This window comes from Schistocerca gregaria, chromosome 1 (assembly GCF_023897955.1).
Source record: "Schistocerca gregaria isolate iqSchGreg1 chromosome 1, iqSchGreg1.2, whole genome shotgun sequence".
Classification (NCBI taxonomy): Eukaryota; Metazoa; Arthropoda; class Insecta; order Orthoptera; family Acrididae; genus Schistocerca; species Schistocerca gregaria.
The window spans coordinates 644,548,426-644,692,604 of NC_064920.1; the positions used below are offsets into that span (position 1 = coordinate 644,548,426).

General features: G+C 42.1%; 1 protein-coding gene across 2 annotated transcripts; it reads right to left on the reverse strand.

Moving 5' to 3' along the window:
- Positions 1 to 10,066: 10,066 nt before the first annotated feature.
- LOC126360804 (uncharacterized) lies at positions 10,067 to 76,085 on the reverse strand. Of its 2 annotated transcripts, XM_050007739.1 has the most exons (7): positions 75,900 to 76,085; positions 75,061 to 75,254; positions 68,066 to 68,294; positions 49,813 to 50,011; positions 35,044 to 35,256; positions 33,222 to 33,344; positions 10,067 to 10,356 (listed from the first exon to the last, which is right to left on the reverse strand). In XM_050007739.1, exons 1-7 carry the CDS (start codon positions 75,973 to 75,975, stop codon positions 10,191 to 10,193), a joined length of 1,200 nt encoding a protein of 399 aa, XP_049863696.1. In that variant the 5' UTR covers positions 75,976 to 76,085; the 3' UTR covers positions 10,067 to 10,190. The 2 variants fall into 2 exon arrangements, with proteins under 2 accessions (XP_049863696.1, XP_049863697.1); XM_050007740.1 differs by lacking the exon at positions 33,222 to 33,344 and having other exon boundaries at positions 75,900 to 76,068.
- Positions 76,086 to 144,179: the final 68,094 nt, after the last annotated feature.

Here is a 144,179-nt window from a genome sequence, read left to right on the forward strand (position 1 = left end):
ATCTGACAACATCCTATTCATGGGCCAGAGGAATTCTTCGAAGTTTTGCCACATCTGTCCACTTACAGAAGGGCAGTACCACAGCATCTTCCCGACCCTAATACTGCTACACCTCCCTCTCCCCAACCCATGCCTCTACTGTACCACCACTACCCACCATATTTGCAATCACTGTCACCACAGACAGGCCTCAACACTCAAGAGACAAAAATGTGTGTGTGTGTGTGTGTGTTTTTCTGCCACAGTTTAATCAGATACCTACTGCAACCAGTGAACAACATACATATACCAAACAGGAAATGGTGCTTACGTAAAATTTCTGATAGGACAAGCAGCATTTTAAAGACATAGGGTTTATCTATGGTTTTCTATGTTCCACAGACTTCACACGAAGGTTTCTTCAATTCAAATGATACACAACCTGCCATTAACCAAAAGTGGGATTTACAAGACCATCTGCCAAGGCTGTCAGTCCTAATATAGAGAACATTCTAGGCAGTCAATCTGTATTAGGCTCAGAGAGCACCACAGAAGCAGGAGAGTAAAGAAGTCAGATTTCTTCTTTGCTGAATAGTGCATAACCCAGATCACAAACTGCAATATATGTTGAAGTCCTGCCCATAGAGGGAAATGATGCAAGTGCACTCAATTATAAACACTGGAAATTAAAAACTTGTGTATCCCCACATTTACTATTGAACGGACAGACTCAGTTCAATTATTCTACCCTTTTAGATAATATTGCAACTTCTACATAACAGAGAAACCTTGTTGCCTTATTCATAAATAAATAATCAAACAGGTACCCATTCCCATGCACATGGCTCTACTCCAGAATATATTGATTCACAGTTGAAGGAAATGCTGTCCTAATGAACATCATAAGGTTGTACAATACAAATGTAATGGTGTCAAAACAGTAAATAGAGATAAGTTTTATAGTTTAAGCAGAGAACTGAGAGATTAACAAGTTGAGATGAGTTTATCTTTGCTTGGTTACCATTTTTGGAATTTGTTGTGTACTGGAAAATGTGTTTATAATCAGAAACATACAGCATACAAAATCAATAAACTTATATGAAACTAAGTAAGAAATATTTTGATTGATTGGTATAGGTAGATTCTAAAACAGAAGAGAACCGGAAAAAAGAAGAGGGTATCTATTTTGACATTTTCTTATTTCATTTCAGTCTTCTCAGTTTTTAGCTTTTATTTTTGACCTATCCACTGTCTCCAGTTTTTTACAGTAGCCTGTATTAGAACTCCATTGCTACAAATCATTTGTGGCTTATGACCTTTCTCTCATGTGATTCACATTCTGAGAAGATGTGCTTCCCTCTTTTACTTACGTGTATTTTGTAAAGTAGCAACTACATTACATAGTATTATGTACATGTCTCCCCCCTCCTTTCTCCTTGTTTCTTTTAGATGCAAGTCACAATTAATAACTCCAGTTAATTACAAAAAGAATTCACGGCTTCACCTAGATTTAAGGAAATTGAATAACATCATCCAAAAAGTGACGTAATTAAACATTTTATTTCTTTGTTAGCTTTCAGTATTGAAGTATGAGAAAGCATAGGAACCAACACTGCACAGGTATACAAAAAACATTATGTTAAGAATGCAATCACTAAGGGGTGGCACAGCTTTTCTAGCACACATGGCTGGAAATGGTGTCAGTATTTGATGCATGGGAAAACAGTTTTCATCAAGATTGTTCTATAATATTCTTCGCATATGTAAACTGCCCATATCATGAAAGCTGTACGGAATGACTGTCGAAGAGGAATACCCATAGAAGGTCTTCTGTGTGATATCACTGATGTTATGAAATAGTTCCAGTAATTTATTAACCCTTCAAGTTATAGCTAATCAACTTAATAACAAGCAGCAGTCATGTGATGATTTGCAATTTCAAATAAACATCACAAAAAATTACACCTCAGTAGTATGTTGCTGGCTGATGAGTCGTTTTGTATAATGTTGTGGATGTTGGGGTTGCACTTTAGTTGATTGGCAATGGCAACCAGTTGTGAGCCCAGGAAAAGTAGGCCTTACATGAATTACATGTATGTGACAAGGTGCATCTGAAGATGGGGTTGGCAGTCCCAAAATCGATTATGTATTAAAGATATTATAAACCATCCTTGCAATCAAAGTCTAGTTTATTTACAAATTCAAATAAATACATTGAGATTGTCTGAAGAAACTCACTGTGTGGAAGTGTCCAGAAAGTAGAGCAAGCCATGAGCTCAAGTATTAGAGAGCTTACTACCGCGACTCACAATCCGACCTCATCTGAGTGAGGTTGTGGTACGTGAACAATCTGCTAAAATATTAATCGCATCACTGACTACCTGGGGGAAATAGTAACACTTTTCAGTCACTGTTGCCAAGTGTGCAAGATAGCTTCAGGGTAGAGTCAGACTATTTAGTTAGCTAAGTTATAAAAAAGTAATGTGTCCTGTAGGCAGTGAACTTGTGATTTTGTGTAGAAGTACTATTTTTGATTGTGAAGACAATTGGAATGACAGTGAAGTCTGTGTTCAATTCCTACTGCTGTCACATTGAGATATGTAAATGATTCTAGCATTGACTTTGTACTTGGAAGATTTTTCATGTAGCTTTGGTTTTTACTCTCATGAAGGCTGACAGGTTGCGTGTTAAAGCATTAACTCCTCATTTAAAAGCAAAGATTAAAGATCCTTGTGACAGTGCAGTTTTATATTTGTTATTTTCAGACCTCTTGTACACAGCTGTGGCAAAGCAAAAAATGCAACATCCTTGAGGACTGTTTAATGGCAGCAGCATATAATATGTGCATACTGATGTGTTGCAGTGTTAGCGATTCCATGGTCATCAGTAATCACATGACAATCAAGAGGCCTTTCTGTGCGCCCTCTGTTTTGACGCTGCAGACAATAACTGTTGTGACTTTAGGGTTGAACAGTATTTGCAACATTCATTCCACGATAAAACTGTTCTCCACTAACGAGTATCTGGGTCTGTGGGGAGCTGGATTGATGAATCAACAAATTGCTGCACATGTTGGGCACAATGTATAGAAGATGTGTCACTACTTTCAGCAGTGGTCTTTGGAGTACTGTTACAGCCGTAGATCAGGTTCTGGACATTTACATAATGCAGACATATGTCATGAACAACACATTTTGCAAGTAGTTGTGGCCGAGTATCACATGTGATGTGACACCAAGGACCATTGGAAGCTGTCTGCTTGTAGCAGGACTTAAAGTCACATGTGCTTCTTGCCAGGCTACCAATGACACCACTACTCTAGTGTCATGAAATACTGGAGGGTGAAATGGCACTCTTAACATCTTAACTGATGAGAGTAGTGTCTGTCTGTATGTAAGTGCTGTCTATATGTATATGTATGTATACAACATAGACCTGGTGAGCGGCCTATTCTGGAGTGCATTCCCTCACAATACACAGGTCGTCCCACCTCATACTTCATGGCGAGGGGGGCACCAATTACAACTCACAGTAACATTGGTGTTTTTGCAGGGTAAAGCAACCAATGATGCTACATTGCATAGGTGCTACTGCCATTTCTTCAACAGGAAGATGATGTGCATTTTCAGCATGACAGTGCAAATCCACAAATGACTGCTGTGACCTAATGTGCTCTCCATGATGTACAAGTACCTTGGCCTGCAAGGTCATTAGATTCCTCACCAATTGGACATGATGAAACAGGAACTTTACTCATTCTCCAGTGTATTTCATTTGGTCTGAATTTGTTACGAACTACCTGTCACATCACTTGTCACTAAACTGACCTTGTACTTGAAGGTGTTGCGCTTTGTCTCTGGCAGAGTATTAGGTTACTTGCACTCAACAGCTGCCAACATGTGGTAAGTTCTTTACTAGTATCAGACACTCAATTATTTCAACTGTAAGCACAATTGTCAGATATCTTCTGAGCAGTGTGTAAAGGAAAGACGAGAGATCAATGCCTTTCGTGTACTCTACCAAAATCCTAGGTGTCAACTGCGATTGTAATTACTCATCCCTTGCTTGTATGTAAGTCAGGTCAGGGGTGGATAAGGAACCATTCTATTAAACTGCTTGTTCATTATAATTCTGGCTATAATATCTGTGAGTAACCATGTACTTCCCCAGCCACCTCCTCATTAATTTAATAACAGAGCAATTACAGCATGTAAAATTAGGCGGGAATGGAGCAGCAGGACTGTTCTTGGGTGTAAAGCTATGAGAAGCATTACTATGTTGGTATTTAAAGTGTTCACTGATACTATGATGTGTGGCGATCCTGTTGGCATGCTGGCTCCACTGACTAACGAGTAACAAGGCACCTTCAGCACTCTAATAAGATGCTGACATTAAGCAGATACACAGTCTCATTCCTTCAAGTTTTATTTTATTTTAGAAAGAGCATTGATAGTTATCAAGATAGTAAGGTGGAATTATATTGTAACATCCCATCAATCCAACTGGATTCCAATTCCTTAAATGATCTCTTTTCCTCTCAATGAATAAGCTGTCTCAATCTTGAAAACTTGGAATTAATTGATTTACAGTTTCCTTCTCCTTGTCGTCAATAGTGCAAAGAAAAAGAAACTGAAGCAAAATGCAAAGTTGTAGACAATATTTGGGATGAGAAATGAAAGACTAATGTAATCTTAAGTTAGTTTGCATGTTTATATGAATAAACTGCATAGAGAGCTGTGCAATCACACCCCTACAATATTGCACCAGAATGGGTAACATTATATAGTATTCAATGAGCAATCTATCCAAGAGTTGTGTTGTTACCGTCGCTGTATGCAGTAGCATCATCTTAGATTCATTTTTAACAAGGAAGGAAGGTTAGAGTTCAAATCCCATACCTGTTTAAGCTATTAAGGGTGAAACACAAGCTAGGATTAGGTGGGGATGTAGAAGGAAATCAACAATGCCTCCATTTGTAGTATTATCCCAATATTTGCCTCAAGCGATTTAATCCCCCCTCTATGTCTTAAACAATGAACTACCTTGTTTGGGAAATTTACTTTGAGAAGAGCTTCCATTAAAGTTTGAAACTAACATATGTAACATGCATTACATAATTGCCATTAATTCATGGATTTGGCATGTAATTGATGATAATATATATGAGGGGTGTTCAATAAATAATGAAACACCTCCCCCCCCCCAAACAACAGGTTGTTTTTGTTCAGGATTCCAATACACCATATTATTCCACGCTTTTGGCCGCAAAACTCTATTTTGCAGCATCATCTCCATTCAGTGCAATTGCCTTATGGAACCTTACTGGGAGGGCCTGTATGCCTGCATTGTACTTATGGTCATTGTCTGAGCCAATAACCTCAACCATCATCCACGTACTGCTTCCCAAGGAATGCATTCTTCATTGGGCCAAACAAATGCAAGCTGGAAGTTGTGAGATGTGGTTGAAAGTGATGGACCAATGTTTCATTACCTGTGATGATAATCAACAAAAAATTGTCACAATGAGCCTTGTAACACACACGCAATTCCGCACAAATGTTCCTTCATCGCTCTTCATGGTCTTCTGTTAGATGGTGAGGAACCCAGCGGGCACGCCTTTGAGTATCCCAACTGGTGGACGAGTGTGTTGCAATGACCAACAGAGTCACCCAATTGTGCAGTGAGGTGTTTTATTGTGATTGTCGAACGCCTCAAATGAGAGTGTCTGCATGTTCCAACATTGCAGGAGTCACAGCTGTGTGTGTGTGTGTGTGTGTGTGTGTGTGTGTGTGTGTGTGTGTGTGTTCTAATCACAAGAACACACAGACAGTGATGGATACAACACTATTATATCTAGAAACAACTTGTTACAAGAAGGCACTTGCCATGGAGTGGCTGTACTACTACTTTGATAATAGTAGTCAGAATGTCAACATGTAACTGATAGTGAGGCTGGCTGGGCCTGGATCTATAAGCCATCAGCTGGCCATTAGAGTGTACTGAAGAGAGTAGCCAGTGGGTCCACTGAACATAACACTGTTCCCAGACTCCTGTCCCTGGCAGAAAACTCAGTAAGACAGACCATGAGGGGATTTGAGATCCCATATGGAAGAGGTGGAGCAGTGTCCTCTGCTGGCACCTACGGAGACGCTAGGCAGGGCTACAGGAACCAAAACGAGTAGTCCGGTAAGCTATCAGAAAAAACTGTAATGCCTCTTCAATGGGGGAGTCCTGCAGATAATTTTAATGTGGGTCTTAAAGCTGTGAACCATGTGCTCGGTTTCACCATTATATTGGGGGTGACAGGTAGGGGAGTGAACGTGGTGAATGCCTGAGTGCACACAGAAATCACAAAATACCTGCAACAGGAACTGAGGTCCATTGTCAGAAATGAGAGCAACCAGGAGACATTCCACTGAAAAATATTTTGAAAGAGCCTGAATAATGACTTTGGTAGTGGCTGTGGAGTGCTGGACCACATATGGAAGACACATCAATGACAATAAGGCAAAACACATTTAGAAATGGACCTGCAAAATCCACATGGATGCATTCCCAGGACTGGGTTGTTGGAGGGCATGGGAAGAATGAAGCCTTGGGAGCCACCTGTTGACTAGCACACTGGGTAAACACAGCAACTAAATGCCCTAGTTCCTGGTCAATACCGAGCCAGTACACATGTCTGCAAGTCAAGGCTTTGGTGCAGGAAACAACCCAGTGACCCCCTTCGTAACAGCTGTAAAACCTCACACGGCAACTCCCAGCAATAATCACCAAGGGAACTGCATCTTCTGTGGAGAGGAAGAGGACACCATCTAAGACCAAAAGGTGATGGCACAGGACAAAGTTGTTACAAGACGGATCAAAAGCGCACCCAGACAAGAAGACCAACCCTGCTGGATGAGGTGGACTACTTGTTTGAGGATGAGGTTGGACGCTGTTGCCTTGGCAACTCTGGCACTAGTGATTGGAAATCTGTCAACCTCTTGGCAGAAGGAGATATCCAAATGAAAACACATGAGCTCCCCGCAATCAAATTCAGGGTCCAGGAAAATGGACATCTGGGATAATGTGTCCGAATTGGCATGGTGCCCAGTGGGGTGAAATGAATTTCATAGTTGTATTTGGAGAGGGACAAGTCCCACTTTTGCAACCTATGGGCGGCCTTATCGAGAACCTGTGCAGACAGATTAAATAATGGCATTAATGGCTTGTGGTCCATAATTAGTTGAAAATTGGTGTCATACAAGAAAACGTGAAATATGGTGATCACTTACACAATGATCACAGCCTCCTCCTTAACCTGAGAGTAGAGGACCCGCGCTGGACTAAGAGTTTTGGATGTAGGCACCAGTGGCTGCTCCGAGCTGTCTGCATTCTGGTAGGTGACAACTGCCACCAAGCCATACTGCAAGGTGTCTGTAGTCAAAACTAATGGAGTGTTGGGATCAGAAATCAGAAGTAGCTAGACACTGTGCTGACCAGAGGCATTCCTTCAGTATGGTGAAGGCCAGTTGCATGACAGAGGCCAGACAAAGGAAGCACCATTGCGGCAGAGGAGGAGGGGGTGGAAAGGGTGTGTAATGGTGGATGCCCTGGGTATGAACCAGTGGTAGTAGGCAATTTTATCCACAAAAGCCTGCAGTTCCTGCAACAACGAGGGACACAACAGGTCTGTAATGGCCCTGACAAACTCTCCATAGTTCGGATGCCCTGTTTTGACATGATGTGGCCCAGATATTCAAGAGACAGTTGGAAAAATCTGGACTTCTGCAGATTGCATTGCAGACTTATGGTCCAAAGTTTTTGGAAAAGGACTCTGAGATTGTGCAAGTGGTCACTCGAAGTATGTATGGCAATGACGATATCATCCACGCAGTTAAAACAGTGCAAAATAGATAGCACTGAAAAATTACGAGGGCACTTGCCACCCCAAACATCAACTGTTGGTACTGACATAAGCCAAAAGGTGTATTAAGAACCACAATATACTTCGACTCCTCAACCAGCGTTAAATGGCGATATTCTTGGAAACATTAAGTTTGGAGAAGAATTGACCTGCTGCAAAGGAAGTGAACAGTTTATCTGGATGTGGCAATGGGTATGCATCTACCATGGACTGTGAATTCACAGTGACCTTAAAATTTCCACAAAGTCGCAATTTACCAGAGGCTTTCTTCAAGATAAAAAGGAGTGTGGCTCATCCACTAGAGGAAATCAGAATGATAGCCCTGACAGTGGCGAGCCTGTCCACCTTCACCGTGACTTGGGGAAGTAGGGCTATAGGGATCTGCCTAGCATGAAAAAATCTAGTATGAGCTGATTGCTTCAAGGTTATATGGGCTTGAAAGTCTGTGGTGCACCCTAGGCCTTCCACAAGGATATCCTGAAATTCTGAGCATTGGGATTCCAGTGTTTGATACGGGACTTTGGCATTTATTAACTGGATGGAGCTTATGACTGAAAAGACAAAGGCCTGAAAGGCATCAAACCCAAAAAAGATTGCTGAACCAGCACCATGGACGACTATGAAGGTAATAAGCTGAGTCACTGATTTATAGATAACTTCAGCTGTGACTGGGCCAAGCAAGGGGACTTGGTGTTTGCCATTTCCCTGGAGATATCTGTTTACCAGCAACAGCGACAGAGAGCCAAACTCTGAATATCTTTGGGCATTAAGCAGGGAAACTGCCACACTGCTGCCCATCTGCAGGTGAAGCTGTTGCTAAAGAACTAAAAACCTCAATAAAAAGCTTGTTGGAATCATGGGAAATGGTTCTGATGATGATACTTCCTGAGTATCCATACCCATGTTCTCTGATGCTGCATTCTCTGCAGTTGAGTGGCTGACTACCTCATTGTGACCTTTTTTTTTCTGACACTTATGACAGGCGGGGGGAGATATAGATCTGTCACAATGGGAGTAACAAGATGCACATGACAGCTACAGGGAGCAGCAGTTGGAATGCTGTTTACACACTGCACTGAAGCCACCGGATCAATTGTCTTGCACCACCATGATATCATCCTCCCTGGATACAGATGGGTCAGCTGTATGGCCACGACATTGCACAAGGCATGCAGCTGCTGACCAATGGCTTGTGAGACCTCAAATGACTAGGCAATTGATAAAAACTTTTCAAGGGCGGGGTTCTCTAACTGGAGGGTCTGTTGCTGGCCTTCCTTATCCAGGTCAGACTGGATGATAACTTCGCAAACCATGAAGTCTACATATGAATCTTTCGACTTGGTCACGACAAAATGAGACTTATGACTAAGACCATGGAGTGTCGCAGCCAGATACGATAAGACTGCTGGGGCTGCTTCTTGCATTCAACATCATCTTTGCCACTGCACTTCCGCCCCGACTGACATCTCTGCCCAAACTCTTTGCCTTTAAATATGTCTGCTTGTGTGTGTGTGTGTGTGTGTGTGTGTGTGTGTGTGTGCGCGCGCGCGCGCATGGTAGTATATACCTATCCTTTTTTCCCCCTAAGGCAAGTCTTTCTGCTCCCGGGATTGGAATGACTTCTTACCCTCTCCCTTAAAACCCACATCCTTTCATATTTCCTTCTCCTTCCCTCTTTCCTGACGAAGCAACTGCCGGTTGCGAAAGCTCGAAATTTTGTGTGTGTGTTTGTGTGTTTTTTTATTGTGCCTCTCTACTGGTGCTTTCCCGCTTGGTAAGTCTTGGAATCTTTGTTTTTAATATATATATATATATATTTCTTTTGCACTGCCAAGTCTCCACAGACATTCTGCAAGTGCCTATGAAAATCTGTGGGGTCTAGTTTTTCACCAAAAGGAACTCAATGACGGCTCTGCTTGGAATGCACCTGGTTTTCATGAAACTACAAGGGCTGAAATGGGAATAGTTAACTATATCCCGGAACAAATTCAGCACTTTTTCAACAAAATATGGCTGAGAAAAAAATGTATTGGATTTCTTATTGAGTGCCCCTCATACACAAAAAGAATTTGGGGGCAGGAGGAGTTGTATTATATTTAAAAATATATTGAGACGTAAAACAAGTTTTTTTGACATCAAATAAAGGATAAATACAATGTTGAAATCATCAACCAAAGATACTTATCTGAACTTTAATCAGATATTAATTTACAATATATGAAAAATATTCAGAGAGAATATAACAACAGAGATAACATTTTACTTTTCTTGCAGCACAAAATAAAAATTTGCACTTGGCTTGCTACTGCTGACGTCCTCCTCTTCCTGTGCGACGATTTCTGCCAGCACCACCACCACCACCACCACCACCAACAGATGTTAATGGAGGTAATGGTGCCTTCAAAACTACAATATTTTTATTTGACACACTTGGCACTGCTCCTATTGCACGACACAATTGCTGCAATCTGAAGAGGAAAAAAAAAATTGTTTTCAAATGTGCATAGAGCTCAAGAAACAAGTCTAACAATATTTTACATGAAACAAGAAGCAGTTACTCACTACCTCATAACAGAGACAGATGCTACTCTACACCACTGAAAAGATGTACATCCACAGTCTAATTCCCCGATATGAGTAGCCACATTTTGTCATCTACCTCAATTTCCTTCCAGAATGCTCCTCTGATATCTTTGTAATATTCCAAATAAACTAAGATGCAGAGGTAGCAATAAATACAGGTTCTTCAGTGCACAATTTTTCACGTAATTGTGATGACAAAACCTTGGTATTTATGACCTACAGTTTGAAGCAATTTCACAAGCATTATATTTTAGTCTACATGCTAATTTATTCTTTAATCACTTCTAAAGGCTTTTTAAGTGATATTCAAACATGGAATTTACTAATCTCATTATAAAGTAAGAAGCCATCTTGATTCTTAACTGGCAGTTCACATTTCCAAACATCATGTTGGTACCTATAAACGGTGCAAATATCTATATGGTACTTGCAGCCTCCAACGTTTATCACTTACCTCTCACTGCAGCTGTTAATATCAATGCAGATTTGAGTGATTTATTCAGACACTATCACTACACCACGTGATCATCACAACACAACAACAAGACCCACAATTCTACTAATTCTATTTGCTTTCACATTTCTTCCAGGTTATCAAATTTTATATGAAATAAGCTTAATCTCATAATGCTGTTATAAGAATTACAACAACCACGTCTCCTTAATACCCTGTCTAGAATTCATTATTCATTGGGTTTGTCTGTATGGCGACATATTTGGAAACAAAATATATTTTTCCTTGTGGAGTGTTTATACAATCTTTTCACTCTAAAGGCATTATGTCATCAATCAATTTATACCACGTGTTTCCTCACAAACCTTGGTTCTTCCCACAGTAGGATGGCTTGCATGCCTCACTGATACAGGTAGCCATAATTTAGATTTTGAGACAACACAGAAAGGGTTATGAAGTGGCCAAACTAACAATGATCCTTGAAGAGGAGTATCAGTCTTTTCAGTAGTTGCAGAGGTGAAACAGTCTGGATGATTCACTGACCTGGCCATGTAATATTATCCAACAAAGCCTTCCTACACTGACAGGGATGCCAAGTTTTGAAAGCAGTTATTAGTAATGGGACAAGAGAACTGGGGAGTAGGGTCTGGGAGCCCTTCCCCATTGTTCTTTTTAGAAATTGACAGTAAAAATCTCGAGTTGAAGCCTTGTTGTAACGCTTGACAAGTAAAACCTTATGCCTTTAACCCCTAGTAAGAAAGACAAGAAAGGGTGCTGGAAATTTAAAAATAAGATCTCAAAGTTAGGTTTTCCAAAATATAACACACAAATGTTATTTTAAAGTAAAATGTTAGTCGAGCATGAAATAAGACCAATTTTCAAAGGGCAAAACAGTTAAAAACAATGAATAAATGGTAAGCACAGTGAAAGAAGTTTTCGAAGAAGTAAAAACGGAACTGAAATCACAACTCTTGCATTAATCAAACATACCTTCAGAACTGTTAATTACACAAAGAATTTCTAAGCCATGTTTAAAAAAAAGTGTAATAGGCAAAGCAAACAAAAATATACAGTGACACTTCAAACACAATTACACACAACAATTGCAACACAAAGAATACTTAATGTAGAGTAACGAAATCTCGGGAATATATTTGTCTAGGTAACATATTTAAGTGGTTAACATTGCAAGACCGCATGTTAATGTAAGTGTGAGACAAGCCATTGCAAATATGAAATGCTGGTACATTAATAACCAGATTAACCACCAGAGTGTTGAATTGCAAGCATGCAAATGTGCAGGCATTGTGTTGTGCAGGTGCCAGACATCAGTTTGTGGGATGGAGTTGCTTTGCCTGTTGCACTTAGTCACTCAGTACAGGGATGGTTAAGGCTGTTTGCAGTTGACGCTGGAGTTGTATTCCGATGATGTCCAATTTGTACTCAATTGGAGACAGATCTGGTGATCCAGCAGGCTAAGGCAACATGTCAACATGCTGAAGAGCATGTTGCATTACAATAGTGGTATGTGGGGGAATGCTACCCTATTGGACAACACGCCCTGGATTGCTGTTCATGAATACCAGCACAACAGGTTCAATCATCAGACTGGCATACAATTTTGCAGTCAGGGTGCATGGGATAAGCACGAAAGAGCTCCTGCTGTTATATGAAATTGCACCCCAGACCACAACTCCAGGCATAGGTCCAGTGCATCTAGCATGCAGACAGGTTGATTGTAGGCCTTCAACTGATCAACACACGGCCATCATTTGCACATAACCAGAACTAAATTTCATCATAAAACACAACAAACCTCCATCCTCCCCTCCAATGAGCTCTAGCTTGACACCACTGAAGTCGCAAACGGCATTGGTTTGGGGGTTAGTGGAATGCACATTACAGGGCATCTGGCTCGGAGTGTCCTTGAATTATCTAATTTTTAACAGTTTGCTGTGTCACTGTGGTGCCTAGTGCTGCTCAAATTGCTGCTGCACACGCAGTATGATGTGCCAGTGCCATAAACCAAACACGATGGCCTTCTCTCTCGGCAATGCCACCTGGCCATCCGGAGTCCAGCCTTCTTGCGACTGTAAATTCTCGTGACCACTGCTGCCAGCTCCATGTCCAGTGGCCACATTCCTGCCAAGTCTTTCTGCAATATCACAGAAGGAACATCCAGCTTCTTGTAGCCCTATTACATGACGTCACTGAAACTCAGTGAGGTGCTGACAATGGCGTCTTGGTTCTTAATGGTATTCTTGACCAACATCAACTCACCATGTCCAACCTCAAAGGTAACTGACACTCATGACCATTACAGTGTGTATTTAAAGAAAACCTGATTTCGGATCCGCACAGTGGAGTTACTAGCACCATTCTTATGCAACTGGCATGAAATTTGAATAGTCATCACGTTTCAGACATAGAAACACACCTACCACCTTTCGTTTATGTTGCGTCTCCTTAACACCTTGGTGCTGCGATTTTTTTCTGTCGGTCTTATGAGACAGCACTGCAGTTCTTCCAAGGAATATCCTTTTCTCTTAATTCTGTATTTAAAATATTAAAAATACCTTCACTGTAGACTCTTTTACAGATAGTATCACTAAGCGTATTTTGTTAATTTCCACAGTGAAATAAGACACAACTGGATAGAGTTTTGTTTCATTCATTCTGGTACTATCAGTGTTCAAAGCAAATGGGATATTTTTGACAACACCTGCAATTTCACTTTGTACTGATGCAGCTAAGCATCGCAGTATTGCATCAATTTTCATTCTGGAGCATTATTTCTTTGATACTGCTGAACATGAACACACTTTACAAAAGAGAGGGCCTGCATGATCAGAACATGCTAGTGGTTGATTATTTTCTATCAGAAATATGGTAAAGAGTTACTCAGCATTACTTATGCAGTTTTCACTGTTCAAAGATCTTACAAATATTTTTATGGAAGTCTTAACTTTGCTGACATTTTTCATTGTTTATATGAAGCTGGCTATTTATATGATACAGACAGTCACTAGACCCACGTGTGAAATAATAATATTGTGTGATCAAGTACCATTCACACACTACTTGTATTGTACAATATTGTAGGGGAAAAAATGTTGACTGTAAATGAGAGATGATCAAATTTCCAGAGAGGTTTCTAAATAGCTTTAATACTCTTAAAGAAAAGTGTTGCATGGATGCAGAACTTAGTCGAATGAGCTGTTGATTATGGTGGGAATTGGGGGGGGGGGGGGGGGGGGGGGGTAAGTGGAAATATGATCTGAATAAACAAGGGCTCTAGTTTGTGTGTGTGTGTGTGTGTGTGCACGTACAACCACATTTTGCATCACAACAATGGCAGCGAAGCTTTCCTTTACGGGAAGTGTTATTCTGTGATCTCTCCAGGGAACTGATCATTTCTCACTTTCAGTTAACCAAAAGTTATAATTAAATAAGTAAATGGTTGGAGAAAATATGGTGTATCTTGAAATGAATTTAAATTTCCAGGTGCAATACATCACTATCAGCTCCCCATACCATCCTTTCATGGTCCTTGGATCTTGCCACATTAGAGATGTTTATGTTCCTCAACAATACAGACATCTTAAGCATAGGTGCAACAATGTTGGAAGGATATCTCTGGAACAGCCAAACTAACATTTGCTTGTTCAAGAGCACAGGACTTTTTCATAGCTTTTTTTTTATGTCGAGACGGGGAATAGCCAGGTGTGCATATTAGAAGGAAAAACAAATCTGCCATTTTATAGGGCAGGGCATGGAAAGTTAGAGCCCTTAATTGTGTTGGTTATGTTATAGAAGTGGAAAAGAGAAATGGATAGGTTAAAGTTCAATATATAGGGAAAGAGAGACTGATACATATGGCAAAATAAATTATTCAGTTCATTCAAACAGATGAAAATTTAACTGTGATGGGAGACAGGAACTGAAAAGTGAGAGAAGGAACAAAAGAATGGTAGAAAAACATGGACAAAGGGTTGGGACAGGGGGCGGGAGATTAAACAGGCAGCTACTTGGTAGAATTTTGATAGACCACTATTTAATCACGAATAATAAAAGAAAGCCGTACTTGTGGAATAGATAATGGAAGATTTCACATAGATTATATCATGGTAAATACTTTAAGGAGGGAAGGTAACAACTCACTGAATAGTGGAGGCACATCTACATCTACATCCATACTCCGCAAGCCACCCGACGGTGCATGATACCTTGAGTACCTCTACCGGTTCTCCCTTCTATTCCAGTCTCGTATTGTTCGTGGAAAGAAGGATTGTCGGTATGCTTCTGTGTGGGCTCATGGTCTCTTCGCGAGATATACGTAGGAGGGAGCAATATACTGCTTGACTCTTGGGTGAAGGTATGTTCTAGAAACTTCAACAAAAGCCCGTACTGAGCTACTGAGCGTCTCTCCTGCAGTCTTCCACTGGAGTTTATCTATCATCTTCGTAAAGCTTTCACGATTACTAAATGATCCTGTAACGAAGCGTGCTGCTCTCCGTTGGATCTTCTCTATCTCTTGTATCAAACCTATCTGGTACGGATCCCACACTGCTGAGCAGTATTCAAGCAGTGGGCGAACAAGCGTACTGTAACCTACTTCCTTTGTTTTCGGATTGCATTTCCTTAGGATTCTTCCAATGAATCTCAGTCTGGCATCTGCTAGATCGACGATCAACTTTATATGATCATTCCATTTTAAATCACTCCTAATGCGTACTCCCATATAATTTATGGAATTAACTGCTTCCAGTTGCTGACCTGCTATTTTGTAGCTAAATGATAAGGAATCTATCTTTCTATGTATTCGCAGCACATTACACTTGTCTACATTGAGATTCAATTGCTATTCCCTGCACCATGCGTCAATTCGCTGCAGATCCTCCTGCATTTCAGTACAATTTTCCATTGTTACAACCTCTCAATATACCACAGCATCATCCGCAAAAAGCCTCAGTGAACTTCCGATGTCATCCACAATGTCATTTATGTATATTGTGAATAGCAATGGTCCTACGACACTCCCCTTCGGCACACCTGAAATCACTCTTTACTTCGGAAGACATCTCTCCATTGAGAATGACATGCTGCGTTCTGTTATCTAAGAACTCGTCAATCCAATCACACAATTGGTCTGATAATCCATATGCTCTTACTTTGTTCATTAAACGACTGTGGGGAACTGTATCAAACGCCTTGCGGAAGTCAAGAAACACGGCATCTACTTGGGAACCCGTGTCTATGGCCCTCTGAGTCTCGTGGACGAATAGCGCAAGCTGAGATTCACACGACCGTCTTTTTCTAAACCCATGCTGATTCCTACAGAGTAGATTTCTAGTCTCCAGAAAAGTGATTATACTCTAACAAAATCGTGATCCAAAATTCTACAACTGATCGACGTTAGAGATATAGGTCTATAAGTTGTTAATAGGCAGATAAACAAGTCTGAACACTTTGCTAGCATTCAGAAGAATCCTCCTTCAGAGCTATAGAGCATACACATGTGCATGCGCAGCAGGTGCAATAACCCCCTCCCTCCCCCCCTTCCTACACAATACACACACACACACACACACACACACACACACACACACACACACACACACTTGTAGAGCATATTATCCAAGCTGACTACATTCTGCCAGCACTCCAACTTGACTGGTGTTGTGTCAGGAGGAGTGGGTGAGGTGAAAAAGGAGGCAGGAGGAAGTGTTTGGGAAGGGTGGCTGACAGCTGGGAAGAATGGGCACCAGGTGCCAAGGATAGAAATATGGGACCTGTACACTCATTTTGGTTGCAGGCAGAGGGAGTTGTGTGTAGCATATGATGATGCAGTGGAGTGCATTAGGAGGGAGAGGTAGAACAAGGGGAAGACAAAGAGGGAAACTATAGAGAAAATGATGTGACTGTAGGATGAATGAAGGGTCATGGGGCAGAGTCTACCAGAGATGGGGCAGGGTCTACCAGAGATGGGGCAGGGTCTACCAGTGATAGAGGCCAGAAGTATTACAAGGTCGAAGAATGTGTTGCAAGGACAACTCCATGTACATTATTCAGAGAATCTGGTGTTGGTGGGGGAGGAGAAAATGTATGGAGGACCCAGATGACAAGGGTTGTGAAGCAGAAATTTAGGTTGAGCAAGATGTGGTAAACAACATTATCTGCTAGTGGGTTGTCAACTCCATTCTCACCCACAGTTTGGTGATGGCAGTGCATTTAGCTGGTTGATCGCCATGCCCATGTAACATGTGTTGTTGAAATTACAGCAGAGCTGCTACATGGCTTGCCTTTTCACAGGTGACTCTGCCTCTAATAGTTTAGGATACACCTGTGGCAGGACTGGAGTAGGATGTGCAAGGTGGATGTATTGGACAGGTAATTCATCTGGGTCTTCTACAGGGGTATGATTCATATGACAAGTGGTTGGAGTTGGTGTGACATAAAAATAGAACAGGGTACTGCACATACAAGGTGGGTGATGGAATACCATTTTGGAAGTTGCAGGTAGGATGCTCCTCATTTCCAGGCAAGGTGATAAGAATCTGAAGCCCAGTCATTATTGTGTGCTACACATAACTCCCATTGCCTGCAGCTGAAATAAGCTTGCCTGTATCACATTCCTGTCCTATGCATCTGCTGCCTCTCTCCCCCAGCCATCTGTCACCCTTTTCAACCCAAACTCCTATTCCCACCTCATTTCTCCCCTCACCCACTCCTCCCAATAGAACACAAAAACTGCAGCCAAGCTGCAGTGCCAGCCAGTGCTGGCATTGCGTGGACCTAAGAGCTCTCAAGAAGGATTCATAAGAGTACTAGTAAAGTTCTCAGTTTTATTCATGCAACTATTGATGAGTTAGTGATTTCATTATTCATTGAGTTTTTACCCTTACAACTCAACAAATTGAAGAAAGGGAGATGGGTCTTCGATAAGGATGCCCCATTGTGGCTGATTACTGTGACCTCACTAAGACAATCTCTGCTCTTGTGGACCAAAGTCTTCAGCCTATGACCTGTAATCTACCCTCCTATATAAAAGACACCAACCATTTCCCTCAGCAACTCTCCACTGTTCCTGTTCCTTTACCGCATGGTGACCTGCTCACTACTGCTGATGCCATCTTTCTCTACATAAACATTCCAAATGCCCACAGTCTTGCCATTATTGAACTCTACCTTTCCCAATGCCCAACTGATTCCTAAACTATGACCTTCCTCCTGGTCACCATGATCAATTATATCCTCACCCACAATTATTTCTCCTTTGAAGTTATCACCTACAAACAAATCCATGGTACAGCAATGGGCACTTGCATCGCACAATCCTATGCAACTTATTCACAGGCTATCTAGAGGCATTCTTCCTAACCACCCATACTCCGATACCCCTAGACTGGTTCTGATTCACTGAAGACACCTTCATGATCTGGACTGAGGGTGAGGACATCCTATCCATGTTTCTCAAGAATCTCAACACTTTTTCTCCCATTTGCTTCACATGGTACTCCTCAACCGAACAAGCCACCTTCCTTGGCGTTGACTTCCACCTCAAGGACGGCTACATCAGTGCTGCTGCCCACATCAAATCTACTGGCCACAAGCAAAACCTCCAATTTGACAGCTGCCCATCATTCCATACCCAGAAGTCCTTTCCATACAGCCTAGCCATTCATGATCATTGCATCTGCAGTGACAAGCAGTCTCTCTTCAAATATACTAAGGGTCTCACCTATGCCTTCACAGACTGAAATACCCTGCCAACTTTGTACATACGCAGATCTCCAAACCTTTTCTGACCAGTCACCTACCATCTCCCACATACCCACCATTCAGCCACATCCAGGACTCGAGCAAGTGAATCACATTCTCTGCCAGGGTTTCGACTATCTCTCGTCATACCCTGAAATGAAGAATATCCTACCCCCTATCCTTCCCACCTCTCCTTCAGTGGTATTCTGCCACCCACCAAGAGGTACCCTTGTCCATCCTTATTCCACCTCTGCCACCAACCCCTTGTCACATGACTCATATCTTTCCAACAAGACCTCTCCCATACGTCCACTCCAGACCGATCACAAGCATCACCTATCTCATCAGAGGCAAGGCTACCTGTAAATGCAGTCATGTGATATACACACTAACCTGGAACCACCGTCCTGCTTCCTACATGGGCATGACAATCATTGAGCTGGCTGTCTGCATGAATGGCCACCAACAAACTGTCCTAAGAGACAGCTGGACCACCCAGTTGCTGCCCAACACAATGTACTTCACTTCAATGACTGCTTCACAGCCTGCACCACCTGGATTCTTCTTACCAACATCAGCTTTTCTCGATGGCGCAGGTAGGAACTCCCACTGCAGCACATTGTTTGTTCCTCTAACTTCCCGTGGCCTCAACCTTCGATAGTTCCTGTCTTCCACCCCTTCCCTGCTCTCCCACTCCAGCACTATCCGCACCTTCTGTTCCACCAACACACCCACTGGTCCATTTCTTCTTCTGTATTTCCCTCCTCCCCTCCCCCCCCCCCTCCTGAAAAAACCTCCAAACTACCCTTCCCCCATCATGTCAATGCACACTCACAAAAGCAGCACAATACCCCCCCCCCCCCCCCCCCCCACCTCTCCACATCATGCCTTCTTCTCACAACCAGCACCGGATTTTTGTTACAATCAGGCACAGTTATGACTCAGTTTGGTCCCAATGACCATAGATAGTGGTTATGTGTGTGTGAGTTGTTATTGTGTGTGTGTGTGTATGTGTGTTCTCTACTCCAAAAGAAGGCCTTTCAGCCAAAAACTAAAATGTATAGCACTCTTTTTGTTGTGCCTGTCTGCAACTCAACCTCTCCTCTATAAGTTGAGCAGCAATCTATCTTTTTTCATATTGTTGAAATATATAGAGACTGTTAAAGAGTTTCAAGGGAGCATGAGGCATGAAACAGTGACTGCAAGAGAGAAAAAACTAGGCAAAAAGAAAAGGCTCTTGTAAAAATTCTTGGATAACGCATGATAAATTACGTTTGAATAGATTGCTCCTCACCACACAGAGGTGGTGATGAGTGATGGACAGGCACCTTTAAAAGTAGATTGTTGGCTATGAAAGTCATCCATCAGATGTAGAAACACACACACACAAATTCACACAAATGCCACTCATCCACACATGGTCAGTATAGTCCATTTTCTCAAATTCTGCTGAACATTTGTCTCTAATTCTTAATAATACTCTGCATTTGTTTCCTTTAAGTATCTCTTTAACATTTTCGTATTATTTAAAATGAAAATGTATCACACCTATTTTTTTTAATTACAATTATTCATCAAATTACAATCTGTTGGCCAAAGGGAACTCTTGGTTCCAAAACTATTAAGATTCCAAATAATATTTATACTTCACATACAAGAATATCATGTTCAGGGAAACACTGCATTGTAACTCAAATACGGTTGATTCAGCACAAAACAGGTAACTCTCATAATTCCCTATTTACTGTTATGTCATACTTTCTCCAGTTTGGCAGAAAACTTGTTTCAAATAAAACATTTGCCCTTTAATAAATTTCCTTCACTCTACAGCATTTCTAGGTATAGCTAATCTTTCCCCATAGTACAGAAGCTTGATGTGGTGTCCACCCCTAACCTTCTTCTCCCATCATCCTAAAAAATGTGGTTGGTTCATCCCTCCTTCGGGTCCTCCCTAACCTGATGTAGGTTCCGATCTGTGGGGTAACGTACCCTATAAACCTTCCTTCTTTCTCTCTTCACAATGTGCATCACATCACACAACTACCAATATGAGTGTAGACACATTCAGAGTATCAGGAAGAAGGACTGGTGGTGCACATAAACATGTTCAAAGCGCACAGGGACAGGTACAAAGGTGTGCACGTTGACATGTCCAGAGCAGTTAAAGGGTTAAGAGTGGTGCCTCTACCAATGCTAAGTTAATATTATTGAATGCTTCTGACTGCTCTCCACTCCAAAGCCAGTTTAACTTTTGTTTGACAAGTATTTGTAGCATTGGATCATTCACAGGTTGCCCCTGTATAAAATCCTACTAAGCCTAGAAACAATCTTAACTGTTTCACATTCCTTGGTTTGAGACAATCTTTGATATCCTTTGACGTCATTTAGAAAGTTTAATTGTAATACCTTTAACATAAAACCTTTCCAAAGTTCTTGTTAATAGATTAGAATGTTCTTCCCAAGTTTTTGATATTAGTAATACATCATTTACATAAATAATTAACTTTTTTAGTAGGTTCTTACCTAATTCTGCATCCAAAGCTCTAATGAACATGGACACTGAAATATTCAAACCAAATGGTAAATTTTCTCAAATTTTCATCAGTTATAACCTGCTAACCCTCCAAGGTCAAATGCATGGAGCTAAAATAATGTGCTTGTTCAAATTTTACCAGTAATTCGTCAATACAGACTAGTCTACCTTATGCCATTTCTACATGTTCATACACCGGATGTGTCCTGCACCACTGGTTGCATACCCAGTAGTATGGGAAAAGATTTACAAAAAAAAAAAAAAATTGGTATCTTCTTTTATCTTAAGGCTACATATATAATCTCCAAGTACTGCTGGTGTATCTGAGAACATCTTTCAAACTGTAACAATGTTTGGTATAAGTCCTCTTTTTGTTGTCCTGTTAACAAAACTGATTCAAATGCTTTTAGCGTTATTTGCAAGTGTAAAAATTCTTGCCGATCACTAGGTTTCTCAGCACTCAATGTGCTTCATGTAGCCTCTAGCCTTATCCCATATTTTATGTTACTTATTACTCCCCTATTCTTAAATGCTGTCACATAATACTGATTGTTGTAATTACATGTCAATTCTCAGGCAGCAAAATCTGAAGTTACTTTATTTGCAATATTCAAATCAATGCCGAGCAATAACTGCACACTGAAATGGGGCACTACTAAAAGTGTTTGCATACACATATAATTCCCCAGCATTAAATGTAATCTTACTTCTCGTTTTATTTCTATACCAACAATGTATACTCCTGTCACTGGACATGTAGGTGTACGTCTTTGGGTCTTAAATTATTATTAATAATAATGACTCTAAAAGAAGCAAGGTTTCACTTCCTGATTCGACATACTTATGTATCTTCTGATGGTTTATTCCCCCCGCTCTACTGATTTAAAATTATTCTCAGTGTCTTCCAATTGTTGTTCTTCTAAAATCCATTCTTTCACTGGTATAGTTTGCATGAAAGAACAATCAATATGTCCTGGATCATAGTCCTGGTTCTGGGAAGCTGTATGTTTTCCATCACTATCATTGGCTGCATTGGAATAATTGAATTGTTCTGTAAATTATATTTGTTACAGAATTTGGAACCGGCATGTGCAAGTTTGAGTTTTTTGATAGGTGCTATGTTTGATGGCCCTTTCGGATTATTTCAGGCTATTCAACAAAAATTTACATTTCTTTCCTTTTGAAGTCTGCTGTTATTAGTACTGGCTCCATTTGTGTCACCATTTTGATATTCATTTCTATCTCCATGACTAAAGTCACAACGTTCTTTGCTCACTGCATTTAGACTTTCCAAAAACATCAACAAATCATCCAATGTGGGCCCCCTGTACAAAATCTCCTTTCGTATATGAGGTAACCTCCCTAACAAAACCTTTGTGTGATGAATTTCCTCTACCAGATTATCTACATATTTTGATCATGTTAAATGCCATTCAATGTTAACTTTGCCTGAATTTCCTGAGCCAGAATTTTTTTCTTAAATCTTTTCTGAAAATCAACTCAGGATGCAAACTCCTCAGAAAGGATTGCACTCCATTCTACTGCATCACCTACAAAATAACTTAGTGCAAAATTTATCATTTTTGTGTCTTCCCATTTTTGCGTCAAAGATCTTGAAAATACTCCCAGGAAGTGTGTTGGGTGCGCATCCCCATCTTGCTTGAACTCAGGTAAACCTTAGACAAGTTAATGGCACTCCCTAACTGCAACTCTTCAAATAGATTTAGATTTGGGGTTCTGTTCCCTTGTTCTCCCAATTTTATTGCCTGTCGGGTTTTAGCAATTTTGTCCTATAACTTTTTAAATTCCACCTTTTGTCTGTAGTATTATCCCCACACAAGTTAATACTACTTGAATTTTTGGTCTTTTCTTAAAACTTCTGGTCTACTAAAGCCTCTATCTTTTCCTCCAAACTAGTTGTAGATACATTTGACACAAAAGTGTAATTGGACTCACTATAATGTTCCAACATCTCAATATGTGTACATGCATCTGAGATTGGTTCATTTACATTTTTACATTCATGTTCTGCAAACTCTCTGATCTCCACATTTCTATGACACTCTTTAACATATTCATCTACTTCCTTCTGCACTAACAAGGGGAGGCCACAATGTTTGGAATGCAGATTTACTGCAAACTTCGTATACTTGTAGGACTCCATTAGGACAACAAAATGTTTTAGCAGTAGCGCGTACTTCTCAAGCGTTATTGAGAAAATCGCAAAATAATTTCAGTTGTCAAATATACACCTGTGCACGGCCATTTCTACCATGAAGCAACGACAGTCCGAGTGGTTAGTGTTCAAGCCTCGTAATCGCGGGATCGAGTCCTGTTTGTCATTTTTTTTTTATTTCTAGCACATTTTCTTTACTATTTATGTTACAATTGATATAATGGGAAAAATATGATTAATCAGATGAACTTTTATTAAATTTACAATGTTATTTGGCAGTCTACATATTTTTATTATCACAAATAATGTATATTTATAACTATCGACTAGTAAACGACCAAACACATAAAGTGATACTGCTTCACGTCTGCTGTGCAGCTGTTAATTTAAGTATTAACTGTATTTTTATTACTTGTCACTTCTTCTTCCGTGTGTTTTTGCTTTTAGGAAGCTTTAATTGTCGAGTGCTGTTAATAATGTTCCATAGATCTCGTGTTTGTTTTGAGTACAGTCAGAGAGAGTCCCTTTAGTCAGCCATAGTGCCAGTAGTGCTAGTGTTTGTTTTCAATACAGTCCAGAGACAGGTAGTGCTATTTTCATTGTTTTCTACAAGAAGTGGTTAGCAATCACAGTTTAGTCAATAATCAGCCGCCTTTAGTGAATTAGCAGTCTAGTTAAAAGTTGATTAAGTCTCTTCAGTAAATTGATTCCTTAGGATGGATAGGATGTGTGACTGCTGTGTATGGATGCAGGAGGAGCTGGCCACTCTTTGCGAACAGCTGAGCGTGTTGATGGCCGCGGTCAGCCGTCTTCAGGCTGCTGCCTCGGAGTGTAGTGGCAGTGGGGAGTCTGGTGCGTCGCAAGGTACACCCCAGGTGTTACATGCTTCACCCACTGTCCCTGCTGTTGAGACATCTTCGCGGGTACCGGGCGCAATTGGGCAACCCTCTCCCTAAGGGGAGTGGTGGGTTCAGCAGCGTTCGCGGCGCACGAGGCGGAGGGTAAATGTGGAGGCTGGCCGTGTGGCATCGCCCGCTCTGCCTGTGAGTGGACATGTGGCTGCTCCTTCAGCGAGGTCTGAGCAGGCACACGGGGGGAGGGGTTTATTAGTTATTGGGGCTCCAACGTTAGGCGGGTGATGGAGCCCCTTAGGGAAATAGCGGAATGGTCAGGGAAGAAGGCCAGTGTTCACTCTGTCTGCTTGCTGGGGGGTCTCATCCGAGATGTGGAGAAGGCTCTACCAGCGGCGATAGAGAGCACTGGGTGCACCCGACTGCAAATTGTTGCTCATGTCGGCACCAATGACTCCTGCCATCTGGTTTCAGAGGTCATCCTCAGTTCGTACAGGCAGTTGGCGGAATTGGTGAAGGTGGAAAGCCTCGCTCACGGGGTGGAATCAGAGCTAACTATTTGTAGTATCGTTCCCAGAACCGATCATAGTCCTCTGGTTTGGAGCCGAGTGGAAGGCTTAAACCAGAGGCTCAGACGATTCTGCGGAGATCTGGGATGCAAATCTCTCGACCTCCGCTATCAGGTGGAGAAATGTAAGGTCCCCCTGAATAGGTCAGGCATGCACTACACGCCGGAAGCGGCTACAAGGGCAGCAGAGTACGTGTGGAGTGCACATGGGGGTTATTTAGGTTAGAGAATTCCCTCCCTAGGCCCGACAAGACGCCTCCTGAGACGCGGCAAGGTAGGAGTAGGCAAAATGCAACAGGGAATAACAATATTAATGTGCTAATAGTAAACTGCAGGAGCGTCTATAGAAAGGTCCCACAACTGCTCTCATTAATAAACGGTCACAACGCCCACATACTACTAGGGACAGAAAGTTGGCTGAAACCAGACGTAAACAGTAATGAAATCCTAAACTCAGATTGGAATGTATACCGCAGAGACAGGCTGGACAGTGAAGGGGGAGGCGTGTTTATAGCAATAAGAAGTGCAATAATATCTAAGGAAATTGTCGGAGATCGGAATTGTGAAATGATTTGGGTGAAGGTCACGGTTACAGCAGGCTCAGACATGGTAATTGGATGTCTCCACGGGCCCCCGGGCTCAGCAGCTGTTGTGGCTTGCACCTGAAGAATAATTTGAAAAATATTTCGAGTAGATTTCCCACCATGTTATAGTTCTGGGTGGAGATTTTACTTTGCTGGATATAGACTGGGAGACTCAAACGTTCATAATAGGTGGCAGGGACAAAGAATCCCGTGAAATTTTTTTAAGTGCTTTATCTGAAAACTACCTTGAGCAGTTAAACAGAGAACTGACTCGTGGCGATAACATATTAGACCTTCTGGTGACAAACAGACCCGAACTATTTGAATCAGTTAATGCAGAACAGGGAATCAGCTATCATAAAGCGGTTACTGCATCGATGATTTCTGCCGTAAATAGAAATATTAAAAAAGGTAGGAAGATTTTTCTGTTTAGCAAAAGTGACAAAAAGCAGATTACAGAGTACCTGACGGCTCAACATAAAAGTTTTGTCTCAAGTACAGATAGTGTTGAGTATCAGTGGACAAAGTTCAAAACCATCATACAATATGCGTTAGATCAGTATGTGCCAAGCAAGATCGTAAGAGATGGAAAAGAGCCACCGTGGTACAACAACCGAGTTAGAAAACTGCTGCGGAAGCAAAGGGAACTTCACAGCAAACATAAACATAGCCAAAGCCTTGCAGACAAACAAAAATTACACGAAGCGAAATGTAGTGTGCGGAGGGCTATGCGAGAGGCGTTCAATGAATTCGAAAGTAAAGTTCTATGTACTGACTTGGCAGAAAATCCTAAAAAATTTTGGTCCTATGTCAAAGCGGTAGGTGGATCAAAGCAAAATGTCCAGACACTCTGTGACCAAAATGGTACTGAAACAGAGGATGACAGACTAAAGGACGAAATACTAAATGTCTTCTTCCAAAGGTGTTTCACAGAGGAAGACTGCACTGTAGTTCCTTCTCTAGATTGTCGCACAGATGACAAAATGGTAGATACAGAAATAGACGACACAGGGATAGAGAAACAATTAAAATTGCTCAAAAGAGGAAAGGCCACTGGACCCGATGGGATACCAGTTCGATTTTACACAGAGTATGCGAAGGAACTTGCCCCCCTTCTTGCAGCGGTGTACCATAGGCCTCTAGAAGAGCGAAGTGTTCCAAAGCATTGGAAAAGGGCACAGGTCATCCCCGTTTTCAAGAAGGGAGGTTGAACAGATGTGCAGAAATATAGACCTATATCTCTAACGTCGATCAGTTGTAGAATTTTGGAACACGTATTATGTTCGAGTATAATGTCTGTTCTGGAGACTAGAAATCTACTCTGTAGGAATCAGCATGAGTTTCGAAAAAGACGGTCGTGTGAAACCCAGATCGCGCTATTCGTCCACGAGACTCAGAGGGCCTTAGACATGGGTTCACAGGTAGATGCTGTGTTTCTCGACTTCCGCAAGGCGTTTGACACAGTTCCCCACAGTCGATTAATGAACAAAGTAAGAGCATACGGACTATCAGACCAATTGTGTGATTGGATTGAAGAGTTCCTAGATAACAGAAAGCAGCATGTCATTCTCAATGGAGCGAAGTCTTCCGAAGTAAGAGTGATTTGAGGTGTGCCGCAGGGGAGCGTCATAGGACCTTTGCTATTCACAATATACATAAATGACCTGGTGGATGACATCGGAAGTTCACTGAGGTTTTTTGCGGATGATGCTGTAGTGTATCGAGAGATTGCAACAATGGAAAATTGTACTGAAATGCAGGAGGATCTGCAGCGAATTGACGCATGGTGCAGGGAATGGCAATTGAATCTCAATGTAGACAAGTGTAATGTGCTGCGAATACATAGAAAGATAGATCCCTTATCATTTAGCTACAAAATAGCAGGTCAGCAACTGGAAGCAGTTAATTCCATAAATTATCTGGGAGTACGCATTAGAGGTGATTTAAAATGGAATGATCATGTAAAGTTGATCTTCGATATAGCAGATGACAGACTGAGATTCATTAAAGGAATCCTAAGGAAATGCAATCCGAAAAAAAAGGAAGTAGGTTACAGTACGCTTGTTCGCCCACTGCTTGAATACTGCTCAGCAGTGTGGGATCCGTACCAGATAGGTTTGATACAAGAGATAGAGAAGATCCAACGGAGAGCAGCGCACTTCGTTACAGGATCATTTAGTAATCCCGAAAGCGTTACAGAGATGATAGATAAACTCCAGTGGAAGACTCTGCAGGAGAGACGCTCAGTAGCTTGGTACGGGCTGTTGTTAAAGTTTCGAGAACATACCGTCACCGAAGAGTCAAGCAGTATATTGCTCCCTCCTACATACATCTCGCGGAGAGACCATGAGGATAAAATCAGAGAGATTAGAGCCCACACAGAAGCATACCGACAATCCTTCTTTCCACGAACAATACAAGACTGGAATAGAAAGGAGAACCGATAGAGGTACTCAGGGTACCCTCCGCCACACACCGGCAGGTGGCTTGCGGAGTATGGATGTAGATGTAGAAAATGTATGCTTGTCTGTGTCTTCAAAATTGTTTGTATTTAATCGAAAGAGAATGAGAAATTGCTTCTCCTGAAGACGCTATTAAAATACACTCGATACTGCATGACCAATTATCAGCGCTGATATTTAAGGAAATGCTGCATTATGCATGGTTTGCTTCCAAATTATCAGCTGCAAGAGAGGTTTTTGAAAATGTTAACGAGGTTTGTTTTTCCTCAGAAAACCTCAAAAGACCTTGCGTATGCGGAAACATAGCATTTATTCAATGCAGCTGGTGCACTTTCACTTTATGTTTTCCACATTTTAACGAAAAATACCATCCTACAACTTGTACTCATAATGTCGAAAGCGACAATTAATTGAACATCGTTTGAAAACCGTCTGTGCTGGTCCAAACTTGGAGGTAACAAGTCGTTTCGGGCTCCTTCTAGGTATAAGGGATTTCTCAAATGGCCACGCACAAGTATATATTTGACGGCCGAAATTATCTTGCAATTTTCGTAATAATGTTTTAGAATCACATGCTACTGCTTACACATTTTGTTGTCCTTATGGAGTACTACGAGTGGATGAAGTTTGCAATAAACATCGTGGCCTCCTTTTTTAAGCCGAACTATGATGAAGTCTCTCTATGTATTTCTTAAGAAATGCCTTGCTCCTCCATGACTTTGGTCACCTCTTCTTATGTAGACTACAACTTTTACGTAAGGATTTTCTCACTTAGCTCAGTTTTTACATTTTCATTATTTCTTTTCATTTCTTCGATGATACTTTGGAAGTGTTGTGACAGATTTTCATCCCTTTTTCTAGCCTCTTCCTTATCTCTCATCCTAGCCTATTTGTCTCTCCTTCTAGCCTCTCCCCGAAAGGTGCAGAACCACTCAGGAATTTCAGATGCCATTTTCCTCCTAATCGTAGGCATACACTACGTCACCCGTTCAATAACAACTCGAATGCTTTTATGACATCTTTTACAAAATGAATTCTTAAACAGTACTGTGCTCCACAAAGATATGCCATTCCAAACAAAAGCCAGTATGAAAACTGCTCACCCAGAGTGGTGAGAGGAAGCCACGTTGCAGTGTAAATGACCCACGTCCAGGATCTGTAGGTTGAACAGCATGGTGCAGGCAGTGGCATTATAGTAGCTTCTCGTGTCAGCATTCGCTACACCCAAGCTTGACTCGATGCGGACAGCATCAACGTCCGTGTCCCTCATAATTGAGCATGCTGTCTTTCTGCACAGCCTTCTAATACTTGCAGCCACCACTCTTCTCCATAATTTTACAAGTCAAAAACACCTTAACTCTCACTTCTGCGAGTGACTTCTTATTTGGTAAGCAAAAACTACTGTTTATGATTTGCTAGCCTCTTGTTATTTCATAACTACTATAAGTTGACAATGTCATCTCTCTTCAAATCTTCCACTTAAAACCATTTAAATTCCTCAAAATTCCCCTCTTCTGTTCTCATTCACATACTGCTCTCTGTCCTGGCCATAACAGTCAACATATGCAGTGTTTATAATTTTCCATAGTGCTGCTGTGGTTCACCATACTTGCCACCAAGTGTAATTGTGCCTTCTCTTTAGCTGGCTGAATGTACAATGTGTTAACACAAGACTGATGGTCACCTTTAATATTAGTTAAGAGCTGGACCTGCTAGTCACTTACAACTTGACTTCTTGGTGTGATCAGTGACTTTATCTGAAGTGCGAGTGCTTCACTAAAAGAGAGAAGGGTTTCACCTATCTTTAGTTACGTAAATCATTTTTGACAGTGACTTTACTTTAAATATCATATTTCCTTCCATAAACTTACACAATTACCACATAACAATACTTTTTAATCTGGAATTTCATCCAAAATCAACCAGTCTCTTTCATGTCTTTATTAGTGTTAACATTCTTGGAATAGTCTGCTCACATATTCTGTGGTGGCCCCTCCAAAGCACCTTTAACTGTTGACAGCATGGAATAGTGCACTCCATCAGCAAGTTAGACATCTGCTCACCCCTCAGGCCGCACACACGTGTACTGCCTTATCTTGCTTGACTCTGTACAAAGAGACTCCTCTTGTTGGTATACTATTTTTACAAAGTTCATCTAAGCTATATTTATTTTTTGTATTTTATTCATGCAGCTATCTTCCATACTTTGGAGATCGTAACGGTGTTGCATGGCCTTTCCCATGGAAATGATATGAGACACCACAAAGGGAAAAGAGAAGAATATTGTGAAAGGAAATTTGAACTGTCAGTAGGGAGGGCTACACTGACCAACTACCATAATATGGCGTATGGAGAAAGACAACACACACACAATGGAAACAACTAGTGCCACTGCACACCTAGCGGTGGTCAGCGTCACCTAGGATTATCAGCGTCATGATTTACTGATGCTGAATATTATATACCTACAAGTGAGCAAGTAACATTAACTCTGTCCCTCCATAATTTGACTCAGGAGAGAGGTGGAGTCCAAACTGAATTTAAGCAAAAGCTTCCATCTCTGTCACTTGCTAATTTAATCTCAACTGCTTCCTTAGTAGTACTGTCCCAATAGCTGGGAGTGCATGGAACAAAGTCTGTGTTGTTATTCTCCACACAGTAACAAGTACTAAGACAATTTCCTGCAACAGCAGATTTGCTTGGTTGTTGTAAGCTAGCTGGCCTGGCCATTGTGTGACATGCCACAAGTGCATGGGATAGAGTGGTTACCCACTTTCCACAAAGTGGTCAGAAAGCACACTTCACACAGTGTTTCTGCAGATTGCAGTCAATCCTTTTGGAAATGCTACCTGGTAAGATGGAATGGCCTTATACAGACATAGACTCATACGATTTTTATCTGTTCCTAAAAATAACAACTTTACAGAGCTATTATTCTACAGGCACAGATGAGATTAAAAACCCACCAGAGAGAACTAAAAGCTGGACTGGAAAAAGTGTTGGTTCAATGGAGACTACTTTGAAGGGGATAACATTGATGTGGACAAATAAACAAATTTCTTAAAAAAAAAAAATCGCATCATCTTCTGAAATGGAAATGAGCGTTTGGCATAATTGGCCGGGAGGCCCTTACGGGGCAGGTTAAGCCACCTTGGTGCAGGTCTTATTATATTTGATGCCACATTGGGTGACCATCGAACCCGGGCCCGAAGGACGGCAATCAGTCACACCGACCACTCAGCTATCGGGGTGGACACATCATCTTCTGAACACATGCCATTGATAGGTGGAAGAAAGGCTAACCTACATACACTGAATTTAGAGATTTTAGATAAAGTTCTTGACAATACTGAGTGGAAAACGTTCACTGATATCCCAAAGTTATCATAGATGAAATACAGAGAGCATACAGTTATCTGCTGGCCAGTGTGGCCGAGCGGTTCTAGGTGCTTCAGTCTGGAACCGCGCCACCACTACGGTCGCAGGTTTGAGTCCTGCCTCGGGCATGGATGTGTGTGATGTTCGGTTTAAGTAGTTCTAAGTTCTAGAGGACTGATGACCTCAGATGTTAAGCCTCATAGTGCTCAGAGCCATACAGTTATCTACTGCTTGTAAAGGACCCAGACAACAGTTTTAGGAGTTAAGGAAGACGAAGGTGAGACAGTAGTTGAGAAGATTGTGCGACAGGATTGTAGCCTATACCTCATGTAATCTGATCAATATGTAGAGAAAGCAGCACTGGAAACAAAGGCAAAATTTTGAAAGCATATTAAAGTTCAGGAAGAAGAAGTAAGAACTTACCGATGACATTGTAGCTGTATTTGAAATGACACAGGATTAGGAAGATTAGGTTAGCAGATCTTGAGAGGATGCTGTACTACAAACACCAATGAAAGTAAAAAAAAAAAAGGAAATTAAAAGCAGTAGTTGCAGTTTTATATGTGGGTATAAAATGACTGATGAAATAAATATGAGTAAAATTCAAACGGGCACTAGCAAGAGAAGTGTTTTCAGAAAGATGAATTTGTTAACACTGCACATACATTTCAGAGGGAGCGTTTTCTGAAAACACCCTGGTGTGAAAAACTGAAGGATGAAAGTACCTTTTGCAGAAAAAGTGTTATGCCAAGAAACATAGCTCAATAATAGGGAGACATGCTACAGTATTGTAGAGAAGGTAACTAAAAGAAATCACAATGACACTTTTATTCCATGACAAAAATTGCACTGAAGTCACTGTGATTTATAATGGTGCCATGGATATAACAAAAGGTAGGACATGGTTCCTAATAGCATTTGTGTTCACTATGGACAGCAATACATGCTCTGCAATGTGCTCCCACACTGGCCACAAGGTTGGTAAGGAGTTCTTATGGTTGGGCGTTCCACTCCTGAATCAGCACAGTTGTCAACTGCTGGGTAGTCTTTGGTGCATGTGGACATCTTACAATAAGCCTCACTACACAAGCCATACATTCTCAATGGTATTTATGTCAAGGAAATGGGTACTCCCATTCCATTCACTGAATATTCTCTCTTTCTAAAAGCTCCTCCAACTGCACTGTTCAGTGCAGTCATGCACTGTCTTCCATAACAATAAATTTGGGCCAAATCCATCCTTGAAAAGATGGCCACTGGGAAGGATGTAACAATAACATAGACTGGCAAGTGTACCACATTCAAAGATTTGGAGGGCAGTATGCCTATGCAACATTATGCTGTCCAACACCATAACACCTAAAGCGACAAAATGATACATGTTCGACAATGTTCCTGAGTGCACCACATGTTCCAACCTCTTTCATGTGTGGGTATGTCCAGAATCATTACTCAGACTGAATCTGCTCTAATCCGAGAAGAGTACATGAACCCACTCCTCATTCGTCAGGTCATTACGCCCTTGGAATCATCGCAAACTGTGCTGCAATTGGGCGGGTCAACAGAACACAATGGGTCATAGGGCAGAGAGACCATTCCCAGGCAGTTTTGATTCCATGTGAGACTGCATGACTTGCAGTTCCGTTTAATGTGATTGCAATTGCACCACTGTTTGACGTGGATTCCTTCCTGCCTACTGCACGATATTTTGTGTTAACTGTGTTCATGTCAAACCATTTTTACTGTATGTGAATTCACCTTCACCACCACCATCACCACCACCACCACCACCACCTTCCATTCCTGCAAAATAGGTTGGTTGTAGATAAGCCACCTGCTCCAGTTACACAAAATCAGACTGCTCTTTTTACTCACTTGCCTTTTCATCCAATTTTTTCTTTGTGTCAGATGATTATCAGCATTTGATACATACCTGAAGTATCACAATCTACAGATAGAGAAAAAGAAGTCTAGAAATCATACCTAGTAGCTCCAATCTTGATAGATGCAAGTAAAGGTTCAACATTCAACTTGAATTTATTGGCCAATAATCCAAGTACTATGACATGACAAATTGCCTTATCTCTCACATGCAGTGGCCTTGTCCTGAAATGAGGGGAAAAAAAGGTATTCTAAGCACAAGTGTCTGGAAGCTATAAGAGGAAACTTCAGTGACAACGAATGTTTGAGCCAGTCCTGGAGGAATGCTGAGATAGCCTAATGGCTAAGGCAGCTACTTGCAACAGGCAGGAAATTCCAATTCAAGTCCCAGTCTGGCACAAATTTTCAATTGTCACTGCATATTCCTTTCATGTAGGTTTAGCATACCAGAATGGCAGCACTGGTAACATTTAATACTTTTCATATTATGAATAACATAACCTCAATGAAAATTATTCCTGGTTTCATCCACACTGGCGGTTGTACTTCAGTGCTGCTTGAAGTTGTGTTACATAAAATGTTAATTTCCTTGGTATGTGGATCCAAAAATACTCTCAAATTAGCACTATGTGAAGCCTGACTATTGGTTGCAGTATCCAATAATGATGGCTTAAGCATATCTTCAGTGCTACATGTTTTCCAGTATTAAGGTTGGCAAGAAAATACTTACTCCAGTATTAGGTCATGATCAATTAGTCCTAAAGGGTTGCACCTGGCATGGTCCCTCAAAGTGTTAAATCGTAGAGGCAACTGCTGGCATCAATTTCAAACATAGGGAAATACAAGTTATTGTACAAAATGAGTAATTTATGTTCTTTACACAATCATGACTTTTCACAGATAGCAACTTCTCTGCCCCAAGAAAACAATGGCCCATTTTTAGAAGTCAAATTTATAAACACATTGGCAACTTTGCATGGTTCTTACTTGTAAGAAATCAAATCTAGCTAATGAAGTCTCTTCCAGTAGTTATTCTATTCGTATGTCAAGTTTGTCACACATATACTTAAGACATTTGATAGTTTTCAAGTTTTACTGTTATTGGTTTGTAGTGGCAAACACTACAGTCAAGTTTTGAACAGATACAAGCAATGAAAATAAAGAATACCCATATTTAGCCACAGAAAGAAGAAACAGTTGCCATCATCTGATTTAAACAATGGCGTAAAACATTTATGTCTTGATGATTCTGAGTCAGATGAAACATGTTAGCTTCAGTAACAAACCCATGCAAAAGACTATTGCCAACACATTCATCACGAGAAAATTCAACAACAGTGTTGATACATTTTAAAAAATACTTTTTTTTCTGTCTCAGTTCCACATCATTTACAGTATGAGTAATTTTTATCACACTTGCCATACTGTAAAAAGATGTGCAACTGAGAAAGAAAAATAAACAATATTAAAAATTTCAAACAAAGTAAAAGAGTTACAAGAATGAAAATTCTTGTTGTGCAATATAGCTAAAAGTCATATAACATGACCATAACAGACCTACACTATAGCGTTGGTGTTAAGTATTTTACATAAATAAGCAGAAGTAAAGCCTGGACTATATGCAAAGATAAAGACTCAGAAGTAATGTCATCCACAAAAACTAAAGTCTTGTGTGCTTCATATATTAATTAAAGTAGCCCACGGAACTATAAACTTTCTCTCTCTCGCCTTTTTTCATGGAAATACAGCAATGACATGGATTGAAAAATAGTCATGAGCTTAGAGAAACTGAGAAACTAAAAGACAGTGATAAAGAATCTCTATAAAGATCACAAACAGCAAAATATGCTCAATCAAGTTTTAAAAAAAACAAAGTTCAGAAAAGAATCCATACAGAAAAGACATTGCAGAGTGATTAACTAACCTTCCACTGTCAGAAGCAACGGTGAAGTTATTAAGTATCCGGGTACTGATACTTTCCGACTGGGGGCACACACTTACATTCTTCGCTCTTAGATCCTTGTATGTCAAAGAGACAAAACGTATAAGGCATTCTGCATACAGGAGAATCTTTATGCTTTGTACTCGTGTTTCTGCTGGAACCTCTTTAAGGCAACTGTTGAAGAATGGTGAATAACTGTAACAAAATAAAGAACCTTAAGGATTCAATACAGTCGAAGAAATTTGGCACTCAAAATAAAATTTTGAAATTGGAAAAGTCAAATGGTTAAATGCTTTACCAATATTTTTACCGATTAAAATAGAAAATCTTCACAAAATAATGAAATATTCTAACTAGATGGAACTTAATTGAGGAAACAGAATACAAAACTAGTTCTAAGTGAAAGAAATCTGAAAATGAGATATCTACATGATATCATGAACTCTCAGAGGTTCAGTTATGCTAGACAGAAAATTTAAAGAAAGAAAAATATGCCATGATGCTTAAGGCAAATATAATGTTAATGGATTCATTGGTGCATCTTAGAACAACTTCCTATTTATACCAGAAAAGCACAAACACATGAATGACCTACAAAATTAATTTAGTTAGTTTTGGCTTACAAGGCCAAGGAGATGAGAGAGGTAAGGTGACAAGAGTGGGGGGAGGGGCAGGGGAACCAAGAGGGGCAAGGACCCAATGGGGAGTGAAACAAGAGGAGGGACCCAAGGATAGAAGGGGAACAAAGGGAGGAGAGCCACCAAGGAAAGAAAGTGGTACCAAGGGGTAATAATGGCACCAAGGGGGGGAAAGGGTGCCAAGGAAAAAAAGGGACATCAAGGGAAGAAAGGCGCACGAAAGAAAAGAAGATGACCCAAGGGGGGAAAAGGGTACCGAAAGGGAGGGAAAAGGTATCACGAGGGGGAAGGCGCACCAAGGAGGAAAAATCATGCCAATGTGGGAGGGGGCCATGGGGAGAAAGGGAGCCACGGGGGAGAAAGGGAGCCAAGAGGTAGAAAGAGAGCCAAAGGGGAGTAAGGGAGCCAGGGGGGAGAAAGGGAGCCAAGGGGGGAGGGGGGCATAGGGAGAAAAGGGAGCCACAGGGAAGAATGGAGCCAAGGGCAGAAGGAAGACAAGGGGGAAGGAGAGCCAAGGGCAGAAGGAAGACAAGGGGGAAGGAGAGCCAAGGGGGGAAGGTAGCTAAGGGGGGGAGAGGTAGCTAAGGGGGGAATGTAGCTAAGGGGGGGAGGTAGCTAAGGGGGGAAGGTAGCTAAGGGGGGGGAGGTAGCTAAGGGGGGAAGGTCGCTAAGGGGGAAAGGTAGCTAAGGGGGAAAGGTAGCTAAGGGGGAAAGGTAGCTAAGGGGGAAAGGTAGCTAAGGGGGAAAGGTAGCTAAGGGGGAAAGGGAACAAAGCGGTGAAGTGGCGACCATGAGGGAGAGCAGCAGATTAAGGGGATGGGTGGATAGGGCCAAGGGAGCAAAGGAGGTACGAGGAAAGAAGTTCTAGGGTGAAAGGAAGGTCAGGGGGGAGGTGGGTGAGGAAAAGGGGTGCAGAGGGGGAGGTAGGCCATGCAGGGAGGCAGGTCAGGTGGAAACGAGAGCCAGGAAAAAAGAGGGCCAGGAGGGAAGTAGGCCAGGTGGAAAGTGGGGGCAGCTAGAAAGGGGGGCAGCTAGAAAGGGGGGGCAGCTAGAAAGGGGGGCAGCTAGAAAGGGGGGCAGCTAGAAAGGGGGGACAGCTAGAAAGGGGGGGCAGCTAGAAAGGGGGGACAGCTAGAAAGGGGGGGCAGCTAGAAAGGGGGGACAGCTAGAAAGGGGGGGCAGCTAGAAAGGGGGGACAGCTAGAAAGGGGGGGCAGCTAGAAAGGGGGGGCAGCTAGAAAGGGGGGGCAGCTAGAAAGGGGAGGCAGCTAGAAAGGGGAGGCAGCTAGAAAGGGGAGGCAGCTAGAAAGGGGAGGCAGCTAGAAAGGGGAGGCAGCTAGAAAGGGGGGGCAGCTAGAAAGGGGGGGCAGCTAGAAAGGGGGGGCAGCTAGAAAGGGGGGGCAGCTGGAAAGGGGGGGGCAGCTGGAAAGGGGGGGCAGCTGGAAAGGGGGGGCAGCTGGAAAGGGGGGGCAGCTGGAAAGGGGGGGCAGCTGGAAAGGGGGGGCAGCTGGAAAGGGGGGGCAGCTGGAAAGGGGGGGCAGCTGGAAAGGGGGGGCAGCTGGAAAGGGGGGGCAGCTGGAAAGGGGGGGGCAGCTGGAAAGGGGGGGCAGCTGGAAAGGGGGGGCAGCTGGAAAGGGGAGGGCAGCTGGAAAGGGGAGGGCAGCTGGAAAGGGGAGGGCAGCTAGAAAGGGGAGGGCAGCTAGAAAGGGGAGGGCAGCTAGAAAGGGGGGCAGCTAGAAAGGGGGGCAGCTAGAAAGGGGGGCAGCTAGAAAGGGGGGCAGCTAGAAAGTGGGTCAGGTGGAAATGGGGGTCAGGTGGAAAGGGGGGGCAGGTGGAAAGGGGGGGCAAGCAGAAAGGGGGCCACGAGGAAAAGAGGGTCCGCGAGGCCACAGGGAATGGATCGGTGGGAGAAAGGTGTCCAGGAGGAAAAGTTGAGCCCAGGAGAAAGTGGGGCCACAGGGCAAAGGAGAGGGGGGGAAAGGGGGCCAGGGGGGAAAGGGGACAGAGGAGGAAGGGGGGCGCAGGAGAACAAGAGGTAAAGGAGACTGGGGGATAGGAGTCATGGGGGAAGGGACTGGGGGGACAGGTTGAGGGGTGAAACGCTCAAGGGGGAAGGGGATGAGTGGGTGAGATGGGGGAAAGGGATGTGGGAGGCAGGGGGCATAAGGATGCCGCAGGGGCGGGGGGACACAAGGGGGCAGGGTTGTCAAACGGCACAGGGCAGTGAGGGACAGCGAGGGCAGAGGGCTACAAGGGGGCAACAGGACAGGGGATAGTAAGAGGCTGGAGGGCAGTGAGGCGACAAGGAGAGTGGTAAGGCGGCTGGGGTGGCGAGGGGCAGGGCTGTGACAAGGGGCCACTGCGGTGTGGGGGGGGGGGGGGGGGGCAAGGGGCATAGGTGGGACAAGGGTGTATGGTGGGTGAGGAACAGTGAGCGGAGGGGGAAGGGGGCAGAGGGGGAAGGGGGCAGAGGGAGAAGGGGGCAGAGGGAGAAGGGGGCAGAGGGAGAAGGGGGCAGAGGGAGAAGGGGGCAGAGGGAGAAGGGGGCAGAGGGAGAAGGGGGCAGAGGGAGAAGGGGGCAGAGGGAGAAGGGGGCAGAGGGAGAAGGGGGCAGAGGGGTCAAGCAGCAGATGGAGGTCAGGAGGTCAGGAGGCCAGGGGGGAGAAGGGGTAGATGGGGGACAAGGTAGAGGGGGACAAGGCATATGGGGGTAGGGCAGAGGGGGACGAGGCATATGGGGGACAGGGCAGAGGGGGGTAAGGTATATGGGGGACAGGGCAGAGGGGGGTGGGACAGAGGCAGAACGTTGGAAGGGGGCAGATGGTTGTGAGACCAGAGGTTTGGCGAGGGCAGAGGGCTGGCGAGGGCGCACAGGGCTGGCGAGTGGGCAGAGGGCTGGTGAGGAGGTAGAAGGGTGACAATGAGGGGAAAGTGGCTAGAGAGCAAAAGGTTGACAATTGGCGAGGGTGGGAAAGGTGGTGAAGGCAGGAATGGGGGTGAAGGTGGGAAAACGGGTGAGGGTAGGAAAGGGGGTGAGGGTAGGAAATGGGGTGAGGGTGGGAAAGGTGGCGAGGGCGGGAACGGGGGTGAGAGCCGGAAAGGGGCGAGGGTGGGAAAGGGGGAGAAGGGTGGGAAGGGGCGAGAGTGGGAAATGAGGCAAGGGGTGGGATTGGGCAACGGATGGGAGGTTGCAATCTGTGAGATGGTGCAAGAGATGGGAAGGGGCTGAGAGGGTGACAGGTCAAGAGGGGAAGGGTCCAGGGAGGGTGGGATCAAGAGGGGAAGGGTGCTGATGGGGATGGGGGGAAAAGTTGGGTGGGGAGAAATATGGTGTGGGTAAGGAAGGGAATAGGAGGAAAGAGGGAGAGCACAAGAGAGTGTTGCTCAATATGAGATTCTGTAGCTTTAAAATATTATTACTGAAGGAAATAAAAACTTCCCAAGATTTTTGAACATGACAGAAGAGGGGTACATATTCTGCAGTTTCTCACACCATGTGAATGTTTAACGCACATGTTTGAAAGACAATTACAGTATTTTGATTTTACATGGATTATCTATAACACACACTAAATGTAATCTATATTGGTATGTATTACTTACTGTTACATTGGATATTTTGCTTTTCTACTACACTCTTAGTGATTAGAACGTAAGTTTATGGTTGGTGTGGACTATCATTTCTGTCAGTACACAATCAGAAATAAAGTGCACAAGCAAACAATCGCAAATACACAAACTTTCATGTTAGTAAAAAATTTTCATTTCTGATCACACCACTTTCAGACTGTGGGGTATGTACTGCTTGCAAACAGATCACAATTGGCTAATAGCAGTACTATCACATTAAAGGAAAACCACAGTCTGATTAGTTATGCAATGAAGTTTTACTTTTGAAACATTTTTCACAGCTGATCAATGTGTGACTGTCAAATAAAAAGCACTTTATAAGAGGTTGCTTAGATTCAGAGGCAAAACTGTAAGCAAATTCTGAAAGCTGTCTCTAGATGCTGGTGGAAGAAGTCATTTTGCCACAGAAGCCATTGTGTTGGTGTTTTGAAAACTGAATGTTATCATGGGGGAAATTCAAATTAAATATCTCTCAGCTATGAATATAGCAATTTTCAAATATTTGTAGGAATAAAAATAAATCTCTTTACATACTCACCATCAAAATGAACATTTTTAAGATACCTGCAGAAGCTGGCATGCATGGTAAGTATTTCTAAAGCTCCAGCTCTATGTGGAAGTTGTTGGCACACATCAATGTACATCAAGTCCTTCTCAATGTTGCCAGTATTCACAATGTAATAATTATAAGTGTTTCACTGTCATTACATAGTCACGAGTACAAATAAGTTCCATATCTGAACCTGAGCATCTTTATTAATTAGCTTTTATGAAACTTTTTTTTTTTACTTCCATGAGAGATTTCTACCTTAGCACATGATCAATACAAATCATATGTTACCTATGCTGCACGTAATGTGTGAAACTATCCCACTGCACCCTATTCCTTCCTCTAACTTCATTTGTGTTTCTTCCCCTGACTCCTTGGTCAAAGAGAGCAGTGCCTGCTACAATGTTTGAAGACAGTACATTCAGATTTCACCCTTTGTTTCTGTCTATTTTAGTACTTTTGTGAAGGGCCAGGTTTTAGTCTACCAAGATGAAGCATGTCCACTGCACTGTGAAGATGAAGAGAGAAGTGATTTCTCTCACTGGGGAAACATGAAATTGTGCTGCAGGTCAGCAATCAGGGATAAACAAGAGTAACATGAGCTAGTGGAGACAACAAAAGGAACAACTTCTAACTTGTTCCAGCAACATATTTTTTTTGTTGTTGAGATTTTCTCTTCATAGACACACTTCAAATGCACACAAGCTGCCAGAAAACTATGAGGAAAAACTCACTGAATTTCAGCATTTCATAATCAGACAGCACACCAAACATAGTTGTCTTCTTGGTCGGATGGGTAAAGTGGACCAAACTCCATTGTATTTTGGTACGCCAACAAACTATATGATCAAATCAAAAGGGAACAAAGATGAAAGGTACTGTCTGCAAGAGGCGAAAAGCAGTGCACCTCTGTCATATTTGCTTGTACAGTTATAGGCCGTGAACTGCCACCGTTCATTGCTTTTGATGGCAAGAAGTTACCTGCATTAGAGATACATCCAAAAAGTATTATTTTACTTGCTAATTAAAGTGACTGGTTTGAAGAGGACATGGTATTAGAATGGATTAAACTGGTATGACAACACTGTCCTGGTATCTTGCTAGGTTTGCCAAACTTGCTCGTACTGAATTTATATCAAGTCATTATACACTGGCTACAAAGAGAAAAGTAGTAGAAGGCAGAATGGGATTGGATGTAATTCCAGGAGGGATGACATCAATTCTAATCCATTATATGTTTGTTTCAACAAACCATTTAAAGACAAACTCAAAAATATGTATATGCGCATGTAACCTTGTCTCAAGTGAGTGGGCTTACCAATACTGGAAATGTAAACTGAATAAAACTGTCCATGATGCATTTAAAAAATGCTGTGTTTTAAAAGCACTTGATGGCACAGAGGATGACACTCTCTACAGAGAGACTGCAAACAAGGAATCAAGTGATGATGAATTAGAATCATCTGAGTAATGACTAAAAACAGTATGTACACATTATGGTAGTTCAATAAAATTTCTGGTTTGTACTTTCATCTTCATTTACAATTCAGTTTCTTTGTGGTTATGCAATGATATTCAGGCAGTTGGTGAGCCTAAGCTATCATTAATGAGAAGACATGATGTGTGCTTCTTCTGTGCATGTTAATGTTATAATTATTTGCATCTTTTTGTTCTATTATGTGTTGTACATTTGTATTTTTGTTTGCCACATTACTGGGGTTTTTGCTCTAGCACAGGTCTCTTTGGTCTACATTAAGTCTCTGTGAGGTTCTTCTTCCTGTGCCTCCTAGATGGTGAAAGAGATTGGTGTCCTCAGGAGGCCTTATACCAATATTTAACTGACCATATGGTCATGAAAAATTCCAATTGTGTTCAGGTATGCAGTGCAGCAAGACCTGGCTGTGGTGTCACCATTCACAGCCCGCTTGCATGTAGCTCCTAATCATGGCCACCTGTATTCTATATGGCCGTGCCGTAAGTTACCTGTCAAAAGACACTGACAGACATAGGAGATGCTGCATGACAACTATTTCCCACACTGTTGACAATACTTACAGTTCGCACTTTGTATGGATCACTTGTGCTGCAAATGATCCTGTGTAGTCAAATTATATTGTTTAGAATGTTAAGAAAGTAATCTAATAAGGTACCCTGTCTAACCTTTATCGTGGATGATACAAATCACCTTTACAAGAGACAATACAAATCAGTGACTTTAATAGACAGATTGCTCTTCACAAAATTTATATCCTTTAAATCAAGGGTGATACTCTGTAAAGCCAAAATGTTATTTTCTTGGATGAAAATACCATATTTCAATGTGAGGAAAAAATACTTCAGGTGACATTCATATGATATGTAAAGATTGATGTAAGGCTCAAACACAAGCTGCAGTACAGTCTGTAAAAATCTTAGTGGCCCCATCTGCTCAAGTTCTCCACACAATATTTAGGTAGATATAATGTGATGTAAAAGTAATTTTAAGTGTCCAACAGGCTAAATTTAATTCCATATGAATTACTATAGGTTAGTCCTACTCCCCACAAATCCCAGAGAGGCAGGGTCACTTTACACCTTATCCACAATATGACGAGCCATATTTTTTATTTATTTTTTATTTTAAGTTTGGCTTGGAAAGAGAGAATTCTCCTCTCCCTCTCAAGTCTTTGTTTCTGGGGTGTGTCTTGCTTTCAAGGTTGGCTTAAATTTCGATAAATACGGTAATCACCACATCCCCTGTCAATGTCACAGGTCAGCTACTGCCAAATTTGCCAAGTACTTTGAAGAAAAGTGTTGTAACCTGTTGTGACCACAAAGTGCGGTCCATGAACAAACAAACAAATGGAAAGGATGGTCACGAAACAACAGTGGACGATGGAGAGAGACCTTACGACGACAACACGCAAGAAGCAACAGAGTGACAGAGACAACCAAATGAATCCAAGGCATCCACTAGTAATGAAAACAAAGAACGATAAACACGCTGTCTGTTGGCGAGGCGATGTGTCGAGACTCACGCAATGATTAGACTCGCAGGCTGAGTGAGAGACAGGCGCTTAAATACTGTATCGGGGGCACCACTATTGGCTGCTGGAACCATGTGTTCCACTGTGGCACCTTCACACTAAATGTGGGCCAGGACGCATGTGCCGCCACAGCTTACAGTGCAATGGTACAGAGACCTCTACGGGTCTTCAACGTTGATGACGTCTGGCAGGGATTCAAATTCCGTGGCGCACGGTACCAGAAAAAGGATGTAAACACTATCCCAAATTAATACTGTGAGTTGCGAAATACTACATACTATTGTGGTCTATAATAAATGACCTTTTAAGTGTAAATGTGATTTTAACTATACATAATCACAGACCACAATTATCATTTACTATTCATTTTTATTGCCTTCAAGTACAGGAATTATTTGCATCACACTGTTTATAATGAAAGGAGTAAATAAATTAATAAATCAGTTTCAGGTAGTAAAACAATGAATTTAAAAATAGGAGATGTAGGCAATATTACATTGTCCAGTAACATTAATATGAGCAATGCCTACGTTCAATGTTAACATGTTATAGCCTCTCATAGACAGAAGGTGGCAGCACTAGCAGAGGACTGTATATAAAGCGTGCCCAGGGAACATATAAAACAGTGCAGTAGTTGTCGTAATGTGGAAACAGAGCGATTTATCTGACATCCAAATGGGCTTGGTCATTGATTTTCGGGCCAAGAGTGGAAGCATTTGCAAAACGACAAAGCTTGTAAACTGTCTGTGTGTCACAATGGTTAAAGTCTACTCTGCATGGCAAAATAGTCAATCCAAAACCTGTGCCGACGTAACTATGGTGCACCCTGTGCCATAGATGACAGGGGTGAACAATGGCTGCAGAGATGCGTACAGGCAAACACACGTGCAACTGTTGAGCAACTGAGTGCCCAAATAAAGCAAGAGGCTATTAAGAGTGTCTCCTCAAAGACCGTTCAGTGAATGTTGCTGGTTATGGGCCTCTGCAGCAAGCACCTGGTTCATGTACCCATGCTGATTGCTGTTCACCAGTGAAGAAGGCTGGAATTTGCACATCAATACCCATAGCTGGATGTCCACTGAGTGGAGACAGGTGGCCTCTTCATATGAATTATGTTTTATGCTCCATCAGACAGATGGCCATTAGCGTTTACAGCAGGAACCATCTGAAAGCAAATATCTGCAACAATCGTCAGAAGGTTCCAGCCTGGAGGAGGGAGCGTTATGGTCTGGGTAATGTTTTTGTGGCATTCCCTGACTGATCTTGTCATTCTGAAAGATAAAATAATTCAACATGTGAGTGGATCTATCCTTGGGGACCATGTCCACCCCTACATGCTGTTTGTGTTTCCTCAGCACCAACAGGATAATGCAACAAATCACACAGCTCATAGTGTACGTGTGTGGTTTGAAGAGCACCGCGGTGAGTTTACTGTACTCCCCTGGCCACTCAGGTCCCTGGATTTAAACCCAATTGTGGGACAACTCAATAGGGCTCCTTGCACCTTGGGTCCTCAATCAAATAACCCAGCACACCCAACTGGCCATGGCACTGGTGTCAGCGTGGCTCCATATCCCTGGCAGTACCTTCCAGAATCTCACTGACATTATTCCAGTATGTCTTGCAGGCTTTTGACATGTAGTCGCTGGACTGTGTAATTATGGCTTATTGTTCTGCAACTAAATAATCATAGGTATTTCTCTGTAATTACTAAAAACCTATGAATCAGAGGACAATGTGCAGCACAGAGATGGTGAGAGTGTGCAGGAATTTTGATGCTTAAAAACCTGAAATACCTACAGATGTGCTCCCTTGATGACATATATGAATCAGTAAGCATGTAGATTTATAGCATTCTTTCTGGTTTTGATTCATGTTATATGATGCTATTCTGTGAACTACTGTTTCACTTATGTATTGAAGGTATTTGTCTCTCTTTAGTTTTAAGCATCCTCTGTATGAGGTATTTGTAGGGCTACAGGCAGTGTCGGGGCACAGAAGCCACTGTTACGACATCAATGCAAGTGCAAAGAGACTTCATCAGCAATTGCAACTCCAAGGACTACACCAGACAGAAGATTCCTTGAACCCTAATGAACAATGCTGATGAAGAGAACACTGAGCCTTGGTGTAAATTATAGCAGTTTCTTGTCTGAAGTCTCTAGATGTACCTCCCTTATGAAAGCATCACAAGAGACATTATTAAATAATGGTTTGAGAACTGTATGGGAGTACTGCTTGATCGTCACAGTCACAGTTTAATGTAGTATCACTAACAAATGTGTCCGTCATCCCTGCAACAGGCCAAAAAAGAGTTAATCCCATCTCAGCTAATGGAAGGAGAGACTTCACAGTGCAGTCTCTGATACTACTAACCATAACCTGTCACTTTTTTCCAGATGACCTTCTCTCAACAATAGTAGGCTGATTCAGTACCCAACCTGAATAATGATTTGGAGCAAAAGTCAGAGATACACTTCGCAGCACAACTGCAGCTTGTTTTCAAGGAGGGTGCTGCCAAAGCAAGCACGACCCATGGGCCAGCCCACTGATGTGAGAGTACCAACAAATACTGTGGCCCTGCACTTGGTCCTCCAATTGCTCACTATTCTATAAAGCCTTCAGTACACACCACTGGCAGAGCAACTTATCCTGCCTGTCTTTATGTTTTCAATTCAGATCACTCCCTGGACTGTTTTGCACATGCTTATGATGAGTTTTCTATTTCCAACTACCTCAGGTGTCTGCCTGGGTCATGTCGTAAGGTCTCCATGATATTACAGCAAACTGACTTGTTGCCATCTTCAGATGGCTCTGTGACAGAGGCTCAGTTTGGGTCAGCATCCTATTTACACTGACTGTTACCTCATCCATCACTCTGCTCCTAGCACAGTGCCATATGGATGTAAAAGCTTAGATGAATTTCTTCAGCACCTCAACTTGCATCACTTATACAGTGTCCTCCCATTTCTTGAGGTCCTAATGAAACACAAACCAAAAGGCAAACTGTGACACAGTGTGTACAGAAAATCTACGCACACAGATCTATATCTACACATCTCCAGTAGTCACCACAACTTCCAGTGTGAAGTTGTTTTATGCACATTTGTTCACAGTGCACAGTGCATCTGGAATCAGGACAGCCTTCCAACTGAGATGAACCACCTGGAGAAAACATTCTGAAGGAATAGGTACACCAACAAGCAGAGACGGTGTGTGTTCAGACACGTTCCACATAGGCAACAGCAAGAAGAAAATGAGGAGTGCAAATCACAAGCATGCATCCAGCTTTTCAGCAATACCTCCAGAAAAGTCAGCAGAATGTTGGTGTGACACAATATCAAATGTTTATTTTGCCAACCCCCTATGACCTTGACACTATTAAGTTCAATAAAGGATGATCTGGAACTTTGAAAACCAGGCATCTGCAAAATCCCATGCCAATGCAGAATGGCATACGTTAGGGAAACTGTACACAAGATAGAAGAGAGGTGCCGTGAAAATAGATGCCACACTGAATTATGTCAGACCACGGAAACACCATGTTTGAACACAAAATAAAATCTAGCCATAGTGTACATTACAAAAAAATCAAATAGATCTAGGCAATCTTCCTCCTCCTGGATGGCACAATTAAAGAAGCCACTGAAATTCGCATAAAATATGGTCTACTTAACAGAGACAAAGTTACCCAAAGAATCCTACACTAATCCAAGAAAAAGCAAAGTGTTCCCTTACGTTAGGTTCGTACCCAGCGGCAATAACATGGAGACTGGGGGCTATAGTTAACTGTCCAGCACCGCCAACCTCCACTGCAGCGGCTGCAGAATCTCTCCCTGGAGTCCGTCTCTCTTACTCACCCCTACCACTCCTATTTTCTACATGCTTTGTAAAGTCCATAAACCTAACCACATTGGACACCCCATTGTGGCTGGTTACTATGCCCCCACAGAGAGAATCTCTGCTCTTGTAGACCAACACCTTCAACCTGTTACCCGGAACCTAACCTCCTATACAAAAGATACCAACCATTTCCTCCACCGGCTCTCCTGTCCCTTTACCATACGGTGCCCTGCTCGTCACTATTGATGCCACCTCCCTGTACACTAACATTCCTAATGCCCATGGCCTTACCCCTATTGAACACTACCTTTTCCAAAGTCCAACGGATTCCAAACCAAAAACCTCCTTCCTAATCATCATGACCAATTATATCCTCACCCAGAATTACTTCTCCTTTGAAGGCATTGCCTACAAACAAATCCAAGGTTCATCTATGGGCACCCAAATGGCATCATCCAATGCCAATCTATTCATGGGCCATCTATAGGAATCCTTCCTAAGCTCCAGAATCCTAAATCTCTCACCTGGTTCAGATTCAACGACATCTTTGCTATCTGGTTCAAAGGTGAAGACATCCTATCCATATTCCTCCAAAACCTCAACAACTTCTCCGCCATTTGCTTCGTCTGGTCCTACTCAACCCAACAAGCCACCTTCCTATATGTTGACCTCCCTCTCAAAGATGGCTACATCAGTACCTCTGTCCATATCAAACCCACAAACAACCACAAATACCTCCACTTCGACAGATGCCACTAGTTCCATGCCAAGATGTCCCTTCCGTACAGCCTAGCCACCTGTGATCATCACATCTGCAGTGACGAGCAGTCACTCATGAAATATACAGAGGGTCTCACTGAAGCCTTCACTGACCATAATTATCCTTCCAAACTTGTACAAAAACAAATTTGTTGTGCCTTATCTTTCCAGTCTCCCACCACCTCCAAAAGTCCCACTGTCTGGCCACAGAGGAGCATTCCCCTTGTAACTCAGTACCACCTAGGACTGGAGCTACTAAATTACATTCTCCGCCAGGGTTTTGATTACCTCTCGTCATGCCTGAAATGAGAAATGTCCTAACCACTATCCTTCCCAACCCTCCCACAGTGGTATTCCACTGTCTACTGAACCTACACAACACACTCGTCCATCCTTACACAACCCCTGCACCCAATCCGTTACCTCATGGCTCATACCCCTGTAATAGACCTTGATGCAAGACCTGTGCTAAACATCATCCCACCACCAACTACTCCAGTCTGCCAGAATGAGATTTTCACTCTGCAGCGGAGTGTGTGCTGATATGAAACTTCCTGGCAGATTAAAACTGTGTGCCTGACCGAGACTCAAAAGGCAAAGGTCTCGAGTTCGAGTCTCGGTCGGGCACACAGTTTTAACCTGCCAGGAAGTTTCATACTCCAGTCTGGTCACTAACATCACCTATACCATCAAATGGAGGGCTACCTGTGAAACCAGTCATGTAGTCTACAAGCTAAGCTGTGACTACTGTGCTGCATTCAAGCATTCAATGTAGGCATGACACCCACTAACGTGTCTGTCCATATGAATTGCCACCAACAAACGATGGCCAAGAAACAAGTGGACCACTCTGTTGCTGAACATGCTGCCAAACAATATATCCTAATGGTGAGCCAAGAGGCAATCTACTATATATTATCTAAGCTGGACGTTTGTTAGTGATTGCTCTTCTGTGAGTGTAAATTTACAATTGGTGGTGTCCTAATATACAAACTGTTCTGTTTATACATATGTGATTTTTTTTTTTTTTAATCGTGTTGTTTCTGTAATTTTTACTGTGATGTTATGAGCATTACACTACATAAATAAATAATAATAAATATCCTTCATTTCAATGACTGCTTCACAGCCTGTGCCTTATGGATCCTTCAAACCAACACCAGCTTTTCTGAATTGCGCAAATGGGAACTTTTCCTGCAACACATCCTACATTCCCATAGCCCTCCTGGTCTCAGCCTTCGTTAGTCACTGTCCTCACCCATCCAGCCCCTTCCCTGTTCCCATTCCAGCACTTCACAGCTGTCATTCCACCACCACACCCAGTCTTTTTATTTCTTTCCTTTTCCCACTAGTACCCCCCCCCCCCCTCCACCGTCCAGTCCCCACCTCTCCTCTCCCTCAGTCTAACCTACAGCACTTCACTGTCTACACTTCACTGTCTACATGCTACATCATTACATAGATGATTTTGATGCTTCTTTACAGCACCAACCAGCAGCAACCTTTGAAGGATGAAACATACTTTACAATTTGTGCCCTCTTACTGGCATCTGCCACCTGCTATTAACTTACATTTTATTCCTGCCTGCTTCTATTTCTCTTACGCAGTTCTCTTCAATGGTCCAACATTCAGGTCAAGCTCCATCAAATTTATTTATGTTAATTGTGCACCTCTTGTTTAATTTTCAGCTCTGGTCTCTTTTGCTACTATTTTTTCTTCTTCCCTTTACACTCATTTTCAGATTTTCATATAATCTCTCTTGCTGTTACATATTAATTTTGCTAATCTTTGGAAAGTCATTTCCTGCACTCTCTTCCTCCCTTTTGCTAGATAACCTTTGTTCTAAAAGTTAATCTCATTAATTCTTTAACAATAAAATTATCATCAGTTGTCTTTTTATGTTTATTTATCTCATTGCAAATGCTTCCACTAGGCTCATAGCACAATAACTTTACCTTTTCTGTCCCACTTTTGAGTATGTTGGCCAATCAACTGCTGATCTCAAATCTGATTCCTAGTCAATTTTAATAAAGCCTTTGTTGCTCTCTAGTCTTATAATTTTTATAACTTTTTCTAGCCTAATCCCTCCTTCCTTCCTAACTACACAAAAAAAGTATCTCTTGTACTAAAAGCACAAAAATAAACATTTTATACATCATTCAACACAACACAGATCATTTGTGTTATGGCCTTTTTGATGATGCAGCATAGCTTGTAAAAGTGAAAATACTTTACCGAATGTAGCTGTTACGAAAAATAAAAGTTACTACACAATGAATGAAAGAAGAAGAGATAGAAATCATACCTCACAGAAGATGCACCTCCAGAAATAAGTGTCTCAGCTTCCTCCGAAAAACTGTTTAGTTCATCTTCACTGACCAGATCATGAAGATCATAAATTTTATCAGGCGTTGTAGCTGTTCGGTCACAAGGAACCACTTCATCGCCAACTGTGGCAGGTGATGAAACATTTTGGGTTTCCTCAGGCAATGGAGAAGCAGTTGCTGAAATTGAACCAAAAACCCGTGCTCTTTCAAGAAAATACTAGTGGATTATTAATATGATACGTGGAAGGAGTAAATGTAACTGCTCACAGTATAATTGAGGCAATGAGCAGTTGAAAGGTACTTAAAAACAAGATTGGAAACTACTGAAGTTTGGACAATGATAAAGAGTAGCACTGATTAACACCCCCACCCCCCTCAAACACACACTCTGCTCTGTCATATGGATTGGGTGAGAGGAGCAAGGGTGGGAGGGAAGGGGTGGAGAGGGTAGGGGTTGGGAAGAGGAAGGAAGCGGATGAGTGAAGAGCAGAGCAGAGCAGAGCAGAGGGGAGGGGAGAGGGACAAGGGCAGGACAGAAAGTAACAAGGGAACTGGATAGAGATGTGGTACAGATAATCCTACCCTACTGCAGATGGGGAATTTTCCTGTGGCAAACGAAAGGGGTGGGGTACGTTGGAGTGGGGTGGGAGACCATAAGAGGCTACAGAGAGAAAGGTAAGGGTGTGTGTGGGGGGGGGGGGGGGGGCACGCGTGCGTGTATATGCGTGTGGATGTGCGCACGCAAGGGAGCATGCATTTACATGTGTGTGTGTGTGTGTTTGTTTAGATTAATCAAGTAAGGTAGATGAATAGAAGCTAACATAGAATGACTCCTGGAAGATTGTAGGATTAAAAGATGTTATAAAGGCAACTCCCTATTATGTAATTCAGAGAAGCTGTTATTTGGGAGGGGCAGTTCCGGGTGGGACAATTTGTGAAGCAACCATGAAGTGAAGCTTTTGCTCAGTATACATTCTTCCATTAGATGGTTAGCTCTCTTCTAGGCAGAGGGGGAAAAAAGTAGGTGCACAGAGGGAGCAGGAGCAGATGGACAGAGAAAGGGTAGATCAGCAGATGGACAGAGAAAGGGTAGATCAGCAGGTGGACAGAGAGAGGCACGAGGAGCAGGTAGACAGTAAAAAGTTGGAGGAGCTGATGGACAGACAGACAGAGGAGGAGCAGTTAGACAGATAGGGGGGCAGGGGGGGGGGGGGAGGCAGGAGAAGGACCAGATGGACAGGGAGTGGACACTGGAGAAAGTGATAAATGACAGCTAGCTCTAGATGTAGAAAAAAGTAAGTCAATGCGGATGAATTGGAGCATAATGTTCAGATACAGCATTAGTAGTGTCCTGCTTGACACAGTCACATCATTTAAATATCTGGACATAATGTAGCAACGTGAAGGACTGTGGTACAGGAGGAGAATGGTTGATTTCAGTTTATTGGGAGAATTTTGGGAAAAGAGTGGTTCATCTGCAAAGGAGATCACATATCGGATGCTCATGTGATCTATTCTTGAGTATTGCTCGAGTGTTTGGGATTTGTACTAGGTCTGATTTAGGCCAGTATTACACTATCAAATTTTTTTGTCAAATATCTTTATCCAATATCTTTGACAAAGATATTTGATGATGTAATAGGGAACTTTGTCAAATGTCGTCCAATATTTGATCAAATCTAGGGCCTCGCTGTAGATTTGATCAAAGAAGTTGCTTGTCTTCTGTTCACTGCAATGTGACGTATTACAATGTGACGTATTAATGACGTATTACCACATGGAGCGCTAGCATCGCAGCAGCATTCTGTCTGTAGTGTTTTTATAAACATTGCCAGTAAATACAATTGGTGTGTGCTGACAACTACAAAATTAATAGAGATGTATGAAGCTGATGAGGCGCTTTTCAACATGAGACACGCTGAATACAAAAATAGATTAAAAAGATTGGAGATCTGACGAGACCTGACCTGACCTGACCTGACCCTCTCATGTAGCAAAGAATCTGAGTGTTACAGTGAGCCTGTCTTCTGCAAATGTAGCAGTTCTTAAGTGAATATTGTGCTTTGTGATATGAAGATACACTTCATTGAGCACATACAGAAATGTATTCTCATCCATTCTTAAGTAATTGATGTACGACTTGACGTCCTCCACTATAAGCTCACGTAACAAGTTTTGTAGAATGCTTTTATCATGTCGTCGTAAAACTCACAGCTGCACCCAGGTATGTTTCCGTTTTTTACCCCCGCTTCTCTTCTGCAGTCTAGTTTGCAAAAAGAGAAGAATATGTTGAACGATCAGGTAACCGTTTAACCGTTGAATGGTGATTGCATAGATACACAAAACTTGGTACCATCAGAACAGCGAGGGAGGATCCCTGCTTCAGCAAAGAGGCTGTCTACGAGACTAGTCCTGCAGGCACCAACAGCTGATTGAACATCACAATGATGAACTGGATCTAATAATTTCAAATCTGAAGATGCTGCCAAGCCATAAATCTGGCAATCATAGTCCAACAGGGACTAAACCAGAGCCTGCAAATACAAATGAGAGCAGTCTGATCTGCATCCAAGAAGAGTGGGCGAGGAACCAGAGTGTTTTAAACTTTTGCATGCAGTTGGTTTTTAGTTGGCGAAAATGGGGCAGCCAAATCAGCTGCTTGTCACAGAGGAGTCCCAAAAAGCAGGACTGTGAAACTATGTGCTTTTTTGCAGGAGTGAATTGGAAACTGTAGGAAAGAGTCCAAACAGTGGCCAGCAAGAGGGCACTTTGGTGCTAGCATTTAGCCAAAGCTACACTGTGGAAGCTCTACCAAAGGCAAAAGTTGTCAACATACAGGGCAGGGGTGACCAGTGGCCTGACAGAGATCTACATCTACATCCATACTCCGCAAGCCACCTCCCGGTGTGTGGTGGAGGGAACTTTGAGTGCCTCTATTGGTTCTCCCTTCTATTCCAGTCTTGTATTGTTCGTGGAAAGAAAGATTGTCAGTATGCCTCTGTGTGGGCTCAAATCTCTATGATTTTATACTCATGGTCTCTTTGCGAGATATACATATGAGGGAGCAATATACTGCTTGACTCCTCAGTGAAGGTATGTTCTCGAAACTTCAACAAAAGCCCGTGATGAGCTATTGAGCGTCTCTCTTGCAGAGTCTTCAACTGGAGTTTATCTATCATCTCCATAACGCTTTCATGATTACTAAATGATCCTATAATGAAGCGTGCTGCTGCTCTCTGTTGGATCTTCTCTATCTCTTCTATCAACCCTATCGGGTACAGATCCCCACTGCTGAACAGTATTCAAGCAATGGGTGAACAAGTGTACTGTAACCTACTTCCTTTGTTGTCAGATTGCATTTCCTTAGGATTCTTCCAATGAATCTCAGTCTGGCATCTGCAATACCAACGATTAATTTTATATGGTCCTTTCATTTTAAATCACTCCTAATGCCTACTCCCAGATGATTTATGGAATTCACTGCTTCCAGTAGCTGACCTGCTGTATTGTAGCTAAATGATAAAAGGTCTTTCTTTCTACGTATTTGTAGCACATTACACTTGTCTACATTGAGATTCAATTGCCATTCTCTGTACCATGCATCAATTCGTTGCAGATCCTCCTGCATTTCAGTACAATTTTCCACTGTTACGACCTCTCGGTAAACCACAACATCATCCGCAAAAAGCCTCAGTGAACTTCCAATGTCATCCACAAGGTTATTTATGTATATTGTGAATAGCAACGATTCAACAACACTCCCCTGCGGCACAACTGAAATCACTCTTACTTCGGAAGACTTCTCTCCATTGAGAATGACATGCTGCGTTCTGTTATCTAGGAACTATTCAATCCAATCACACAATTGATCTGATAGTCCATATGCTCTTACTTTGTTCATTAAACGACCATGGGGAACTGTATCAAACGGCCTTGCGGAAGTCAAGAAACACTGCATCTACCTGGGAACTCGTGTCTATGGCTGTCAGAGTCTCGTGGATGAATAGCGTGAACTGGGTTTCACACTATTGTCTTTTTTGAAACCCATGCTAATTACTACAGAGCAGATTTCTAGTCTCCAGAAAAGTCATTATACTCGAACATAATACACATTCCAAAATTCTACAACTGATTGACGTTAGAGATATAGGTCTATAGTTCTGCACATCTGTTCGACGTCCGTTCTTGAAAATGGGGATGACCTGTGCCCTTTTCAAATCCTTTGGAACACCAGGCTCTTCTAGAGACCTACAGTACAATGCAGCAAGAAGTGGGGCAAGTTCCTTTGCGTACTCTGTATAAAATCGAACTGGTATCCCATCAGGTCCAGCGGTCTTTCCTCTTTTGAGTGATTTTAATTGTTTTTCTATCCGTCTGTCCTCTATTTCGATACCTACCATTTTGTCATCTGAGTGACAATCTATAGAAGAAACTACAGTGCAGTCCTCCTCTGTGAAACAGCTTTGGGAAAAAACATTTATTATTTCGACCTTTAGCCTGTCATCCTCTTTTTCAGTACCATTTTGGTCACAGAGCGTCTGGACATTTTTGTTTTGATCCACCTACCGCTTTGATATAAGATCGCTAGTCCACTGACACCAATGAAGTGTGTGACACTTAGAATGGGGCCTGGGGAGTGCTATTCTCTCAAACCTTTGGAGAGCTGAGTGAAATACTATTTCTGTCATGAAACACCAATGCGATAAAAACTAATGAACAAAAATTGGTGGGGAGTCTTGAAAGCCATAGTTGTGGGGGGTAAGTAAAATGTGATGGCACAAAGTGGTGTTTTGTACCTTATGTAGGTCAAAATAGACTGCGATGAGATGGTATTTAAGAAAAGCTTGAAGGATTGCCATTTCCACCCTAAGCAGATGGCAATCACCCTCCTGAAAACCACACTGAAAGTGAGACAAAAGGCCCTGAGATTCAAGAACCTGTGGGCAAGCAACCTTCCAAGCAATTTGCAGAGCTTGTTGGTGAGGCTACCTGTTTGGTAGCTATCCACAGCATTCAGATGTTGGAGAATCTAATTATGAATTGAATCACACCTGGGGCCACATGGTGAGACAAGACAAGAGCCTGATGCAGTTCACGGTCACTGAGAGATTTATACATAATTAGACTTTGGGGGGAGGGGGGGTGAGAAACATTGGGTGATATGTTCATCTAGAAACATAGCCAGGCATGAAGATGATGTCAACACTGTCGCAAAGTGGTACACAAGATGTTCAGCAAGAACCAATACATTGATACACAGGCCATCCTGAAGGTTGAGATCAGCAGCAGTTGTTGATCTGCGGCAGCCCAAAGACTAAGGATCTTGAACCACACTTGGGAGGAATAGGTATCTGTTCCCAAGGAGGAGACATAGTGCTCTCAAAATTAGATTGAGAGCCACAGTGTGGAGTCCCTTAAAAATGAGGATGTTGCTTGATACACAGAAAAGCCCTACAATGATCCTGAAAAGCTGTTGCCATTTCTCTGGCCCCCTTGGAATTGGCTGGAGGCACAGTGTGCCTGTAGAAAGACGAATAATGCTTCTAATGGCACAAGTGATTGTGTCAGATATTCCTCCCACAATCTCGCTGATGCAATCTGAAGGTGATGGGGTGAAGGTTACAGAAGTACATAACTGGCAGTTGGCTCTTAGAAGAGCCCATGACGATGATTGGTCCATCAGGTGGTGACAAAAAAAGTGACAGTGTCACTGGGAAATGGTAGCTGTCACAAAGATCATTATTGCGAGATTAGTGTAGTGGAGCCACGAAATTATGGGAAGACATTGTAAGGACAACAGTCAAAATGGTGCCATGATCAGCACTCAAGTGAGTAGGAGAACTGTCATTGAGGAGACTCAAATCAGCATTGGAAAAAAGCTGGTCAATCATAACACTCCTACCAGATGAAGAGTTACTTCCCCACAGAGGGTGGTGGTGGTTGTGGTTGTTATTGCTGTTGTTGTCTTCATCAGTCCCAAGACTGGTTTGATGCAGCTCTCTACACTACTCTATCCTGCATAAGTCTCTTCATCTCCAATTGACTATGGCAACTTATGGTCTTTTGAATCTGATTACTGCATTCATCACTTGGTTTCCCTCTATGATCCCCATCCTACAGTACTCAACTGGTGATCTCTTGGTGTCTCAGAATCAACTGATCCATTCTTTTAGTCAAGTTGTGCCACAAATTTCTTATCTCCCCAATTCTATTTAGCATCTCCTCATTAGCATGTTCTCTACCCATCTAACCTTCAACATTCTTCTGTAGCACCGCATTTCAAAAGCCTCTATTCTCTTCTTGTCTACACTGTTTGTCATCTACATTTCATTTCCACACGACTACACTTCAGACAAATACCTTCAGTAAAGACTTTCTAACTGTTAATCAGTATTCAATGTTAACAAATTTATCTTCTTCAAAAGTGCTTTTCTTTTCATTGTTAGAGTATGTTTGACATCCTTTCTACTTCAGTCATCACCAGTTATTTTGATACCCAAATAGCAGAACCCGTCTACAACTTTCAGTATCTTGTTTCCTGACCTAACTCCCTCAGCAGTTGCTGATTTAAAGTGATTACATTCCATTACCCTTGCTTTGATTTTGCTTATGTTCGTTGCATATCCTCCTTTCAAGATGCTGCAGAATCTGTTCAATTGCTCTTCGGAGGCCTTTGCTGTCTCTGACAGGATTAAGATGTCCCTGGCAAACTTCAACTGTTTTATTTCTTCTGCTTCTCTCTCTCTCTCTTTCTTTCCTCCCCCCCCCCCCCCCCACCCTCCCTTCATGCTTGTCCAATGTACAGATTGAATAACATAGGGGCGTAGGTTACAACCCTGTCTCACTCCGTTTTGAACTGCTGCAACCCTTTCATGCACTTTGACTCTTATAACTGCCATGTGGTTAGCAGTGTACAAGTTGTAAAGAGCCTTTCACTTCCAGTATTTTACCGATGTTACCTTCAGAATTTTGCGGAGAATATTCCAGTTAAAACTTCCAAAAACTTCCTCCAAGTCTACAAATACAGTGGAACCTCACTTAACAAACACCTCCCACAACGTGCAATTCGCATAACAAGCAAAACCAATTGTGAAAACATCACTTGCTTAATGTGTGACATTTTACATAATGGGTGACAATGAGTTTAGTGACATCACCAGCCATTTGTACGCAGCAAGAGAAACATTCAATAATAGGAACAGCTTTCATTGTAGGCAGTGGAATAAGAACAATTTCTTTAGTATGTACTAAAGTTGGGGTTTAGCGTTCTTTCTGCTATTCTCTTAGTACTGCTTGTGATCACACTTTTTTTTAACCTTGTGTTCACACAGTGTTTTGTGTGTGTGTGTGTGTGTGTGTGTGTGTGTGTGTGTTTTGTGTATGTGTGTGTGTGTGTAAATTTATTGACCTTCATAGAAATGTCCCAAAAGATAAAGCCACATGGTGACAACCATAACAGAAAGAAATGACTTTAGAAATGAAATGCAGACTCACTGAAAAATGTGAACATGGTGTGAGCGTTGCTGATTTAGCACACACGTACAAGGACAAGATTAAGGAAAAAGATGATTCAAAGGGAATGACAAGAGTATCTAAACAATATTTTCGTATTCTGGATGATGTTGAAAGGTTGCTTCTTATATGGATAAATAAAAAGCAATCGTAAAGTGACACTATTAATGAAAACATCATTTGTGAGAAGATGAGAATGATTTTTGCCAACCTCGTTAAGAGGACGCCAGGATAGTCAGCAGCCAAAGGAGTGTTTAACGGAAGCTGTGGGTGGTTCGGGAAGTTTAAGAGAAGAACCAGCATCCAGAGTGTTGTGAGGCATAGCAAAGCACCAGGCTCCGACACAAAGCCAGCAGAGAACTTCATCAGCAACTTCAAGATGCTCACAGATTCTGAGGGTTATCCGCCACAACAGGTTTTTAATTGTGGCAAGATGGATCTACTCTGGAAAAAGATGGTAAAGTGTACCTTTATAACAGCAGAGGAGAATGAAGTGCCTGGTCACAAGCCAATGGAAGACCATCTCACACTGCTATTCTGTGCCAATGCAAGCAGTGATTTGAAAATTAAACTGCTGTCTGTTTACCATTCAGAAATTCCACAAGCTTTCAAGAAGTGTAGAGTTCAGAAGAGCAAGTTCAATGTCATGTGGAGGCCCAACAACAAGGCTTGAATGACACACACTCTTTTTTGTTATTGGATCAATGAAGAGATTGGTCCTTCAGTGAAAAAAATATTTGCTCGAGATGAATCTGCCACTCCATGTCTTGCAAGTTATGGACAACACTCCTCCCATTCTTCAGATCTACAAGACCACCTCCTTGAAGAATTTCAGTTCCTCAAGACCTAATTTCTGCCTCCCAACACCACACTGTTACTCCAGCCTATGTACCAGCATATTATTTCTAACTTTTACAATGTCTATATTAAAGCACTCCTTAAGCATTCCTTTGAGTTGATCGAAGCTACTTATCTCATTCCTGGAGAGTTTTAAAAAGAACACATCAACATTGTTGCCTGCATCAAGATGACCGAAAAAGCATGGGAAGGAGTTACCAAGAGAACTCCCAATTCTGCTTGTTTGAAGCACTGGCTGGAGTGCGTTGCTGAATGTGACGCTGAGGCATTTCAGTCAGTACCTGTGGAGCCTGTAGTCAATGATATTGTGGTTTTGGTCACGAACATGGGACTAGAAGTGGATAACAATGATATTGATGAGCCTGTGCAAGATAACAGCCAAGAAATGATCACCGGAGAGCTTGTGGAGTTGCAGTGTGTTTCACAGCAGGAAGTTGTGGAGAAGAGTTCTTCGAAAGAGGAGTAGTAGGAGGAGGAGGAGGAGGAGGTGCAGGAGGCATTAACAGCAAAGCAGCAATCTTCTGGTGCAAAATGAGAAATACTGAAAGCATGGGAATTGGTTGCATCGTACACTGAAAATCATCACTTCGATAAAGCAGTCACTATGTGCACTACAAATTTATTTGATGATAACGTTGTGTCACATTTTCGCCAAGCGTTGCAGCTTCAGCAAAAACAAATGACTCTAGATAGCTTCCTAGTCAAAAAGAAATAGTTATGTATCATGAATAATAAATATGTCATACTGTATGTATAATTTTCTTTGAATAAATGGCATAAATAAGATAAAACTTTTAGTATTTCTTTCTGCATGGAATGTATTATCGTATCTAACATTAATTTATATGGGAAAAATTGTTTTGTTTAATGAGTGCTTTACACTGCGAGTAAGATTCTGGAATGAATTATGCTCACTATGCGATGTTCCACTGTACCATAAATGTAGGCCTGCCTTTCCTTAATCTATCTCCTAAGAGAAGTTGTAGGACCAGTATTGCCCTGTGCATTCCTACATTTCTTTGGAAAACAAACTGATCTTCTTTGAGGTCAGCTTCTGCCAGTTTTTCCTTTCTTCTGTAAGAAATTTGTGTTTGTATTTTGCAACCTTGACTTATTAAACTGATAGTTCTGTAATGTTCACATTCGTCAAGCACCTGCTTTCTCAGGAATTATTACACTGGAATTATTACATTCCTTGTGAAGTCTGAGGGTATGTTGCCTGTCTCACACATCTTGTGCACCAAACAGAAGAGTTTTGTCATGGCTGGCTCTCCCAAGGCTATCAATAGTTCTGACGGAATGTTATCTACTCTCGTGCCCTTGTTTTGACATACATTTTTGTGGTCTGACAAATATTTTTCTCACAGCATTATATCTTCCTTCACATCTTCATCTCCTTTCTCTTCCCTTTCTATAATATTGGTTTCAAGTTCATTTCGTTAGTATAGCCCTTCTGTATACACTTTCAACTTTCTAGATTTCCCTTCTTGCTTAATGCTGGTTTTCCATATGAGCTCTTTATATTGGTTTTCCATATGAGCTCTTTATATTCATGCAGCTGCTTCTCCCCCCCCCCCCCCCCCCAATGGTCTCTTTAATTTTCCTATAAGTGGTATATATTTTCCCCGAATTATAACCACATGCTTCCACAGACTTGCATTCCCGCTTAGCCATTTCGCAATTCTGTCAATCTCATTTTTTGACGTTTGTATTCCCTTTCACCTGCTTCATTTCTGTATTTTATACTTTCATCAATTGAATTCAATATCTCCTGTGATACACAGGAGTATCTACTAGGCCTTGTCTTTTTACCTGTTCAGTCCTCTAATGCCTTCAATATTTAATCTCTCAAAGCTAGCCATTCGTCTTCTATAGCATTTCTTCTCCTGTTCTAGACATTTGTTGCCTAGAAAGGTCACACTGCAACTGTATAACTCTCGGTTGGCTTCTACTGTGCTTCTCACATCTCAGTCGTGTTGTTGACCACGCACGTGAAGATATTGCATCTGTTTCTAACAAACTGTTCATCAATGCATGTATTAATGGGATCCCTGTGCATCTTCAAGTGGATACGGGCACAGCAGCCTGGCTTCTGAATTCTGATACTTATTGACATCTTCATTCTCTCTCTGTTGTTGGTTACATCATGCCCTCTTGTCAATTACAACAGCAGATTCCAATACTCGGCCAGTTTATAGCATAAACAGGATAACAGCTTACAAGGCGATGATTTGGCCAGTGAGATTTCTGGTAGTGGACAGTGTGTTTACAAAAATTTGTTCTGTTTGGACACTTTCTGAGTGTTTGAATTTATGGTCCCCAAGTCCATTCATTGAGATTCACATCTTGTGTCTTATCAAGAGTTGGATGATTTGTGCAATTAATATTTTGTCCTTTTTCATCAGGACTCAGCAAAGCTAGTGATTACAGGGTGTTACAAAAGGTACGGCCAAACTTTCAGGAAACATTCCTCACACACAAAGAAAGAAAATATGTTATGTGGACATGTGTCCGGAAACGCTTACTTTCCATGTAAGAGCTCATTTTATTACTTCTCTTCAAATCACATTAATCATGGAATGGAAACACACAGCAACAGAACATACCAGCATGACTTCAAACACTTTGTTACAGGAAATGTTCAAAATGTCCTCCATTAGCGAGAATACATGCATCCAACCTCTGTCGCATGGAATCCCTGATGCGCTGATGCAGCCTTGGAGAATGGCGTATTGTATCACAGACGTCCACAATACGAGCACGAAGAGTCTCTTCATTTGGTACCGGGGTTGCGTAGACAAGAGCTTTCAAATGCCCCCATAAATGAAAGTCAAGAGGGTTAGGTCAGGAGAGCGTGGAGGTCATGGAATTGGTCCACCTTTACCAATCCATCGGTCACTGAATCTGTTGTTGAGAAGTGTACGAACACTTCGACTGAAATGTGCAGGAGCTCCATCATGCATGAACCACATGTTGTGTCGTACTTGTTCTAGCAGCACAGGTAGAGTATCCTGTATGAAATCATAACGTGTTGATGAAACTAAAATGAGCTCTAACATAGAAATTAAGCGTTTCCGGACACATGGCCACATAACATCTTTTCTTTATTTGTGTGTGAGGAATGTTTCCTGAAAGTTAGGCCGTACGTTTTTGTAACACCCTGTATATAGAGAATACCACTCTCAAACCTGCAGCACAACCGCATTTTTTCCATAGTTGGCCTGTATCGCTCGCACTTTGTGCTCAACTGAAGGAAGAATTACACAGATTGACAGCTTTATGTGTCATGGAGCCCATCTCATCCAGTCAATGGGCAACATTGTTAGTCATTATCAAGAAGCCAAAGGAAAAAACCCCTCTCTGTGGTGGACTGTTAGTCCATGGTCGATATATGCCCCATCCCTCGCCTGGATGAACTTATGATGAAACTGGCGGGTGGACAATATTCTCCGAAACTAGATTTGTCAAAAGGACATTTTCAGCTGCCACTTGATGAAGAATCACATTAGCTTCTTGTTGTTAATATGCCGTATGCCCTCCACAGGTACAACCGAATGATTTTTGCCATGGCCATTTTCCAACATTATTTGGGGCAATTTATCCAATGTATGCCTTGTTGTATCAATTACCTAATTGACACTGTTATTATGGGTCAAATCACCGACGATCTTTTGTTTCAGTTCTTGTGTGTTGGGGATCTCTGGTGCAATTTGGAAAAGTCATATGTCTTCCAACTCTCTATATTAAGGATGGGACATGTTATTTCTCATTGGATCATTCAGCAAACTGACAGTCATATAGCAGCTACTGCAGCCCTTCCACTTCCTATGAATGTGAAGGAGTATCAAGCATTATTAGGCAAAGTCGCGTACTACCACAATTCCTTCTGCAGGCTGCTTCAGTTTCCTATCCTCTAAATCAACTCCTAAGAAATGTGCAGCATTTGAGTGGATGCTTGCTTGTGACTATGCATTCAAGGCAGTGAAAGATGGCTTGCGTTCCACCCTGTGCTTGGGCGCCTATCAGCCAGGGCTCCAGCATGTGGTTGCAACAGACGCACCACAGTTTGGTGTGGGGGCAATGTTGTCTCAACATCAAGCAGATGGTTCAGAACAGCCCATTGCTTACCTATCAACCTTCAAAAACAAAAAAATCACAAGATCAAGTTTTAAATATTGGGAGGAACAAATGACCTGTTTTCTACCTCGTGCCTGCATGCACCATGCACCAGTCTGCTACAGGCAAGTGGCTGCCCCTCCCTTATTTCATGTAACCAAATAGATGATGTAAATAAGCATTCTGCATTGATCACCCCACCACTTTCACTTTTAACACTAAATTCCAGCTTTATTGGTATTTACACACACAACATTTTTCTTGGTCTTTTTTTGTTTTCAAGTTTTGAAACTTTTTTAATTCCCCCCCACCATGTGCCATTCAAATGTCAAATCGGCAAAGTGTACAACATGCAGACAAAAAATCTTGCCTAGACTTGATAATGCACAGAAACTGTTCCAAATATTGCTTCAAGGAAACAGTGCTATACTTTTTTGCTGTGATGATAAACAAAACACCAAATCAAATGATGAATAAGATACATTTGAAATAACAGCTTACACAAAAATAAAGCCTTTCAGGGATTCAGGAAACCAAATAACACTATTACTCATCCATTGATGTACACTGATTAGAAAACATTGAATTCTGAAATTATCAAGTAGGAGAGAAGAGGGAGAGAACTGATGGATTAATGTGGTCATCTCAAGGGAAGTAAGTGTCCTGCACAAAGGTAAATAAATGTTACAAATGGTCGTTATTGCAGTGGTCTGCACTCACACTGCTACTACTTCCAATGTGGTTTGGAGGGGAATCCACTCACTGATGACGTCTGTATGAACCAATGTACTGATCCCTCCAAATGCTCTCCTGCAACCATTATGATTCACACAGAATGCATGGTAATCATGAAACATTGGGGAATGGTCATCAGTGAAGTGAATTTCTTGGAGGGCGATACAGACTGCAGAATAAGAGGAAATTAGTTCCATCATGTGACAGTAGTGTTTATTACATCTGCTCTGGATCATCATGCTGAGGGATAAGAATTAGAATGCATAAGGGGATCAGGTACCTTCAAGGGTCACCCGAGTAGCCTTCTCCCTATTCTCCTTCTTTTCCTCTTTTGCAGTTCCTGGTCACAGAGATTCTTGCGAGGGCTTATCCGCTGTCTGCGTGAGGATCGATCATGAGTGAGCAATCTTGGGACACACAGACTATGGCTCTTTCAGCCTCTGGCTGGAGCCGGGCCTCCGATATGGGGGTTTCTAGGGAGAAGAGTCCCAAGAGGAAGTCCTATCACTGGTAGACTCTGGACGGAGAAGCTCCTTCTCTAGGTGGGAACAGTTTCTGGAGGTGCTCTCACAATAAACATGAAAGTGGAGGGGTTGGTAGATCTGGTAGGATGACGTTCAGTACCAATGACGTGCAAAACCAGTTGTTCACAAGGACAGCCTTTCTGGAGTAATTGTCAGCCATTTGTGCATTTTAGGTCTGCCATCCAGTGGGATGACATTAGTAAAGCATAAACATCAGAAACTCCTCATGGGCAGTGGAACATAAGGTTTCAATTTACATAACTATAACTTCTTTGAAGAGGATGTTTTCTTTGAAGGCTAATACGAAACTGCCTGTATCTGTTTGGTTATCCTTGTGACATTTTTTTAAGTGCTGGACAAAAGGTAAGCCTTGCTATTCAGCATTAGCTCATAGCTTCTTGTCTGTTTGGTGTGTAAGGTAACTCCTTATATCATATTCAAAATTTTATAAAAGGCAATAGTCACTGGTATGTCACCCAGCCATTCACATGACTGAAGAGCTTGAGACTGTGCAGAAAGGGAGGCTTTAATTAATAGCGATCTATTGCTCATTTTTTCTGCGTGTTAAAAAAAAGAAAAGAAAAAAAGGTTTTTGTTGCTGTAAAAGTATCTCCATTTGTTCTAGCAGGTACTGAATAATTGTTTTGGTCTCAGTCTCAGTCACCTGACTTGTCCCTCTTCCAATGGGGTATCAGGGTACAGAAAGCAGGAGAATTGTAACTGTTGAGACTGAAATACATAAATCTGTATCTTGAGATGGCTGAATCAGATTGGTCATTGTGTTGGTTCAATCTGATAAGTATTATGTACAAAACTTCTACTCTAATGGCACCTATTCTGATGAAGGGCAGCAGTAAAGGTCATCTGGCACAACAGCCATTGCCAGGTTTCCTAAAACCCCAGTAAGTTGGGCTTCTACTCCTTCACATACGTGGGGAGCTAGCAGCTCAGTCATTGGAAGTGTGATACCAGTCCTGTCAGGGGGCTTTACGAAATGCTGCATGACCCCAACATATTGGATTGTCAATCACATTAGCTTTTAAGAGCATGTAAGAGTCTATGTAGTTATTGTGCACAGAGAGTCATCAACAGTCCAGGCAGTAGGTGCTACTTACGGTGTTTTTCAACAGTTGGTTCATATTACAGAAGAAATTGGAAAATGGAGGTCAAACCAAGCAGGGGATCAAATTTACTCCAGCCAAAAAGTGCTGCAAGGAAAATGAATGAAGATATTGACAAAAGATAAGAAATAGCCAGGTCAACATCAAAGGCTATCACCACAAGAAAGGGAAAAAGAAGATAGTTGGGGATGGAAGGTCGAGCACAAGAAAGGAAGTAGGGGCTGCACTGGCTTCGGACACCCATGCTCACAACAGACACACACACACACACACACACACACACACACACACACACACACACACACACACGAAAGAGTCATGAGCGCCTTGAGGGGAACTAAGAGGGTATTACATAGCACATATTACTAACATGAACATTAATATTGAAAATAATCAATTATTGTCAATATAATGTAAATGGATAGATAAAAAAATCCATTCATCATGTGGCAGCAGGAAAACACACACACAAAGAAGGGTTTAACTTTTACAAGCTTTCGGAGCCAGTGGATCCTTCTTCTGGCAGAAGAGTTGAAAGGGAAGGAAGAGGGGTGAAGGATAAGGAATGGAGAGGTTTAGAGAAAGGGGTACAGCTCCGAAAAGTCACTCAGATCCCCGGTAAGGGGAGACTTACCGGACGGGGTGAGAAGTAAAGACTGATTGTTGAGCACTGCACCAGACAGTTTGCGAAATTTGAGAACTTAAAGGTGCAAGATAGAGTAATATGAGAGACAGAGATTACTATTAAAACATTGTGCACAAGTTAATAGGAGTGAAAAAGCTAAGTGCATTGTATGAAACAGAGGTGGGAGGGAGGATGGCGAAAAACAGAAAGGTCAGAAAATGAAAGATGTAGAAAACTAAAATGGAATGAAGAAAGGACTAGTTATGTGAAGAAATGCCAAGACACAAGAAATTAATTAAATTAAGGTCAGATGGGTGGCGAGAACCAAGGACATCTTGTAGTGCTAGTTCCCACCAGCGGAGTTCAGAGAAGCTGGTGTCTGGGGGATTGGTTGGTTGGTTGGTTGCTTGGTTGATTTGGGGGAGAGGACCAAACAGTGAGGTCACTGGTCACATCAGATTAGGGAAGGATGGAGGAGGAAGTTGGCCATGCCCTTTCAAAGGAACTATCCCAGGAATTGCACGAAGCGATTTAGGGAAACCACGAAAAACCTAAATCAAGATGGCTGGACGCAGGTTTGAACTGTCGTCCTCCCAAATGCGAGTCACATGTGCTAACCACTGCGCCATATCCCTTGTTGTGTCTGGGGGAAGACTCCAGATGGCATGTGTAGTGAAACAGGCACCAAGGTCATGACTGTCACATTTTAGAGCCTGCTCTGCAATAGGGTATCGCGTGTTGCCTGTATACGCCCTCTATCTATGCCCCTTCATCCTGACTGATAACTGGGTGTTGGACATGCCGATGTATAGGACTGAACAGTTTTTACATAACAGCTGATATATGGCATGTGTACCAGGTTTGGATGTGAAACCCGGGAAATCTGTATCCGAACAAGGCTGTTGGGACAGTTATGGCCAGTGAAGGCTGAGGTGAGAGTGGCGGTGGTGTTTCACAGACAGCTCTCCCTTTGATAGCATTTGTTTTGCCCATTACAGGGGTGGAATAGGTGGTGGTAGGAGGTTGCATAGAGCAAGTCTTGCAGAGGAGATAGTCACGGAGTAGGAACCATAGGGTAGGGAGATGGGTGCAGAAGTCTGACAAGCATATTAGGGAGATTGGGAGGGTGACGAAAAGCTATTCCAGCTGTGGTGTGCAAAATCTCAGGCAGAATGGATCTCATTTCAGGACCTGACTTAAGGAAGTCATGGCCTTGTCGAAGTAGCTGGCCAGGATAACACTGTGTGACAAGTGGTGTGCTCCGAAGTTGTTTTTTTGGATAGATCAGCAGTACCAGGTTTGGATGTGAGACCCGGGAAATCTGCTTCTGAACTAGGCTGTTGGGACTGTTATGGCCAGTGAAGGCTGAGGTGAGAGTGGTGGTGTATTGCTGTAAAGAGTCTGCATCTGAACACACACATTTGCCTCAAATGCCAAGATTGTATGGGTGGGAACGTTTGACATGGAAAGGATGGCAACTTTCAAAAAGTAAGTACTGTTGTTTGTTAATAGGTTTAGGTTTAATGTGGACGGAAGGGTGTAGCTGGCCTTCGGTAAGGATCAGATCCACTTCAAGAAAAGTGGCATGGCATTTGGACAAGGACAATGTGAAATTTAATTGAGAGAAGGTATTTAGAGATTACAGGAATTTTTAAAAGGTTACCCTCATAATGAGTACATATAGCAAATATGCCATCAATATATCCAAACCAAACCAGGGGCTGAAGGCTTATGGATCCCAGAAAAGCCCCCTCCAAGCGACCCTTGAAATGGTCGGCATAGTAAGGAGACGTCCTGGTTCCCATGGCCGTACCCCTGATCTGTTTGTATGTCTGCCCCTCAAATGTGAAGTAATTGTTGGTAAGTATAAAGTTGATTAAGGAGCAAGGAGGATGTCATAGGTCTGGGATCAGTTGGGTGTGACTGAGGAAATGTTCAGCAGCAGGTGTGGAGGATGTTGGTATAGAGGGAGATGGCATCAATGGTGACAAGTAAGGTGTGTGGTGGGAGTGGCACAGGCACGGATTTCAGATGATCTAGGAGATGGTTTGTATCTATAATATAGGAGGAAAGTCTTTGTGCTATGGGTTGCAGGTGTTGGTCAACTAAGGTAGGTATATTTTCGGAGGGTGCTTTGAAGCCTTCCTCCCAAAAGTGCACCTATTTTCAGGCTAGTCCCTATGTGCATTGCCAGACAGCACTGTTCTCTCTTCCGCCTACCCCCCTTCCCACCCACATGTACCATGCTAACCCTTCCCCACCCCTTACAGATTGCTGCTTCCACTGTACCAGAAAGATGCACTCCAGTTGAGCTGTGAGTTGCCAGAGATGGTGGTAATGTGTGCTTGAGAAGTGCTTGCTTGTGTGGATGAATGTCTGTATATTTCCTTTTCTAACAAAGGCTATGACTGAAAGCTAATGTGCGTATTTTCGTTGTGCCTATCCGTGACTTAATGGGTCATCTTTATGGGTAGAAGCAATTTATCTTTCCCTTATATTGTTGATATTCCAACTTGGAGTTTCCACTGCTTGATTCAATAATCAAATAATATTAGCCAACTGGTTTTTGAGACCTAAAGTACAATAAACTGACTTTATTACATCAATAGTTTTATGTTAGAGGATTAGATCATGACTAGCAAGTTAATACGAGAAACTAGATATATCTATTTAATGAAATCGTATATGAACTGTAACAGGATAAATGTTATAACCTTATGTAAATTCAAAAGTAACAAACCCTTCTTTGCCAATGCTGTTGTGCTGAGTGCTTGTGACAACTGATGCTCCATGTGTTCAACTTCAAGCTGCATAGCCTCTCGCTGCTCCACACTGCGCTTTGCTCTTTTAGAACCAAAAGTTCTACTTAACTTTGTATAAGCTTGGAGATTCTGCATTTCTTTCACAGCTGGTTTCTCTGACTGGACTATCGGTGAAAGGTTCACACTCTCCACTTCCACGAGGCGAACCTACAAGTTCAATTTATTGTCAGATATTGGAGCAATGAAAGTATATATAGTGAAAGTGCCACAAGTTGAACAATTTAACACAAACAGAATTAGTTAGACACAAAACAAAGTTCAATAAAAGATTTCTTGAAAGTCAGTTAAACAGCATAGAAAATTCAAACAAATAAATAATACCGTAAATTAGTTTACTGACTCATTTATACCGTGTAAAGCTGTGACGTGATGATTTTTTTTATATTCCACTTAAGTTGTAATATCATGGCTAAAAGTAGTCTTCTAGACCTTACACAATGAAATACATGGAAATGTTTCACGTGCTCTCCAAAAACTTAGAGAAAATAAATAATTACTGTACTGTTACAGCAATACTGGCATTTATCTCTGGAATAGAAAGTGGAATTATCACAGTTATCAAATTTCTTCACATATACTTTACTTCCATAAAACAGATGCATTTATTTCATGAAATTTACTCACAAAATACTCAGTTTATGCAGAAAGTTCACTACAGTTCCAGTTGGCAGATTAAAGGAGGAAGGAGAATGTATGTACTGTAAGAAAGTTAGTAACTAAGCAGTCTCTAACAGTTTAAGGTGCACAGTTTCAAATTCTTACACCTTTACAGTTCAAGTAAACTATATTACTACAAACAGCAGTTGGATTTACACAAGACGGAGGCATCAAAGATACTGAATCCATTTCATGTGAGGTATTTCACAAGAACAAAGACTCATTTGACTGTCAGAGATGCTGTCACAAAGTTTCACATCTGAGTACACACCACTGTTGAGTGAGAGAGATATCTTGCAAAACAAGATTCAAAGGAGAATATAGCATGATGGGGAAGGAAAGAGGACACTTTGCTGTCTTTTCTGTATGGAAAGGTATATAAGACACACACACACACACACACACACACACACACACACACACACACACACACACACACACACACACACACACACACACTTTCTAAGATACCCAAGGAATCTTTAAATCTATACCTAATACAAAAACATATTTATGTATGTGTGTGAGAATGTTCCACATGTCCTCCTAAACAGCTGGACCGATGGTACACATATCCCTTACTGTCAGGCAACAATTGCTGTGCGGTAAGAACCATCTACCTACCACAATTCAGGAGATACATCATCATACACAATAAGATGTGTGAAAACCTGCTGCATCATGTGTGACCTCTAAATTTATTACTTCTGTGCAACTAATGCTATTTGCAATAAATTTCACAAACAGTACCCACATATGACATTAAATGTACTTAAAAAATTATATCATGGTACCACAAATAGTTCATGAGGTATTACAAACACTGAGACATGCAAAAAATGTTGCATGATGCACAAAATTTTAATAAATTTATTCTTTAATATTAAAGCACCCCTACGGCTGAGTCAACAAATAGAAATCCCAGACACGTGGTGGCACTTTTGACAGCTTTCAACTGTGAAGTGCAAGCTGCTGTAGGTGAAAGTTAAGATCGGTTCTCATTGTGATTAATGTAAAATAGTCATGCCTTGCCAGATGCCCTTGAACTTTATACAGAAACAACTGCTACTTCACAGACTGCTTTCCAACTTTATTTAACTACTTCAGTCAGTGTATTTTGCAGGTTTTCTTTCCAGACAAGTTTACAATATGAAGTAAAAAGCACGCGTCCTTAAGATTTTGCCCAAAAGCCTATTATTAGAATACATATAGTATTTCTTTCTTGTATAGGAACTACTGTGCATTATCTACTACACTCTGAATGGCTGTAACATTAGAATGTACCTGTCTGTATACTGTAACATTAGAATGTACCTGTGTATATACCTTCAATGTATAGCCCTATAAACCAGCATTCCACTTCCACATTTCAGAATTCTTTGTCAAATAAGTTTAGTAACCTCTGTTTTTTCTTTTTGCATCAGTTAAATATTTATTTATGTAGTGTGTCTTATTGAAGACAATAAGCGTGTATCTTTGTTTGATCTTGAACTCCATCTCATGCCCCATAAAAAAAGTACAACACAATTTATGCTGCTATGGTCAGTTCATATACACAATGGATTCTTAGGTTGAATCAGTAGTCAATGATAAAATCTTTGAATTAAGCACAGATTTGAGTACCAAACTTCTTGGTTACTAACCTAAAAAGCCAATGCTAGGCACAATTAAACACTAGGCCAGAACTGTCTCTCTGAAGTACAAATTTATGAATGTAAGTATTGTTAAAAGGATTACATTCTTCCATGAGAGTAATCAATGGTTTAATTACTCTTTCATGGAAGAATGTACATCTCTGCTTCCAATGTTAGGCAATGCCAGGAAATTGTTACTGACAAACTGGACCATTCACAGAATACATTTTGTGTATATAACTCTAATTTGTATATTAAAAACAAAGATTCCAAGACTTACCAAGCGGGAAAGCGCCGGCAGACAGGCACAATGAACAAAACACACAAACACACACACAGAATTACTAGCTTTCGCAACCGATGGTTGCTTCTTCAGGAAAGAGAGGGAAAGACGAAAGGATGTGGGTTTTAAGGGAGAGGGTAAGGAATCATTCCAATCGCGGGAGCGGAAAGACTTCCCTTAGGGGGAAAAAAAAGGGACAGGTGTACAGTCGCGCACACACACGCACACATATCCATCCGCACATACACAGACACAAGCAGACATATTTAGGCAAAGAGTAAGGGCTGCCCTTACTCAAAAGTGAGATAGACAGGAAGTGCAAAATGGCTAAGCAGGGATGGCTAGAGGACAAATGTAAGGATGTGGAGGCATATCTCACTAGGGGTAAGACAGATACTGCCTACAGGAAAATTAAAGAGACTTTTGGAGAAAAGAGAACCACTTGTATGAATATCAAGAGCTCAGATGGAAACCCAGTCCTAAGCAAAGAAGGGAAAGCAGAAAGGTGGAAGGAGTATATAGAGGGTCTATACAAGGGCAATGTATTGGAGGACAATATTATGGAAATGGAAGACGATGTAGATGAAGATGAAATGGGAGATATGATACTGTGTGACAAGTTTGACAGAGCACTGAAAGATCTAAGCCAAAACAAGGCCCCGGGAGTAAACAACATTCCATTAGCACTACTGATAGCCTTGGGAGAGCCAGTCCTGACAAAACTCTACCATCTGGTGAACAAGATGTATGAGACAGGCGAAATACCCTAAGACTTCAAGAAGAATATAATAATTCCAATCCCAAAGAAAGCAGGTGTTGACAGATGTAAAAATTACCAGACTATCAGTTTAATAAGCAACGGCTGCAGAATACTAACATGAATTCTTTACAGACGAATGGAAAAACTAGTAGAAGCCAAACTCGGGGAAGATCAGTTTGGATTCCATAGAAATGTTGGAATACGAGGCAATACTGACCCTATGACTTATCTTAGAAAATAGATAAAGGAAAGGTAAACCTACGTTTCTAGTATTTGTAGACTTAGAGTAAGCTTTTGACAATGTTGCCTGGAATACTCTCTTTCAAATTCTGAAGGTGGCAGGGGTAAAATACAGGGAGCGAAAGGCTATTTACAATTTGTACAGAAACCAGATGGCAGATATATAAGAGTCAAGGGGTATGAAAGGGAAGCTGTGGTTGGGAAGGGACTTAGACAGGGTTGTAGCCTATCCCTGATGTTATTCAATCTGTATATTGAGCAAGTAGTGAAGGAAACAAAAGAAAAATTCGGAGTAGGAATTAAAATCCATGGAGAAGAAATAAAAACTTTGAGGTTCGCCGATGACATTGTAATTCTGTCACAGACAGCAAAGGATCTGGAAGAGCAGCTGAACGGAATAGACAGTGTCTTGAAAGAAGGTTATAAGATGAACATCAACAAAAGCAAAATGAGGATAATGGAATGTAGTCGAATTAAGTTGGGTGATGCTGAGGGAATTAGATTAGGAAATGAGACACTTAAAGTAGTAAAGGAGTTTTGCTATTTGGAGAGCAAAATAACTGATGATGGTCGAAGTAGAGAGAATATAAAATGTAGACTGGCAATGGCAAGGAAAGCGTTTCAGAAGAGGAGAAATTTGTTAACACTGAGTACAGATTTAAGTGTCAGGAAGTCGTCTCTGAAAGAAGTTGTATGGAGTGTGGCCATGTATGGAAGTGAAATGTGGATGATAAATAGTTTAGACAAGAAGAGAATAGAAGCTTTCGAAATGTGGTGCTACAGAAGAATGCTGAAGATTAGATGGGTAGATCACATAACTAATGAGGAGGTACTGAATAGAATTAGGGAGAAGAGAAATTTGTGGCACACCTTGACTAGAAGAAGGGATCGGTCAGTAGAACATGTTCTAAGGCATCAAGTGATCACCAATTTAGTATTGGAGGGTAACGTGGAGGGTGAAAATCGCAGAGGGAGACCAAGATATGAATACACTAAGCGGATTCAGAAAGATGAAGGTTGCAGTAGGTACTGGGAGATGAAGAAGCTTGCACAGGATAGAGTAGCATGGAGAGCTGCATCAAACCAGTCTCTGAACTGAAGACCACAACAACAACAAAAATCCAAGATGAAAGTAATCAAGAATTCCAAAGCCAAAGATCCTGCATGGCTTCATCACTCATCAGTCTAAACAGTCAACTGACTCCAATCCTTTTGTCACCGGCAGATGCAATGATGTAAGACAATAGTAGAAATTGGCTAGTGGTAACACAAAAGAAGTTACAACCTCACAAAGAGAATAAAATATAGGAGTCTGCCATTTGACCTTCGTTTAAGAAGCTAATAAAAGTGAAATGGGTCTTTAAAACAAAGAAGATTTTAAAGTCCATAATGTATGGTATAAAGAATACACAGTACTGAAAGATTGTACTCAGATGCATTGGCTGGAATTTGATGAACCATACACACCAGTTATAGGATATAACTCATTACGGCATTTATTTGCTATGGCTACCAAACATGATCCTGTCACTCATCAACTGGAGTTGTCATGGCTTTCTTAGAAGGTTACTTGTATGAAGGGATCTATGTAAAGGTTCCAGAAGTAGATCCAGTTATAAAGACATTGAAAGATACTGGTGTTGCAGAACTGAAAGAGACATTATATGGATAAGAGCAAGGTGGTCACTGCAGGAACTTGAAATTAGGCAATAAGTTGTTGAATATAAACCTCGAGAGGTCAACAGCCGACCATTGGGTCTATTACAAAAATTATTGCCATACATTTCTGTAGTTGCTGTTTATGTGGATTTTCAGGGAGAAAGAGATTTTCAAGAGAAAACTAAGAGAAGAACCCAAGCTGAAACGTCTTGGTGAAGCTACTAACTATTAATGTATACCAATTAAGTATCAGGAACTACAAAGAAGGTTGTTTATTGAAAGACCAGACAAACTATGTGAAACAATTCTCAACAGATTCGTCTTGGAAGAGCATAATCTGATATCTATAAAACTGGACAGTTGCCAAGCACTCACTCATGGTACAAGTAGAACAAGATCAAGAAGCTATGAAGAACATAACCTATCATAAAGCACTGCAAGCTTCATGTATGCTCGGTTAGGTACAAGGCTGGACCTAGCTTATTCATAGGAATTGTCAGTTGTTTTCATAAAAATTTAGGCATACTGAAATGGCAGGCAGTCAAAAGGATTTTTTGATATCTAAAAGGTACGAAGGATTTGAAGCTACTGTTTTCTAAAGCATGACAATGTAATAGATTACTGCGATGCAGACTGAGCTGAGATTCCGAACACTAGATGACATTTGCTTACATTTCAAGGAGCAACAATATCCTGGTAAAATAAGAAACAGCTCACTGTAGCTTTTTCCACAACTGCAGCAGAATATATGGCTCTGACCTCAGCGTGTCCAGAGGCTATATATGACTTCAAAGGCTAGGCCCAAGAAGGATTCTTTCGAGCTTATCTGTGACAACAAGGAAGCAACTAACTTGGCTAAGTCTAATAGCTACAGGAGTCTAATCAAATGTATAGCCATAAAGACAACCATTTACAAGATAGAAAAACAAGTGAGCACAAGTGACTGTGAAGCACTTAGCCTACTTTCAGACCAAATGTTGGCAGAAAAGATTACAAAACCACTGACAAAGTCTCATCATCATCTGCTGCTTCAAGATTTAGGGCTGAAAATGTAGTTGTTTTCTGATTTTTGCAGGCATGGTTCTAGATGGAGATAAAAGTTATGTATTAGATCCCCCTTACATTTTTCAACTTGGCTTGGAAGCAAACATTAGGCTTCACTACTGGTCATTTTGATACCACAATCAGATTATCTGCTTTCACATTCATTGCCTTCACCAACTGACAAGCAAATTGTTACCTCTCAACCTAACCTAGATCTCGGGCTGCTATATGGATCACTCTGTCACAACAATCAAGATTTCAAGGGGTGGGGGATACCAATGCATAACTTTAGCCTTAGTGGGACTGTGAGAACTGAGAACTTATGCCTCACTTGTTTCAAGTATCTTATGCATTACTGTAGTTTAATGCTCTATTTCTTTTTTCTGTGTAATATAATGTACAAGAATTCATGCTACAATTTCGTTTTGTTAATGTGTGTGCATTAAATGTGTACATTCACACAGAGGCTTACCAACAGTTGTTCTACTCACACACATTCATCATAAACAAGAAAGTGATGATGGTGCAGAAAGTGCTGTCCATCAAATTCTGTTAACTGATTCACAAAGTACTGCAGTAGCTACTACATTAGAAATCGCTCATTGGCCACAGCTGCTGATGATAAAAGTAGATTACCTTATTGGTCTGTTTGTTACGTATAGCTAGGAGAGTACGGCACAATTTGCTTGAAGCAGAAGCTGGTGATCCGAAATACACTCTGGACTCAGAGGCCACTGCAACAATGCGTTCTCCAGTTTTCTTGTCACGATAAACTCCACATTTCAGCCTCTCCACAGCATCTGGCAAGAGCTCACCATTTTGGAATGTAACTGCAAACAGTACGTATTTGATATTGATTTACAATTACTTGTGCAGCAAGAGCTGCATATGAAGTAGGTATTTAGACCCTAAAATTACACAGGATAAATTCAGTTACTGTTTACATGACTTTTGCCTTGTTACAGAAGAAAATGAAAGCTACTTATTAAGATTATCACTTAACACTGAAGCTATGGTCCTGTGTGTGATAGTGTCCCCATTGAAGATGTAAAAACTGGTTGTTCAATGCTAGCTTTATAGTGCAAAGTCCACTTTTTCTATTTAAAATTTTCACAGTGGTCAATATCATTGTTCGGATCGACACAATATTTATGCCAACACATGGAGTTCGATATAGCACGTCTACAAAAACATCCGCACTACAGCGAACGGTACTCAATTGGTTATTATGAATAAAGTGCAATAACACACACAAATAAAACTATACTACAATAAATAAGGTTGGGAACTAAAATAATTGGTTGGCTTCATTAGCATCAAACAAAAGTAGCATTCTGGTAACTACTAACATAAATAACTTGTCTATTAATACACCTCAACATTTATGAGATGTCAAAGCCAGGATACTTCTTTTAGTTCGGCGATTGCGGAGAAATGTCTAAAGTTCGGTGAAATGTAATAGTGCGTCTGATTACCTACGATAGGATGCCGCTTCTTGGAGAAAAACTGTACATCAGTTATCTCGCATGCTTCTCCTTGCTCACCACCCATGTTTACTGTTTGTGTTTACTACTAAGCATGCCCTCCTGTATACGAATCCAAAGATATTCATAAATATATCCTACATTCAATGCCGCGCAGTCAAACATGTTAGTACTGAGATAATCCATATTCAAAGTTGATAAAACAAAAACACCATGCCAATTGCCACTCAAGACCGATAGGCTCATGGGTGGACTACGCTCGAATTCTGATGCCCGTTGGCTAAAGTGGGTCTTACACTGTCAATAATGTTGCTCAATATTTCGATAGTGCAACCATAGTCTAACATAACAGTCGCGACATTCAGTGCTGTAAAAGTTGTTATCGTTTGACAGATGGGGCGATACTAGCGCTCCAAGCGGCGTGTAAGGTGAGCGTCAGGTACGTCGTAAGCGTAACGTTTGTTTTGCATCCATTTCCTACGTAACTTACGAAACATTTGAGTTATTTTCTTGCCTCCAAGGGTTTGTGTAGTATCAGAAGGCATACATGTTTCTAAAAATGATTCTAAAATAATTGCAAGTATGGACAAAAACCGTGAATCGAGTGGTAAGCTACCACACATTCGTGAAGAAACACTTGTGATGTTGGATATTACTGCAGCTCACCACGTTGATATCAAATGTATATAAACACACAGAGTCACACGGCAGAAGCACAGACATGTACCTCTACATGCAAAAGCCATCGACAGCTCATTTATCGTTCTGTAGGCCTACTGTGTTTGTCGGCCAGTGGATAATACCTGCTATTAGAGTATCTAGTCAAACACTAAAACATATCAGTCAACTCAAAAAAAGACAACAAAGATAAAAATTTCACAGATTTTGTTATGACATATAAGAAAATTTATAGAAAGGTGATAAAAAATCCAAGACAATGCACAATGACAGTGTAATTGCTGGGTCAGCAAACAAATCGAAAGCTGTGTGGAATGCAGTAAAAAAAGAAAGAGGCCCAAGCAAAAATATGAGAAGTCTTGATGACTTTGTTTTAAAAGATGATCAAGGTGCGCTAGTCAGAAACCTTACTTTAGCAAATTACGTTAATGACTACTTCACAAATAGTGGAATCAAACTGAGTAAAAATTGTTACAGGATTAGTAGAACATCAATCCCAGGAGAACTAAGTGTTAATTCAATATTGCTATCTCCCACGAACAAATTGGAAGTTAATCGAATAATAAAAACAATGAAGAATAAAATGTCCTCAGCGATTGATGAGGTATCTTGTTCAGTCATGATGAGATGTGCTAGTGTCATATCAGAACCGCTCTCACACATCATAAACATGTCATTGACAGAAGGAGTCTTTCCACAGTAATTAAAAATTGCAAAAATAAAACCATCATATAAAAAGGGCAATATACATGAAGTGGGAAACTATAGACCAGTTGCTTTATTATCGGTATTTTCAAAAGTAATAGACACAGTCACGAAAAACAGAATTACAAATTACCTCGAGAAATTCAATCTATTGTCTGTAAACCAACACGGCTTTCGCAAAGGAATGAGTACAGAGTCAGCTATCACCCAATTGATTGAAAATATAGTAACGGGGCTAGATAGGAACAACAGTACAATAGGAATAAACTTGGACTTATCAAAGGCATTTGATATTGTCCAACATGATATCCTGCTAGGCAAATTAAAATATGTCGGTATACGAGGAGTGGTAAAAAGTCGTTTCAGTCTCCATAATAGGAAACAGGTAGTACAAACTTCAACAACACACAGTAAAAGTGTTATTTACAGATCGGATATTCAGACTGTGCCAATTGGGGTCTCGCAGGGGAGTGTTCTAGGACGTCTCCTATTTCTTCTTTACATAAATGATATCAAGATTCCAGTACATGGTACTCACATAACCCTGTTTGCAGATGACATAAACATTGTAGTAACTGACATAAACTGGGTATTGCCAACATCTGCAATGTTGTGATGTATGATGGACAGCCGCGTACTTGCTCCGGCTGTGGGCAGACTGGACATGTACGTTACAAATGTATACAGAGGAGAGTGATGCAGGAATCGACAGGGGAAGCAGTGCCTCCCATGACGATGACAACCTTACCAGTGGCATATGCTACGGCCACCGGTGGCCACACTGCCACACATCGAGTTTCGCTGTGGTGAGCAGTGGTGACAGGAAAGACGATGACAAAAACTTGTCAGTGACCATTAGATCTACTGAACTAAATACAGTCGTTCCGTCGCCTGAAGCGGTGCCCATCACAGAAGCAGGATGTCTTTCCAAAAATGACGGAACTATTGAGCAAGATGTACAGCGAGAAGAGAACGAGGATGCTGCACAAGATCACAGCACGGCTTCCGAGACTGAGGAGCGACAGAAATCCGGATTCTTCACAAAAAGCATAAAAAACGGAGGATAGCTCCACCTGGCGCTCCTCAAAAGGTACAATCAGTGCGTGAAAAGGCACAACAAATCGGTCGCAAAATCAGTGGTATGGCACCTGTCAATTTTGACGTAGACCAACAGACCCCGCACACACCGGGAAAAGACGATTTTCGAAAAGTGAAAATGGAGATGCAACAGGATGTTGAAATGAACGGTCCACAAGTAAGGAAACGAAGAACAGGACTCCATCTCAACGTGGGCCAGAGATAGAGTTGTCTCAGCGTAGTGATACTAGAAACTGGGCAAATGACATTGAAGAATTTCCCGCAGATGAGGAAATGAAGGAAGTGTCACACCTACCAGGAGGAAAGATTCCAGTTCAAGAAGTCAAGGAAATGAAGGACGAGACATCGTCTCGGCCACTACATGAAAAACCTTAGGCTTCGTCGACAGTGGGCCATAACGACTTCTGTACTTAATTAATCACGATTCCATTGCCAGCTTATAGAGTCGGGACGTTGAATCTAAACAAGATCCGTAGCGAATTAAACTTTAAGAACTTACAAGATATGCCCTATGCCGCCGATATTGATGTTATTATGTTGCAAGAAGTAGCAGATATTAGACTGGATACCATCACAGGTTACAATGCAGTCGTAAATCCAGGGAACGACCGTGACCTCGGAACGGCGATACTCACCAAAGAAGGAATCATCATCAAAGATGTCGAGAAACTGGCAAACGCCAGAGGTCTAGCAGTCACCATTCACAATACGCGTTTTATAAATATCTATGCACCATCTGCCACCGGGAACAGGAGATGATATAGTTCCCCTTTTCGGTGGCCGCTACGAGCATATCATTATTGGAGGTGACTATAATTGTGTGCTGTCTCTAAAAGCCCAGACGCCGCATTTTAATAACTGTACAGAACTCGGAGTCGTAATTACAGAACTCAGCTTAGTTGACACATGGGAGCTCAAGAACGGTGCATTGCCCGGTTTCACTCATATTACGAATCATTCCGCTAGTCGCATCGACAGGATCTATTTAACAGTCGACCTGGAAACACACGTCCTCCAAACAGAGTTACGGCCCACTATCTTTTCGGATCACCATATGTACATATGTACCATGAACTTAAAACGGCAAGAAATGTACTGGGGACGAGGCTTGTGGAAGCTGAACGTGAAACACCTAAAAGACCCTGAATACCATGAAATATTCAATAACTTATGGAACGCTTGCGATAGCAAATTCATTTCATATACCTCGGCACTGACATGGTGGGTGAAATGTGTGAACCCCGCGATAAGAAACTGATGAAAATGTCTGGCAAAACGGATGGTAGGACATTACTTCCAAGTCCTTCGTGGCCTGTACCAATCTGATGTGTCAGTAATTGCCAACTACGTGGAAATAAAACGAATTCAGTCCAAACTTCTCGGATTGAAGCGGAAACAGCTGGATGGTCATCAAGTAAGAGCAAGACTTCACGGTGCTGTAAAAGGAGAACAAACATCTATGTATCATGTGATTAATGAGAGTGTAGCGGCGCTGCCACGCGCTAATTCAAGCTTGCCGGTGTGTGTGTGTGTGTGTGTGTGTGTGTGTGTGTGTGTGTGTGTGTGCGTGCGTGCGTGTGTGTGTGTCAGTGCAGTGCTGTGCAGTCGTAATTACTGTGCACGACGTTTGTGTAGTTCCGCGCTCAGCCTCTAGAGGCGCTGTGTTTTTCTAGCTTTTATATACGTTCTGTTTATTATTATTATTCCTTGTTTTTTTGAGTTAGTGAGTAGTTCCGTGCCTCCTGCCTTGTGTGGACAAGTACTGTTTTCTCTCTAATAACTACTAAAGTTTTCCCAGGATTAAGGATTGTTCTGTAGAGCCCGGAAGCAAAATTTTGTAACTCCGATCGGTCCATGCATGCCGGGCGTCGTCAGGTACGCGCTCGCAATAAAGTTATTGTTGCTCAACTGAAGGTCTTCATTCTTCTGAATCACGTTAAGCAAAGGTCGGACAGCCACCAGTTTAGCTGAACCCGACAAGAGGAAGGGGCAACGTAGGAAAATAATAACTGAACAAAAATATTCTGACTGCAGATTACTGACGCAGCAAAGTGACATCAAGAACGAAAATCACAAGTACTTCACAGAGTTATTAGGCAGTGCGACTTAATGACAGGATTAACACGTAGGCTCGACCCAGTAGAAGCAAACAACCTATCAACTCAAATTACAGAAGAAGAAATCCCAGATGCTATAACACGAAGCCCGAAAAACAAGTCTCCTGGGCCTGACGGCATCCCGGTGGAGTTTTATCAAATGTTCAGAAGACAGTTGATTCCCAAATTAACGTGTATCTGTAACGAACTAAATGAATCCCGCCAATGGCGTCACACACGATTTCCTAGAAGGAACCATAGTTCTAATCCCGAAACATCCTGCAGGAAACTCGGTAACAAATTTCAGGCCTATCACTCTCCAGTCACTGGATCACATCAATCGAGCGTAGGAAAAGACAGGTCCATTTACCACACACTGTGCGACTATAGAGATATTATTTCCGCAGCCTGTAAGATAAAATGCGCCATCGTATCATTGGACTATGAGAAAGCATTCGATAGGGTCGATCATGCTTACCTTTTTCACACCATGCGTGCCATGAACTTTCTGCAAGGTTTTATCAACATTATTACAAATCTTCTGCAGAAATCAACATCGACAGTCCAGTAGGTCCATTGCAATGAAAAGTTCGGTGCGGAAAGGGTGCCCGATGTCTATGTCACCCTTCGCAATAGCAATCGAACCATTACTTTTTCACCTGAGCCACAATCTCCAAGGATTCACTACACGCGGCCGTAGGATTGTTTGCAGGGCATATGCCGATGACGTTGCATTTATTGTCAAAGACAACGACGAGATAGAGAAAGCACTCGACATAATGTGAACAAATGTGAACAAGTATCTGGTGCGAAACGGGATAGAAATAAGTCTGACATAATGAATATTGGAAGCGGATTAGGAGTTCCCATTCGTGGACCAATAAAGGAAACTGCCACCATGACATGTCTTGGGGTGGAGTATACGAGGAATATTCGTCAAACCACCGCAATTAATTACAGAAGAATCCTCAACGTCATCCGTGCCTGTATACGTCAGCACAATCTCCGTACTCTCGATGAGACACAAAGAGTGGCTCTCGTGAACATCTATTTATCCTCTAAATTAAACTACGAGGCGCAAGCCCTGCCAACGCCGAGGGAATTGGCGAACAGGATTTTGGCTGCTGTTGACCACTTCGTCTGCCGCGGCCACATCTTCAAAGTCAGGTACCAAACGTTGACTCTACCGACTGAGAACGATGGACTGAATCTTACAGACCTGTAGAATAAAGCAAAAGCGTTGCACGTCTGTAAAACAGATAAACTGTGGAAGCGGTCAGTCAAAAGTGTTGCCGCATTTCTGTTAGATGAAATAGCTCCGGCCAGGCCAGGACGACCCAATAGACATTCACCACATCCCAAATGAACTTCACCACCTCAAATATTTCTTCGTAGAATATAGCTACATTAGACTGGGAACACCCGAGAAAGATGTCACCAAAGTCAAGAAATTATACCAAAACTTAATGAATTTTCAGACCAAGAACATTGTAGAACAAAAATACGTCAGTCACTCATGGCATGATGTCTGGAGGAACATACGCCACCCGCATTTACCAACAAAAGTGCGATCTTTGTGGTATTATTTTGTGAATAGGAAATTTCCAACGAACTCCAGACTACATTCCATTCATCTGGCTGATTCCCCTTGGTGTACCACTTGCAACCTGATTGACATAGATGAACATCAATTTGTCTGTGGAAATGCAAATAACATGCGGTTGTCAAACAGAAAAAAAATTAGCGACTATGCACAGGAAACCGCCGTATTTGATAACGCCAACATGTCTTTTATATCCGGAAGAAAAACTATACTCCACTTCGAAGCAAATGCCGTCAACTGGTTGAAGGGACCCGCAGTATTTTACCTACTGCCCAGTAAAGAAAGGAGCGAAAGAGATGTTTGGACGTACATCTCCGACCAGCTTCACAAGCTACTACGCATGAATAATTACTATGATACAGAGGTGGACAAATGCGTTGTAAAAAACATGTTGAAATGTGTGTGAAATCTTATGGGACTTAACTGCTAAGGTCATCAGTCCCTAAACTTACATACTACTTAACCTAAATTATCCTAAGGACAAACACACACACCTATGCCCGAGGGAGGACTCGAACCTCCGTCGGGATCAGCCCACACAGTCCATGACTGCAGCGCCCAAGACCACTCGGCTAATCCCGCGCGGCGCCAACTTCCTCAGAAGAACCGTCATGTGAACTCCGTTTTCGATTATATGCCTCTGAACATAGAGAAACGAGAGACAATTTGATCTTTGAAAAACACATACGATCAAATGACGAACATCACTCTCTAGTCTAGACTTGGATTTCTTTTAAAATGTCAAGGAACCTGTAATTAATTTTAGTTTGTTTTATTACTTTTAAATGTCAGTTAAAATTATGGAATACTGTAGAATGTTATGAACAATAAAAAATAGCACAAAGTCCAAGATAACTGGGAATCGGAGAACCCAGGTTCGAATCTCGAAGAAACCTAGCGGATATTCTTCTTTTCGTTTGTATTTTTCCATATCTCAATTGATAGGGATAGGAGGGTTAATAAGGTAAGTAAATCAATAAGGAATGATAATAATAAGGTAGGCAAATACATTTCTCAAACCTCTTGGGATAGCAAACAGCTAAAATGTTACTCTATGTCACTTTACAATGGCTGTTCCAGTCACTGTTACATGTCCTAACTTTTCTTCGAACAGATAGATAGATGGTACTTGTTACACAAACATTCAAAACAAATATACTCACGACACTAAGAACATCAAATGAATGCAATCTTTCGACAGCCACACTGTTCCTCCCGAAGACTCGGCGGATAAAAAACTTGGTTTACATTTAAAAATATGTCTTTTTCTGGAATTAATTTTGATGCGCACCACGCATACGACATCATTGCCTGAAAAATCGGTGCTGAAAGTTTGTTATGAATTATGCTGTGAATAGTTATTGCATCCGTGCGGTTGTGCCATTCCCGCTGGGTTTCCAGAAGCACACTGCAATTCTGAAGCCTGGAAATAAAGTTTTTAACCTGGCGATAGAAATAAACATCACTCGGCTGGTACACAAGTATGCAGTTTAGTGGTATTACTTTTACTGTGGGGCTGACCCTCGCCATCTACAAACATTGTGTCATATATTGTAGTATTAATTTGTCCACTCCAGAAATCCAATATTAGTCTAAACTTGTTATTAGAAACGTATGGTTTTAAAACACTCTCAAGAAATGTTCCGTAAATCGCATTCGTCAGTTTCCCGAATTTGGAGCAGGTAATGTAAACATTTTTCAACGAGTCGGTTAAACGATTGACCTTTTCTATAACCCGAGAACCAAATGTAACATTCGTTTCTTGTAAACACAGGAAAACCTTAGGCAACACTTTTCCAGAGGCTGTGATGGCATATTTGATTTTATTTGATTTATTATTGGTCCTGTAGATCATACAATTTGTACAGCAAAGCACGTCATGATATAAGACAAGTCAATTTGAACAATTACGAATGTGTTAGTTTGTTTTTGCTATCAACTGCGACAAGGGTTCGTTTTTCTCCATTATGCGATAACATTCGTCGAATGTTCACCCGATACTCGCATCATGTTTGATCGGTGTTGATCACGTAATCGCGATTAAAACCGGTCAAAGTGGCGCCATTTGCGTGCTGAAAAGACCCGCCACTTTCTGTATATAATCTGTATTTTGTACCGCCTTATGAGAGACGTATTTAGTAACGTGCCGTCGACGAATTTTATACTTCGATTTGAAATTTCTATCCCAAGATAATGACGCAGCAAACGTAAAATACTTGTTGGCCGTATATTGAAGCGCTGCACCTGCAGCCCACTCCTGAAGTATTCTCATTGTTACAGTCTCGTTACGACAACGAGATTCGACATATCGGTTGTATGTTCACTTATTTCTCGCCTGGTATTTGTCGTATCTTGTTCCTCCTTTAACGATATCATTTTCCCACAATTTCAAGACCTTCTTCCTTTTCAGGGCTGTTGTTGCTCCATTCTATTGCAGTGTTTGTAAGTTCCAATTTGGATGGTTTCTGGCTAGCGCTAGCGCTTTTGCTTTTACTTCAAGGGGTATAGCGCCGTAGTTCAATCGGTTAGTAAGCGGTTCGTAATACTCATCGGGAACAGATGAAGCACATATTCCCAGTGACGTGGAGATTTCCGAAGTGTTATGACCATTTTGCGATTCACTAGTCGGGATATCTTCCACTGAATCATCTTCTTCTTCGTCTTCATGGTATAGTACTTCAGTATCGACATTTCGTTCGCCAGCTCCAAAAATCGCTAACCGTAGCCGCTCCTATCAATCTGGAACGCCGAGAAACATAACTGCGTGCTTCCGGTAGTGCATTGATAATCCATCTGTCTTGCAACACTTTTACAAACCAAAACAACACAGCGTCGGTAACTTCCCGCTTGCCTTTGCTGTGACAGGCTCCCAAATATATATTACAGCGCTAGTTGAAGGGGGTACATCCTCCATTATTCAGATTATGCACATGAAAGACATGAACACAACAAACTACATGTATCCGCGAGGTTCGCGGCAGCCTAAATAACGGAAAACAACTCTTTCCGATTGACTTCTACAGGGTGTTTCAAAAATGACCGGTATATTTGAAACGGCAATAAAAACTAAACGAGCAGCGATAGAAATACACCGTTTATTGCAATATGCTTGGGACAACAGGACATTTTCAGGCGGACAAACTTTCGAAATTACAGTAGTTACAGTAGTTACAATTTTCAACAACAGATGGCGCTGCATGTGATGTGAAAGATATAGAACACAACGCAGTCTGTGGGTGCGCCATTCTGTATGTCGTCTTTCTGCTGTAAGCGTGTGCTGTTCACAACGTGCAAGTGTGCTGTGGACAACATGGTTTATTCCTTAGAACAGAGGATTTTTCTGGTGTTGGAATTCCACCGCCTAGAACACAGTGTTGTTGCAACAAGACGAAGTTTTCAACGGAGGTTTAATGTAACCAAAGGACCAAATAGCGATACAATAAAGGATCTGTTTGAAAAATTTCAACGGACTGGGAACGTGACGGATGAACGTGCTGGAAAGGTAGGGTGACCGCGTACGGCAACCACAGAGGGCAATGCGCAGCTAGTGCAGCAGGTGATTCAACAGCGGCCTCGGGTTTCCGTTCGCCGTGTTGCAGCTGCGGTCCAAATGACGCCAACGTCCACGTATCGTCTCATGCGCCAGAGTTTACACCTCTATCCATACAAAATTCAAACGCGGCAACCCCTCAGCGCCGCTACCATTACTGCACGAGAGACATTCGCTAATGATATAGTGCACAGGATTGATGATGGCGATATGCATGTGGGCAGTATTTGGTTTACTGACGAAGCTTATTTTTACCTGGATGGCTTCGTCAATAAACAGAACTGGCGCATATGGGGAACCGAAAAGCCCCATGTTGCAGTCCCATCGTCCCTGCATCCTCAAAAAGTACTGGTCTGGGCCGCCATTTCTTCCAAAGGAATCATTGGCCCATTTTTCAGATCCGAAACGATTACTGCATCACGCTATCTGGACATTCTTCATGAAGTTGTGGTGGTACAAACTGCCTTAGATGACACTGCGAACACCTCGTGGTTTATGCAAGATGGTGCCCGGCCACATCGCATGGCCGACGTCTGTAATTTCCTGAATGAATATTTCGATCATCGTGTGATTGCTTTGGGCTATCCAAAACATACAGGAGGTGGTGTGGATTGGCCTCCCTATTCGCCTGACATGAACCTCTCTGACTTCTTTCTGTAGGGACACTTGAAAGACCAGGTGTACCATCAGATTCCAGAAACAATTGAACAGCTGAAGCAGTACATCTCATCTGCATGTGAAGCCATTCCGCCAGACACGTTGTCAAAGGTTTCGGGTAATTTCATTCAGAGACTACGCCATATTATTGCTACACATGGTGGATATGTGGAAAATATCGTACTATAGAGTTTCCCAGACCACAGCGCCATCTGTTGTTGACAATTGTAACTACTGTAATTTCGAAAGTTTGTCTGCCTGAAAATGTACTGTTGTTCCAAGCATATTGCAACAAACGGTGTATTTCTATCGCTGCTCGTTTAGTTTGTATTGCCGTTTCAAATATACCGGTCACTTTTGAAACACCCTGTATAAGGCTCGTGTTGGACACCTTCACTCTTCGTGTTCTCAACTATGATACGGCGAAGAGGTAACAACATAACTCTCCCCGCGTGCAGTCTGTCCCGTGCCTTGCTGTAAACAAGCGTCGCGCAGTTGGCTATCTGTCATTCCCCGTGAGGAATTCGCAGCACTCTAACCCGGAGTTGTTTTCATGTGACAAGGCTTAAAAGTTTAGTACTGTATTAACTCACGGCGTTTGGGAAATTCGTTTACTTACCTTATTATTGTTGTTGTTGTGGTCTTCAGTCCTGAGACTGGTTTGATGCAGCTCTCCATGCTACTCTACCCTGTGCAAGTTCTTCATCTCCGAGTACCTTCTGCAGCCTACATCCTTCTGAATCTGCTTAGTGTATTCATCTCTTGGTCTTCCTCTACGATTTTTACCCTCCACGCTGCCCTCCAATACTAAATTTGTGATCCCTCGATGTCTCAGAACATGTCCTACCAAACGATCCCTTCTTCTAGTCATATTGTGCCACAAACTCCTCTTCTCCCCAATAGAGGTGTAAACTCTGGCGCATGAGACGATACGTGGACGTTGGTGTCATTTGGACCGCAGCTGCAACACGGCGAATGGAAACCCGAGGCCGCTGTTGAATCACCTGCTGCACTAGCTGCGCGCTGCCCTCTGTGGTCGCCCTACCTTTCCAGCACAGTCATCCGTCACGTTCCCAGTCCGTTGAAATTTTTCAAACAGATCAACCTCCTCATTAGTTAGGTGATCTACCCATCTAATCTTCAGCATTCTTCTGTAGCACCACATTTCGAAAGCTTCTATTCTCTTCTTCTCTAAACTATTTATCGTCCACGTTTCACTTCCATACATGGCTACACTCCATACGAATACTTTCAAAAATGACTTCCTGACACTTAAATCTATACTCGATGTTAACAAATTTCTCTTCTTCCGAAATGCTTTCCTTGCCATTGCCAGTCTACATTTTATATCCTCTCTACTCTGACCGTCATCAGTTATTTTGCTCCCCAAATACTAAAACCCCTTTACTACTTTAAGTGTCTCGTTTCCTAATCTAATTCCCTCAGCATCACCCGACTTAATTCGATTACATTCCATTATCCTCGTTTTGGTTTTGAGATGTTCATCTTATACCCTCCTTTCAAGACACTGTCCATTCTGTTCAACTGCTCTTCCAAGTCCTTTGCTGTCTCTGACAGAATTACAATGTCATCAGAGAACCTCAAAGTTTTTATTTCCTCTCCATGGATTTTAATAACTACTCCGAATGTTTCCTTTGTGTCCTTTACTGCTTGCTCAATATACAGATTGAATAACATTGGGGATAGGCTACAACCCAGTCTCACTCCCTTCCCAACCACTGCTTCCCTTTCATACCCCTCGGCTCTTATAACTGCCATCTGTTTTCTGTACAAATTGTAAATAGCCTTTCGCTCCCTGTATTTAACCCCTGCCACCTTCAGAATTTGAAAGAGAGTATTCCAATCAACATTGTCAAAAGCTTTCTCTAAATCTACAAATGCTAGAAACGTAGGTTTGCCTTTCCTTAATCTTTCCCGAGGTCGGCTTCTATTAGTTTTTCCGTTCGTCTGTAACGAATACACTTTAGTATTTTGCAGCTGTGACCTATTAAACTGATAGTTCAGTAATTTTCATATCTGTCAACACCTGTTTTCTTTGGGATTGGAATTATTATATTCTTTTTGAAGTCTGAGGGGATTTCGCCTGTCTCATACATCTTGCTCACCAGATGGTAGTGTTTTGTCAGGACTGGCTCTCCCAAGGCTTTCAGTAGTTCCAATGGAATGTTGTCTACTCCCGGGGCCTTGTTTTGACTCAGGACTTCCAGTGCTCTGTCAATCTCTTCACGCAGTATCATATCTCCTATTTCATCTTCATCTACTTCCTCTTCCATTTCCAACATATTGCCCTTAAGTACATTGCCCTTGAATAGACCCTCTATATACTCCTTCCACCTTTCTGCTTTCCCTTCTTTGCTTTGAAGTGGGTTTCCATCAAAGCTCTTGATATTCGTGCAAGTGGTTCTCCTTTCTCCAAAGATCTCTTTAATTTTCTTGTACGCAGTATCTATCCTACCCCTAGTGAGATAAGCCTCTACATCCTTACATTTGTCCTCTAGCTTATCCCTGCTTAGCCATTTTGCACTTCCTGTCGATCTCATTTTTGAGATGTTAGTATTCCTTTTTTCCTGCTTCATTTATTGCATTTTTATATTTTCTCCTTTCATCAATTAAATTCAATATTTCATCTGTTACCCAAGGATTTCTACTAGCCCTCGTCTTTTTACCTATTTGATCCTCTGCTGCCTTCACTATTTCATCCCTCAAAGTTACCCATTCTTCTTCTACTGTATTTCTTTCCCCCATTCCTGACAATTGTACCCTTATGCTCTCCCTGAAACTCTGTACAACCTCTGGTTCTTTCAGTTTATCCAGGTCCCATCTCCTTAAATTCCCACCTTTTTGCAGTTTCTTCAATTTTAATCTACAGTTCATAACCAATAGATTGTGGTCAGAGTCCACATCTGCACCTGGAAATGTCTTACAATTTAATACCTGGTTCCTAAATCTCTGTCTTACCATCATATAATCTATCTGATACCTTTTAGTATCTCCAGGGTTCTTCCATGTATACAACTTTCTTTCATGTTTCTTAAACCAAGTGTTAGCTATGATTAAGTTATGGTCTGCGCAAAATTCTAACAGGCATCTTCCTCTTTCATTTCTTACCCCCAATCCATATTAACCTACTATGTTTCCTTCTCTCCCTTTCCCTATGCTTGAATTCCAGTCACCCATGACTACTAAATTTTGATCTCCCTTCACTACATGCATAATTTCTTTTATCGCATCATACATTTCATCAATTTCTTCGTCATCTACAGAGCTAGTTGACATATAAACTTGTACCACTGTAGTGGTGTGGGCTTCGTGTCTGTCTTGGCCACAATAATGCGTTCACTATGCTGTTTGTAGTAGCTTACCCGCATTCCTATTTTCCTATTCATTATTAAACCTACTCCTGCATTACCCCTATTTGATTTTGTATTTATAACCCTGTATTCACCTGACCAAAAGTCTTGTTCCTCCTGCCACCGAACTTCACTAATTCCCACTATATCTAACTTTAACCTATCCATTTCCCTTTTTAAATTTTCTAACCTACCTGTTCAATTAAGGGATCTGACATTCCACTCTCCGATCCGTAGAATGCCAGTTTTCTGTCTCCTGATAACGACGTCCTCCTGAGTAGTCCCCGCCCGGAGATCCGAATGGGGGAGTATTTTACCTCTGGAATATTTTACCCAAGAGGACACCATCATCATTTAATCATACAGTAAAGCTGCATGCCCTCACGATAAATTACGGCTGTAGTTTCCCCTTGCTTTCAGCCGTTCGCAGTACCGGAACAGCAAGGCTATTTTGGTTAGTGTTACAAGGCCAGATCAATCAATCATCCAGACTGTTGCCCCTGCAACTACTGAAAAGGCTGCTGCCCCTCTTCAGGATCAACACGTCTGTTTGGCCTCTCAACAGATATCCCTCCGTTGTGGTAGCACCTATGATACGGCTATCTGTATAATTGAGGCACGCAAGCCTCCCCACCAACGCCAAGGTCCATGGTTCATGGGGGGAAGACCTTACTCTGACCAAACACACTGAACTATTGTGCCGGCTCCTTGGCCGTTATGCTATCTGTGCTATTGGCGAAAAGCGTTTACCATATGGGTACAGTTGTAAAGTTTCTTTCCTCGATTTCTGGAAAAGTTTGCGTTTGCGGCCCCTATACCTGATGATGAAAAATGCTCTGTTTACAATTATCTGTCGATCCCTCCAATTTTGAGTCGATTGCTCATCATAACCTTTACTTACTTACTCACTGGTCATACCGGACTCGAGAGTCCATTACTGCAGTAATGTATTTTCGCCATCTGTCCCTGTCTTGGGCTAGTTCCTTCCATTCCACTTCAATACCTAAGCTCCTCACATCGGCCTTTACATTGTCCTCCCATCTACGCCTCGGTCTCCCCATGGGATTTTTTCCCTCTAGGTGCCCTACCAGTATTCTGCGCACTGCTCTGCCGTCATCCATTCGAGCTACATGACCCGCCCATCGCAGCCTACGTGATTTAATAATACTGATTATGTCAGGGCTTGAATAGAGTTCGTGAACCTCTTCGTTATGCAGTTTTTGCCACTCTCTGCTAATGTCATCCCTTTTTGCTCCGAAAATACTCTAAACGGCTTTTCATTTTGCACAGTGAGAGACCAAGTCTCACACCCATACAGCATAACTGGTAGGACAATAGTTTTGTATATTCTAATCTTTAAATTTCTAGACAATATCCGTGATGAAAGTAATCTATTCAATGAGAAGTAGCACGCATTTCCTGCCCGTAATCTCTTCTTCAGTTTGGATGCAATCTCATTTCTCGAAGCGATGTCCATGCCTAGATACTTAAATGTGTTCACTTTTTTCAAACTGCATGTCTCCAACTCTTAACATTTCCTGATCTACTGCTGTTGGCATTCTAGTAGTAACCAGGTATTTAGTTTTGTCTTCACTTATCCTTAGACCTACATCTTCACTTGCCTTGATTAACGCATTCACATTTGCTGTTACAGATTCTTTCCTATTGCTAATGATGTTTAGATCATCTGCATACCCTAATATCTTCATTTTTCCATTTAACTCCACACCCTCTGAATTATCTGCTGCCATTCACACAATATATTCTAGGACTAAATTAAAAAGTAGCAGAGAGAGGGCATCTCCATGCTTAAGTCCGTTCTTTATTACAAATTCTTCTGATTCCAATTTCCCCATACGTACTCTACCTTTTGTGTTTTTCAAACTCACTTCTATAAGTCTAACATACTTCTTTGGTATTCCAAGTTCCAAAAGAATTCTGTACAATTATGATTGCAATACTGAATCATATGATTTTGTAAAATCTATGAAAAGATTGTGAACTGGTTTATTGTATTCCCATTTCTTTTCCAAAATTTGATGCAAGGTGAATATTTGGTCTACAGTTAATCTGTTCCTCCGAAAGCCGGCTTGGTAATCCCCCACAATTTCATCTGCATATGGTGTAAGCCTGCTTAGCAGAATATTCGAGTAAAATTTTGGAACATATCGGTAATAGCGATATCCTTCTATAATTACCACAATCCCTTTTGTCACCTTTCTTAAAAATTGGGATCAGAATCGACTCCTGCCACTCTTTAGGTATCATTTCTGAGTTCCATACTTTAGTTATCACTTTGTGAACTGCTTCCACCAATTTCTGTCCCCCATTTTTTACTAATTCTGCAGTTATGCAATCTGATCCCGGTGTTTTATGGTTTTTCAATTTGTTGATTGCATCTCTTACTTCCTTTAACATTGGCTCAGGTATCTCGGGTTCTGCTGTATGTATTTTGTACGCCTGTTCATTTCCTGCTTCCTGGTGTACATTTAATAGATGCTCAAAATACGCCCTCCATTTACTTAATATAGCACTGGGGTCTGTCAGTATTCCCCCAGCATCCCCTCGAAGTGCATTTGTCCTAGCCTTGAAGCCCTTCCTATACCCATTTACGTCTAGGTAAAGTTTCCTTATGTTTTTTGTTTTACTGTTTGTTTCCATTTTTGTAATTTGATTGTTCAAATAATCTCTCTTCTTTGCCCGTAGCCTACGACCGACTTCCCTCCTCAAGTTCAAGAACTCCTCTAGTTTCCTGTCTCCCATTCTATCCCAATCTAATCGCACTTTGCTCCTTACCTCTACCAATTTTTTGCATTCCTCATCAAACCACGGTTTCCTCCCGTTCTTTGTAGTTGTACCTATTGTGACCTTCGCTGCCTCTTTGATATTATTCCTCACAGTGATCCACTGTTTATTTACATCCTTGTCTTGATCTTCGTGTGTCCTGAGAGCATCAAACCTATTTGAAATTTCTATCATGTACCTTCTTCTAAAGTTTTCATCATTTAGCTTGTCAGTGTCAAACCTAACAAGTTCTGCATTGTGACACCTTGAAGTTGCTGTAGATAGCCGTTGGTGAACTTTGGCAACTACAAGAAAATGATCGGAATCACAATCTGCTCTCCTGAAAGTCGTAACATTTTCTATTCTAGTGTGCCATCTTCGATCTACAAGAAAATGATCAATTTGGTTTCGGGTGTGTCCATCCGGAGAGACCCAAGTTGTTTTATGAACGTCCTTCCTTTTGAAATATGTGCTCTCAACAATCATGTCTTTTGAAACAGCAAAATTAACCACCCTTGTGCCATTCTCATTTAAAATGTTATGCAAACTTTCTTTCCCAATTGTAGGCCGGAATGCTTCCTCCTTCCCTATCTTTGCATTAAAATCACCTATGATTAATTTTGTATCATACGAGGAGAACGCATTCCACAGTTGATCTAGTTCTTCATAAAAGCAGTCTTTAACACTCTCTTCATTGTCCTCAGTTGGTGCGTGTACATTAATTACTACTAGTATATTCCACCTGCCTGACAACACTATAACTGATAGTCAGTCACTAATGAACCTTATATCTCTGATTGTGTGAAGCACTTTTCTCTGTACTGTGAAACCTGTTCCGAAACTGAGAGCATCCGCACCTCCATAGAAGAATGCATAGTTACCCCTCTTTATGCTCCCCTCCCCCTGCCACCGAGTTTCTTGAATAGCTGTAATGTCTACATTGTATCTATCTAATTCGTCTAATAATGTCTGGAATGTTCCTGGCCTGTTCAAACTTTTAACATTCCATGTTCCCAACCTGAAATTTCCTTTTGGCCTGAATCTCTTCAAAGTAGGTTCTGCCCGGAGATCCTTAATGAAATTTGTCATTAAAAATATATCACTTTTTCAAACCAACAGCTCAATTTATGGAATCAATACTAGAAATAAGAATAATCTCCACAAGAATTTAAAGTCACTTAGTCTTGTACAAAAAGGTGTACATTATTCAGGAACACACATTTTCAATAAAGCTTAACAACCAATTCAGTTTAAGAGAAGCCTAAAGGATTTATTGGTGGCCAACTCCTTCTACTCCATTGACGAATTTCTCAATAAAATATATATAACTCCTGTGCAATTTCAGTGCAGTAGTGTGTTCATTGTATGTATGTGTGTGTGTGTGTGTGTGTGTGTGTGTGTGTGTGTGTGTGTGTGTGTGCGTGTGTGTATGTGTGTGTGTGTGTGTGTGTAAGTACAATCTAACTTCTGCACCATTTCAGTGCAGTAATGTGTTCTTTGTAAATAAATATTATAGTATTGTGTTACATGTTTATTACCTTATAAATAAATAAAAAACTTTTTTATTTTAAATTCAGTGCATTAGTATTTGTAAAATGACTTTCATATAGTGTTCATTAAAAAATGACGATCATTCCACTTGGAACCTGTGGAATGGTACATTGGCTTATTTGTTTTAGTTGTAGATACTTGTCATGTATTGCTGTTTTTCTGACATGTTCCGCATCCTGGAGGACCTCCTCACTACGGATCAATTGGAATGAAAGTAAATCTAATGTAATCTAAAAACCGAATAGGAACCTAGTTTACCTCTGGAATATTTTACTTCACAGGGACCCATGACCATTAATGTTGCTGATTCTTGATGGATAGATTTGATAGTAAGAGAAGAAGAAACAGGGATGGTTCATCACACCATCACCTGCTCCCCACCGGCTGTCCGCGACTGCTAATTTTTTTTGTATTAGCAGCCATCCTTCATATCTGAAGGCCGTATCCCCTATCCACAACCTGGGGACGCGCTGTGCCATGGTGGTAGGGGCCCACGAGACATAACCTTTAGGGGTGATTTTCTCAAAATATCTTAGAGTCCTTCGTTTTAGGTTGTACACAAGTGACCTGCCAAATTTGAGCCGAATTGGTTGGCCGTGTCTGAGGTCTTCCCCTTGTTAGTATGACTATGTCATTGCTGATGTACTTTGGAACAATGTTAACGGGGTGCGAGTTGGTTGTATGTTGTCTGGTGGGATGGAAGGAAGGAGAGATGTAAAGTTTTTCTGGAGTTGCGTACAAATGGAATGTATTTTGCTGAGTGATCATTGTAATTGACAGCAGCAAGGCATCTAGGATTATTCAAAATTAAAATTACATACAAATCAGTTTGTCGTCTATGTTATTTCAAGAAACACGTCAACCTATAGGGTTTCAGAAACTACAAGAAAATCTTGGTACCAGGCAGAAGAAACTCAAGCAATGGATTGAAGGAGAATTTTTTGTTTAAAACTAGCACTCGACCCAGGCAATAATACTTTTACTCCATAAATACTGTATTTATTATGATTAATGGTCATCTAATTGTGCATAACAAAGAAGGTCGTTAAACTGGTGCCATTGTAACCAGGATACTTGTATGTTTGGATGTTTGACAGTGTTTGTGTTTCAGTTGACCAAAAAGCACATAATTGCGTTGCAAAGTGGAATGATTTTAAATCAAATGTAATTTTAGGTAGTACATGTGGAGGAGTTTTGGAATGATGCAACGCTATGGACAGACATTATCGTAATGGTTGAAGCATTCTTACTAAAGTTGATGCCACCTACCCAATCCATGACAATAGTAAGATAACTGTCAATTAGAACATTTATTTTTGTATTTTCTCAGTGCAGTGTAGTGTGAACAATTTGTCCGTATTTTTCTTGTATTGCTAATTTACGAACAAATTTACAAAAAATGGGTCGTGATCAGAACAATGAAATAAATGTGCTGAACCTACCAGCTTCAATTAATGAATTTAAACAGAACATAGCTGGTACAGACATATTTCAGGATGTATTAGACAATAGTTAACCAAAACTGTTAAATGAATCTGCACAGACTCAGGATTTTTAGGCAGTGTGATGAAGCAAGCTGGGATATTTCTACTTCCCCTCTTCTTTTGCCATCTGCTTCCTTAAATTAGAGTTTTTCATTTTTGGATAATTACTATTAATATACATATGATCTGCATTTCCATAAAAGAGAAAGGATGGCCCTCAGTTTTAAACAATATTACACCAGACCTAATTTTGTGCTTAGTTTTATGTATGTAATTGATTTTCTAATTTATTTCTGTGATGCCTAGTTAGTATCTTTTGTTGTAGCATGAAATCAGTAATTATTTTGTAACTTAATTCTACTGTTGACTTATAAACAAATATAAATTCTGTACTAATTACACACATTTGGAAGAAAAACTAATAGTATTCTTAAAGTATCTATTTAGCTCTATTCAAAAACATGTTATCAAAGCCAGCCCTTAATTAATTCCAAAGTATTAACAATTTTGTCCAAAGTATTGTTTGTGTAACGATATTTGTTAATTTCATCAATTAAACAAATGATTTGGGCTAACTCTTATGGTAGAAGAAACTGCTAAAAAGACAGAAGTTTTTGATGTATTCAATTAATTTAATGAGTCAAGTTTTAATTGTAGGCCTTGTAAATTGAAATTTGAACAATGTGTAATTTCAGCACCTATTATTGTGAGGATATATAAGGGTCCCAATTTTGGTCCTGAGACAGTCAGTTCATGGCCAACTTTTAGACGAGAAACCAGTGTTGGTTAGAACTACAACAATGCTTCAACTTAACTGTGAAATAAGTGATAAACAATTAGGGCATGTGTTAAGAAAATGACAGCGTCTGTTTTCTAATGTACCTTTTTGTTCTTCAAGAAATGTTAACTTTGTGGTCAGGCTTTTACTGCTTGTAGATGTTCAACAGTAAACTATCATAGCAGTATGTGCGTGTTTGCCTGAAACCTATTAATGAAGCTTATGGAAAGTTAAACAGTAGTGCACTGGCCATATGACTGTGTATGTTGGGGGATGATGTGAACAGTGAAAGTAAACAACTGTGAAATGCAAGTGTGCACCTGCCGGCTACATAATTTAAAGTAGTCTGTGTTTGACTTCCATCCCCCCATTTTTCAGCCACTATAGCAATGCTGTAGATCAACAAGGAGTACAACAACCAAAAAATAAAATAATAAAATAAATCGTGTGAACCGTCACAACAGTAGTGTGTTAGATTCGAGTCCAGACTGTGAGAAACAAGAACAGTCACATGTAAGTGAAACACTGCTGAACGAGAAACCCTAACAGTTAAATTTACAAGACGTGTTTACTGAATTAATTTCATCAATGGAAAAAATAGTGAAAAGTGTGAAAAAATAGTGAAAACTTGAAAAAAACTGTCATCAATGGAAAAAAAATAGTGAAAAACATGAAAAGTCAATAGTCTCAGAATGTAATCTCATTAGAGCAGAGCGTAATGCACAAATTTCTAATGTTAAAAAAGACTTAGTTGGAGCATTTTCTCAAGTGAAAGCTATAGACGAATGTATGAAAAAAGTAGAGGGGGAGTTGGAGGCTTCAGAGTCCAAAATATATCTTTAGAGACAAAAATAGGAAAACTAGACTAGGATCTCAGGTCTGAGATAGGTGCTGTTGAATTTAGATGTAAAGATGCTGTTGGAGACACTAGTAAACAAGCAGTAACCTTCATAAATAAGTTAAATAAAAAAAATAGTCAGTGTTGCCTCAGATGTAGATGGAAAAGTTCAGAAGATAGCTGAGATAACAGACTCAAATGTGTCACACTTACATAGTGATGTCACTATTATCAAAAAACAAGGACAACAGTTACAAGATGGGGCTCATCTAATAACATTTTGTAATGTTGGATACCCAAGCTATTCAATTATGCTCTTAAAGTGTTTCTCCAGTGACAAGCATTTTCATCCAGTTGATTTTATACAACATTGCCTTGATAGTTTTCTACCTTGTATGAGTGATGAATTAAAAATTAAGTTTATTAAAAGATCATTAGAAGGGGAAGCCTTGTCATGGGCCAACCACCTTCACTGTAAAAATTTCTCCATAGATTAATTTGAAGAGTCTTTCTTGAAAAAGTTTTGGTCTGATACTGAACAGGCAAGGATAAAGAGTGAGCTTTTAAATGGTCTGATGTACAGGGAGCAGAGAGGGGCTATGAAAGAGTTTTTCAAACACCAGATCATGAAACTTGCACACGTAGACCAACCTTTCGACGAATAATTCAAATAGATACACTTAAGAGAAGGGCACCAGAAAAAATTCAAATAGGGCTAGTTTATGAGACAGATGCATCTGTAGACCAGTTCCTAAAACATGGAGAGAAGTTAGACAGGGCATATACTGGGTTTGGCCAACATGGTACTGATTTCAGGAGGCCAAACTGGAGTAACCACAATCATAATAGAAATGCTAATGATAATGGCAATTTTAACCGAGGTCATAACAACAACACCTTGGGGAGGAATGACAGGAGTGCAAATAATTTTAGAAATTATCACAATGTAGGACCAAGCCATGGGGACCAACAGTTTTATGAGAATAGAAATGCTGGGAACAGAAATGGTGGTACGAATTTTGAAACTAGAGGCAGACAGTGGATAAATAATAACCAGTCCCCCCACATGTGAGAGATAATGACAGTAGAGGTGACAGGTTAAACTGAAACCCTCTCGGTTGGGGGAAACATTGGTGAACAGTCACTTTTTGGCAATAAACAGAAACATAAAACCTATACAACACTGATTATGTAAAATTTAGAGATTTAACACCATTTTAATATTTTCTGAGTACAAAAGTAGTGAAGAAGGATGTTTTTCTGTTTGTAGTGAAAAATTTTTTATTCGATTATACCAAAATGGTAAGGTAATGGAATTTTACAAAATGTACAAGCATATCAAATTATGTTGAGCACCCTGAGTAACCAGTAAACATGTAAGTGTAAAAGATTGTATAATTGCAGGAGTAATGTGATTAGTTTACAGTGTATACACAGTTTTTGGTAAATTTTGCGGAAGTATATGGTCTATATATACCTATTAGTAGAAGAGTACACCTGAGATATTTAATGTCATGCACTAATTTTCAGAGTGTTTGTACGATGTAACAAGTGAAAGTACAGTTGCCTAGTGAAGTCTGTTTGAAAGTAATGAAGTGATTGTAGGGAGTATTATCTTTCTGACCATTAAGTTGAATTAATAATATTGTATATAGTAATGAGTTGTGCAAGCAATACAGTGATTATATACAGTAAAATAATAAAACATGTAAACAGTGTAAGGTCTGTTTCTATTGTTAGAGGAAAAGCTATACCAGTTGTGAGGTCTGCTGCTACATGATTTTTTTTTGTGAGGTTGATCTATTGTGTAAGATGAAGCAGTCGATTTTTCTTAGGTAATTTTTAGTATGGAGTATTTAGTGGAGTAATGAGGTGATATTATGAGAATATGAGGTGAAGTTAATATGCTGATGCAATGGGGAGATATCTGATGTATTTAATGAAGTATGCATGTATTACTGTTGTAATGAGAAAAATGATTTGAGGTAGAGACTGGTAAGGGAACCTGTTTCTTCTTACTGTGGAGAAAGTTTATGAAAGACACACATAGCCAGCAAGGTTTGTAATGCAAGTGGTTTTTGAATTGAAGTAATAGATGCAAGTAAATACTCAGTTACATTTATGCAGAAAGGTTGATTCTATGTGAAGTGTGACATCTTTTGTAATTAGGCAACTTGGCAGTAATCTGTACAATGAAAAATGACTAAGCATCTTGTTGGTAATTTAATGTGAAGAACATGATGTTTGAATCTAGGAAGTAAACTGGAGAATGTTTTTAGTGAATTAAGAACTATATCTTGACAACACTACATACTTGTAAACTGTTGAAAGGTAATGAGAACTGCAAACTGTTTATTTCTGAACTTATGAATTTTTTTATATTTACCTGAATCGTATAAGGTAAGTCAGGATGACACGTCTGAACACTTGATGGTTGATGTATTCAGTACTCAAAAATGTTTATAAATTGAACTACCTATTGTGTCAGACTATGTACTTGAGACATATAACTGTTCCATTACTGTTTCTGAAAATCTAATTAGAGATGGAAGTTATTTTGTCACTTTTCTGAAAACATGATGAGGTACTTACTAAGTTTTTGAAACACTTTACCCCATGTGGGAGACTTTATACTGAAATTGTCTTGTGCTCGATGTACATCAACTGTTACAACATACAGTGAGTTGTTGAAACATGTAATGATCATTTTTTTTACATACCTTGAAGATACTGTCTCATAACTAGCAATATATGTATACTATTCTTTGTCTTTGAACTACTTGTAAACAGTGCAGAAGGCACCATGCAATTTTACGTAGATGTCTATGATACAGAGCTCTGAAATAAAAAAATCCTATTTTTACCGAAGTGTGTAAAATATATCAGGAGAGCGACTGAAATTTGTGGGCACTTCTTCCCAAAATTTGATACATAGTATCATCTGTGTACAGAATACAATTTTTTGTATTTTCCAGTTCTATCTAGTTTTAAGAGAATTTTCAACCAGAAATGGTATGTAAATTTCAGACAACCCCATGATCTGTGGAGGACACTTACTAAACGTGTTAGTTACATGACATGTTTCTATGGACATTCACCGTAGTGATTATAAATATGTTAATTTATTGATGTTTTATAGTATCGTAAACCATGAGTTGAACCAAATTGACAGTAAACTTGGCTGTGTGTTTAAACACCACTACATGGTATTCTCAACTGGACTTGAACTTAAATTGTCATGAAGAACTTTTAGTTATGTGACAGGTCTTACTGTATGGTATCCCCATTTGAAGTTGTGCCATGTCAGCATACCAGACTTATACACTCAGACGCATAAATTAAGGATAATTGCAGAATGTGGTGCCACACAATGTGGCACTACACAAAAATGGCACTAATAGCATAGGAACATAGGGAACACACAGGATACAGATCTGTAAGTCCACGGTATTGGTGATTAGTTGAGAAAACCGTCCCGAAACACATGTGCTACAAAACGCCACTGTTTCCTGTGCATGTACCCCGACATCAATATGGGATATGATCACCATGCACATGTACACAAACCGCACAATGGGTTGGCATATTCTGGATCAGGTGGTCGAGCAACTGCTGGGGTATAGCCTCCATTCTTGCACCAGTGCCTGTCAGAGCTCCTGAAGTGTCCTACGGGTGTGAAGACGCGCAGCAATATGTGAACCGAGGGCACCCCAGACGTGCTCAATGGGGTTTCGGTATGGAGAACAGGCAGGCCACGCCATTTGCCTGATATCTTCTGTTTCAAGGTACTCCTCCACAATGGCAGCTCGGTGGGGTCATGCGTTATCATCCATCAGGAGGAAGGTGGTACCCACTGCACCCCTGAAACGGCGGAAATACTGGTGCAGAATGACTTCCTGATACACCTGACCTGTTACAGTTCCTCTGTCAAAGACATGCAGGGGTGTACATGCATCAATCATAATCCCACCCCACACCATCAAACCACAACCTCCATAGAGGTCCCTTTCAAGGATATTAAGGGATTGGTATCTGGATCCTGGTTCATGCCAGATGAAAACCTGGAGAGAATCACTGTTCAGACTATACCTAGACTCGTCCATGAACATAACCTGGGACCACTGCTCCAATGACCATGTACTGTGTTCTTGACACCAGGCTTTACGGGTTCTACTATGACCACGGGTAAGTGGAATGCACGTGGCAGGTCCCCATGCGAATAAAACATGTATGTTCAGTCGTCTGTAGACTGTGTGTCTGGAGACAACTGTTCCAATGGCTGTGGTAAGGTCCTGGGCAAGGCTACCTGCAGTTCTCTGTGGCCATCTGCAGCACTGATGGTGAGATATCGGTCTTCTTGTGGTGTTGTACACCTTGTATGCCCCATACTGTAGCTCCTGGACACGTTTCCTGTCTCCTGGAATTGTTGCTATAATCTTGAGATAACACTTAGTGGCACTCAGAAGGCCCATGCTATGACCTGCTGTGTTTCACCTCTCTCCAGTCGCCCTAGTATTCTAATCCTCATAACGTCATCTATATGTGTTTGCTGAGCCATTTTCAACACATAGTCACCATTAGCACGTCTGAAAATGTCTGCATACATTCTCACTGAACCATACTCTGACATACACCAACCCCACCAGAACGTTGTTTCATCATGTATCAGCAACTGCTGGGGTATAGCCTCCCATTCTTGCACCAGTGCCTGTCAGAGCTCCTGAAGTGTCCTAGGGGTGTAAAGACGCGCAGCAATACGTGAACCGAGGGCACCCCAGACGTGCTCAATGGGGTTTCGGTATGGAGAACAGGCAGGCCACGCCATTCGCCTGATATCTTCTGTTTCAAGGTACTCCTCCACAATGGCAGCTCGGTGGGACCCTGCGTTATCATCCATCAGGAGGAAGGTGGCACCCACTGCACACCTGAAAAGGCGGAAATACTGGTGCAGAATGACGTCCTGATACACCTGACCTGTTACAGTTCCTCTGTCAAAGACATGCAGGGGTGTACATGCATCAATCATAATCCCACCCCACACCATCAAACCACAACCTCCATTTATGAGCATGAGTGTATTTGAACTACTATACACATAATCTAGTATCCTGGAACTGAGTAGTGCTTATGTAGCACACAGAACTCTATCAAATGCTTTGACATTTTAGTAGTGTCTATGCTGAACACAGTATTTTTTGAACTACTGACGATGTAAAATGGTATTGTAAGCTATGGTAGTGCCAAAAAGTCACAGAGGACTTGCTTCTGAGATATGGTATCGCATTTTTTGGTAGTGAGATTGGTATTGTAATCTACAATATTGCAAGTGGTATCATATTTTACAGTTACGATGAAAGTAACAGAAAAGACTGTTTTCAAAATAGTATTAACTTTTTTAAAATTGAGTAACTTTAGGAAGTCAAGTGTATAAGAGAACAAATAATTTATCTTATTATTTTCTGCATCCAAGATAAAATTTACTGATTGTTAGCCATGTTTTTGTCTTATTATCCATAATACATTAGTTTGCTTTACAATTTTGTCCTAGTATAGGTATTTTATTATTATTTGTAATTAGTATTTGTACAAAATTCAACAGCATAATTACATCTGACAAAGTCTAAATTTTTTTTTTTTTTTTTTCCTAGATGAGCTCATATTTTCTTTTGCCTAAGGGTTTGCCAAGTATTCTTTTCACTTAACTTCAAATTAGTTAAGTAATCATTTCGATGTTTCTCTGTTTTTTTTTTTTTTAATTCGTGTTCTGTGAGCCTTGTTTATCTTGCAATTTTCTCATGAAATATTTCATATATGTGGTTAGGGAAGTTTGGTTTCTGAAGCTGGTACACTGCAAAATCTTGTAGGAAATACACTGGAAGCAGTGTCCACTCCTAAAAAATCGTTAGGACCATCAGCAATATGAAGAACTATCAGACACCACCCTCTAAATTCAGTGTACACCAGACGCCTCCTTTTGTAAACATTGTGCCTGCCTGTGAGACGTTCCCTTGCAGTGGAATGCAAGCAAAACTCTTGAGGACGAGGGGGGGAGGGGGGGGGCGGTTGTTCTGAACCATCAGCAGGGAAGGTTATGCTGACTAGCTTTTGGGACGAAAAAGGCGTCATTTTGGAGCATTTCAGGCCACTAGTGCATCGTGCACAGATCTAAAAAATCATCTGTGGCCTGCAATCAAATCAAAGCGATGTGAATTGCTGTCAGCAGTTGTCCTTTCCCAACATGACAATGCAAGGTCCCTCACTGCCTGTAGAACTGTTGCAACAATCACAGACCTGCATTTTGAGTGTCTCCCTCATCCACCATACTCACCAGACCTTGCCCCAAGTGATTTCCATATGTTTGGACCACTCGAAGACGCAATGGGAGGAAAGACGCTCCATTCTGATGAAGAGGTACGCCACGCAGTGTGTGAGTGGTTGCGCGAACTGCCAAAAGAATTTTTTTTCTAAACGAATTTATGCAGTTTGTAAGTGCTGGAGGAATTGCATCGAGTGTGGGGAAGATTATGTTGAAAAGTGATACAGCTTTGTACCACTTCTGTACAATAAATAATATTTTAAAAAATGTTCAAAGTTTTCAATTGACTCACCCTTCTATAAAATCTCACGCCGCGGAGATGTCTGATTAGTATACACCAAGATGTCGATGAAGCAGAAAGTCATTCAAGTGTGAGAAGTAGTTCGTGAAAAATTACGGTTGCTGAGGTTAGGGCATATGGATCGACAGCAAACACTAAGAGAGACCTTTAAGCCGGTTACTAAATCTCTCCGACAGCTCTCAGCAAAAACAAAAACACACGATAACGAGGGTGTCGCCATTAACGAATTCATTATCCATCAAACCCCCAATCAGACAGATAGAACATTCAGTGTTAGCAGGTGAACACCGTACATGTTGGGTATGCATCCTATAACTGTAAATGATGACACAATACAGATTGGTGATTGATGGGTTGAGAGAACACCCAGCTTGATGAATCTTATTTTCCTAAGACCTACCAAAAAACCTATAAATTATTCAGTTAATGATAGGGAAACATACCGTGAAGTACTGCACATGACTGGTGTACATAAGATCACGACAAGCCTGACCAACAAGAAATATAAAACCATTATAAAACCAATACTTGAAAGTGAAAACAACAACAGCAACAGCAGTGGTGATGGTATTGACATTGAGCATAAAGCAGTGAACAATCAAATCCCACAGTATATACATTATGACGAACACAGTAGTTCGAGAACTGTACAAACCAGCGTGCAAAAAATACCCTCGTTGGCGTGTTACGGTTAAAGAGTTTGATGACTTATGGCAAGCTGATCTTGTAGATATGAGAGAATATTCACATGAGAATAATGCATTCAAATATATTTTAATTGTTATTGATACATACTCCTAATTTACCAGGGCATTACCTGCCAAAACAAAAACGGGTAGATATGTTGCGCATGTTTTTGAGCGTTTGCTACAGACAGAGATGAACCGATGCCCAGACAGCCACCAAACCAATCACACTGGGGTGTTCTACAATAGGTATTTCAAGACTGTGATGCAACGGTACAGAATACATCACTACTCAACAGGCAAGCATCCTGGAGCGTCTGAACAACACAATAAAAGGTCGAATGTGGATGCATTTTAACCTTTGCAACTCATAAAAATGGACAGATACCCTCCCAGAAATAACTGCTCAGTATAATCGAGCCAAACATACCACAATAAAAATGAGACCAATCGATGTCCATGATAATGTGCTCATGGATATGGTGTACAATCACATTAAAAGTGCTGGATCCACGCAGACAGAAATTTAAAGTAGGTGATTTGGTGCGTATCCCAAAACATGAAATGGCATTTGAGAAATCATACCTACTAGACTGGTCAACTGAGATATTTACAATTTCAAAGGTGTGGAGAACCAATCCTAGAATTTATATATTGAAGGATAGTAAAGGTGAACAAATTGCAGACTGCTTCTATACCGAGGAGTTACAGAAAAGCTCAGAACCGAATGTTTTTCTCGTAGAGAGAGTCATAAGATGTCGGGGAAATAAAGTATTAGTCAAATGGCTTGGTTTTCCTGCTACACAAAATAGCTGGATTGATGCCGACGATTTGCTGTATAATGGCGGCGCATAGTCCACAACCACCGCAGTAGTATAAAATGTGCGGTAGGAGACGCATTAGAGGAGGTGGTGGTATTCTAGACAAACTGCCAGTGGAATTACATATCCCTGGGTATAACTACTGTGGACCTGGGACAAAGTTTCAGAAACACTTGGCACGAAATGATAAGGGGGTTAATCTGCTCGACGAAGCATGTATGGAACACGACATTGCGAAAGCTGCAAACAGAGATCTATCAAGTCGTCACATTGCAGATAGGATTTTAGCTGATAAGGCTAAGGTAATACAGACAAGAAAGGATATTGGTATAGGTCAACGCATCACAGAATTTTCAGTTGATAAAACTATGTGAGGAAAAATTAAGTTGGGTTTAGGAGAGATGAATTTCGAGCAAGTTATGAATGCTGCACGTTGTCCATTAAACAAGAAGGAGAAGGGCAAGGGCGGGGAGCAGGGCTACAAGAACTATATCCTGACATCGATGTATGCAGCGAAAAATGCACTGAAGCGGAAAGATGCGGGAAGAAGAAGAAGATCGGTTAAAGCACCTTTCGTTTTACCAATACCCAAGACATCTGGCGGTTTTATTCCATTTCTCATCCCGGCCCTCTTCGCGCTCTTGGCGGTAGGTTCCCTCGCTGCTGGTGCTGCAGCTGTCGCTCAAAAGGTCATGAGCGCGCAAAACTCCCAAGCACAGTTAGAAGATGCAAGAAGACAATAACGCTTGATGGAAATCGCTTGGTCTATTCATAAATTTACAAGAAAAGCCCAGTAGCGGTCCTACCAGATCGACCACTCGCAAATACAGATCTTCTTAAGTTTGTTAGAGACAGATTCAATTACCAAGAATCCGTGGTGTTTTTATGCATGATGTTGTTGTTGTTGTTGTTATATTCAGTCCTGAGACTGGTTTGATGCAGCTCTCCATGCTACTCTATCCTGTGCAAGCTTCTTCATCTCCCAGTACCTACTGCAACCTACATCCTTCTGAATCTCCTTAGTATATTCATCTCTTGGTCTCCCTCTACGATTTTTACCCTCCACGCAGACGTGCATTGTCCTGTTGGAACAGCAAGTTCCCTTGCCGGTCTAGGAATGGTAGAACGATGGGTTCGATGACGGTTTGGATGTACCGTGCACTATTCAGTGTCCCCTCGACGATCACCAGAGGTGTACGGCCAGTGTAGGAGATCGCTCCCCACACCATGATGCCGGGTGTTGGCCCTGTGTGCCTCGGTCGTATGCAGTCCTGATTGTGGCGCTCACCTGCACGGCGCCAAACACGCATACGACCATCATTGGCACCAAGGCAGAAGCGACTCTCATCGCTGAAGACGACACGTCTCCATTCGTCCCTCCATTCACGCCTGTCGCGACACCACTGGAGGCGGGCTGCACGATGTTGGGGCGTGAGCGGAAGACGGCCTAACGGTGTGCGGGACCGTAGCCCAGCTTCATGGAGACGGTTGCGAATGGTCCTCGCCGATACCCCAGGAGCAATAGTGTCCCTAATTTGCTGGGAAGTGGCGGTGCGGTCCCCTACAGCACTGCGTAGGATCCTACGGTCTTGACGTGCATCCGTGCGTCGCTGCGGTCCGGTCCCAGGTCGACGGGCACGTGCACCTTCCGCCGACCACTGGCGACAACATCGATGTACTGTGGTGACCTCACGCCCCACGTGTTGAGCAATTAGCGGTACGTCCACCCGGCCTCCCGCACGCCCACTATACGCCCTCGCTCAAAGTCCGTCAACTGCACATACGGTTCACGTCCACGCTGTCGCAGCATGCTACCAGTGTTAAAGACTGCGATGGAGCTCCGTATGCCACGGCAAACTGGCTGACACTGACGGCGGCGGTGCACAAATGCTGCGCAGCTAGCGCCATTCGACGGCCAACACCGCGGTTCCTGGTGTGTCCGCTGTGCTGTGCGTGTGATCATTGCTTGTACAGCCCTTTCGCAGTGTCCGGAGCAAGTATGGTGGGTCTGACACACTGGTGTCAATGTGTTCTTTTTTCCATTTCCAGGAGTGTATAATAACAACATTTAATTGGATGGTTCCAACTTAACTGAGCAGCTCTCAATATTTTTGAACTGGCTGGCTCTGCACATTTTCCACCACAGACAGCTGAAATACTTTAATAACAATTTATGGGCTGGCTGTAAAGCGTCCAACCCAAACAGCTGTACTAAAAAAAATGATCTGGATGGAATTCAGACTACTTTGACTGGAAGGCTAGTGGTGGATGAAGCTTAAACACTACTCTATTTACACACACACACACACTCACACACACACACGCTTCACGAAATAATATTTTTATTTTTTGAATCACACACACACACACACACACACACACACACACACACACACACACAGATATATATATATATATATATATATATATATATATATATATATATATATATATATATATATATATATATATATATATCGTGGCCCATTGATAGTGACTGTGCCAAATATCTCAAGAAATAAGCATCAAACGAAAAAAACTACAAAGAACGAAACTCGTCTAGCTTGAGGGGGGAAACCGGATGGTTGGCCCGCTAGAAGGCTCTACCAAGGGTCACACGGATATCAACTATGTTGTTTTAAATAGGAACCCCCATTTTTATTACATATTTTTGTAGTTGTTGTTGTTGTCTTCAGTCCTGAGACTGGTTTGATGCAGCTCTCCATGCTACTCTATCCTGTGCAAGCTGCTTCATCTCCCAGTACCTACTGCAACCTACATCCTTCTGAATCTGCTTAGTGTATTCATCTCTTGGTCTCCCTCTACGATTTTTACCCTCCACGCTGCCCTTCAATGCTAAATTTGTGATCCCTTGATGCCTCAAAACATGTCCTACCAACCGATCCCTTCTTCTAGTCAAGTTGTGCCACAAACTTCTCTTCTCCCCAATCCTATTCGATACCTCCTCATTAGTTACGTGATGTATCCATCTAATCTTCAGCATTCTTCTGTAGCACCACATTTTGAAAGCTTCTATTCTCTTCTTGTCCAAACTAGTTATTGTCCATGTTTCACTTCCATACATGGCTACACTCCAAACAAATACTTTCATAAACGACTTCCTGATACATAAATCTATATTCGATGTTAACAAATTTCTCTTCTTGAGAAACGCTTTCCTTGCCATTGCCAGTCTACATTTTATATCCTCTCTACTTCGACCATCATCAGTTATTTTACTTCCTAAATAGCAAAACTCCTTTACTACTTTAAGTGTCTCATTTCCTAATCTAATTCCCCCAGCATCACCCGATTTAATTTGACTACATTCCATTATCCTCGTTTTGCTTTTGTTGATGTTCATCTTATATCCTCTTTTCAAGACACTGTCCATTCCGTTCAACTGCTCTTCCAAGTCCTTTGCCGTCTCTGACAGAATTACAATGTCATAGGCGAACCTCAAAGTTTTTATTTCTTCTCCATGAATTTTAATACCTACTCCAAATTTTTCTTTTGTTTCCTTTACTGCTTGCTCAATATACAGAATGAATAACATCGGGGAGAGGCTACAACCCTGTCTCACTCCTTTCCCAACCACTGCTTCCCTTTCATGCCCCTCGACTCTTATGATTGCCATCTGGTTTCTGTACAAATTGTAAATAGCCTTTCGCTCCCTGTATTATACCCCTGCCACCTTCAGAATTTGAAAGAGAGTATTCCAGTCAACATTGTCAAACGCTTTCTCTAAGTCTACAAATGCTAGAAACGTAGATTTGCCTTTTCTTAATCTTTCTTCTAAGATAAGTCGTAAGGTCAGTATTGCCTGACGTGTTCCAACATTTCGACGGAATCCAAACTGATCCTCCCCGAGGTCCGCATCTACCAGTTTTTCCATTCGTCTGTAAAGAATTCGCGTTAGTATTTTGCAGCTGTGACTTATTAAACTGATAGTTCGGTAATTTTCACATCTGTCAGCACCTGCTTTCTTTGGGATTGGAATTATTATATTCTTCTTGAAGTCTGAGGGTATTTCACCTGTCTCATACATCTTGCTCACCAGGAGGTAGAGTTTTGTCATGACTGGCTCTCCCAAGGCCGTCAGTAGTTCTAATGGAATGTTGTCTACTCCGGGGGCCTTGTTTCGACTCAGGTCTTTCAGTGCTCTGTCAAACTCTTCACGCAGTATCTTACCTCCCATTTCGTCTTCATCTACATCCTCTTCCATTTCCACAATATTGTCCTTAAGTACATCGCCCTTGTATAAACCTTCTATATACTCCTTCCACCTTTCTGCCTTCCCTTCTTTGCTTAGAACTGGATTGCCATCTGAGCTCTTGATATTCATACACGTGGTTCTCTTCTCTCCAAAGGTCTCTAATTTTCCTATAGGCAGTATCTATCTTACCGCTAGTGAGATAAGCTTCTACATCCTTACATTTGTCCTCTAGCCATCCCTGCTTAGCTATTTTGCACTTCCTGTCGATCTCATTTTTGAGATGTTTGTATTCCTTTTTGCCTGCTTCATTTACTGCATTTTTATATTTTCTCCTTTCATCAATTAAATTCAATATTTCTTCTGTTACCCAAGGATTTCTAGCAACCCTCGTCTTTTTACCTACTTTATCCTCTGCTGCCTTCACTACTTCATCCCTCAGAGCTACCCATTCTTCTTCAACTGTGTTTCTTTCCCCCATTGCTGCCAATTGTTCCCTTGTGCTCTCCTTGAAACTCTGTACAACCTCTGGTTCTTTCAGCTTATCCAGATCCCATGTCCTTAAATTCCCACCTTTTTGCAGTTTCTTCAGTTTTAACCTACAGGTCATAACCAATAGATTGTGGTCAGAGTCTACATCTGCCCCTGGAAATGTCCTACAATTTAAAACCTGGTTCCTAAATCTCTGTCTTACCATTATATAATCTATCGGATACCTTTTAGTATCTCCAGGATTGTTCCATGTATACAACCTTCTTTTATGATTCTTGAACCAAGTGTTAGCTATGATTAAGTTATGCTCTGTGCAAAATTCTACCAGACGGCTTCCTCTTTCATTTCTTAGCCCCAATCCGTAATCACCTACTATGTTTCCTTCTCTCCCTTGTCCTACTGACGGATTCCAGTCACCCATGACTATTAAATTTTCGTCTCCCTTTACTACCTGAATAATTTATTTTATCTCATCATACATTTCATCAATTTCTTCATCATCTGCAGAGCTAGTTGGCATATAAACTTGTACTACTGTCGTAGGCATGAGCTTTGTGTCTATCTTGGCCACAATAATGCGTTCACTATGCTGTTTGTAGTAGCTTACCCGCATTCCTATTTTCCTATTCATTATTAAACCTACTCCTGCATTACCCCTATTTGATTTTGTATTTATAACCCTGTATTCACCTGACCAAAAGTCTTGTTCCTCCTGCCACCGAACTTCACTAATTCCCACTATATCTAACTTTAACCTATCCATTTCCCTTTTTAAATTTTCTAACCTACCTGCCCGATTAAGGGATCTGACATTCCACGCTCCGATCCGTAGAATGCCAGTTTTCTTTCTCCTGATTTTTGTAGTACGTAAAGAAATATGAATGTTTTAGTTGGACCATTTTTTTTGCTTTGTGATAGATAGTGCTGTAATAGCCACTAACGTATAAGTACGTGGTATTACGTAACATTCCGCCAGTGCGAACGTTATTTGCTTCGTGATACATTACCCACGTTAAAATGGACCATTTACCAATTGCGGAAAAGATCGATATCGTGTTGATGTATGGCTATTGTGATCAAAATGCCAAACGGACGTGTTTTATGTATGCTGCTCAGTATCCTGGATTCGACATCATCCAAGTGTACGGACCGTTCACCGGATAGTTACGATATTTAAGGAAACAGGAAGTGTTCAGCCACATGTGAAACGCCAAACAAGACCTGCAACAAATGATGATTCCCAAGTAGGTGTTTTAGCTGCTTTCGCGGCTAATCCGCACATCAGTAGCAGATAAATTACGCGAGAATCGGAAATCTCAAAAACGTCGGTGTTGAGAATGCTACATCAACATCGATTGCACCAGTACCATATTTCTAGGCACCAGGTATTGCATGGCGACGACTCTGAACGTCGTGTACAGTTCTGCCACTGGGTACAAGAGAAATTACGGGACGATGACAGATTTTTTGCACGGGTTCTATTTAGCGACGAAGCGTCATTCACCAACAGCAATAACGTAAACCGGAATAACGTAGGGCAACGGAAAACCCACCATGTCTGCGACAAGTGGAACATCAGCGACCTTGGCGGGTTAATGTATGGTGCGGCATTATGGGAGGAAGGATAATTGGCCCCCATTTTATCGATGGCAATCTAGATGGTGCAATGTATGCTAATTTCATGTGTAATGTTCTACCATGTTACTACAAGCTGTTTCACTGCATGACAAAATGGCGATATACTTCTAACATGATGGACGTCCGGCACATAGCTCGCGTGCGGTTGATGCGGTATTGAATAGCATATATTTCGTAACAGGTGGATTGGTCGTCGAAGCACCATACCGTGGCCCGCACGTTCACCAGATCTGACGTCCCCGGATTTCTTCATGCGGAGAAGTTTGAAGGCTATTTGCTATCGTGATCTACCGACAACGCCTGACAATATGCGTCAGCGCATTGTCAATGCATGTGCGAACATTACGGAAGACGAACTACTCGCTGTTGAGAGGAATGTCGTTACACGTATTGCCATATGCATTGAGGTTGACGGACATGATTTTGAACATTTATTGCATTAATGTGGTAATGAAATGTCGTGTGGCTTGGGCCTCCCGTCGGGTAGACCGTTCGCCTGGTGCAGGTCTTCCGTTTTGACGCCACTTATTTACAGGTAATGACGCTGTAACAGCATGCGTTCTCAGAAAAGATAAGCTCACAAAGGTACATGTATGACATTGGAACAACCGAAATAAAATGTTCAAACGTACCTACGTCCTGTATTTTAATTTAAAAAACCTAACTGTTACCAACTGTTCGTCTAAAATTGCGTGCCATATGTTTGTGACTATTACAGCGCCATCTATCACAAAGCGAAAAAAGTGGTCCAACTAAAACATTCATATTTCTTTACGTATTACACGAATATGTAATAAAAATGGGGGTTCCTATTTAAAAAAAAAACGCAGTTGATATCCGTTTGACCTATGGCAGCGTCATCTAGCGGGCCAACCATAGCGCCGTAGGGTTTCCCCCTTCAAGCTATACAAGTTTCGTTCTTTGTAGTTTTTTCGTTTGACGCGTATTTCAGCAAAGGGCTGTTGTCTTGGACAGCGTGCAACGTTCAGCAAAGAAAAGCATTTATCGGAGAGGTGCTGACTCAGGGTAGTGAGTGGCAGCCCACGATGGCACCTGTGCAAGCTAGACGTGGATACGCATGCCAAAGCGTGCAGGATCAGCCCATGGGCCATGTGCAGATGGTAGCAGCTAACAGCGGCGACAGTTGCCCTTACAGGTGTTGGAGAACTACTACAGCATTTGCCCTCTCGTGCGGTGATCAGCAACAAGGTTTACCACCACAGGTGATGGTGGTAGCACAGCTAGATGGCCCAAGCTCATCTGTGGACCTCTGAAGTCGGGGCCAACAGCAGAGTGAAGTTAGATGGTAAATGGCCGCCGGTCCGAAGATACCAGCTCAGCAGCATCCAGACTTACAATTAGTACAAACAGCAGGCCTGCAGTTAGGAAAGGCAGAGTTTGACAGAGCAACTCTTTGACTCGTTTCGAATCGTGGACTTGGTCGCACGCCCCCCATAGCTGGGTCCTGGTTATGACTGAATCGTGCTAGTCTAGAACATGTGGTATACAGGGTGTTCCATAAATACTTCTACAAATTTTCGGTAGAGGTCCCTTACACCAAAAAAGAAAAATAAGCTCATACAAACACTTCATTTTCGGGTTATTAATGAAGGCTGAGGTTCAACAGCTACACTTACCTGTGCACTCGTTTGACTCATTGTATCATAGACGACTTTGTGCTGACAGGGTGACTTGCTTACATTCGTCATTCGTCTGTCTTCGTGTCCATTGTGTACATGTACTACATGTAGTGAGTGAAGTGAAAGTGCTCCATTCAGTCATTGTAGGATATTCATTTTGTGAGCAGACAGACAAGATTTTTATGTGCGGGCACTCAAGTGGTAATGGACACGAGGCTGCATAGCTGTATCAGTTGGCGTTTGCAGAGTGAAGAGGGCTGTCTTCCAACCTCTGGTGCTACGCACCATCGCGTCGTCGAGACAGTATCTGTAGCACCACAGACTGCTGACCGAGAAAAATCACATTTTGTCATATGCTTGACTGGGAAGAGCACATTCTGTAGGCTGTCGATGAAGAGCTAAGCATCAGCGCAAGACAAGTGGCTCTGGGATGTGGTAAATCTCCAAGTTCAGCAACGAGGTTACTTCACCAGCAGATCATGTATGTGTATCGTTTTCAACGTGTGAGGGGCTTTAACCATACGATCACCAACCATGGGAGAACTTTTGCCGATATTTGTTTTACAAATTGACAAACTGTTGTTTGGTCTCTTTAGTTTTGCTTACAGATTTAGCAACGTTTGAAAGAGATGGAATAACAAATTTCTCCATCCAGTACAATTAGGCCATCACAGTCCTCATGCTACAATACAGGCTAGCATCAATTTAAGATTAATGTGTGGGCTAGAATTGTAAATGACTGTCTGGTAGAGCCATACGCTCTCCCATCACTTCTTACAGATACTATCCTCATGGACTTGATTCAGAACGCTATCCAAGACCTAGCAGATGTGACCCTGAAAATAAGAAGAAACGTGTGGTTTATGCAAGATGGAGTTCCAGCATTTTCAGAGTCAGTGGTCGAGACGCACAGGTTGTTATCTACCATGACAGATAGAGGAGGAAACTCTTCATTGATGCGTCATGGGACCCTGTGAAACCATTCGAAACCGCTAGGGAGTATTTGAAACGATGTGACAATCCATGATTTGATGAGTGCACGCGTGTTTAGAAGTAAGAGGAGGACATTTAGAGCTTTTGTTATGAGTTTATTTATGAATTTGTGTGTTGATGAGCTCCAATCACTTAAATTGTAACTTTTACTAAATCGCAAAAGCATATATGTTTGTGTAAGCTTTTTTCTTGTTTTTGTGAAAGGAACCTGTCTGCAAAGTTTGTAAAAGTATTTTGAAACACATTATATATGCAAGCCTGGTTCACTACTGTTCCTGAAAAGCCATAACAGGATCAAACTGCAAGGCGTGACCTGTGAGCAAGCTTTCTCGTCGTGTCAACAATTTCATAGCCCTGGTGGTGCAGTAGTGGTGCGGCAACATCTTTCAGAAGTCCCAGGCGGCGAGCTCTGCAATATCAGCGTACTGAGTACATCTTCTTAAGAAAGAACACCTGCTTTTGAAGTTTCTTGCGCCACCCTCGCTATGATGTCTGTTTGCTAAGACAATCACAGAAGTCTGCTACTTCGCCAGAATGAGTCGCAGCTCAACGTTATCGTTGTACTTAGAGCATTAGAGTACGTCAGTATCCCACTTCCTTCTACGTTGGTTCTTCTGAACGATTCTCTTAAACTGAAGTCTACTCTTCATCACTGCTAAATTATGATCTGTATCGATTTCTGCTCCTTACAATACATTATCTGAGTTAGGAATCTTTGTTTCACCTTGATAGTTACGTTAGTTAAGGAAACAGGAAGCGTTCAGCCACATGTTAAACATCAACCACGACCTGCAACAAATGATGATGCCGAAGTAGGTGTTTCAGCTGCTGTCGCGGCTAATCCGCGCATCAGTAACAAAAAAATTACGCGAGAATCGGGAATCTCAAAAACGTCGGTGTTGAGAATGCTACATCAACATCGATTGCACGCGTACCATACTTATATGCACCAGGAATTGCATAGCGACGGCTTTGAACGTCGTGTATAGATCTGCCACTGGGCACAAGAGAAATTACGGGACGATGACAGATATTTTGCACACGTTCTATTTAGCGACGAATCGTCATTCACCAACAGCGGTAACGTGAACCGGCATAATATGCACTATTGGGCAACGGAAAATCCACGATGGCTGCGACAAGTGGAACATCAGCGACCTTGGCAGGTTAATGTATGATGCGGCATTATGGGAGGAAGGATAATTGGCTAACATTGTATCGATGGCAATCTAAATGGTGCAATGTATGCTGATTTCCTACGTTATGTTCTACCGACGTTACTACAAGATGTTTCACTGCATGACAGAATGGCGATGTACTTCCAACATGATGGATGTCTGGAACATAACTGGTGTGTGGTTGAAGCGGTATTGAATAGCATATTTCATGACAGTTGAATTCGTCGTTGAATCACCATACCATGGCCCTCACGTTCACTGGATCTGAAGTCCGCGGATTTCCTTCTGTGGGGAAAGTTGAAGGATATTTGCTATCGTGATCCACCGACAACGCCTCACAAGATGCGTCAGTGCATACATATTTTTACAATCACACAAATGCACACACTCACACCACACATCACACACAAACAATAATTACACTATGATAAAAGAGCCATACTATTTGATACATAAACTCCCATCCCATTCACTCACTCATTCTCTCTCTATCTCTCAATCAGAGTCCCCCATCCCTACTTTCACTTCAAGTAAATAGTACGAGTATGTGAGGGTTTGCATACCCATGCTCACAAATGACTCTTTTATCGTCATGAGGAGACAATCCGACTTTAGATTGCAGTACAGTGTAGACCTCGTGACCTTGCAATCCGCATGTTAGTTTGTCATACAATGTGTGGAGAAGCGCCTTCAACGCTGCGGTCGTACAGGCACTGCAAGTAGTCTTCCACCGTGAGGGTGCGAGATGCCACATGTCGAACACCCTTTGCCAGCCTCTGGGTGCCTCCGTCAGTTGTACGATATGCATACATTTTGGACCTCAATCCCACAAACTCTACAATCGGTAAACCATTCGCCTCATCCTTCATAAGACCAATACCTTCATGTTCTTAGGAACAATACTGTAAGGATTATCGATCTCATAAGAAGAAGTGTCGAATTATTTACCATGGCACCTATTAACTTCATATAGATCGCAGTTCTTTATCCACCAGATGAAGCTGTCTGTACCCATGTAAAGTAATTTAGGAGCTGTGAAATGAGGTCTTGCAAACTCGTAGTGGAAGCAGTACATGTAGAATTTAGGAGATATCCAGTATGCACATCCTCAAATAAATAGGCTTCATAAACTCTACTGCAGTCTACAACATTTCCACAGCAACAAAGTTTTCATTGAAAATGGTGGCATGCTTAAAATTTGGGCTGGCAATGCAATTTCTCACACCATAACGCCCTTTCCATGCTGTTCTAATCAAAATATCGCGTTCATTTCTTACATTCTGCATAGTTTTCCCGAAAATGAAATTGTTCATCAATTAATAAAAATCTTTTTCAAAATCATTACTTGCGACCGCCCTCTTTTCGATATTTAATTCAATATACTCCTTAAACCATGGGGATTGCTTGAAGGAGGTAGCCTGGGTGATTCTAATGAGCTTCATTCCTAAGCTGAGGCACTATTGGAGATTACAATAATGAATAATATGCCTCTGTTTATCTCCAACAGTAACAATCAGTTTAGGGATGGTACTTCCTCACGGACTTCGTTGCTCCGGACATAATGCCAAGTCGATTGTCTTTCCATGAAAATTATTAGGATATGTGATGTCTGCCCCAAGCACATACTCTACGTCAGAATGGGCCACAAGACCCACTATTTTTCCACCTAATCCCTTCAATTCGTCTTCAGGCACCCATCAAAACTCACCAACCGACAGTGGCTGCATCATGGCACGTCTGTATAAGTTGTTCAAACCTAAGTACACAATGTAACTTGAATCAAGGGATGCGTTAAACCCGACCCCGATCTGAGGGTTATTTGCCTTGGCATGCCTGTGGATGCATTGGCAAAGTCCCCCACGGATCCTGCACTCAAAAAATACACTCCTGCAAATGGAAAAAAGAACACATTGACACCGGTGTGTCAGACCCACCATACTTGCTCCGGACACTGCGAGAGGGCTGTACAAGCAATGATCACACGCACAGCACAGCGGACACACCAGGAACCGCGGTGTTGGCCGTCGAATGGCGCTAGCTGCGCAGCATTTGTGCACCGCCGCCCTCAGTGTCAGCCAGTTTGCCGTGGCATACGGAGCTCCATCGCAGTCTTTAACACTGGTAGCATTCTGCGACAGCGTGGACGTGAACCGTATGTGCAGTTGACGGACTTTGAGCGAGGGCGTATAGTGGGCATGCGGGAGGCCGGGTGGACGTACCGCCGAATTGCTCAACACGTGGGGCGTGAGGTCTCCACAGTACATCGATGTTGTCGCCAGTGGTCGGCGGAAGGTGCACGTGCCCGTCGACCTGGGACCGGACCGCAGCGACGCACGGATGCACGCCAAGACCGTAGGATCCTACGCAGTGCCGTAGGGGACCGCACCGCCACTTCCCAGCAAATTAGGGACACTGTTGCTCCTGGGGTATCGGCGAGGACCATTCGCAACCGTCTCCATGAAGCTGGGCTACAGTCCCGCACACCGTTAGGCCGTCTTCCGCTCACGCCCCAACATCGTGCAGCCCGCCTCCAGTGGTGTTGCGAGAGGCGTGAATGGAGGGACGAATGGAGACGTGTCGTCTTCAGCGATGAGAGTCGCTTCTGCCTTGGTGCCAATGATGGTCGTATGCGTGTTTGGCGCCGTGCAGGTGAGCGCCACAATCAGGACTGCATACGACCGAGGCACACAGGGCCAACACCCGGCATCATGGTGTGGGGAGCGATCTCCTACACTGGCCGTACACCTCTGGTGATCGTCGAGGGGACACTGAATAGTGCACGGTACATCCAAACCGTCATCGAACCCATCGTTCTACCATTCCTAGACCGGCAAGGGAACTTGCTGTTCCAACAGGACAATGCACATACGCATGTATCCCGTGCCACCCAACGTGCTCTAGAAGGTGTAAGTCAACTACCCTGGCCAGCAAGATCTCCGGATCTGTCCCCCATTGAGCATGTTTGGGACTGGATGAAGCGTCGTCTCACGCGGTCTGCACGTCCAGCACGAACGCTGGTCCAACTGAGGCGCCAGGTGGAAATGGCATGGCAAGCCGTTCCACAGGACTACATCCAGCATCTCTACGATCGTCTCCATGGGAGAATAGGAGCCTGCATTGCTGCGAAAGGTGGATATACACTGTACTAGTGCCGACATTATGCATGCTCTGTTGCCTGTGTGTATGTGCCTGTGGTTCTGTCAGTGTGATCATGTGATGTATCTGACCCCAGGAATGTGTCAATAAAGTTTCCCCTTCATGGGACAATGAATTCACGGTGTTCTTATTTCAATTTCCAGGAGTGCAGAAGCATTGCAGCATCAGTAAAAAGTTCGATGCTGTCCCTCGTTTTTTTAGCATAGCATCCCAGGATAACCCAGATGCCATGTAATAAACGACAGGGCCCAGAGAGTATGTGGCCATACATACCATACTCACGCACTGGAACTTTTTGAAAACATCTGCAATAAAATGCACATCTGTGTCCACATATAGTCTTGCATATTCTCCCAAATTGGGTATGTTGAATTCCCGCCAGACATTCACAGCATGCTTATAATCTGCTGTAGTTACGGCATCGCCTGTGAGAGTACTGGTAAATGCAAAAACGTTGGGAAGCCTGTTTTCTTTGAGTTTTGCCATACTATCAACATAATCATATGGCAAATCTCCTTTCCTAGTCACAAGTTGGAACTTTTCATCATCAGGAAATGCAGATCGAGCGATATGCATATCATTCTGAAGTAGAGTTTCAACGAGTTTCTGAACTGAAGTCTGCTTAAAGCGTAAAGAGACAAGGAAGCGGAGCTTAATTTTTGGCGACATTTGTTTTGTGAAAGAGATGTACTTCCCAACACTTTCAGGCAGGACACTGACCTGATCTTTCTTCATAACGAAGTTAGCCAAGTGGTCAACCAGAAAATGAGCGTCATACCCATTCAAATTGTGGTAAAAGACAGGTATGTGCCGTGGTAACTTCAAATTACATGGGCACCACGGAACTTTCCTGTAAGATGGCAATGATTTATACGGCGAGTTTCCGCTTTTCTATCAAACAGCAGTCCTCAAATATGACAATTGACAGTATTTTCATGCAATTCCTTATCTTCCTTCGATTTGGTCATGGGAATATTGGTAATGTAGAGATTATCAACTCTCCCCGAATGTTTTTCAAGCTCAGTGAGAAGCCAAACCGCAGGATCGTCCCCGACATAAGACTCATAGTGGTTAAGTTTAGAATCATATCCACATACAACTTGGAATGCTATCACATAAAGTACGCGCTTTTTTAAGAAAGTTGTATATGAGGCTAAGGGGTTCCCTTCACAGGGTGTAATAGGAGCCAGCAGGCATTCAAAGTCGGCGTACACAACAAACAGACATGCTGCTGGTGGTGAGCATTTTGAAATTTAATGAAGTTATTTTCCTCTGTGGTCATAATAACATGTACTGGGTCCTCGGAATCACAATCTAATAGATGTATCGTTAATAACTTGTCTGACGAAAAATAATTCAGACACCTTAAACAAATACGCTTTTTACACCGTTTGTTACTTAACTGGGAGTATAGGAGGTGGGACACATCTTTGATCCAAACATAGTGATAATTATCGCCTTCAGAGAGGAGCAGCATGTTTACATGCAGCTCACACTCTCCTGCAGATTTGGAGAAATGGACGGGGCGGACGACAATGTGCTTGCCCTGCTCACCTGACTTGCTTTTCTTCTCCAGGCCATAAACGTGAACCAATGTGCCAATATTCTGCGCCTCTAATTTATGTTTGTCCTGGATATTGATAGGTGAACTCTATACCACTGAAGTTATAATACGTCTCAATATCACAGACTTTGTAACTGTTCAGACGCTGTGCATATTCTGTATAACTTCTCTGTAATTTCTCTCATAAGCCAGGATTGAGCACGCAAAACAAGCTTGATCCTTTCTATTTTCGATATTATTCCCACTTCTTCTTAATATCCTCAGTGAGATCAATATAACACGACCCTCCATTTACTGGATCGTAGACATATATATGGAGACGGCCAGTGTGACCATGCGGTTCTCGGCACTTCAGTCTGGAATCGCATGACCGCTACGGTCGCAGGTTCGAATCCTGCCTCGGGCATGGATGTGTGTGATGTCCTTAGGTTAGTTAGGTTTAAGTAGTTCTAAGTTCTAGGGGACTGATGACCACAGATGTTAAGTCCCATAGCGCTCAGAGCCATTTGAACCATGTACATGGGTGTCAAGGTGTGGTATATGGCTGAGCACTTTAGCAAACACTCTTACTTTCATCTCAAAAAACCGGACCATAATAGCAGTCAAGATGGATTCATGATACCATTCAGCAATGGATGTGCTCCGAGAAATAACGCCATTATCACCCTGCATATAGTGCAGAGTTGTAGCCTCTGCATCACCAGGATGTTTAGGGGGGGTGATCCAGGTCGCAGCAGAGTACTGTGCTGCATTTAATGGCATTAAATCTTGGATCGTCTAGGACCTTGAGGAGCTCGGTCTCAAAGAAAGGGAGGCACGCTTCTAAAAACCCGACAGGTTCGCAATACCTCCCTCCCAGATTCTCAATCCTTGTGAATGAGATACGCCCCTCAAAAGCCCTAGCAGCTGCTGAGTGTTCTATAGGGGTCATATATCGTTATTCTGATGTCTTTCACTGTCAATAGCATAGCGGAGAGCGCTACCGCTAGCCACAGAATAATCAATATTACTATTACTGCAACTACAACTAGGAGTCCATCCCGTCGATGATAGGGCTGGTGAGGGTGCATGTGCTGTAGGGAGGGTATGCGTCTTGGTACACACACCTTTCGCTGATGGCGGGGGTGAACTGTCTGAGGAGGCAGAAGCAGTGATGGTCGGTGGGAACAACCAGGCTGCGGCATTGGTTCCCAGGGTCTGATGTCCCCATTACCGACCTGGTAGGTGGGAGACAAATGCCCTTCTTCTCCTTCTGCCAGCTGAGTTGCCCATGGGCGCCAGAGGGCTTGTGGCTGTGCGCTGGCGGGTGCTGCATCCACAATCACTGCCTCTCGCGCAGCCGTGAGCAGCACAATACATGGCACTGCGCATCTCTGCCGAGTGTGGCCAATTCCCGTCCCCAACCACCGCTATAGAGACACGATGTACTTTGTATGATATCCCTGTAACTTACAAAAAAAAGTTTGATGATCTGGACTTTAAAAAATAATAACAATAAATGATGGTAATTATTTGTTGTAATGATAAAGTTCGTAAATATTCACCTTCTCCACTCTGGCTCCATGGCTTGAGCAACTCAACAGCACATTCACTGAGATCTCCCACCTACTCCGGTATCTCCTCCACCTCATCTAAATGAGTCAGATGGTCGCGCCTTTCGGATTCTTCTTCCTCCACAGTGCCCGCCTTCTGATGAACCCAACGAGGGATTTCACCCCCGCCTTGGTCTGAGTGTATAGCACCGTCGACGACTCCCTCCCTATCCATAAAATCATATAGAAAGAAAAGAAAATGTCTCACACACAACTCAATGTATGCAGTTAGAACACTGCTATATATTACACGAAATTATTTTATCTAACAACTATATTTTACAAATGTGCTTACATTCTCGATGTGTTTCAGCCTTCTCAATCTGTAGCTGATGACCCACCTCTGCCAGCATGTGAGGGATGAATTCTACAAAGACTGACTATAATATCCAGTTGTTGTTGTTGTGGTCTTCAGTCCTGAGATTGGTTTGATGCAGCTCTCCATGCTACTCTATCCTGTGCATGCTTCTTCATCTTCCAGTACCTACTGCAACCTGCATTCTTCTGTATCTGTTTAGTGTATTCATCTCTTGGTCTCTCTCTACGATTTTTACCCTCCACGCTCCCCTCCAATACTAAACTGGTGATCCGTTGATGCCTCAGAACATGTCCTACCAACCGATCCCTTCTTCTAGTCAAGTTGTGCCACAAACTTCTCTTCTCCCCAATCCTATTCAATACCTCCTCATTAGTTATGTGATCTACCCATCTAATCTCAGCATTCTTCTGTAGCACCACATTTCGAAAGCTTCTCTTCTCTTCTTGTCTAAACTATTTATTGTCCATGTTTCACTTCCATACAAAAACTTTCAGAAATGACTTCCTGACACTTAAATCTATACTCGATGTTAACAAATTGCTCTTCTTCAGAAACGCTTTCTTTGCCATTGCCAGTCTACATTTTATATCCTCTCTACTTCGACCATCATCAGTTAGTTTGCTCCCCAAATAGCAAAACTCCTTTACTACTTTAAGTATCTCATTTCCTAATCTAATTCCCTCAGCATCGCCCGACTTAATTCGACTATATTCCATTATCCTTGTTTTGCTTTTGCTGATGTTCATCTTATACCCTCCTTTTAAGACACTGTCCATTCCATTCAGCTGCTCTTCCAGGTCCTTTGCTGTCTCTGACAGAATTACAATGTAATCGGCGAACCTCAAAGTTTTTATTTTTCTCCATGGATTATAATACCTACTCCGAATTTTTCTTTTGTTTCCTTCACTGCTTGCTCAATATACAGATTGAATAACATCAGGGAGAGGCCACAACCCTGCCTCACTCCCTTCCCAACTACTGCTTCCCTTTCATGTCCCTCGACTCATATAACAGCCATCTGGTTTCTGTACAAATTGTAAATAGTCTTCGCTCCCATTATTTTACCCCTGCCAACTTCAGAATTTGAAAGAGAGTACTCCACTCAATATCGTCAAAAGCTTTCTCTAAGTCTACAAATGCTAGAAACGTAGGTTTGCCTTTCTGTAATCCGTTCTCTAAGATAAGTCGTAGGGTCAGTATTGCCTCACGTGTTCCAGTATTTCTACGGAATCCAAACTGATCTTCCCTGAGGTCGGCTTCTACTAGTTTTTCCATTCATCTGTAAAGAATTCGTGTTAGTATTTTGCATCCGTGACTTATTAAACTGATAGTTCGGTAATTTTGACATCTGTCAGCACCTGCTATATTTGTGATTGGAATTATTATATTCTTCTTGAAGTCTAAGGCTATTTTGCCTGTCTCATACATCTTGCTCACCAGATGGTAGGGTTTTGCTGGCCTGGCTCTCCCAAGGCTGTCAGAAGTTCTAATGGAATGTTGTCTACTCTCGTGGCCTTGTTTCAACTTAGGTCTTTCAGTGCTCTATCCAACTCTTCACGCAATATCGTTTCTCCCATTTCATCTTCATCTACATCCTCTTCCATTTCCATAATATTGTCCTCAAGTACATCGCCCTTGTATAGACCCGCTATACACTCCTTCCACCTTTCTGCTTTCTCTTCTTTGCTTAGAACTGGGTTTCCATCTGAGCTCTTGATATTCATAGAAGTGGTTCTCTTTTCTCCAAAGGTCTCTTTAATTTTCCTGTAGGCAGTATCTGTCTTACCCCTTGTGAGATAAGCCTCTACATCCTTAAATTTGTGCTCTAGCCATCACTTCTTAGCCATTTTGCACTTCCTGTCGATCTCATTTTTGAGATGTTTGTATTTCTATTTGCCCACTTCATTTACTGCATTTTTATATTTTCTCCTTTCAACAGTTAAATTCAGTATTTCTTCTGTTACCCAAGGATTTCTACTAGCCCTCGTCTTTTTACCTACTTGATCCTGTGCTGCCTTCACTACTTCATCCCTCAGAGCTACCCATTCTTCTTCAGCTGTATTTCTTTCCCCCATTCCTATCAATTGTTCCCACCTTTTTGCAGTTCTTCACTTTTAATCTACAGTTCATAACCAATAGATTGTGGTCAGAGTCTACATCTGCCCCTGGAAATGTCTTACAATTTAATACCTGGTTCCTAAATCTCTGTCTTACCATTATATAATCTGTCTGAAACCTGTCAGTATCTCCAGGCTTCTTCAATGTATACAACCTTCTTTTATGATTCTTGAACCAAGTGTTAGCTATGATTAAGTTGTACTCTGTGCAAAATTCTACCAGACGGCTTCCTCTTTCATTTCTTACCCCCAATCCATAGTCACCAACTATGTTTCCTTCTCTCCCTTTTCCTACTACCGAATTCCAGTCATCCATGACTATTAAATATTCGTCTCCCTTCACTATCTGAATAATTTATTTTATCTCATCATAGATTTCTTCAATTTCTTCGTCATCTGCAGAGCTAGTTGGCATATAAACTTGTACTACTGTAGTAGGCTTGGGCTTCGTGTCTATCTAGGCCACAATAAGGCGTTCACTGTGCTGTTTGTAGAAGCTTACCCACACTCGTATTTTTTTATTCATTATTAAATCGACTCCTGCATTACCCCTATTTGATTTTGTATAACCCTGCATTCGCCTGACCAGAAGTCTTGTTCTTCCTGCCACCGAACTTCACTAATTCCTATTATATATAACTTTAACCTATCCACTTCCCTTTTTAAATTTTTTTAACCTACAGGCTCGATTAAGGGATCTGACATTCCACGCTCCGATCCGTAGAACGCCAGTTTCCTTTCTCCTGATAACGACGTCCTCCTGAGTAGTCCTCATCCGGGATATGGAATAAAATTTCTATAGCACACAGACTTTAAACACACAGACACAATCTGTTAAAGGACACACCAGACAGATATTTGAACACAGAAAACATTTCACACAACACATAACACAGACACAATCCGTTAAAGGACACAACAGTCGGTGGACTGTCATCCAAACAGATATTTGAAAACAGAAAACATTTGGTATCACACATAACACAGACACAATCCGTTAAAGGACACAATAGTCTGTGTACTGTGGTCCAAACAGATATTTGAATGCAAAAAAAGTACTTGCCAGGTTACTGATCTTCATCTTCTCGGAGGCACTTGTCACTGCTGCTGCTGTTGCTACTTCTGGTACGCTTCATCTTGACTGTAGTACAATCGATAGACCTCGAAGGAACAAGCTACGGAGCTCTGAGAAACTCTGAGAAGCACCGAAGTAGAATGAGGGCCAGTTCGGTTGTGGCTTTACTTACATAGCTTCTGTGACGTCAGTCATCAATGAATGATGACCAAGAAAGCGAACACTAAGTATTTGTGGGACACTATAGAATTCTCGAGAGTTCGACTTGGTTCTCGTTTTTACATTCCATTAGAATCACAAGAGAGAGAAAGCTGTTGAACAGATGTGAGGGATGCCACTGCACTCTGGTGGTGGTAGTGTGTACTAGGTCAGTTTTAGTCTGGACCTCGTGGTGAACACAATGGATGGTTGTACTGCATGAAATTGTTTAAATAAAGACTGGTGCAGAGTTTGAGAGTTGACGATTAGTAAGCTCGTTTTCAGAGTCTTTTAGATGGATTATTATTTAGCGGATTTTCGAGTTGTTTGGGTGTCTGGACATAAATGTATTTAATTATTTTACAAGTGGTTTGCATATCAGTAGGCTGTGTAGCCCAGTTGACCTATCTTTCCGCCATTTTCTTTGGGTTAGTAGAGGTAACAGTGGTGTGATGCATTATCCTGATGGAATTTGAACTTCGCACCAATCCCTAGGGAGAGGTGGCTATCGGATGACTCAGGTTAGTGGAGGTACCCCAAGTGCCCTTTCTTGCCCACCATTTTCTTAGGTTAGTAGAGATAACCCAATTGATCTATCTTCCCTCCAAAATTCAAACCTCCCACCAATTCCTAGGAAGAAGTGGAGGTCATGTGACGTAGGTTAGTGGAGGCAGCTTCCAATGGTTCAAATGGCTCTGAGCACTATGAGACTTAACTTCTGAGGTCATCAGTCCCCTAGAACTTATAACGACTTAAACCTAACTAACCTAAGAACATCACAGACATCCACATCCGAGGCAGGATTCGAACCTGTGACAGTAGCAATCGCGCCTAGAACCGCCCGACTACCCCAGCCGGCTAGTGGGGGTAGCCCAAGTGACCTATCTTCCTGCCATTTTCTTAGGTTAGTAGAGGTTTCATTGCCCTGATGGAATTTGGACTTCCCACCACGGGGCATGGCACTTTCCTGCCAAAAGCCGCCATCTCGAATGACGTTATGGCCGCCACCATGGATGACGTCATGTGCTGTCATCTTGGATGACATCATCGCCGCCATCTTGGATACACCTGGCAACAATGCAGAGTGGGCTCATACTCCCCTTGTCCTTAAACTTCCAATGATGTGGATACAACACCACAGATACCGAGGAAAAGGAGGAGGACTTCAATCTGGTGGCATTTTTAATGGGAATGGAGAAGAAACTTGATAGGCAAAAGGGAATGGAGGCTGGAGTAAAAGCAAAGGAAGAAAAGATTGATTGACTAAAATGGATGAAGGACAAAATTAATGAAACGGGGGCGGACATAAAAAATATCATTGCTCAGGTAAATCAGATGCGAGAGGAACACAACTCATGTGCAAATAAACCCCAGGTAAACTATGGAAAGTAAACAGCAAAGCAATGAAAGGTTTAAAGATTGCACATGATGCTAAGAAGACAACAGAAAGCGCCAAGATAGTTGCAAGTTTCGCAAGACGAGTAGCAGCTGAAGCGTCGATAGCGAGTAAACGCATAGGATTGCAAGAACGAGGCGTGGTGATCAATTTGAACGAGAAGGTCGAAAATGGAGAAAAAGCGGCAAAATGACGCGGAGCAACGCGTCGACACAAAAATATGTGAAGCCATGGACTATCATGAGACAGCGGCCATGTACAAACTAGAATCTTAGCTGCACAAATTAGTGACCGGTTTGGAGGTAAGAACTGCAACTCCAGTGAGCGAGACTGAAGAGGTCCAGAATCTCCTTTCGTTCAAATCGTAACAGGAAGCGATCAGCATGCATAAGGAGAATAAATTGAAGGAGGCGCTAAGGAAACATATTCAAATGCAGCTAAGCGCGATCGCATCAGAACCAGAAACAAATTCAGACGGACAGATAACTGCCTTCCATTAATCGTTAGTGGCGAGCAGAGTACATGGTAAGATGAACGTCGTATTTTCTTGAAACCGACGAGGGAGCACGAAAGTGGGGACGTCGAACGAGGACATCCAAAGCTCTGATATTTTCTGTAGGACAGAAGTTGTCGATGAAATGCCATTTAATTTTCAACACTTCTTACAAGTACGAAAGTTCGAAATTTTCCGAGAAGGGGGTAATTTTACTCACCAACGCACTTGGATGTCATAATTTGGCCTCTCTTTACCTCCAAATTGGCCTTTAAAATACAAATTGGACTTTCGTAATTTTATCGATTTATGTATTCACGCTTCCAGCTTGCGGAAGGAGCGTTCCGAATGGAAAGGCTGGTGGTGTTACAGGAATGGAGCTGACTTAATTGTGTCGCGCTTTAGACGGCTCACTAGCGAACTAATATTCATTATGTGTTGGACAGCTCTCGAGATTTCGTGTGTTGTCCTTGAAATCTGAGAAGATTCAATATGGACATGTGTTTGCGCTGGACCATTATTCCTTCCCACGTAAACTGCGCTGTTGACTGCTTATGCACATTTCCTGTCTTTATTTGCTAAAGAGAACATCGATTGTAATGTGTGTCCAGTGCCTGTAGCAGGTGAAAGACGAGTGGAAGACATGTTTGCTGGTTCTCTAGACATGAGAAACACCTTAGTTGACTTTGTAAATTATAAGAATGATTTTGAATCTGTTATATCACTGACGTCGATATCCGCAAATGGAAATATCAGTTTCCTCTATTATTTTAGAGTTTTCACGCAAAGATTTTTCAGATGGAGTAAGTTTCCAGTTACAGAGTGGTCTACAGCCGGCTGCACCTCATTAAAGGTTTGGGTTTCTAAAGAAATAATTTCAAGTCTATATCTTCGGAATTATATTATGCAAACGATCAATAGCACACTGCTGTGTGCTTGATATCCAAAAGTATCGCATAAGTGCTATGATATTCTGGCAAACCATGCGAAAATACATATGTTCTTATAATCCCAGCGTCTGGAGGTGGGTACAGAAAGCAATCAAGCATGCAGGTCAGGGCCAGAAACAGTAATGTCTTCGTGCCAAAGGCAACCGACCAGCCTTTGTACAACAGTTCGGTGGGTGACCTCGGTCCACTGAGGGTGCTCTGGTCACGTATGAGGCGATGTGTGAGCGGGGAAAGATGATTTGTGACCGTCGGTTGCAGTGGATGACCTACTGAGCTTGTGGGAAATATCTAGTGCTGCAAGGACTATATACGGTCCATGTGCTTATGCTGTCTGTCTTCGCCATATATGTACGATCTTCTGATGGTCGATAGTTATATGCAGGATGCAGAAGTGATGATTTTGTTTGGTACAGGATACGAATTATGTGCTTACTGTACTGATATAGTATGTGGTGGTATGTAGCCGGGATGGAGATCGGTTTCACGCTGAAGTACTCAAGCTTCCATCGTCCACGGCAGAGAAGTGTAATTGAGAAAGTGTATTTCGGTATCTGACGATCTGTAGACCACTTTAGTGGGGTTAAACTGCCAGTGTAATATGGCGATCTGTACAAAATAGTTTTGCCTCTGAAAGTTCCGTCTGCAGAAAAAATCGCATACAGTGCTCCCACACTGGTAGCATCAGTTATTTGGCGGGTAAATTCAGTAAGAGCCAATCAGAATGCTTCACTCATTCACAAGACATCCTTTTTTGCTGGGACATAGGAGCCTCTACAGACTGGTTCGAACAAGATAAGGGCAAGGTATCTATGGAAAGTTCTGAAAGTGATGTGATGTCATCTTCGTTCAGGTGTTCAAAGACAAGTTGAAGCAGACCATCCATCTCTGGCGGGATGCTGTCCCTCATCCGCCATTGTGGCGTTAAGACATCTCCAGACCAGCACTGTGCTTAGACAGCTAGGAAGAATGCATCCTTTGTTATTTTAAGCTGTTTTAGTAAACAGGTCCTGTTAGGACAAGAATTTCAATGCAGACAAGCTGAGACATCATGAGAGCTCCTACAATGACAAAAGCAACAGTTAACTATTTCTATGACACTTTAGGATTTTCGTGAGGGGCTGATATGTAGTGGACAGGGTCTGCCATAGGGTCGCTAGGAAGAATGCAACCTGTGTTTTCAGGGATATTTTCGTTAACAGTTTCTGAAAGCATTGCAAAAGAATTCTATAGTGTGCCCAGAGGGAGACTTGGCTGTTATTTACATGGACATGACACATCAGCTGCCATTTAGCTGCACTTGCGGATGTGAGTTGCTAGGCAAACATCTTTTGCCTGGCAATTAAGCTTGTGCTGGACCCACAGGTACAAAGGCTATGCATCAGCCATGGTGGTTAGGTAAACACGTTTTTCAACAGGAATTTCTCAGGTGTCAAGTATGAAACGGGTGCCACTGCCTCATGCTTTTGGGACCCCTGCACGTGGCTCGGCAGTTGACTGCCATGTCATCACTTTGTGGGAGCCGCCACGTTCTGTGCGGTCCAGTGGATGCGCATGCTTTGGGATAAAAAGACTTTTATCAGTGTAATTACGTGTGATAGTTGCTTCGTGATGGAATTTATTATAAGACCTGCATCTTCCCAAACAGCAGAGAATGATGAGCAAGAGAAATTCAACCCATGCAAAGTGATTTTCGTTATAAATACATAATATACGCTGGAATTTCCGATGCATGAATTTGACATTTGGTTCAAAGGTGCCTGTAACCTTCCTTTGTAGTGGAGCAAAGGCGTGGCGCCCTGCGATGTCACCATATGGCTCGGCGACGCTTCGAACAGCAAAGCGTCGACAAAAACAAAACACAAAAAATTAAAAAAGAGAAATAAAAAAAAGATCACAGCTCAGGTGTTCATTTGAGCTCTAAGGTGGATTAATGATGTCACATTGGCACCGAATTTCACCGCAATTCTGCTCCACGCCCCCGTGGACGTGTCACATGATGGGAAGGCCGTCGCACCCCCTCTTACTCACACTTCACCCCTTCTTTTGCCGCCTCTGGGATGGAGATTAAAAGCGCGATACTCAGCGTTGAAATCACGCAGTTTTCTTATGGGTGTCCGAGGGAAATATTTCACACACACAGCCCCTCACAACTTACACGGAAAGACTGCAGAGGGTGGCATAACAGATGTCAACGAAACCACCAATTCTGTTGGCGCGTTGATTCCCACACATTTCGCCGTTAAAAACGATAGTTTGATGTGCGATAAGTAACACGACGACATTCTTGACAACGTTCGACACTACTGCGATCACCTGGGGTTTTAAACCCTGCTCTAAGGACATCGTTGGGTTGAATCCCCATGATGTGAACTGACCCATTTGGAATGTAGTGCGCCTGCAATCTTTGCTCTGGTATGAGGATAGAACCACTGCGGACCATTCAAAACCATTTGACGAAATTTCAACGTGATCTGAAGGACCAAAGCAGTTTTATGCTTTTTCAGTGCTTCTGTTTCGCGTTCTCCTCTGATGATCACGGAGAGCAGCGGGGGAATGCCACATTATCATGTGCGTGAACGAAACGCCGAAGAGTCCCTCTAAGACCTCCACTTCGGTAACACCCTCGGTGCTACCCACGCACCTTGGCTGAGTACTTCAAAAATGTACCTGCCGGAAAATTAAATTTCATTTTAGTCTCACAACTGCTCTAGCACCTGAAGATAGACAAACCTTTACCTGAGAGGTGTCGAAGGTGTTGCCTTATCTTGGAGCAGCCACGAGGCTGAATCGGTGTCGTAGTTTCTGACACGTATTTTTTATCGAGCCCAACGAAGGCTCGGTGGTGGTACCGAGGGTGTTGCCCAACTGGGGGTCTTGGACGGGCTATTTGCCATTTAATTCATACATATGTTAATGTAGCGCCGCCCCACGATCACACCACTAGAGTGTGCCAAACAGAAGCACTGAAAGAGCTAAAACCCCTTTACTGCTTCGGATCACGTTCAAATTTCGTCGAATGGTTTTGGACGGTCCCTAGTGGTTAACCCTCTATACCAGATCAAAACTGCGATCATTCTATACTCCAAAGGGGTCAGATCATCCCAGTGGGTTTTCAGCCCCACGATGTCCTTAGAGAGGGGTTGAAACGCCCAGATGGTGGCAGCAGTCTCGAACGTTGTCAAGAACGTCGTTTCATTGTTTATTGCACTGGAAACTGTCGTTTTCAACGGCGAGATGTGTGGGAATCAACCACCCAAGGGAAGAGGTGGTTTCATTGATGTCCTTTATACCACCTCCTGAGGCCTTTTCGTGTCAGTTGTAAACGGTGGTGTGTCCGAAACGTTTCCCTCGGCCACCCGTAAGCAAACAGCGTGATTTCAACACTGGGTGTCGCGATTCCGACCTTTATCCTAGGGGGGGGGGGGGGGGGGGGCAAAATAAGGTTGGTTGGTTAATTTGGGGGTGGGGACCAAACAGCGAGGTCATCGGCCTCATCGATTAGGGAAGGATGGGGAATAAAATCGGTCGTGCCCTTTCAGAGGAACCATCCCGGCATTTGCTGATGCGACTTAGGAAAATCACGAAAAACCTAATTCAAGGCGGCCGGACGCGGGTTTGAACCGTCCACCTCCCGAACGCGAATTTTGTGTGCTAACCACTGCGCCACTTCGCTCGGTGGCAAAAGAAGGGGTGGAGTGTAGGTAAGAGGGGATGCGATGAGCTTCCCATTGTGTGACACATTGACGGTGGCATGGAGCAGAATTGCGGAAAAATAAGGCGCCAATGTGACATCATTATCCCATATTCAACCTCAAATGAACTTCTAAGCTGTTTTTTACTTTTTTTCACTCGTCGACACCTTTCTGCTTGAAGCGTCGCTGAGCCAGAGGGTGACGTGAGGGTGACGTCTCAGGGTGCCATTTTGTACCATTACAGAGGAAGGTTGTAGGCACTTGTGAGCCAAATGTCAGATTTATGCATCAGGGTAGGAGACAATTATGGGTTTTCGAAAAGTTGACCCTTTAATGTCTCTCTGTCTCTGCCGTGCGGCGGCTCGCCGCCGCCGTCGGGTCTCAGTCTTTTTCTACACCTACATCTACATCTACATGGTTACTCCGCAATTCACACTTAAGTGCCTGGCTGGGGGTTCATCGAACCATTTTCATATTATTTCTCTACCATTCCACTCTCGAATGAGGCGTGGGAAAAAGGAACAAGTAAATCTTTCCGTTCGAGCTCAGATTTCTCTTATTTTATTATGTTTATCATTTCTCCCTACGTAGGTGGGTGTCAACAAAATATTTTCGCATTTGGGAGAGAAAGTTGGTGATTGAAATTTCGTAAATAGATCTCGCTTCAAAGAAAACCGCCTTTGTTTCAGTGATTGCCACCCAAACTCGCATATCAGTGATACTCTCACCCCTAATGCGCGATAACACAAAACGGGTTGCCCTTCTTTGCACTTTTCCGATGTCCTCCGTCAATCCTATCTGGTACGGACCCAACACCGCGCAGCAATATACATGCAGAGGACGGGCAAGTGTAATGTAGACTGTCTTCTTAGTGGGTTTGTCGCATCTTCAAGGTGTTCTGCTAACAAAGTGCGTCTGTTTCGCCTTCCCCACAATATTATCTATGTGGTCTTTCCAATTTAAGTTGCTCGTAATTGTAATTCCTAGGTGTTTAGTCGAATTCAAATCCGTTAGATTTGTGCGATTTATCGTATACCCAAAATTTATCGGATTTCTTTTAGTACCCATGTGGATGACCTCGCACTTTTCTTAGTTTAGTGACAATTGCCACTTTTCGCACATTACAGAAATTCTCTCTAGATCATTTTGTAATTGGAATTGATCGTCAGATGATTTTACATGACGGTAAATTACAGCATCATTTGCAAACAATCTAAGCGAGCTGCTCAGATTATCACCTAGATCATTTATGTAAATCAGGAACAGCAGAGAGCCTATGACGCTACCTTGCGGAACGCCAGATATCACTTCTGTTCCACTCGATGATTTACCGTCTATCACTACAAGCTGTGACCATTCAGTTTATTTCATCACATGAAAACTCCAAATTTGTACTAGGTTATCACGAATGACATCCATACATGCGTGTGTGTGTGTGTGCGCGTTCTGGTGTTTACGAAGAAAAGGAAATAAAGATTTCATAAGAGAGAGGAGAGCGAGAGGAAGAGAGATGATGTGTAAGGAGCGCAGTGTTCGACATAAACATTTTTTTAAAAAAATGAAGCATTAAATACATAGGTGTATGTGTGTGTGTGTGTGTGTGTGTGTGTGTGAGAGAGAGAGAGAGAGAGAGAGAGAGAGAGAGAGAGAGGGAGAGAGGGAGGGAGAGGGAGAGGGAGGGAGGGAGGGTGGCAGGGACGGAGGGAGGGGAGGGAGGAGTGAGAGATAAAGGGGAGGGAGTGGAAGGTGGACGACGCCTAATTCAGGTGAAGAAGTTTACATAATTTTCCAAACCACTGTAGCACTGGCAACATCTTTTTGGAATACGCCATTAATTTTTGCTCTTCGGAGAGCGTTACATATTTTTCGATCCGGAAATACTGTAATTTTGGCAATGCCGTTTTTGAATATGGCACCTTTTTACGCAACTGAAGTGAGGATTGCATATTTACAAAAAAGTACTACAAGTAATTTTGACTGAATATGATGGATACATGCTGATTGCCCGTTTCGTCAGAATTTTTCTTAATTTCTCATTAATGTAACGTCACGGAAAATGGGTTTGGCATTCTACATCATGATTGTGACGTCATAGATAAGGATGATGACGTCATTGATTTGAGGAAGGGGTGTGGTTTCCGACGTTGTACGCACCATCCCCAGGGTTCAAGTTCAGTCACACTGCACCACAGAACTGGTAGCTATACTACACATCTTTCCTTTTCACAGCACAGTCGATGCACAAGCGTTCGTCAGCTTCCAATACATCATGTCTGTCACTGTGACACTTACTGAAATAAAGTGGAATGAGGCTGCTGTCTTTGTTTCATGTATTTCTTCAACCAGTGTCAAGTATTTTATAAATTAATATTTCGTAAATAACTTCTTTTAAATATTACTTCACGTAAAAATATTCTACTAAACTGTTTAATATCTCTTTTAATTTTCTTTTGTTAATAAATGAAAAGCCTTTAATTACGGTCACATCTCAGAGGCGACAGTCATGATACGATCGGTTGGGAACACCCGAGATGCATTAGCGTCATGCACTGACCGATTAATGGGAATGCGGTCCATACGAAACAGTTTGATAAGAAGACCGTGGGTAGATGAACATCGTGTAGAAATGAAACAAGGCGATGCGTACAGTGCAGTACAAGGAAGCAGTGCATTCCAACCACTGTGAAAGCCGTTAGCATGAGTAGGTACAGAAGGCGCACAGAAGCAGAATTTAATTTCTTAAATATATTGTTGTAAGCACTCTGCAGTAGCCTGAGTGAGAGTAAGTGCAGTTTGTGGCTAGTTCAGTTTCTGAAAGTCTAAAACGTGCCGTTACAATGAATCTATCAGATTACGCATATGAAATTATTCAAGAGTAGTTGTTACTACAGGAGGCGAATTAAATAAGTTTGAAGTGACTGAGTCACCAACGCTACCAGTAATTCTAGACATTCTGCTCAGAGCACACTGAATGAAGGCTGATTTGCTCGGCCTTTTGCTTTCCACGCAAATGTCAACAATGTTGTACCGGCTGACAGTCTTAGTTGCATGTGGCTCAGTACGGTAATAAGTTTAATGACTAAGAGCTTATTTTTTTCTATTGTCAAAACATTCTTAAATGAAAAGCTGCTAGTGATAAGGGCACATATAAGAAAATAGATAGTCAGGAAGAAGCATGGAGAAATCATCTCTTTTTAGTCTTAAAATTCCGTACTTTGTGTTAAAACAAGTTTTATTTCATACGAGAGGCAAATTAATTATTGGCTGCAAGTAACAAAGTAAACTATGCCAAGCTACTGAATAAATAATAGTTCCTAGCTTACTTTTGTATGTTTCATTAATTATTTACGTTCTATATTACTTTCTGCGGAGGTTTCTTCTCGTGGGAATGCACGTGGACAGTTTGTCATATATGTGTTATATTCTGGCAACTTACGACAAGGCACTGGTATCACTAGTTACATGGTATCTGTTAGTAGAGTTTCTATATTTGTGTAGCTCAAGAATGCGCGCAGCACGACTGCTGTTGCTTCGAACGCTATTAACTGCGGCAAAGACAGTGACGAGCGAATGCTCTCTTAGTTTAGGAATTTACTCCAGTAATGCTTCACGTAATTTATTAAAGCAATATGCAGGAAACAAATGTCACTGCAAAGAAATTTTTATTTACATGTTCCACATTATATTTCGTTTTAACAATCAGAAAAGAAACTGAAACTTCCTGGCAGAATAAAACTGTGTGCCCGACGGAGACTCAAACTCGGGACCTTTGCCTTCCGCGGGCAAGTGCTCTACCATCTGAGCTACCGAAGCCCGACTCGAGCCCGGTCCTCACAGCTTTACTTCTGCCAGTATCTCGTCTCCTACCTTCGCGAATTCTTTACAGACGAATGGAAAAACTAGTAGAAGCCGACCTCGGGGAAGATCAGTTTGGATTCCGTAGAAATGTTGGAACACGTGAGGCAATACTGACCCTACGATTTATCTTAGAAGCTAGATTAAGGAAGGGCAAACCTACGTTTCTAGCATTTGTAGACTTAGGGAAAGCTTTTGACAATGTTGACTGGAATACTCTCTTTCAAATTCTGAAGGTGGCAGGGGTAAAATACAGGGAGCGAAAGGCTATTTACAATTTGTACAGAAACCAGATGGCAGTTATAAGAGTCGAAGGACATGAAAGGGAAGCAGTGGTTGGGAAGGGAGTGAGACAGGGCTGTAGTCTCTCCCCGCTGTTATTTAATCTGTATATTGAGCAAGCAGTGGAGGAAACAAAAAAAAATTCGGAGTAGGTATTAAAGTCCACGGAGAAGAAATAAAGAGGTTCGCCAATGACATTGTAATTCTGTCAGAGACAGCAAAGGACTTGGAAGAGCATTTGAATGGAATGGATAGTGTCTTGAAAGGAGGATATAAGATGATCATCAACAAAAGCAAAACGAGGATAACGGAATGTAGTCGAATTAAGTCGGGTGATGCTGAGGGAATTAGATTAGGAAGTGAGACACTTAAAGTAGTAAAGGAGTTTTGCTATTTGGGGAGCAAACTAACTGATGATGGTCGCAGTAGAGAGGATATAAAATGTAGACTGGCAATGGCAAGGAAAGCGTTTCTGAAGAAGAGAAATTTGTTAACATCGAGTATAGATTTAAGTGTCAGGAAGTCATTTCTGAAAGTGTTTGTATGGAGTGTAGCCATGTGTGGAAATGAATCATGGACGATAAATAGTTTGGACAAGAAGAGAATAGAAGCTTTCGAAATGTGGTGCTACAGAAGAATGCTGAAAATTAGATGGGTAGATCACATAACTAATGAGGAAGTACTGAATCGGATTGGGGAGAAGAGAAGTTTGTGGCACAACTTGACCAGAAGAAGGGATCAGTTGGTAGGACATGTTCTGAGGCATCAAGGGATCACCAATTTCGTACTGGAGGGCAGCATGGAGGGTAAAAATCGTAGAGGGAGACCAAGAGATGACTACACTATGCAGATTCAGAAGGATGTAGGTTGCAGTAGGTACTGGTAGATGAAGAAGCTTGCACAGGGTAGAGTAGCATGGAGAGCTGCATCAAACCAGTCTCAGGACTGAAGACCACAACAACAACAACATTCCAAACTTTACAGACGCTCTCCTCCGAACCTTGCAGAAATAGCACTCCTGAAAGAAAGGATACTGCGGAGACATGGCTTAGCCACAACCTGGGGGATGTTTCCAGAACGATATTTTCACTCTGCAGCGGAATGTGCGCTGATATGAAACTTCCTGGCAGATTAAAACTGTGTGCCCGACCGAGACTCGAACTCGGGACCTTTGCGTTTCGCGGGCAAGTGCTCTACCATCTGTGGCTAAGCCATGTCTCCGCAATATCCTTTCTTCCAGGAGTGCGTCCAATTGACGCCCTGCCCATAATGCTCTCAGTTTAGGAAAGATCTGGCTATCTTGTTGGTCAAGGCTGGGTTTGGCAAGCAGGAAGGAAGCAATAGAGACTCTCGCCTTGGGAGGAAGGGCATTAGCTTGCTGAAATACAAGCCCAGAATGGCTTGCCACAGAGGGCAACAAAACGGTGCGTAGAATGTCGTCGACGTAGCACTGTGCTGTAAGGGTGCATCCCAGACCACCTCTCCTGGTTGCAGGAAGGCGGGAGACAGTCAGGTAGACTGCCTGGGGAGTCTACAGACACGTTTTCGTTGGTCAACAGGACTCAGATCCAAGACGAACTCATCACTGAAGACAATTCTGCTCCAGTCAATGAGATTCCAGGCCGAAGCCGTGTTTCGAGACGTTCTGGAGAGCAGTGAGATGCCAACCTCACTGTCGCCCGTTATGTGGCCTGACAACCAGGGGTGATAGCATGGGTTGCCTTTTCTTTTCATTGCAGGACCCTTTTGGCTGCCATCCGCGGCACCCTTACAGCACAACAGTACGTCGATATTCTACGCCCCGTTTTGTTGCCCTTCATGGCAAGCTACCCTAGGCTTACATTTCAACACGATAATCCCGCCACACACGCGAAGAGAGATCTGCTGCATTCCTTCGTGCTTGCGCAACCCCACCTTGGCCTGCAAGGTCGCCGGAGCTCTCTTAACTTGAGAACGTTTGAAGCATTATGAGCAGGGCACTCCAACCATCTAGCGATTTTGACGATCTAAAATGCCAGTTGGACAGAATTTGTCACGATATCGCTGAGGAGGAGATCCAACAAACCCATCAATCAATGCTAAGCCGAATAATTGCTTGCATAAGGCTCAGAGGTGGACAAATGCGTTGTAAAAAAAATGTTCAAATGTGTTTGAAATCTTATGGGACTTAACTTTTAACGTCATCAGTCCCTAAGCTTACAGATTACGTGACCTAAATTATCCAAAGGACAAACACACACACCCATTCCCGAGGGAGGACTCCAACTTCTGCCGGGACCAGCCGCACAGTCAAAAATGCATTACAGACTTGCCCAATTCGTGAAGCTCTTTCTCTTGAATAAATCATCCAATTATTCTGAAAGTTTGATCAGTCGTTTGTCTGAACACGTATATCACATCTACCGATTTCCGTCCCATTTTGATAATTTCTTCGTGGTGCGTCGTTTTTTGTTTTGTTTTTTCTTTTCTTTTCGTTTCTTAGAGTGTAAACGAAACGCTGTACGAAAGAATTGATGAGTGACTGCCTTCTAATGCTGGACTTGGCGTTTGGCTTACATTGCACACCCATTTACTACTAAACCAATAACATATATAGCAAATTGTAGCAGATATGGAATGAGTCACCATAGATTGCGTAACACTTGGCAACAAATCTCTTTGTTTAGATTCTTTGTATCGAGAAAAGGCATCTAAATCAGAGTACTTTCAGGATATGGTGGGGACAACATGTTACTCCATAACGATTTTCCAGTAAGATACCTCGGAAAACTTTGTTATCACCTTTACAATCCTGAGCACAAAGACGATGGCACGAAGAAGAAGATAGGAAGGACATGCCATTTAGGTAAAGATAAGAACATAAAAAGAGAAGTTCATTGTTTGGAGTCTCGTCAGTTTTACGCGCTGTATATTGTTCTCATTTCTGTGTTGATCATACGAGATTCCCTGCTGGTCGGGAGGAAACGCCCCACTTGTTTTGTGCACGGTCAGAATGACAAATGGCAGCGGCTCTATCGATTGGAGTTGTACAGGAGCATGTGCCACGAGGAATGCACTCGCTCGATATTCGCGACACGCGACTGCTGGCCCACATTTAGCGGTCTCAAGGCACGTGGACGCCGCTCAGCTCGAGGAAGCAGGAAGTAGCAGTCGCCACACGAGACCATTCCGTAGCTTATTTTCATATATGAGAGGTAGCAGAAACGAAAAAAAATGCTAAAAAAATTCACTTTCAGATGCGATGAAGGAACGGATACGATATTTGTTTGGAGTTATTTCATGACAGCCTATACGTAAGTTCAATACTGTGGTACCGATCTAATTGGCGCAGCAATAAACGGTAAGACACTGGACTCTAACTTAGAAAGACGGCGATCCAAATGTAGGTTATCCACGTTTTCCTTACATAGCTTCATGGAAACATCGGAATGCTTCCTTTGAAAGTGAAAGGTCTGTTTCGTCCTCCATCCTTCGCCAGTGTTTAATTGCGCCTCGTCTCTAACAGTCTCTCCGTCGAAGGGAAATTAAACCTCAATATTCCTTCCACCCTTTTAGAATAACTTGGGACTTTGTCATAAGTCTGAAAATTTGAATTTTGGGACTTTGTTATAAGTTTGAAAATTTGAAATTGTTTGTTCCGTCAGCCTGCTACGTTAATGAATTAATGTATGTTATTTTCTTCTCCAAAGCATGTATGAAGTATATTGCAAAAGTGCGCACCAACATTGAAAGTTGTCGTTGTAGCTTTGTTAATAACCGGCGAGAGACAGCTATATGTTGCGTCGAGTAAACCTACTGGCTACATCTTTCTCCTTCAGCTCACCTGAACGTTGCAAGACATATATACTGCCCCAGAAGTTAGACATTTCAACTCAAGAAATCATGTAACAATGACGGCGTCCACCGTCGGTAACATACCAGAACTTCGGAGAATATATCCAAGCTACCTCATGATATGAATACAAACTGAGATTAGAGGTACTTTGCCAGGTCCCAAACTCTTTAATCAGTTCGTAAGGAGCATTAGGAAAGAGGTGAACAGAATTCATAGGCTTCATTTGGAAATCAGAATACTCTAAGCAGATCTGCGCGAGATGTTCGGTGTCTTCCTTCACTCCATCATGCACTAGGAATAGCTTTCGATATTTACTAGAGTACATTGATGCATAAAATGAAGATCAGGAGTTGTTCCGCGCCACACATCCTCCATTCGTCAGCCAAATTTAAGAGACAGAAGTTGTTTGATCATTAAGCGTGTTAGCGATCTCAGCTAAGGTGGGCCGGCGGCGGTGGCCAAGCGGTTCTAGGCGCTTCAGTCCGAAGCCGCATGACTGCTTCGGTCGCAGGTTCGAATCCTGCCTCGGGCATGGATGTGCGTGATGTCATTGGGTTAGTTAGGTTTAAGTCGTTCTAAGTTCCAGGGGGACTGATGACCTCAGATATTAAGTCCCATAGTGCTCAGAGCCATTTGAACCCTTCGAACCATCAGCTAAGGAGGGACTTTTAAGCTGCGTTGGAATGATCCTCCAGATCTCGTATATGTACTTGCAATCTGATAAAACCAATGGGTAACAGTTTCTTGCGGTGGGAAGTTGCACTTCTAGACAACTGGAGACTGAGTTCTATGAAGACCCTTGCAAACGTCAGCATAAACTCTACGTAGATTACACAATGACAGGTCAACCGCACCGTTCTTTCTATACAAAAGACTTATTTTTAAGCGTAGGACCAACGGGAGAAGAAGCTCAGTGTGACTGTGAAACACGTGCACCCAGATGGGGGAAATTATATGAAGTCTCAGCCATTACTTAGGAGTTGGAAATTGCCTCAGAGCCAAATAACAGACCATAATTGTCGTCATAGGGATGTGGAAGACAAATGAAAACACTGCATAAAGCACACAAAAGTCTGTCCACAGGTCATGCAGTATCAGAAGCTACCTCTCCACTCGTGTCTGTTATTGCAACACACCGTGTAGGAGAAAAGGTTCCTGACGAGTCATTTTTCCCGAACACTGGCTGATACTCTGACAGAAGCTTCTTTCTCTCTAGGAGTGTCATAACTGTTCCTTCTTTTGTTATACCTGACGATAAACATATTTTAAAAAAAAAAAACCGTTTCGTCTGTGACCGATCTACTGCCATACAGAGAGATCAATGCTGCAGCATAAGAGGCTTAGTAACACAGAAGTTGCATACGTTGTATCATACTGCCTAACGTAATGCATCTAGTAAGGTATCTTGATTCCCCCAAGTCTCTAACAGAACAGAATTGCTTCCAAGTGTTATACTCCAAGGCTCTAGCTGATCAGATGTGTTCCACAAAAGTGTTTTACCGTACACGTTTTCCACGGTTTAGTCCCGTTGGTTCGCCCGCTGTATGTTTTCAGCGAATGGAGTGTGACGTTACGAACTTTTGGCTTTCACTAAGCCCTCTTGGTGCCACTTTGAGCACCCGTAGAACAGATCTTCACAGAAAAATGTCATGATCGAAATTTTCATGTCTGGCTGCCTCGTGCTTCTGGCCATGGGAAAACTCCTTCGACGGCCAAGCTCCCACCGGTTTCCTACTTTCCATCCGTTCGCCAGGACGGAAGTTTCCCGTGCCATAGTCGGGAGCCGGGGTTCAGCAGATGTAGGCCAAGCCGGCTGCCGACTAACAACGTCCAAGAACACCTGCCCGGGAGTTAGCGGTATGGTTTCCTTTTTCGCATACTGCTGTTATGAAACTGAATCGTGTATAATACCTACCCAATGTTTTGAATAAACTCAGAAGTTGAATACGATCAACGGCGTATCAGATCACTTCAACTGTTAAGTTCCCAACTATACAGAGTGGTCCATTGATCGTGACCGGGCCAAATATCTCAAGAAATAAGCCTCAAACGAAAAAACTACAAAGATCGAAACTTGTCTAGCTTGAAGGGGGAAACCAGATGGCGCAATGGTTGGCCCGCTAGATGGCGCTGCCATAGGTCAAACGGATGTCAACTGCGTTTTTAAAATAGGAATCCCCGTTTTTATATTCGTGTAGTACGTAAAGAAATATGAACGTTTTAGTGGGACCACTTTTTTCCCTTTGTGATGGATGGCGCTGTAATAGTCACAAACATATGGCTCACAATTTTAGAAGAACAGTTGCTAACAGGCAGGTTTTTAAAATTAAAATACAGAACGTAGGTACGTTTGAACATTTTATTTCGGTTGTTCCAATGTGATACATGTACCTTTGTGAACGTATCATTTCTGAGAACGTATGCTGTTATTGCCTGCGTGATTACCTGTAAATACCACATTAATGCAATAAATGCTCATAATGATGTCCGTCAACCTCAATGCATTTGGCAATACGTGTAACGACATTCCTCTCAACAGCGAGTAGTTCGCATTCGGTAATGTTCGCACATGCATTGATAATGTGCTGACACATGTTGTCAGGCGTTGTCGGTGGATCACGATAGCAAATATCCTTCAACTTTCCCCACAGAAAGAAACCCGGGGACGTCAGATCCGGTGAAAGTGCGGGCCATGGTATGGTGCTTCGACGACCAATTCACCTGTCATGAAATATGCTGTTCAATACCGTTTCAACCGCACACCAGCTATGTGCCGGACATGCATCATGTTGGAAGTACATCGCCATTCTGTCATGCAGTGAAACATCTTGTAGTAACGTCGGTAGAGCATCACGTAGTAAATCAGCATACATTGCACCATTTAGATTGCCATCGATACAATGGGAGCCAATTATCCTTCCTCCCATGATGCCGCACCATATAGGATATTATGCCGGTTTACGTTACCGCTGTTGGTGAATGACGATTCGTCGCTAAATACACTCCCGGAAATGGAAAAAAGAACACATTGACACCGGTGTGTCAGACCCACCATACTCGCTCCGGAAACTGCGAGAGGGTTGTACAAGCAATGATCACACGCACAGCACAGCGGACACACCAGGAACCGCGGTGTTGGCCGTCGAATGGCGCTAGCTGCGCAGCATTTGTGCACCACCGCCATCAGTGTCAACCAGTTTGCCGTGGCATACGGAGCTCCATCGCAGTCTTTAACACTGGTAGCATGCCGCGACAGCGTGGACGTGAACCATATGTGCAGTTGACGGACTTTGAGCGAGGGCGCATAGTGGGCATGCGGGAGGCCAGGTGGACGTACCGCCAAATTGCTCAACACGTGGGGCGTGAGGTCTCCACAGTACATCGATGTTGTCGCCAGTGGTCGGCGGAAGGTGCACGTGCCTGTCGACCTGGGACCGGACCGCAGCGACGCACGGATGCACGCCAAGACCGTAGGATCCTACGCAGTGCCGTAGGGGACCGCACCGCCACTTCCCAGCAAATTAGGGACACTGTTGCTCCTGGGGTATCGGCGAGGACCATTCGCAACCGTCTTCATGAAGCTGGGCTACGGTCCCGCACACCGTTAGGCCGTCTTCCGCCCACGCCCCAACATCGTGCAGCCCGCCTCCAGTGGTGTCGCAATAGGCGTGAATGGAGGGACGAATGGAGACGTGTCTTCTTCAGTGATGAGAGTCGCTTCTGCCTTGGTGCCAATGATGGTCGTATGCGTGTTTGGGGCCTTGCAGGTGAGCGCCACAATCAGGACTGCATACGACCGAGGCACACAGGGCCAACACCCGGCATCATGGTGTGGGGAGCGATCTCCTACACTGGCCGTACACCTCTGGTGATCGTCGAGGGGACACTGAATAGTGCACGGTACATCCAAACCGTCATCGAACCCATCGTTCTACCATTCCTAGACCGGCAAGGGAACTTGCTGTTCCAACAGGACAATGCATGTCCGCATGCATCCCGTGCCACCCAACGTGCTCTAGAAGGTGTAAGTCAACTACCCTGGCCAGCAAGATCTCCGGATCTGTCCCCCATTGAGCATGTTTGGGACTGGATGAAGCGTGGTCTCACGCGGTCTGCACGTCCAGCTCGAACGCTGGTCCAACTGAGGCGCCAGGTGGAAATGGCATGGCAAGCCGTTCCACAGGACTACATCCAGCATCTCTACGATCGTCTCCATGTGAGAATAGCAGCCTGCAATGCTGCGAAAGGTGGATATACACTGTACTAGTGCCGACAT

Excerpts from the sequence above, each read along its gene's own strand:
- LOC126360804 (XM_050007739.1), bottom strand. The coding sequence starts at position 75,975 with ATGGGTGGTGAGCAAGGAGAAGCATGCGAGATAACTGATGTACAGTTT. Across the intron at positions 75,255-75,899 it reads GAAGCGGCATCCTATCGTAG|TTACATTCCAAAATGGTGAG; the intron begins GTAATCAGACGC and ends TACTGTTTGCAG. Across the intron at positions 68,295-75,060 it reads GTAACAAACAGACCAATAAG|GTTCGCCTCGTGGAAGTGGA; the intron begins GTAATCTACTTT and ends TTGAACTTGTAG.